The sequence below is a fragment of the Trichosurus vulpecula genome, chromosome 5 (genome assembly GCF_011100635.1).
Source record: "Trichosurus vulpecula isolate mTriVul1 chromosome 5, mTriVul1.pri, whole genome shotgun sequence".
NCBI lineage: Eukaryota > Metazoa > Chordata > Mammalia > Diprotodontia > Phalangeridae > Trichosurus > Trichosurus vulpecula.
Genome location: NC_050577.1, coordinates 96,592,531 through 96,714,813, shown reverse-complemented (window position 1 = coordinate 96,714,813; position 122,283 = coordinate 96,592,531). Strand labels below are relative to the sequence as shown.

The following is a 122,283-nucleotide window of genomic DNA, read 5'->3' as shown; positions in this document are numbered from 1 at the left end:
GAGGAAACAAAGCAGCATCCAAAGGTGGTGACTACCCACAAGGCCCATAAACCCACTGAGTCTTCCTGCTGGCTACAAACCTTGTTTTGGAGTGAATCTATCCCTCATAAGGAAAAAATAAGCCTGTGAGGAAGAAGTTTGGATTAAAAAAGCTACAAAGGTAAAATAATTTGGAAATTAACTCTACCTAATGTTGGAGGGCAGGGAGAGAGATTGAGCAGGATGGGAAGGAAACAGGAGACAATGGTGAAGCTGCCAGGCCCACTGCTCTCTCTGTAACAGTGTCACCAAGTTGTCTGAGAACTAAAGAGGATCTCGTTTGCCTGAACCTGAAAAACACAAAGGCAGATAGCCTGCCTGTTGATACTTTTTTGAATTTTTTTCTTGCTTTTGCTTCCTAAAACACATTGAATACTTTTCAAAGAAAAGTTGGATTTGAAGTCCTGTGCAGCAGGGGGCACGTCTCAACTTCCTCTGGGCCTCAATTTATGTGCCTTGGCGGGAAGGTGAACTAGATGAACTCCCAAGTTCCCTCCTGTTCCAAATCTGTGAGCTGATGGATGTTCTGGTAACAATTCCATTTTGAAAAGCAGCTAAAGCAATCCCCAGGCCTTAGTCCATCTGTGTCTTATCTACTTGAATTCTAGATATTCATTTTTTTTGTTCATTCATTTCATTCATTTTTTGTTGTTCTCTACATGAAGGTTGCACATATGCGGATCACTGAAACCTATTTCGGGTTTGTATAGCAAAGTATGCAGATTAGATTTATCTTTATAAAAACTGTGCTGATTATTAGCAGGTTTCCATATAAAATTACTGGCAAGGAAGCCTAAAATCCCCAGGTTGTTTTACTGCAGTCGAAATTGTATAAATACTTTTGTGTGGAGGCATCATTGAACTATGTGGAGGCATTAGGAACTATGAAGAACTTTTATATTGTGTCATTGAGAGTAGGTCACAACAGGACGTGTGTTAAAAGGCAGGCAGATGCGGCTAGTCTCCATAGAAATTATCTGTTTAAATTGTTGGAAGAAGTTTGTTTGTGGAAGTTATTTCTATGGCAAATGAAATCCACACTGAAGTGACTGGGGCCTTGAAATGGGTCTTGAAACCATTTGGTTTGGTTAGGATTTGGCATTCTTATTTATCAGAGTGACAGTGTAATCTTATTATCAAGTTTACTCATCATTTTCCCATATTTCATTTCAGTTATTTAGTAGCCCTGACACTGCTGAGGTTTTAAAAACTTCGGATGTATCCATGAAAACTGAAAATTATTGCCATAGGGACAAAATTCATAAGGCTATCTGCAGTATGCAGAATTATCAGCCTTCTGACCTTTCTAGCATTTGAATAAAGTTGGTTCCAAAAGCCTTATTTTACTACAAGATTTACTACAAGATACTACAAGATAAGACATTCTAATTTAGATATAATGGCTCTTAACCATTTCCCTTTTGCACAAGTTAACTTAGGATTAGATTTTAAAAGGAGAACTGGAGCTGATTCTCTCTGGTGTTACTGCAGGCTAGGTACCTACAGGGCTATCTGTCAGATGGTAACAGCTGCAGGGTATTTTTGACCACAAAGGCTATATGCATGCATGTGCAGCCATTGGATGGGGGGAAAAATTATACCTGACTTGCTATGCATTCAGAATACACCAGATGGTGCTCAAAATTGTTTCCCAAAATACGAGGTTTGCCTAGTTGGATTCCCTTAAGTTAGGCTATTTCTCAGACAGAACAAATGAATGTACTGAGATGAGTTAAACAGTATTCAAAAGAAAAGAAGAAAAACTTAAGAAGAAAACTTTAATGTGGCTTGCTGCACGTGTAAGTGTTCGTTTATTAAGCACTTCCTATGTGCTAGGCACTGTGCCATATACTGAGGTCCTTGAGAAGCTCAGGATCTAATTGGGGAAAAATCTGTACAGACAAGTTATATACAAGATAAGAGCAGTTGGGAAAGACTTCCCATACAAAATGGGATCTTAATTGGGACTTGGAGGAAGCCAAGGAGGTGAAGAGATGGGAGATTTCCCAGAATGGAGAAAGACATCCAGAGAAAATGCCCAAAGGTGAGGTGGAACAGCCCAGTGTCATTATAATGGAAGTGTGTGTAATGGAGTAAGGTGTTAAAAGGTGGGGAAGGAACAGATTTGAAAAGCCTTTTGAACACCAGATTTTTTTGTATTTGATCCTGGAGGTTATTGAGGGATGATGATGTGGTCAGACCTTCATTTTAGGAACATAACTTTAGTCCTTTTGTGGAAGATGGACTGGAGTAGGGAAGAGCCTTGAGACCAGCCCCATCAGCAGGGTGTTGGGGTATATTTGAGGGGTGAAATCACTAGTCCTTGGCAGCAGTGATATGGGATGTGATAGTGAGGTGTAACTTCAAGGTTGTGAGCCTGGAGTTGGGGCAGAGGATTTTGGACATTCTAAGAGGTCTGCTGGACATCCAGTTTGCAATTAGGAGTCAGTGCAGAGGATCTGAGGATCGTCACCATAGAGATGGTCATTAAATCTAGATGAGATAAAAGGAGAAGAGAACAGAGCCTAGGACACAATCCTAAGGGACCCCTACGGAGAACTTTGGAGAGAGGAATTTCGGTAGAGTGAGTCCACCCAGTTCTTTCCCAGTCAGTTGGTGCTTTCCAAGTATTTGTGGGGAATGTGTGGTACCTAAAATGATTAAAGAGATGACTCATGCACTTAAAGGAAAGCCAGATTTCTCCTGCCAAAAACAGGTAGAACATAATCTGTTTAACATCTACCCAGAAAGTCATGCAAGCTCAGTTGCCATTAAAGATAGAGGCAAAAGAAATTGCACTAGAGATGTGTTCTTTCACTGCAGTTGACTGGATAAAATTGTACCATAACTCAGCAACAAAGAGAAGTTCAAGTATCCTTTATTCAAGGTTGAAAAATGTACCACACTGCATTATTGCAAATGTTCACTGGTACAAAACACTTTGCAGCTGGTGAGAAGGCAATAAAAAGTTGATTTTTAAACTCATTACTATAAATTACTCTTACAGTACTTTGCAAATTCAGAATTTCAAATTGCATTTTATTTTTCTAAAATTGCCCACAGTACTAGAAATTCCTGAAAATAAGGCAGCTGTTTTAAAGAGGAGGTAGCTGATGATATCAAGGGATTTCCATTTCTCGTTCAATGCCCACATACTTCAGGGCATCAGCCTGGCTATATCTGAAACAAAATTAGAAAAGAATTATCTCTTGGCCTATATGCCTTATAAAGTTGGATAAGATAAACAGTGTAAAAACACAACAGAGCCACATTTGCGTATTAGTAGGAAGCAAGAACTACACTAGCTGCGCCCACAATATTTCTAGGAATTAAGAGGTTGGGGCAGGGGCTGGGGGGGACCTCTTAGCCAAGCTATTTCCAATAGCTGTTTTCTAACAAATAGGTAATATTGCCTAACTTGTCCTTTCCTCAGTGTACTCATCTATGGTGAAATCACAGAATAGGTGCCCAAACACCTAATCTGAGTGCATGCGACTCAGATCTTAGTTATCTCCTCAGCCTCCCACTATATGTCCTTACTTCCCTTGGCAATTGGGCTTATCCAATTTCTAGGACGAGTAAATCTTTCAATCTATATATATGATTACCCTAAGAGTTTGGTTGAATCTTAAATTATTTTGTTACTTCCCACCCAGATCCACTTTAGTCACCTGTTTGTCTTCCTTTCCTGCATATTTTACTGCACAAAGACACAGTTCTGTGTCTCTGCTGGGGCTTTGAAAATGCAATTATTGGCTGAGCAGTCATGGATAATTTCTTCCAAGCACCCCCCCCCCCAAGTCAGAACAAGAAGAAATGAAAGAAAGCTTTGTGTACTATTAGCTCAAGGTCTCATTAGGAAAAACCCAACGCTCACACTAGAAATATGCATTTTACCAACCTGTAGTCAAAAAACAGCTCTTCACCAGTCTGGATGGCTCTCTTAGCAAAAATACCTATCCTGTGATCACCGTTAACCATCATAACTGGAAAAAGACACACAGACCCATGTCAGCGAGCAGTTAGTACGGGAATAGCACAGCCACAGGATGGTTAATATGACTCTTATACACATTAAACATTTGATTGACAACTACTCCTGGGCATATAAATAAGTGACTTTGCATCTGACTTGGTTGATACCTACCTTTTGCATAGCAGTTGGGATTTACTGAATGATTTGCAAAACGAATTTTGTTACCCTTGCGGGTTGCATCCACCACAAAATCTAGAAAAATTAAATCAGTTTAAAATAAGTTTCTTCTTCAACAAATAACTTTAAACACACACGGTATGTGTAAAGAACAAATTCTTCCTCCTTTCATGATAACACCAAACCAATACCAACTTCAAGTGCCTGAATTCAGAGAGGCAGTACAGTACTTCATAAATGTTTAATTTCAAATCCAGCCTCAGATACTTACTAGCTGAGCTACCTTGGGCAAGTCATTTAACCCTGATTCCCTCCCTCTGTCCCCCCTCAATACATAAAGCATTAACTAGAAAAGATTTGAGTCAAATCTGTGCCTACAGAGTGTAGGTATCTGTTAGCCACCCTGCCTCCTTTTAGGCTTTTCTTCCCATTGCTAACATCTAAGATCCCTCTAACAAACTTAACAGTGCCCTTTTTTTTTCCCTAAAAGAATTAACACACAAAAAAAGCAACTTCTACCCTGGAGGTGCCTCCTGATCTCCCATTTCAGACCCACATCTGTCAGGCAGCATGAAAAGAAAGGCGTTCTTCTAATCCTAACAGTGCCACTGACCTTCTTTCTTTTCTCTGCTCCTCACACAGGAAGACTCTTGTCTTCAATCCTCTTGTACATCTTGTCCCCTCACTTCCCACCCTCCCAAATAATCTTGAATATATTTGTACCACATAGAGGTGGTACTTGCATCCCCAGAATTTGTGGCATTTAGCTGGTACCTAATCAAGCTTAAAGAATACTGAAAATCCAACAGAAGGGCAACTATGAACATACCATTATTCAAGTTGAAGAGAAAGCTGCACATGTACTTATCATAAACCTTTCCTCTTCTGTCTGCCTCATCCTGAGAAATAATCTAAAAGGAAAGAGACAGAGAAAATCACCTGAGTCCTTATCATGGAGGTGTGAGCTGCCCTGGTGACATTGGTGGGTGGGTGTGCTTCATCATGTAACCCCACAATACTTCCCTAGTATCTTTGCTACCAGGGAGCTAAAATGGTGACATCTTAATTCTTAACACTAGACCTGTATTTAATTGGCAGTGATGCCTTTTGGTTTGAGATGACACTGAAACCTTGATTGCTAGTGTTTTCAGTAGCGAAGCACTCCACAAGCCTAAAAGTGACCTAATGATAGAGGTCAAGGGGCTTTCCCAGTGCCTACAGGAAAGGTATAGGCGGTGCCATTTCATCCCTGCCATAAAACTAACCTATGCACATTAACTTGCCTTACCTCACCACAGTATTCAGAGATGAATTCATTCTTTTGCACAGGATCTTTGATGAAAATTCCCCAACCTGCCACATCAGATGGTGCCAGCAGTAAATGCTAAAGAAGAAACCAGAGCTTTATAATCAAAATTACAAGGGAAGCTCAAATGCATGGACATGATAATTATTACCCTCCAAATCAGAGTGTGTGGGGAAGGGGAAGGAATGCCCAAGCTTGGCTGCCTACAATTTGAAGGATAGCATTAACATGCCTGGTCACACACATAACTAAGAAATGACAAAGTTTAGTGTGAATCCACCTAATGGTTGTTCAACTGATCCACTCTGAAGCAAGACAGACAGGCTCAAGGAGACATCCTCCCACTTCCCACAAGGGGAGATTTTGAAACCATCCTTTTTAATGCGTAAATGAATAGGGATACCACATCACTTGACGTTGATCTTCTCTGGCCTATACTTGCTACCTCCACTTGCTCAATACCAATAGATATTTTTCTTTAATTTTCCTCTATCAGAGCCTGCTAAGTCTAATAGAAATATGAACAAGAAAAAAATTGCAAAAAGTGAGAATACACTTCCACATGGCATGTGTACAAAAACCAATGTTTGTTTGGTACAAAATTCAAATGTTATGGGCAGAAAGCTTTAATACATATTTTTATGTAACATAGCAATAAAAATGGAAACCAATAAAGGCACTATGATGGATAAAGATGGATACATCTAATGGATAGTTTTTTCAAAATGATATCCTAAAATAATTTACAAAACAAAGACCACATTATGGAAATGGACAAAATAATTTAATGGGATGCATTTTAAATTGTTGTAGTTTGGAATGCTACTGAAATCACCCAATCACCAATCATTTTCCCCATCTGCCTCAAATGCTCCTGGCTGATCCAAGCTGCTGTTATATATTCTAAATCAAGAATCTTGAACTTTTTGTCAGACCGGTGAAGCCACTTCAGAACAGTTTTTAAAGGTATAAGATTACAAAAGAAATTAATCATTAAAATATAGGTTTTTTTAAGTTCATGATAGGCTTAAGAGCACCTATCCTGAATTCAAAACTGCCTTCCCTTTCTATTGCTACATTTTCAATTCCCCTAGTTCTCTAGACTTGTAAACTCCTCCCAATAGACACGGACAGTGAGCCAATTATTCTTGTCCTCTGCAGTCATCTCTTTAATTTGACCTTCCATCTCTGTCAACAGCAGATCTACAGAACTGCAAAGGACCTCCTACATCTACTTCTATCTAGCTTTTGTCCTAGAATTTTTTCTCTACTCTTTAATACCTTTATTTGAATACTGAGGGGTCTCTCTACCGAGTCCTTTTTTACTCCAATTAAATGCCAACGAATTTGAGTATCTTAACACTTACCTAACTTGAGAGACACCAACTCCCTAAAAGTGCAGATGCAGATTCTGGCAGGCTGGGCTCCTTATACTTACTTTCTAATAACTCCTGTGCCTTTGCTCATGTCTCCCAACCCTACCCCAAAGAAAGAACAAAACAAAAACCTGGAACGCCCTGCTGCCAACTAGCACATCCCACCAAGCATCCTTATTTACGCAGTCCTACCTTTCTGACCATTGTCACATAAAGCTACCTAGGTACATAGTATTGAAAACAAAAACCTTCAGTTGATGCTCATTCCTTCTGGCTATGTGGCTCAATTCCTAGAGAAGGCCATCTATATAATCAATTGAGGCCTCCATTTCCAGCGATTAGCACACTTACCTAGCAGGTGCTTAATAACTGCTAGTTGATCAAAAGTAAACTGACAGTTCAGTAAAATGAAGTAAAATTTTATCCATGTTATTTTGCCTTCCCCTATTCTCAGAGCTAAGCTATCTTAGGAAAAGCAAGGCACAAGTACACAAATGCCACTAAATCTACAAACAGGGATAAAATTAGAGACTTTAGAAATGGAATGTATAATAGCTATAAGAAATTTGGCATGTTCTGAAGGCCAGCCACCTTAGAAATCTAAAGCAGCCAAGATGAGTATGTGGTATAGTAAACAAAATGACCAAATCTGTCAAAACCTTAAAACCAGCTCAAAGCCTTCGGAGTCCCCAAAATCACCTGACCAGCAAGGAGTGGGGTGTTTTCCCCAACTTCAACACAAATGGACAATGATGGCTCAAGAATTCCCAAATGCAAAAACAATAGGGCAGAATGACAGTGATTACCATCCTTAAGTCAGGACCCTATAAATACAACTAGACAGTTAAAAACAGCCAAATTCCCTTCCTAAAAAATAAGGTACAACGTGGAGATTTATTTCCTTGAAATTCTTCTGCTCCACAATTCCCTGTACTTCTGGGGAATCCTGTAGTTCCCAAACGTAAGGTACCCCATAACTATTTGTGTATTACTTTTCATGTAGAGAAGACACGTTCTACTGAACATGTCATAATCAAATAGCAGCTTTTGGCTTTCCCGCCTACCTTTTTGGATCCTCTCTGAATGCTGCAGTTCTTACAGGACACATTTTTACTATCCCAGTGATCAGCAGCCCCACAAGTCAGACAGAGGTCTGGATCACACTCACGAACAGCCAGATAGCAGGGGCACTGTTTAGTGTTGCATTGTGCTTTACAACGGCACCCAGGGAATCGGTTTTGGCCTTCAGAGAGGGCAGGAAAAGGAAAGAGATATGTTAGTAAAGAACAGGAATTAGTTCTCTATTAAATGCCAATTTATGTCATTAAATGCTAATTTCTTTATTAGGAATTATGTATGTGGCTCCACAAAATGTTTGTATTAATTCCTTGCCCTAAAAGAATACACTTTAAAATTCTAAAGACAAATAAAAATCATTCCTTAACAATCACATTTGAATGGTCGATTATCTTGTGGTTTGTTTTTTTGTTTTTGTTTTCTGGATGCCCCTAACACTATACCAGCTTTATTATGATCTCTGCTTTAAATGGTTAAGGGAGAGGAGGGAAAAAAAAGAAAGGCCCCTTCTTTCAAGACAGGTTTGCCCAGCATGCAAAATGGCTTTATAAGCTCAATGTTCCTTAAGTGAGATTTTCCTGAAGATGACCTCATGAGTAAATAAAAAAAGTGTAAAAATACATACTTTTATTAAAAATTAGCACTCAATAAATATTTGCTGAATGAATGCTTCAAATTTTCTTCCTGAAAAATGTATTTGATGCTCATCCTATTACAATGGGCATGACAGTGCACAAGGGTAACAAATACTTACATTCTGAGCTACACTGACAAAACTTCTCACAAAAGTTTTGAGCAATCACGCATGGGCAAGAACTGTCACAAGGCTGACGTGGATGATCACAGGGTTGATAGTTGTAAACATGGTTAGAGGAGCCATCTGAATAAAGATATTAGTATGAAAAGCAATTGAGCCAGGGAACTGCAAAACTATTATGTAGAATTATCAAGTGGAAATCTTCCCTCTATCCTCTGCAGCTTAGCTGGATTTTCTTTACTGTATTTTACAATGTTACACGTATTCCTGTTTACAAAGTGATGGCAAAAATTAGGAAATGTTAATATTTCCCAACCCCCATGAATTCAGAAGCATTAATTGTCCACCACATCTCAGCCATTTTTCCAAAGCAATTTCCCTTTAACACAAACACTACCTCTCTCCATCCCATTAGTTTAGATTATGGGAAATACAATAGGGTAGTATCTAAAGGCTTATAGCTCTAGCTCCCTCAATTTTTGTTTTCCTTAATAAACAGTAATATCCTAAACCCTGATGGTGTGACTATCCAGTTACTATATGTCAGTTCGTTGTGGCACAACAGACTCCCCATGGTGAGGCCCTAAAAACAATTAAAAACCAAAGTAGAAATGCTTCAAGTAAGGATAAAGTTAAATGGAAAGATGCTAACCCTTTTTCAGTTGTATCTTTCTGCAATGTGCAGCCCACAACCTGCAAAAACACAAAAAAAAAAAACAACACAAACACAAGAAAGTTGACAGGAGACTCCTCCTTTGCTGGAGCCTGGGGAGTTACAGTTATAACTACAAATCCAACATAAAATTACTTCAATGGAAATGTCTGTATGACCAGACTAGCAATACTTCAGTGAAATCAAAGTGTTCATAGGAGAGTCATCTACGTCCTAAGGTCATAAGGGCTATCTGATCAAAACAACTCTTAAGTCAAGCTGACCACTGAAAACATTTGGCAAAAAATTAAGCCCACATTCTCATGTGCAACTTTGAGGGGGAAAAATCCAACAGATCACTTCTTGCACTTCTCTATAACATCCTGTAACAGTCTGAGATTTCCCAGGTTTTTACACATTTTCCACTGAGCTGGCTAGTCATCTTGAGCAGGGCTTCTTAAACTGGGAGGTCTTGACCCCATGTGGGCTTAAGGAGCGCTGCACCTGATCAGCACTTTCCTTCTTAGAGCTCTGGACCCTGCTCTGCCATGTTGTATGTTCTCCCATATCTCCATCACTATTAATCGTCAGAGTGGGCTACATGGTGAGGACCCTCTCCAAAATGTGCCGACATCTGCTTTGGGCTATAAATTCCTGCTGGCAAAAGCTTATGACTTCAAATTCTTGAGTACTGAATTATGTTGGCCCTATGTTTTGGGGGGGAATCAAAACAAACCAGTATACACATAGCAAGGTTGGCTGCTCATTCTGATTAGACCTTTTTTTTTTCCTGCATCTGTAGATACCCTTGGCTAGCCATATCAAATCATGCTGAAAAATTTCAATTGTTTTCCACCACTATCATGTCAGAAGTTAGCATGAACCACTCAGCTTAAGGTTAATTAGGCAATTAAAGCAAAAAATTAGTGCCATACTTCCTGGTGGTAACTACCATGGAGTGAATTCAGAGTCCTCAAATAATTGAGCTTAACCTCACTGAGGGACTGATACATGATACATTATGAATCTTCAACCCCCTTAAACATAAATAACAGTACTAAGGAGGGAAGCTAAACTTAAAAGTGTTCCTTTTACCCAGTCTACTGCCACTAGTCTACTTAGTGGTTACAAAAAGTTCAGTGAGAAAAGTCATTTATCACACTTCTCGATCCCAAGTCTGAGTCTATCTGTTGATTTTATAAAAATAATTCATATATGTGGTAGCAAAAAGCAACTGCTATAAGCAGCTGGTGCTAGAGGCTGAGAAAAGCCACCACTTCCTTATGCTCCTGCCCAGAGTGAGGGCTGAACCTGTTTCCTACAGTTTTAAAACTACTTTGCAACACACTTACCGGTGTTTCCTTTTTTTCTTCCTTGGAGGCGTATCAACATCCTCAGCAGGAACTGGAGCTATAATACTAGATTCCTTTACTCTAAACTCATAGACCTGGCAAGAGACAGCAGTGAAATGGCCATGAGGCAAGTCTTATTTAAGCAGTTTGTTCCTGGGGTGGTTGTGGTCCTATCACAACCAGGTCAGGGTTCTAAAATTATATACATTTAAATCCTCTACAGAGTTTTCATTTTTCAGCCTCCTAGCCTTAAAGTATATGCTTGGATAACACTTATTTTAAAGTTACCATTTTTCAGTACTCTAAAATAAGATTTGAGAATAATCAAGGTAAACAGTAAATATTCTTTAAGGTGAAGGCAATGACTTCTTGGGAAGATGTACATTTAGTCTTTCTTATTGATGATTTCCATCTGATATTCTTACCTGTCTACATGTTTTGGTCCCAATCAACCTAGCAATGGCACAAAAATTATCATAGTAAGTGCCAATAAGAACTCTGAACATTGAGGCTTCAGCACCACTCCATTCCACGTTCTCAGGAGGTTCAATATTTGGCTTCATTTTTATTGGTGTTTGACACCTGGAGTTTGCCTCTGCAAAACCAAGATCACATGTAAAACACTATTTTAAGTCATTTGACTATATGTACCATGTCAGTAATGCAGTAGAATAAAATTATGTTTTAAAAAAAATAAGTAAAAGAATGTGTTCCTCCTCAACCTTCGAAAACTAAGTGGAGCCAGTTATTATTGGTTCTCAGTTGTACTGGAGTGACCTATTAGAAGAGCTGAAACTTAAAAGCCTTACTTGGCCACCACTACTAATCTCTCTGATTTGTTGTTGTCAAGTCATTTTCAGTTGTCTTTGACTCTTCGTGACCCCATTTGAGATTTTCTTGGCAAAAATGCTAGAATGGTTTGCCATTTCCTTCTCCAGCTTATTTTATAGATGAGGAAACTGAGGCAAACAGGGTTAAGAGACTTAACTTGGAGTCACACAGCAAGTAAGTGTCTGGGGCAAACTCAGGAAGATGCGTCTTCCTGACTCCAGGCCCAGCACTCTACCCACTTCACTACCTAGTTGCCCCCCATATGTCTGCTATCTCCCATCAAAATTCTTACCAGATGTGTTTAAAAGTACCTTAGTGGATTAATGTGAATTTCTTTTTCTTCCTTTCCCAGTGAAATAAGCAAAAGAATCAGAGGGGTAGAGAAAGGAAAGGGAAAAAAGAGCTAGAATAATCCTAGATCAGCAATCTCTGAAAACACAGGAACTCTTGACTTCAATCAGCACAAAACAGCTTATTAAACAATTCAAGTCATGAACCTCTAAAATCCCTACAAGTTCAAAATCTAGAATCCATTACACATTTTTATAAAGTTACCTCGTCTTTGTGGTATCAAAGATATGACAAGGTATATTGACAACATACTGATGTCAAAGTCACTTTGATTATATGATCTTTTTTAAAATCCTCAAAGTAAAAACTTCAATAATAGTGATAGAAAAATAGAAAACAGAAAATTTTTAAAGCAAGTAAGCTAAAACATTGTTCTAGCTTACCAGAAGAGCTAGAAGTTTCATCTTTCTTTTCTTCTTCCTCTTTATCATTATTCTCTCCACCTGTTTCAGTTCCAGCTTCCCTATCACTATCTGTATCCTTTGATTCCAGCACATTAATGGTTGGTGTGCTTGGTCTGCTGCTGTTATTTGGAAGCCTTCCCCTTCGGCGACCTCCTGGGCGCTTTGGTGGTGTCTTGATCCGTTCAGCAGTGAGAGCAGCTGCAAACTCCTTTGCCCCTTCCTAAAAGAAAGAAGTCATTTTCAAGATATGTTTCTCAATTTTCTAAATGTTTCTCAGTCTTTAAATTTGATAAAGGGAAAAAGTAGGAAAAGATAACCGCTTGTCAAAAAATTAAGGAATTAGCTCCATGGAACCAATTTCTATTTATAATACAAACTTATATATAATTTAATTATAAGTCTCTATACACCTGTATACAGTATGTTTGGGGGAGTTTCTTTCCAAAATTTTCAGACTATAATAGAAGCATGATAACTGTCATTACTGCCAAGAAGAGATAGAAGATTAAAATATTTTAATTATCGTTCCTGACATTTCTTTCAACTAAGTGAATAAATTAAAATACAGGTATAGCTTTATGTAATGTGAGGTCATTCTTCTATATATATTGATCTTCCAGGAAGGTAACAAGAAAGGAATTTCTATAAGCCATATTTTAAATGAAATGACAGAGCCTTCTATTTAAAGGTAAAATTCTTTGATGAAGTGACAAGTGTCCTCTGATAATAAAAGTAAAAGCCATAATTTGAGTTTTGTAATTTAGATTCTCCTATATTCAGTTAATATGTGCCTTTAGTAGAATTTAAGAATACATACAGATGGATTATAAAAACACATAAGCATATGTTTGCCTTGGTCTACTTTTACCTATTTATTCTGTAGGCCCCAAAGCCTAACCAGAGGGTAAGGATAAGGTTGGTGGGCTTAATAAAACTTGAACGAGAGACTGAGTACAGAATTTTAGAATTCTCAAGTTTTCAGATGAGTTGTTTGTAAGCACTGTGTTAGGTTCCTGTAGAGCATACAAAATGGTCCCTGCCCCTAAGGAGCTTACAGTCTTTGGGGGAGACCAGATTTCCACAAACAAAACAGAAAATAATACAGTATCAAATGTTGTAGTTGTTTAAAAAAAAAGTGCTATGGGTGGTCAAGAAGAGGAGAGATCAATGAGGACTTGAGCATCCTGCCTGTTGCTAACTGTCCATGTTAGAATGCTGTTCAAGAGGGCACAGGCATAGCATATCATGAGAGATTCTGACCTTGTAGACCTCCACCAGAAGTCCAATATAAAGACTTCATTAATTCCTGGACAATAAAACAACAAATCTTACCAAATGCTGGTAACAGTGTGGTCCACAAGGTTTGTTATCTAGTGCTGTTTCTGTGTTCTTCCGCTTATAAGTGTTGGGTGTTGCATGGAATGCTGTGAAAGAGACAAAACCATAAACTACCCAAATATATCTTTGGGAACAAAGTCAGTTATTTAACCAGTTTATCAGTGTAGCCAGTGAGTGGAAAATAGACGTTGTTAATTATCTATATTATTGAATAATTTTTTTCTTCTAGCCCTTGTTGAGGATCATCACATTTAAATTTGGTAAGTATTCTCTTATCAGTCTTGTTCAGAAGAGCTGATTGATAAAAGTTCTGGGATAATTGGTGATCTCTTTTTCCTGGCAGTTGAAGTTGATACATTTCTTAAATAGAGTTCTTAATATCTTTATAGGAATAGTGGGTATTCCTTATACAGCTAAATGAAATTATCTGTTTTTAAGAGAAGTTCCAGCTAACACTTAAAATCTCCTAGCTTCTTTAGGAAGGTCAGCAAATAAGTCTTAATATTGGGAGGTAAGGGGGGAGAAAAAGGCGCAGAGTTGGAGCAGAAAAGCAAGTACTTCTAAATGGAGTGTGCCAAATAATGCATGACAAACTGGGTCACAAGGCAGAAAAAATAAATGTGTCCTGAAAATTCCAACATCTATAAGAGGAAATTCATGTAGCCGAGTCTACCAGTGAAGAAAGAGATATTGCCTGCAAACATTAAATGCAAGTTTTTTTTTCCAATTCAGATTATCCAAATAACATGGTTTGTGTAAAAAGCTGGCAATATGTGGTATATAAATATAAAACTTGAATTTATATTAATGAGGCAGCTTGTGAAGACATTTTCTAGTGTCCAAAGGCACTTGCTTGCTCTGTTTTAAAGCTTACAATTAATCAGTATAAATGTCATCGCTAAACAAACAAAATTTTAAAATTGTAACATTTAGATTGAAAGAAAATCTGCATGTTTATGAAAACTATGCCTTTTAGGATAAATAGAAATCTTCATTCACCCATGTATAAAAAGCTCAGAGAAAAAGAGAACAGGTAAGAAAAGGAGACAATGTTTCTTAACTAAAACTTTTAAGTTTACTTCTCTTTCAAGTTGTTGAACTTTCCAGAATGCAAAACCAATAGCACATGGCTAATTTGGGATTTAATTACAGTGTGACAAGGAAGGGATCTTTTATATATGCTTAGCATCCAGAAAGTTAAGATCACATCACTTAGGAATTATACCTGTAATTGGAACCAATCAGACACCTGGAGCCTTCAATTACCACAGTAATTCTAGAAAAAAACAAAATGCTTGGAAAATGGGTATGACTTTTCTATTAGCTATACTACTGTGTTGAGAACTACATATATGCTTCCACAGATCCAAATAATTTAAAATTTTATTTTCAGGAAACCTGTTACTGTCCTAATTAAGTTGCAACAAGCAAAATCACTGAGTTAGCTCCAACATTTCCAGTATTTGGGATTGGAGACCAGAATCCTTATCTATATATAACCCACTATCATACCATACATTGAGAAGCAGTGTAGCACATGAGATATATCGCAGTCAAGAACACCTGGAGTTTAGTCTAACCTCTGACACACTAGCTGTGTGACCTTGGGCAAGACACTTAATCTCTAGAAGACCCCAGCAACTCTCTAAGATGATAACTTAGAGAGTAGATGTCAATCTACAACTGGTGCAGTTACAGATGAACAGGCAGAGCGGGAAGAGTGAAATAGCTAGGGAGGGGATGGACAGCTAGTTAGTGTCGACAGATCCAAGAACCAAACCATAATGTCCTGACATCTCTTTGACTACTCTTCCTGTTGTAAAAATAGATGAAGCATATTTTATAAATGTAATTAGTTTCTTCAGTCGCTAATATCAACATACACTACTTAAGACTTAGATGAAAATTATATCAACATGAATAATAAGGAAGCAGTAGATGAAGCACCAGGCCTGGATTCAGGACTCGAGTTCAAATCCAGCCTTACTTGTTAGCTATGTAACCCTGGGTAAGTCATTTAACTTCATTTGCCTCAATTTCTTCATCTGTAAAAATAAGCTGGAGAAAGAAATGGCAAACCACTCCAGTATCTTTGCCAAGAAAACCCCAAAAGGGGTCATGAAAAGTTAGACACAACTGAAACAACTGAACGATAACAGTAAGATAAAATTATTACGGTAAGATGCCAAGTCTGCATTAATTTCACCTGCTCAGGGTACTAAATGGTTGGTCAAATTTCAGATTATCACCACACAATTATTTTAGGTTAAACATGATAATTTACTTTATCAGAGAACCATAAAAGCATCTTAGAAATATTTTAGCATTCATGGCTGCAGATCTCAGAAAGTTGATGCCTAGCTACAAGTTGCAGAGAACACCAAAATCAAACATACGCCTTATGTTCAGCTTCAGCATATTTAAAGCTCATTCCAACAAGGAGGCTCAAATGATTCATCACAAAATACCAACAGGGCCAAATGAATCTAACCAGTTCTAAGTCCACATGGTAAGAAATTGAGGCAAAAAAAAAAAAATCACATATATGCTTTCTTCCACCAAGATAGGTCCTACTTAAAACACATATATAATCAACTATTTAGATTTCCCAGGCTGCGCTTCTCTATATTCTTACTTAAGGTCAGGAATGTTTGGTTCCTTCCATTCAGCTTTTCACAGCCCACTACCTTCTATCTCTCCCCAAGAGTTTCTAAACAAAAGTACACCAAACTTTCTGATGTTATTGACATTTTTAGGGCAAAAAATTTATGAATAAATCACTAATTCCTATAAATGTAGTATATAAATTATAATTTCAACATTACTATTTCTTTGAAAATTACAATGCATACTGAAAACTGCACACAAGGCAGATGTCCTATAGGTCAGACTCTGAAAAGGGTTTCAGTTACTATTATTTCAAAGATCCAATGGCTTTAACTGAGAGGTGCTCACTAAACAGATAGTGTTTAGCCTAGCTGGCTCCCTGAAACTTATAATAAACTAGAACATCTTTCTAGCTGGTTTTTTCCCCTCCATTTTATCCTTAAAAGCAGCAAGGCATACTGAATTCCAAAAGACACTGGAGTTCTAACCACCACCTTTCAAAAAGATGAGGCACCAATTACTTCGTTCACTTTGAAATGTTTTATCACATCATTTGTGTACGTTGGACCTGGCTATCAGTAATTTACAGAGTCCCTAATTTCACCATAATTACTAACTGAACAGTTAACCACATATTAAACTCTTTCCCCATATCTCTTGAACATGTTTTGCATTTTTCTCAAAGTTTGTGATTTAGAAGATTAAAAAGAATAAAAGAATTTGACAATAAGATGAGGGATAGTCAAAGTGCAGAGACAAAAAGAAATGGATCCATTTGACTACATACAACAATAGAAACAAACAATACCCCCAGCCCTATCCCAAGCTGTGCATACATGCAACATCTAAAAAAGCCACTAAACAAAGATGATGACTTTTTGTCAAATAAAATCAGGTTGAGGCTATGAAGTTCCCAATGGCTCAGAACTGTTCCTGGCCTTTGTTGTAAACACTGTGGCGGATGTCCATAGCAACTATGAGGTCTGTCACTTTCAAGTGCCTTTTATGAGTAGCTGACCACTACCACAAATGCTATTACAACAGAATTTTCTACTTATCCTCTTTTCACCAACTTAGTGTTACAGTTAAGGAATGTGAAAGGCTATCAAAATTCCTTCAGCTATGAACACCCTTAAAGTTAAACTACATTGCTATAGTATACGAGAGGTTAATATCCTTTATTATTTAATGGATTTGTTTACAGAAATTAAATGTTTGTGATACATGGTAATAAAAGTAAATTGGAGGGGCAGAGGAATGGCACAGTAGAGCACCAGAGCACCAGCCCTGGGGTCAGAAGGACCTGAGTTCAAATCCAGCCTCGGACATTTAATATCTAGGTGACCCTGGGAAAGTCACTTAGTCCTGATTGCTTCAAAAAAAAATGTTTGGATATGATATTTTGTGGTTCCCTGAGAAACTTACTGGCTCTGTCACCCTCTGGGCAAGTCACAACCACCCAGCCTTAGTTTCCTTACCTATAAAATGGGATAATAACAGCACCAACACCTTCTTTTTGTTAGCATTAAATGAAACACTATATGCAGAAGTATCCTATAACCCTTAAAGCAATGCATCTTAGTTATTCTTGCTGCTGTCACTAACAATTAGTACTTCTACTTGCAAAGTTTTATTTAGCCTCTCAGGCTTCAGTTTTCTCACCAGTAAAATAAGGGGTTGGACTAGTCTCTCCCAATTCTAGAACTATGTACCTATTCTCTTACTTTCTCTGCTAGGATTATATTTGAATACAAGAGAAAATGTTATAATAAAAATTAACCTCTTAAATATTTTCATTACTTGGTATTTGAAATGTTTTCTAAATGAAGGATATTTAATGGCTAAGTATTTGAGGGCTGCTATGAAGGCTATGAAAAAAAATGATAAAATGCTGAAAATGCTCAGATTGGATACCTCAAATAGAGCTGGTTGGTAAATTATCTGAAGCAGCATCAATTATTTTATTATGGAATCATTCGTTTAGCTTAGATGCAAATCTACTCACAAAGTGTTCATATTTTTCCCACCCTGAAAGTTGTATTAATGGAATGCTATTGTTTTACAGTATTAACCATACCAGGTATGAACAGTCTAGAAAGTCCTCCAGCTAAAAGCAAACTGAATGGAAAAGATAAATTTAAATTTAAAGGGAAAGGGTAAATGGCAAAGGAAAAGTGAAAACCAGGAACAGGTACACCTGATACAGACGACTGTGAAAAGGGAAAAAAAGCACAGCCATCTAGAGTCGTTTAGCGTAAGGCCAGACTAACTTTCTATGTGACTCAGTAACCTCTACAAAAAGTAAAATAGGACTCAAAAGTTTGTGAAACTGAATGTTGCAACCTAAAAATAAATAAATAAATTTTTTAGGGTATGGATGATGTCTGCCACAACGACATCAAAAAAAAAAAAAAGATCTATAACATTCAGGAATATCTATTTAGTAATTCAAGTAACTATATTTTGGCAAGATATACACAAAAATAGTTAACAGTCTGGTTGAAGTAAATGTCACATATCTTGAAACTTCACTTATATGAATTACAAATGTATGTTATTTAATCTCAAGTAGGCCCTCACTGCTATACAGCAATTTTTTTTAATCACCCTTAAAGTCTGTAATATATTTTCCCCAGTTGCTATTCCAAACCTCTTCCCTCCTCCCTTCCCCTCTCTTTCATAGCAGAGTGTGTCTACTTAATAGAGGCCGTTCATTTCAAACTACCTTTTCTTCCCCACTTCACACATCACAAAACCCCTTCTCTTCACCGTCTTCCCATTCTCTCCTCAAATCTCTGATAAAGAGGTGGGCAGCTAGCGTCCAAAGACTTTCCTCTCTTCTCATCCTTGTCCATTAGTTCTTTTCCTGCCACCTAAAAGAGTACCTGGGTCTTCTCCATCCATAAGAAACCTTGACCCTGAAACACATCTAGTCTAAGAACACCCAGGAGACAAGATATTTGTGCCAGAAAACAGTCTCTCTCAGAATATTCTCATTACTACAGCCTTGCTCTGTGGAAACACATCTAGTCTCAGAACACCAAGAAGACAAGATATGTGTACCATGATCCACAGTATCTGATACTATTTCAGTTACCTCAAGCTTGGTCTCTGTAAAAGCTAATCTGGTTTAAGAAAACTCAGACCTCTCATCTTGATCATGTTCCATGAGAAATAAAGATAATCTGAAGAGAGAGGGGGAATCTCACTTTCATAGCCAAATGCTTGGAAGTCCATGTATACTCACTACCTACATTTTTCTCACAACTCTTTTCTCACTCCTTGCAGTATGGCTTCTCAGCACGCTATCTAATGCAAACTGTTCTCTCCAAGGTTACCAACATCTCTTACCTACTAAATCCAATGGCCTTTTCTTAGTTCTTATTCTGCACTCTCTCTTTTGCTTTTGATACTGACAGCTACCAACTTCTCCTGGACACTTTCCTCCCTTGGACTCTGTAAACACTGTTCTCCCTCGGTTGCTCTCACATTGGTCTGACTATTTCTTTTTAGTCTCCAATGCGGCTTCATCCTGTTCCTACAGCCTGAACATGGGCATCCCCCAAGGGTCACTCAGTCATAAGCCCTTTTCTCCTCTTCTCAATGCAGGGGATTCTCATATCTATTTAGCCAGCCCTAATCTAGCTACTGAATTTCAATCCTTCATTACCAACTGACTGCTGGACATCTTCACCTGGATTTACATATGCATCTCAAATTCAAAATGTCCACAAGAGAACTCATTTTTCAGAAAACCCATCCCAACTCCAGATTTATTTGGGTTGAAGACACCACCATTTCTCCAGTGCTCCAGATTCCAGACCTTGGAACAGTTTTGCCTCCTCCTCACTCTCCTGCATCACCTTCTGCCATATGATATCAAGTTGCAAGTATGATCAACTCTACCTCTCCAATGGATTCTTCCCTCTCTACACTCACAAAATCTGTTATCCTAATCCAGGCCTTCATCTCCTCTTAGACAACTAAGACAACTGCAAAAGCCATTTAAATAGTCTTTCTGCTTCCAGTTTCTCTCTTCTGCAGTGCATCCTCCATACAACTACCAAATTGATATTTCTAAAATAAAGCTTCTGAACATATCTCTTTCTTATTCAAAAATCTTCAGTGGTTCCATATTCCTCTAGAATAAAACACAATACCTTCAACTTTGCATTTAAAGCCCTTCACAGTTTGGTCCTATCTCCTAGTTTTAATTTACATTACTACTTTGCTCTTCCAGTACTCTGGTTTCCTAGAGGTTGCTCATAAATGCCATCTCCCACCTCTATGCTTTTGCACATGTGGCTGATACGCCACATCTGATATGCATGCCACCCTCCCTGCTTAGCTCCACCTCTTAAAATCCTTAGCTTCTTTCAAAGCACAGCTCAGAGGCCAGTTACTACATGTGGCCTTTCCTGATCTTCATTTTAGTGCTTTCTTCTTGAAACGGATATGCACGAAGTCATGTGTGCTTGGCTGATATTTGTGTGTATCTCAGTGGAAAGTAGTATCTTTTTAGGGCAAGGACTATTTCATTTCTGTCTTTGTAGCCCCCATGTCTCACCCAGTGCATCACACAAAGGAAGCACTTGATAAAAGTTTGTTGAATTTAATTATCCAGTATTGCCAAATAAATAAGGCATTACTATGTGTGCGCATGTACATTTTACTAAGGAGATCTAACATTTTTTAAGATAACAATATTAAAAATTGGTTGAAAAAAAGGACAGAATGTATCCAAACACCTGTTTTATAGGGTTTCTCACTCAACATAACTGCATTTCACAGAAATCAGAAGTGATATGAACAAAGACTACCAGACTGGAACATAGAAATAATAAAATGCCACTTTACATTTATATACTGTCTTAACAATTCATAAAGACATGCATACAAGTAATTTTAAAATAGTATTTTTTAAAATGAGCTTCTAGCTGTATTCCAAGTTAGTGGAAAATGTAAATATAAAAACATTAATATAGTATAAAATAAAAGCACTACTACAGTTTCCAGTAGGCCAGTGAAAAACTAGATCATGTCAAATTAAGAATACATTTAAAATGATAAATATAAGATTAAATGATAAATGATTGTGAAAATTGACAGCATTTTTCCTAAATGGGGTTATATTTCATTTTTTCCAATCTATATTAAATGTAAAGTTCCATAACCAAAAAAAAGTAAACCAAAACGTACAATAATTGAACTTACGATGTAAGAAACAGTCATATTTAAAGCAGCGCCTGCAGAAGAGCGTATGAAATGAGTGCAGGCTTTGCTCCCTCTGAACAGACTTAGCATTTGGTCCATCTATGTTTGGTGTACATTCAGGAGGAAGGGCTCCTGGAAGCTGCTGCTCTGTTAGTTCTTTATACCTAAAAGCAGTAATAAAAAAAATTGGTAATGAGAACAATATTTTTGAAAGCTAAATTCTTAAAAGCATTTGAGTAGACAAAATGATTGTTGCAACTATCCTTTCAGTACTTATCTTCACACACACACACACACACACACACACACATACATACACACACACACACGCAGCAGCAGCAAGACATAGATGAACTGATACAGAGTGAAGTAACAGAACCAGGAAAACAACACACATTAATAATGAGTACAATAATGTAAATAGGGAAAGAAAATTAATCTGAATGCTGTAATTAATTATAATGACCAAGATTGGCCCCAGGCACACACAGTAACTGTAGCTAAACTGATTTGTTTTCTTTTTAAACTGTGTCTTACATGAGATGGATCACTGAGTAGGGGAAAAGCAAGAGGATATATCTGTAAATGAATGCAATATAAAAATAACAAGTATCAATTTTTAAAAGTGAAATAAAAACATCACATATCCAAATCTTTCTCTCCATTCGACAGAGCTACCACCTTAAGTCAGGCTGTCATCACCTAAGTTCCCTAGGTTATCGCAACAGCCTCCTAATTGGTCTTCCTGCTTCAAGTCTACTCACTTCAGTCTATTTACCACAATGCTACAAAATGATTTTCCCTAAGTGTAGATCTGACCAAGTCACTCCCCTATTCAATAAACACCAGTGATTTTCAGAGGCCTAGAGTAGCCTCTAGAACAGGGCTGTCCAAAATGTGGCCTGCCTGTGGGTCTTAATTTTCATGAGTGAAAAAAGAAAAAATCATTTTTTAGTTCCATCACTAATAAATAATCTTGTTGATGTTAATTTTCTTTGGTGTTTTTAAGTAGTATTAAGGATAGAACATATCACACAGAATTTTCAATTGATCTGTGGGATGCGTTTCATCTGTATGATGCAGACTAGTCAGTATTTACACACCTACCTTTATACTGTTGTGCTGTCACTGCTTTGATTTGTGTTTGCTTTCGGACTTCATGCCTTCACCTGTCATACTGATGACGTGCGTTCCGCCCCCCGCCCCTTTCTATTAGTGTACTGTATTTTTTATTCTGGGTGTGGCCCTCGAAAAATTATTTTAACACAGCCCTAAGAACCTAACGTTGGACAGCCCTGCTCTAGAACCAAATATAAATTGCTCTTTACTTTGTTAAGCCCTTCATAACCTTGCTCCACAGTCTCACTGAACATAACTCACCTATCATGGAAGCTTGCAAAAATGGCCCTGTCTCTGTTTCTTGAACACCACACTCCATCTCCCAATTCAGTGTCTTTGTGCTCACCTCCCTACCCACCTCCCAACCTAGAGTGTTACCTGCTCACCTCAGAGTTCTTTTTGCACTATTTTCTACACAAAGCCTTTGTTGAGCCCTTCAACTGTTAAGTTCACATTCTCTCAAAATATCTTGTATTTAACTCCTTCATAGCTCTTTATTCTGTACACACACACACACGGTATTTAAATGTTCCTAAATTTTTTTCAACAACAAAAAATTTTAAAAGACTTATTTTTTACATGGTGTATAGCTGCATACTTTGATATTCGAAACATTTATTCAGTAAGACAGTTCCTTTGAAGATTTACAATGCATCTGGTAACTGCTATGTTAGGCAATTTATCCAAGCTCATCCTGCAGGTAGTCATGGAACCTGCAGGGCCGACTATGGTGTCCTGCCATTCCAACTATCATCAGGCACCTTTACGTAAAGCCAACCAAGTTTTTCCAATCCTCCTAGGGAAAGATGGGAGGCAATGTAGTACAGCAAAAAGAACACAATTTGGGAGTCAGAGGAACTAACTTAAAATACCACCTCTGACACTTCCTATGCAACCTTGGGCAAAATGATGTAACCTTCCTGAGCCACCTCAGCTGTAAAATGAATAGATTGGACTAGATACCTTCTAAAACCCTCACTTGTCCTAAGTCTATGAACCTCTGATCTTCTGGTCAGAAGGGACAGGGCCTTGATTATGATAATAAGGAAGAACCTTTTAAAATTTGCCAAGAATGATACAAGGGGCAATTATTTCACCCCTTAGGTATTCAAAATGTGTTTCTCCAAAGATAGAGCCATTACATCAGGTGATTATGTTACTACACCACTATAAAGGTTCTATGAAAAATAACTTGTAATGTTACTCCCAGGTCGAGCTGAAATTCTTTTCGTGAGACCAAGCTTCAGAAACAGCATGTTATAAGAATGTGTGAAGTAGCCCAGGTGGCTTACATTCTTCTGCACCTACGCTGTATTCTGCCCCCAAAGAGTAAGACATAATTTGGGGAGAAGACAGAGGTCAGAACTTTAGCACAGAAAAAAATACAGTCTTCTCTCTTGGAAAGAGGCTGGCCAATATGATTCATACTCAGATTAACATACTGCCTGATGTCCTCCAGTTTCACTGGATGGCTTATAAAAACTTCCTAACATCTAGGATTCATACACTCAACAAAAACTTTCTGAGGACTAATACATTCATGGATATGTACTAAGCATTACTAGAGATAAAAGAAGTCATAGTATCTCCTCCCACATGGATCACATGTCTAATCAGCAAATATGTCATACATGAAATTCTAAGAAAAGGTAAAAAAGAGGTACTATTCACTATGGTTATTTAGCTTAGAGAAGGGAGAGTTCATGCTAACTTCATGAAGATAAAGGAAGGCTTTATGAAAGAACTGAGATTTTAGATGGGTTTGGGATTTTGATATGTAAATATGGTAGATATGCTATTCCAGGTGAAAGAAAAGTATAAACAAGCCAAAAGTAGCAGGCGCTGGGGACAACAAATGATGCCAGCTATAGAGTACAGAAAGGACTGCGCAGTAAGGTTGGAAAGGCAGATTAAGTTAGAGAAAGCTTTACATGTCAAGCTAAGGAATTTGGACTTAATTCAGTAAAAAAAAAAAATAGGAAATCACTAAAGGATTTTGAAAAAAGAAGCAATATATTAGTATTAAGATTATAATAGATACGTAATCTGTACTTATAAGATTAGTGCCAGTACATAAGAGGAATTTGGGTGGGGGGGGAGAGAACAATAGAAAGAACATGAGAAGAAAGACCAGTTCAGAGGCTGTTGCAGTCTTTCAGGAGAATAGTGAGGACCTGATCTAGGGTAGGTGCAGAGGGGATGGAGAGAAAGGGGCTAATGTGGGATTTATTGTGAGAGTGAAAAAACAGAACAGAGCAACTGATTAGATGGGAACACAAAGTGAATTTGGGCAAAAAAGAGGACTAAAAGATCTTACAAAGCTCTGAGCCTGAATAACTGGTAGAACAGACATGCCACTTACATGCAATGGAAAGCAAAGAGGAAGAACAGGTCTTGGGAAGAAAATATAGCCTTGTATGAGGTATTCCTAGAATTCCAAAGACACCCAACTAAATAATCCTGAGGTTTGAGAGAATAGCAGAGACCCTTAGAAGTGAGAGGAAATGGGTTGGGTTTTTTTGTTTGTCTTATGGGTTCATTTGAGATATCTAATTCAGACCCAAATAATGGGAATGAGCCCCTACTAAAAATAGCCCGTAAGATTACTGATATAATGATGGACAACACAGTCCTCTGGTACTAGATTTTGTATATGAGAAAAAAGTTCAAGGTGCAAGGAAGCTTAGTATATCCAAATGCAGAAACCTACATGCCGAGAGGCTAACAATATTAATAGCCTTACTGTCTTATGTGGCTCACTGTTCTGTAGACAGGCTCCCTGCAAAGTCCTTGATCCCCATTACATGGCATTAGAATCAGTTAAATCTTTCTCTGCTCTAATCTCCTTTTCATAGACAAATTTGCTCTATTAGTCAAAGGGAAGGTGCCCCTCCCCTTTTTTACCAGTCTTAGGGAGGAGAAAAGGATGGTTTATATCATGAATTATTACCTAAATCCCCACAAAGGCCAACAGCTCACCATTTTAACTACACACACCTCATGGGTCTATTCCAGGGATGGAGAAGACAAGAAACTAAGTAGGGGACTAAAAGGCTGAAATAAGTCAAAAGTCTAAGAGGTAAGTGGGAAAAGTCTCACTTTAACAGGGATAAGAAATGTCCATAAGAGAAAAGGAGGAGGATGACTTTGGTCTAAAGAACAGCAACTCTGAAAGAGCCACGGGAGAACAGATTTTAAGAAGTAGAAACTAGCCACCAGAAATAAATGCCACAATATGTCAAGGATCGGTAATTTTGAAGGTTTGAGAATGCCTCACATGGAAACTCCTTTCAGATCCTAAAAATCTGTAACTTGTCTTCTATTCTTGTCTGAAGCTAGGAGAGATCAAGTGCCTTACCAAGGGTTGGAGAGCTATCAAGTATCAAAGGCAGCATTTGAATCCAAGTCTTCCAGACTAGAGAGCAGCACATTCTAACCACTATACTCCACTAATCCATAAACCAAAGCTGTTGGAAAGGAAGAGCTGCAAAGTCCTATAGCCCACAAGATGGTGGACTTTCAGGTCCCCTTCCCCACCTGCTAGTCCTATAGACATAAAGCTAGGCTGAGAGGTAGAGGAGAAAGAACCTTCTCCCACTCTATTACCCCACTGGACCTACCTAATTTTAACTTAGTCAAGGCTGACAATATTAAGACAAAGTAAGGAACATTGGATAGGCTCAATCTGGACCTCCCTAATAAACCATACCCTAATAAAAAGTATAGGGCTTTTTAGGCCCTAGGATATATAGCCCACTCAGGAAAGAGGTGATACCTGGGACAGTAATAAAATTCTTTTTCAAATTCCCAAGTAAGCTTATTACTTATCCTAAAAAATCCTTTCATCTTTAACATACACACGTGCTCATATACGTGTATTTGTTGTGTGAAACAAAAGGGAATGCAGCAGAACTGCTGGTCAGCTATATCAGTTTCATTTACAGGAGCCAAGAAGGGGAAAGAAACATTTATTAAGCACCTGCTATGTACTGTGCTAAGTGCTTTACAAATAATATCTTATTTGATAAGAGTGACAAGTTACATTTTAAGCAGGGAGGTAATGCCTCTAAAGAAAAATCTTACTTCTCCTTTAGTTCTTCTGCTGTTCCCTTATCAGGAAACATTGAGGAAATGGCTTCGAAAATCTTGTCAGAAGGAAATTTCCGAGGTGGGTGGCTCTCTTTATCTAAACAAAAATGAAAGTGGAATAAAAAAGTTTTGAGTGTACTACTGAATTTTCTTCCCACAGATGTTAAATTCTCCAATCAAAACTCAGACAAAAATCAGTCATCAGGAGAGAAATTACTTTCAATTCTAAAGTAATTTTTCTATAATAAACTTGAAATTAATGTAATGCAATAATGAATACAAAAGTAACAGGAAATTGCCCTTAATGATTATTTGTCTGCCAGGTGTACTAGGAGAAGCATGGATTTTAAATCCCAGAATCTGAGTTCTAGTACCAGCTCTGCCACTAACTAACTTTGTAATCACGGGCAAGGCACTTCATGTATCTAAAGCTCAGATTCTTAAAACTATAAAACAAAGGAGTGGAAACTAGATGACAGCTAAGATACCTAAGCTCCAAAATTATGTAGTTCTATGATTCTCTGATAGCATATTCTTCAAGCTTTTCTACACTAAAATAATCCTAGGTAATCCTTAGCCAACCAGCAAAGAACAATTATGAGTTAGAGAGCCTGAAGAGAGATTGTTGAGTGTTTTTTTTTGGCTAGTACAAGGGGAGGTCCCCAAAATGTTAGTGTAGTTTTAAGCAAATTAAGATATAAATGAATATAACCACACCTTATTGTATTACTCTGAAAGTATGTAGTAATAAATACTGCTTTAAGAATGTAATAAAAACATACCATCTCTGTTATCCTCTAAATCTTTTTGTTTTTCATCTCTCTCATCAGGATAATCCCCATCATCATCATCTTCATCATCACTGTACTGACCAAGAGCATTCACCAACTCCACAAAAATCTCATCATTTATAAACCCGCATTCTGAAATTAATCACATTGAAATGTCAGAAAATACTGGTAACCTGCCTTATTCATTCTGAAATCAAACAGTGTATCACTTAGAACTGAAATAAGAATTAGAGAAAAATCATTTATAATTATTTTCAAAGCTAGCCCTAGATAAACTCCTCAAGTTCTGTGGCTTGTTCCTGTTACCCCTAAGTCAGACATGGCACTCATGCACTACCTGGGACCAATCCCCTATCACAAGATGTCCTAGAGGTAGATCTTCTTTTTGCCTCCTGCCATCATAAAGGGTTCTCAAGAGAGCCTACACTCAACTAGTATCTTAATGGTGGCATTAACATAAATATTACCTTCCTCCCAAGTTGGAGATACACTTTTAACAAGGATCTTCTGGAGCCACAATAACATAACACCAATTTCTTACTTCTTTCTAAAACAACCCACTCTCCCTCTTCCTCCTCTTTTTTTTTAATTGAGGTACAAGATAGCCTTATTTTACTCCACAGAAAATGCAAGAAACATGAAGGACTCTTAAGAGCCCATAAAATTTTCAAAAACCTATAGAAGACTCACAATAGTCTATTATATGTATTTTTCCAATTAATAAAAATGTTTCTAAAGAAAGAAAGATAGCACCCCATAACAAATAGCTGGCCCACTTCTCTCATTGGTGAATTCCTGCTGAACCGTCTATTTTGTGGAAGGGCTCAGGCCAGCCACCCTTCATTCCATGCCAGGCTCTGCTTCAGACTTCTGAGACTTATAAACTATGGTCCCAGGTACCTTCTTCGTTGTCCCCACCTATCTCTCCCACATTTTTAGCTCCCCTTTGCTTATGGTCTAAGAAACATAAGCTCCTTGAGGGCAAAGATTGTTTTTATTTTTATTTGCATTCCCATCCTTAGCATAGTGCCAGGTATGTAGCAAGCACTTAATAAATGCTGGTTTCCTTTCTTCCAAATATTCGCAAATCCATGTGGATTTTAAGCACTGTAGCCTGCAGCATAAGAATATGGGGCAATGGATACCTCCCAGAGTCTTCAACTAGTGACATGTGGGCAAACAATGACTCAACCAACACGTAGACTATTGGCCCCACAGATAAGTAGCATTTCTTATGTAAACTTTTTACCCTACCTAGAACCTAGGTGAATGTTCTATACTAGTAAGAAGTAACGTGATGACTTTGAATTTGAAGGACCACTCTAGGGTCAATTTACTAAATGATCTTATTAAAGTTCTACAAATATTTGAGAATTCTGTATCTAATTCATATGTTACTTGACATGGTATGTTTAATTGCCCCACTAAATAATTTAATACATAATCTCTGTGTGTGTGTGTGTACATGTACTTCTGTCCTTCATGATGAAAACACACAACTCCAAGTTTACAGATGAGGAAAATTAGACATAGCCTCAGAGTATTTTTCCAGTCAGGAGCAAAGAATGAATTATAACTTCTTCAAAACCTGTTATCCACAATTGCTCTATGCTGCATGTAGGAACTGCTCTCTCTACTCCTTCTCAAAAGATTAAATATATCAGTGTTCATAGCTCACCTCTATCTCCATGTACTTTTCCATCATAATTTTTTATTAATTCTTCAATGAAAGTTCCATCCTGATCAAGAACCTCATCTCCCATATAAGGAATGTTATGTAAAACTGTCTCATCTTCCACCTAAAAGTAATTAAGACATTTAAAAAGCCAGTTTATCCCAAAGTAGAAAAATAGAAAATCATTAGGTGCTCTTTCTCATAGAACATTATATGGACAAAGTTCTCGGGTTATCCAAGTGTTATAACACAAATCTAAAGTGGTAAAGCAAAAGATCTTCATGCCATAAAGACAAAATTCGAAAAGAATTTTTTCACTAGTCAACCAAGAATTACTGAGTGGCCATTTTGGAAAAAGCACAGTCATAGGCTCCATGGAAAGCTGTAAAAGGAAAGCAAATAATACATAGATGGAAAAGACATAAACCTGTACAAAGTCAGAAAAGGTCAAAACCAGCTAAAGTATCATCTCTTAAATATCTCCATACTTTTAAATAATGACCTACTTTTTCCAAGTTCATATGATACAAAAGTACTAGTGCAACAAAAAAAAAAAAATGGACAGTCCTTTAAAGTTTATGGCACCAGGATATCACCTATATATAAAACTATAGACTACTTACTTCAAAATGAAGGAATAAACACTTTAGTATTAGGATAAGATGTGTATCAACTGAGTGAAGTTATTCAAGGAAGGCTGAATGAGGAATGTGACTTTGTAGCCAAGTTTGGAAGAAGGAGAGGGCCAAGGCTTAGCACAGGGATCAGGAGGAGGAGGGCACTTTGGGAAGAAAAAAAACACAATAAGAAGCAACTCATATGCAAAGGACAGAAGGCAATTTTTTGTGGATAGAGGAAAGCTTTCATCTGGGAAAAGCAAGAAATAAAAGTAATTTGATGAAGAGACAATTGATGGAGGTCCTAGTCACACATATCTAAGAAATATGGCTTGATAGAGAGAGAAAATGGTAAATCACATCAGGTTTCTGAGTGACAGTTAAAAGCACACTTTCAGAAGACAGCTGTGACTACTGTCATCTACTGTATAGTATGGATATATATCGTACAGACCAGTTGGAGACCAAACAACAGGCAGACTGACTAGGTAGCTATAGTAGTCATATAAGCATGAGATAACTATGATCTGGGATCTATAGCTAGAATACAAAAAATTAAAAGAGGCAGATTTTAGGAGTTGCAAAATATGACCTCATAAATAACTGAATATAGAAGGCCAAACAAAAGGGAACTGAGCAAACACTAAGGTTATACATTTGAAAGTTTACAAGGATGATATAATGGTGCCTTTCACAGAGCTTAAATTAGTAGAGTCCAAGCAGTTAAAGTGTGAGGTTAGTTTTTGATGTTGACACATAAAGATTCAAGCTTTTGCTATATTCCCCCTCCAAGGGCTTTCAAATTTGTATCAAAAGTCCTATTTTCTCTCTCTCATTCGTTCCTTTCCACTAGTCTCCTTTCTCCTAGAAATTTAATTTCTCTGGTTGGAAACTAGGACTGTAACATCTGACAATAACTACCTTTGCAAATAAATCTACCCCCTCGTACCCAAAAACTTCTATTCTGCAGTAAAGGAAAAGCAGCCTCACTATGTTAAGGGGCAGAAAATATATGTGCTTTAAATATATTTGATTGCAATCTTAGAAACTGCTATGTCCTTTCATAATTAATTTCACAAAACGTGAAAATATTATCTCTTTTTTCCCTCCTTCACCAGATTCTGCTACAATCAGATTAAGATTGTAAAAATTAGTTTCTGAAACAATACTAAAGCCTCATGCATTTGAATACCACAAATTCAAATTTAGAAAGAAATGGAATAATGTCTATACCTATGATCTATCACCTTGCTTAGCAAACCAAGAGTGTAAACACAATTAAAAAGAAAATTTTTAAACCTCTTGAAATTTTAATCAATTAATTGGTAAGCTTGTTATTACTAATGTCAGCTATTTTCTCAGACTTAACCTAGTTCCAGTTATTGCACATGAGAGCAATGGAGCTTATTCTTCAAATATCTCATAAATCATTAGTTCAGACTGATACCTAGCACGCTCTTTCAGCTAACACCATACCTCAGGTGAATAAGATTTTATATAAGGTAGCATATATTTACATGAAGTCTGGCTCAAACATAGTTTTCACATCTATTTTTAATCTAAATACACAATGATATTCATGTTCTTTCTATTCTGATACAAAAATATCTAACGAGAAGCTGCCATAAAAATACCATAAAGTCAAAATGAGATTTGGCTACTCAGCTAAAATATAAATGTTTTTTTACAGAAAAATACAAGGTTATAATCAAATTCTCAGAAAAAAATTTCTACATAAGTTAAAAGGTGAGAAAGAAAAGGAAAGTAATATGCACAGGCACATACTATATAAACAAAACCAGTTGATAGTGATAATAAAGCATTAATACCTACTTAGTATATGCTGAGCCTCAACTTATTTGATACTTCTATTTGAGAGATGTACCTAAATTAAAAGTATTCCTTCTATAGTTTGCTATTTATCCTACTTAACTAAATATAGCCTCTAACTACAATTTTGATTTAGTACGACTAAGAAAAACTGCAAACTATATCCACTTGAAAGTCAGGCACAGCAAATAAATACCAACTGATTTGTAGAAATAAAAAATCTCAGAATCCTTTCAAGAAGAGACTGCTAAGTCAAAATCTATAAAAACTACTACAGGAACTTGAAATCATAATTCAATATTTTATAAAGTCTTATTTGCTTTATCTTTTAAGTAACAAAGTTTAAAAAAAAAGCAGTCCAATTATTAAATATGTATTAGTGTAATACTGATTTAATAGTTTTAAGTTGAAAAGCTAGCTTTGGCTGATATCATGTTATTTAGGAAAAAATTATATGCAAAAAAAAAAAGAAGACTAAATTTATTATCTCTATTAAAATGCTTTCTTTCATCTGCAGGGTTCCTTTGCTGGAGTTTTCTAAAGTGTTCGTTTTACAGAATAAATATTTGACAGAAAGACCTGAGGACAAAGAAAATTAAAATATTAGGAACTATTTTCCAACTGGAGTTCGATTAGAATAAAAACACAGCCCTGATATTACAATTTATATACACAAGAAAATTTGCTAAGACATGAACATTTTTTTCCTGAGATTCACTTTACACATAACCTTTGAAGTATGTCACTTACATAAAGTGAAGCAACTCCATATGGAAAGTTACACTTATATCACAAGTATATCACGTTATATTACAAGCTCTAGTACAGCAAAAAAAAAATATTTTTCCATAAGTATCTATACATAAACACTTAATTCAATTTTTTTCATTTCTGACTTTGTATTTATTTTCAATAACAGCAAAAGTATCAGTGCATCAAATTTACTTGTACTTTATCATTAAAAAGAAATTAGTGGGTGTTAAATATGAAATAATAAAGGAAATAATAGGCATTATGGTATATGGAACAAAGGGACAGTCTCAGGATCAAAACAACCTGGGTTCAAGTCCTTTGTGATAGATTCAAGGTGGGGACTCAGAGCTAGTCACTTAACTTCTCAGTGCCCCCAGGCAATTCCCTAGAATAAATTGCAGGAATAGTTAAATTGCCTATCTTCATGCACAGAAGCAATTTCCTCATCTTGGGAGTACTCTGTACTGACGGAACTAAGAAAAGGTTAAAAGAGAAAGGGGCTTTTTAATCTTAGGCTAACTTTAAAAAAAAAAAAACAGTAAAAAAGTACAAAACAATAAGAAAGTACTGTAAAATATCTGATGCTTAATAATAATAACTTCTGCGGTTGTTCGGTCATTTCAATCCTGTCCAACTCTCGGTAACCGCATTTAGGGTTTTCTTGACAAAGATATTGGAGTGGTTTGCCATTTCCTTCTCCAGCTCATTTTACAGATGAGGAAACTGAGGTAGACAGGTGACCAGACACCAACAAGTGTCTAATACAGGATTTGAACTCAGGTCTTCTTCACTCCAGATCCGGCACCTGTTATACTATTGTTCACATACTGTCTAAATATTAACTAAAATTAGAAGTTCCTAATAAGAACAGGTGTAATAAACAACTTGGTATTAAGATTCACATTTAATGATCGTGTTCTAGCAGTGTAGATTTAAATAACCAGCTTTATCTATTTTTTTAAGCCCATGTTTTTATGCTAGGTGTATTTTTCCAAGCTTTCATTTAGAAAATTATAAACATCAACAAGCTAAGAAAAGTCCTTAAAGATATACAACTAGAGAGGAGTAACAAAAGGAAAAAGTAGGCAATGGAGATTCTAGTATGGGCTTTCCCGGGAAACTTAAACAGATCAATTAAAATTCACATTACAGCTATTATGACTTTTTTTTTTTAGTATTTACTTGCCTCGTTTACCTTATAAAGAAAATAAATATTACCTATGTTTTCTGTTTATATAAAGTTAGCTTACATTTCAAATAGATGAGATATAACATTTTACTTACCATAAAATTCTGCTGTAGAGGAGACCAAGAATACATTATAGGTACTGAAGCAACAGCATTCAGAGTTTTTAATGGGATGACTTGTTTTGGAAAATCCAAATCACTGGTCACAGAACACTAAAACAGAAAAAATTAAATTTATTCATCTAAAGATAAGTGAGCTAATTTAGAGCAAAACAGCTATCATTATAGTCATCAATTTTAAAAGAAATGTTGCTACATTAAGTAATTTCGAAAAATAAATTTATGTCACTGCTAAGTTTTTTGAAATAAAAAGGATTTTTTAAAATCCAATTTAGCTACGCAAACTGAAGAAAATCTTCTAGGCCCTCAAAAAAAAAAAAAACCATTTTCTTTCAAAATATCTACCAACCCTTCCCATACCTACCAATATCACAGCATTCTTATATTTTATATTAGCAAGTCTTGCTCCAATCTAAAGATCATATCATGACTACATCTTTGGATCATCAACATAATTTGTCAATATATTAGACAAGTCAAAAAATATGTACAATATGCAGCACTTAGACTTCCCATCTCTGCAAAGAGGTGGGTTGAAAATGTACTCTCATCTCTTCTTCCAAGCCTTGCTTGTTCTTTATAATTTTGCAACAGGCACTTCTGATTTTATCGTGCAGTTGTTGTATTGTAGTTTTCTCAGCTCTGCTTACTTCACTTAGCATCAGTTCATGGAAATCTGTTCTACATTTGTATCCATCACATTCATCATTGCTATAGTATAGTAATATTCTACTGGGTTCATGTACCACGGAGCCATTCCCCAATTCCACAAAATGTTAAAAGGAAAATAAAGGCTTCACTATATCTCTTCCATAGAAGACTTTTGGAAAGGCATCAACAGGATTTACCCACAAGGAAAGGGTGTGGGTGGGTTGTGACCTGTACTAGTGAGGTTTCAGACTCATTGAAATACAGAAAAATGGAATGGTATTTTAAAGTATTATAAAGTTTTTGTTGTAGTCATGAAAGAGATTATGCTCCCTATTTTTAAGCATTAGGTGAGTTTGATTTTAAAATTTTTTTTGTTCTCAAAAATTTTTTTCAACTAAGTTGCTTTTCAAATCTGGTAACTCAACTTTTTCCTTTTATAGCTCAGATCTTCAATGGGATTTAAAAAATTCTCTCACTCCTAGATGCTATATTATCAACCCAATTCTAAACCTGCTTAAATATGTAATTTTAGGAGCATGAATAAGGTTAATTGTGACCAGTAACTTTTTATTTCATTCATAAAACATGAATGATTAGATCATTCCTCTTCTCATTCCCTCTTGCCTCTAGGATAAAATACAAACTCTGCTGATTGGCATATAAATCCCTGCTCAGTCTAGCTCCTGTCTGTACCCTTCAGGCATGGGGCACAATTCTCTGTGTTCCAAACAAACTGGCCTACTTGCAGGTCCTTTGCCTTTCCACAGGCTGTCCTCCCTCTTCCCCTATACCTGTTGGAATCCCCAGCATGCTGCAAGGCTGATTTCAAGTACCTTGTCCGACATGAGGCCTTTCTCTCCTTGTTAGTTAGTTAGAAACTATTTTGTATTTATTTTGTACATATCTTATATTTACTTATCTGTGTACATGCTGATTCTCCCCAGTCCCTGATGGGACTTTTTTGTTTCTATCTTTGTATACCCAGCCTTCACTAAAGTGCCTTGAATAAATAGACACTTAATAAGTGTTTGTTGAATTGACCCGAACTTACTAAAGTAGAATGCTGCTTTAATTTAACTAACATTCTTAATAAGGAAATGTCTAAAATTTTCCAGTAAGTTTTTTTTTCCTCTGAAAATGTATCATCCCTGACTTACACAATAGTTACCGCTTACGTCAAAGATCTAGGAAGATTTTTGACTCCATAAATTATCACTTCATCGGATCCTACCATTTCTATGAGATCATCACTTCCAGGTCCCTCTTGAAGATTAAACAAGGAAGGAAAGTTGTTTTATGAACTTAATTGGTACTAGGGTGATGAGGATATCTGTAAGAGCTAGAGGTAATAATAGTGAAATGGAAACAAAGCTTACTGATAATCCATCCAAAGATGGAGAGAATTATCACATGCCAGTTACACATGTGGCTGAAATACTGGGAGCTGGGAAGGCCAAACTGAAAATAGGAGCTGTAGGAGCAAAAGAGCAAAGAGATTTCTCTCTAAGCAACTGAGTCCAAGTAAAAATTGTTTTATGGCAATTCAAGGGAAGATCAGGACACAGCCCAACAGATCTCAGAGGAACATACCTAAGGGACACAGCTGGACTGTCCTCATATGCTAAAAGAACAAAAGAAAGACAAAAGAAAAAGGCAGCATGAAGTGATGAGGAGCCTACTGTTTCTAGACCTAGTTTACATATTCCCAGTCTCCATCAACTCAAATCTAATTCCATTTCTCTGAAAGCCACATTATCAACAAGACACTAAATAGCAATCTTTTGTGTTAGGAAGATTGAAAGAATGTTCCTCAAGATAGTTGTCTGAGGAAGCAGTAGTATATAGACTGGAGGGTGGTGAGAGGGGTGGGGAGAAAAATCATCATAAACTGAGACCTCAGAGAACTTTCTAGGGATGGTAAATAATCAAAAGTGTTATAGGTAGGAAATAGAGGGTAATATCTGGTGACTTCTATCAGACTGAAAATAGTTGTAATTTCTTTGGTACATCTCTCTAATTTTCAAAGTTTTCCCTGAAAATTGGAAGCAGAGCTGAGGAAAAGAGGAATCACCAATTAGAAATAATGGATAGACCTAGGATTCTAGGTCTTGAATTCAAGGGAAGTATGTTCTTGATCATGAATTAGAAGTGAAAGTCTAGCCCTCACTGAAGAGGATTTACAGGCTCAAAGCTAGCAAACAAACACAAGTACTGCTGGAATAAATTATACTCCCTTTCTCTTTTGTTCTGCCAGTTTAGTTTGTATACATAAAGAAGGTGGTAAAGTAAGGAAAGCATACAAGAGTAATTGAAAAGAAGGCTAGGCACATCCTAGGGAATTGTCCTCAGGTAGTTTAAAGTTCAATTCTAGGACAAAGCAGTTCCTACCTTTGAAAAATATCATCTACAGTCTCTTGGTCCAGGGACAGTATCATTATCAATATCATTAAGCATTTACTGAGTGCCAGGCACTGTACTAAGCAATAGAGACACAAAGAAAGGCAAAAACATGATCTGGGGGTAATTACGTTGTCCTCACTAACCCTGGATTTTCAGTAGCCTTTTAATTAGGACTGTCTGCCCACTTGTTAGTTCACTAAATGAAAGAATCACAGAAACTCTTTGTTGGTCCTCAAAGGCCCTTTAGGGCAAACTGTACACCTGAATACAGAACCCCTCTACCACATCCTCAATAACTCAGCCATTGCTAGAAGATGTCTAGAGAGGGGATACCCCCAGACGGTCTATTCAAATTTTAGAGAGCTCAAATTTACTTATGTCACTCTGAAACTTCCTGTTCTGCTCTTATCCTTACCCAGGGAGGGAAACAGAACAAATAAGGTGGTGCTGACCTGGAACAAAAGGACGAGAGGTTGGAATCCTGCTGCTATCACCACCTGTGTGACCTTGAGCTTCATCATCTACAAAACTAAAGGGTTGGACTAAATAACTAACTAACTCTGAACTTACGGTTGGGGAGAAAGTACTTTTATTTTCCTTAGCCTGAAGACTGCCCTAATAGAGTTTGGAAAACACTAGTTGGGCCTTTTTGAGGATAAACTAATGCCCAGGCAGGTTAGACGAGGTTAGTGATGCCTCCAAATATTTAAAGGGATGCATGATAACTATTTTCAAATAGCTGAAGGACTATTACATGGAAGAGAAACTAAACTTGTTTTCTCTTACTCCAGCAGGTAAAAATTAGGTAAAATTTACAGGGAGCAGGTATTATTTCAATATAAGGAAGAAAACGTAGAGCTGCTCATTATTAGATTGCATAATATACAGCACATTGAGAAATCATGAGCTTCCCACTACCAAATATATTCAAGCAAAGGTCCATCCTTTCATCCCTGGAAACTCCTGCCCTGGGGCCCTGAGGTCTGTCTGTCCACTACCCCCACCATGCTTCATTTCATTCTCCAAACATCTCCTCACCAGCTACCTTGCATGTTTAGAAGTTGGTTTTAGTCAGTATGTTGTTCAGTCAACTAAGCTTAATTGTACCAAAATTAACATCTTTCCAGGCAGCTTATCATCTTCATTCATTTTTAGTCCTGAAGTCTCCTCAGGACTAGTGGCACAAGCCCTACTAAATGGCTGGCTCTGCTCAGCCTTTGCTGCATGTTGCACTGGAAACACAGATGGGCAATACCACTACTAGGTCTGTATCCCAAAAGAGAAGAAAAGGCCCTATAATGTACCAAAATATTTATAGCAACTCACGTATGGGGGCAAAGAATTAGAAGTTGAAGGGATGCCCATCAATTAGGGAATGGCTGAACAAGCTGTGGTATGTGATTATGATGGAATACTATTGTACTATAAGAAATGATGAGCAGGATGTTCACAGAAAACCTAGAAAGACTCACATCAGCTGATGCAAAGTGAAATGCACTGTATACAAAGCAACAGCAATATTGTGAGATGATCAGCTGTGAATGACTTAGCTACTCTCAGCAATACAACAATCCAAGACAATTTTGAATGACTTATGATGAAAAATGCTATCCATGCCCAGAGAAAGAACTGATGGTATGTGAATACAGAATGAAGCATACTTTTTTTTAACCTTATTTTTCTTGAGTGTTTTTTGGTCTATGTTTTCTTTTACAACATGACTATTATGAATGTTTTGCATGGCTACACATGTATAACCTATACTGAATTGCTTGCCTTCTCAATGATGGGGGGAGGAAGGGAGAAAATTTGGAACTCAAAGTTTTAAAAATGAATGTTAAAAATTGTTTTTACATGTAACTGGGGAAAAATAAAAATAAAATAAGTTAAAAAAAAGGACAGTTGGATTTGGAGTCAGAGGGTTAGGATGTCACACATACTGTGTGACAATAGATAAGGTACTTAGAAAAACTGATGCCTAGAGAGGTTATCTATAAAACAAGGAGAGCAAACTAGATCACTTCTAAGGTTTCTTACCAGTTATATTATAATCTTACTTGTGACAAAGCACATCAGACTGCTCTCTTGGAATCAACATACCATCATCCCTGACTTTCCCTTCTCACCAGTTCTACTTTTAAGAATGTTTTTAGTGCCACTCTACTCTTTCTTCAACATTTACTCTCAAATTCTTGGGCTACAATTTCCTGCCACATTTCCCTTATCTAAATATGGGCCTGTAAATTTATTCCTACTGAATTTCATCTTATTAGATTGTACTTCTAATCCCTATAGTACTCTCACTTCCTGCATTTAAGCATCTTAGATACTGCTATATTGTTTAATGATACCTTCTTCATGGTAATATAATGTATATTTATACTTCAAAGTTTTCCTAAAGACATATACTTTCTAAAATCAGTATGCTTTGCTCGCATAATGAATATTTTCTTTGAATGATGTTGGTCTCTTCTTTTAGATTGTCCTTCACGTCTGTATATTTGTATTCCTGTTCTTTGTTTTCTCTTTTGTTTCTTGGTGAAGTCTGCCATTCTAGATTTCAAGTTTTCTACTCTGCCCATTATTTTTGCTGTGAAGGCCAAAAATTCTGCTCTCATAATTCTCATTTCTCTTTTGAACCAATCAGGAACAAGTTGTGGTATGATGTTCTCTTGTCTCATCAGTTATTGGATCATTTTCCTTTGTTTTGCAGCATTTATTCATAAATGCCTTAACTTGTTTACTAGATCTACAAGCCATATTTCTTTCTGCTGTTAATGATTTCCTTGTTGATTTATCTGCTTGTTATATTTAGGCTCGTTGAATTCTCTTCTTCCTGAGATCTTTAGTAATTTCAGCTTTTTTCCCCCTACTACTCACTTTCTGAATCTCTAACTTGCTCCCCCTCCCTCCCTGCTTTGATGATGGTTTCTTTGGGGGCTGAATGTCAAAGCCTCTATGCTTAATCTCACACTGGATAAATTCACAATACACCAGCCTAGGTCTCTATGTTCAGTAACTTTTGGGAAGACAGAATAGGCCCCACATGGGGGCTGAGCACTTTCCTCTAGGACTAGTAGCTTAATGGAGTATCTCATAGCCATAGTGTTTTGTCCCATTCCCTCTGTTCCTTGGTTCTCTGACCTGAAACCAACAGTTCAGACAGCTACCACACTGGTGTTATCAGGTTGATTTTTCTAAGTCTGGGTCTCTGAGGCTAGGGGGAAATGTGGTATTGAACACTATTTTAAGCCCAGACACACATCCTGCCCCATTCCCTCTCTTTTCCTGGCTTTCCTACAGAAATACTTTACAGTATAGAATGCTGCCTGTGGCAGCACTATGTGGTACCAGAGAGCCTCAGTAGTCTGGAATGCTGAAAAGGGGAAAGGGAGCCCGGGATGTAGGGCTGGATTGTGTTGCCAGTGTCAGGAAGAGGCGCTGTGAGTGCAGCATAGAAGACAGTTCATGGGCTTATTTGTTTTTTAGCTTTCTTTTGGATTCTGGGTGTACAAAATCATGGAGACAGCTGAAGTTTCTTAATCTCTCGCTCATAATTTCTCTTTTGAAGAGGTCTGAGAAGGCAAGGGGATCAGAGAGAATGTCTAGTCCCCCATTTATCCCATGACCAAGTCTTCTCAAAGGCCTAGAAGCAGCTGCAGACTAAAAGAACCTATACCTGGTCCTTTCCCAAGACATAAACTTTTTAAACACTTAAGATTCCAAAAGAATCAAAGAAACTCAGAGGGCCCTCCCACCCAATAAATGAACCCTTTCCATATCCCCAAATATTGATCCTTTGCTTACCTATTTCCAGTAACAGAGAATTTACTACTTCATGAAGTAACCCATTCCATTTTTGGACATCTAATAATCAGAAAAGCTTTCCTTACGTTAGGTCAAAAACCCTCTTACATGGTCTTTAGTTCTGTCCCCTGGGCCACCTTTCAAATATTTGACAATAGTTTTCAAGTTCTCACTAAGACATTTCTTTCTCCAGTTAAACATCTTCAGGTCTTTAAACTATTTTTCATGACAGTTCTGTAACACCTCACCATGCTAATTACCCTTCTTAAGGACCTTGCCAATTGTGGCCCCCTCCTTTTACAATGATGCCCATAAGTAAACAAAATACACCCCAGCTGTGGTATGACCAGGATAGAGGACAATCATCATTCTCCTACACTTCTATTAATGGAGACTAAGATCAGATTAGAGTTTTGGTTTTGTTTTTTTTTTGCAAACTCATAACACTCTTTACTCACATTAGGGTAAGTAAATGTAGGTACTACATTACCTCAATGCAATAAACTAAAATTAAATTACATTTATGCTTCCCTGGTACTTGTACTTTTTATAACCTAAATGTAGGACTACATTTATCCCTGTCAATTTCATCGTTTCCACTCATTCTATCATGCTAAAGCTTTTTGGTACCTGATTCTACCACCTAATACAACACTAGCATCACTGTAAATACTAAATAGTAACCATTTCTCTTTTGGCCAGAAACCCTGAGGGTCTTTCCCTCCCAGTATGACTTTTTTTTTTTTTGAGTTTTTGATTAAAGGAGCCATCCCTTGATTAACTTCTTAAAAAGGCCTATTCACTGAATGGGCATAGTTACCTCACTCACAGTGAGCACCTGAAAAGACCTTAGCCTAAAAGGGACAGGGTCTCTCAACGCATCCTGGCCCACCTCCAATCATCCTGATGAATATCAGGTCACTGGACCCAGATAGCTCTGGAGGAGAAAGTGAGGCTGGTGACCTTGCACAGCTCTCCCTCACTCATATCAAAGTCAATTGCAAGTCATGTCATCATTTCCCTGATGTCATCATCCTCTTCGAGAACCAAGGACAAACACAACAACACAAGCATCACTGTCATCTATAAATTTAATAAATTCTGTATCTCTCAGCTTTAGAGCACTCCAACCTGAAGCTAAACTGTTCTGGTGAATAAAAGTCACCTAACCCACTACATTTTTGCCAGCCCTAGTGCTTTAAATCCATCCAGCAACAATCATCTTGGAAACTAGGGCCTACTAGGGGCATTTAAACATATACCCTGCTGCCATTTAAATACTCCATGTTCCTGTAAATACTGTAAACACTATCCCTGTTTTTCACTTCTTGCTCCTGGAATTATACTCCACTCAATACTCCATTACTTTCAAGTAAGGGCCTCACAACAGACTGCCCAGACAACTCTACTCACTCTCCCTGTGATTTCCCAAAGCAGAATACCTGCTGTGACTACCATTCCCCTATCTGTCCTGTCTCTCTCTCATAAGAATGTAAGGATGCTTATATTATAACAGCAACTACATCAGTATTGAATTTTATCCCCCAAAACTAGCACAGTGCCTAGAATATAAAGTGCTTTGGTGTTTTTTCATTCAAATATTCATTCACCTATGTCTTTACCTAAGTCATTAATAAAAATCCTGAACTTGAACTTAGCCTTTTATAGGCCAATAATAAAAATAAGGACTGAACCAGTAGCATATTCTTTTAAGCAAGGCCTTTCAAACAGTAACCTGCATCAACACAAGCAACTCAGCTCCCTTTGTCTAAGGCGCTTCATTAAAGATCTATAATCAATCCCCTAGAGCAGACAGGTATTTTCTGACAAAGGGGAGAGTTCTACCAAAACAGCAGATAAGGTAATGGAAGAAGGATGGAAAGCTAAAACTAGTAAAATGGAGAGAGATCAAATAAACCAAGACAAATTACCTCTCAAACCTTAGACATGAGGACACCAGAAGACATTCCAGCCAGAAGGTAACAAACACATTATGTTTCCAAGGAATCAAAGAAGCTGTTCTGAGAAAAAATTTGTTCTTAGAACTAACGGGGAAGCCCTGAAACTTCAAGGTACCTCTGGGAATTATAACAATGGTATGAGACTGTGAATCTATGATAATTATACTACTCCCAGAATAAATAAACGACCTTATTCTTCCCAAAATGAAGAGGGGAAAGTGAACCACCAGCAGCCAGGATTGGCTTGATAGGGGAAACTTGCTTCAGAAGGGTTCCCAATAACTTCCAAGAAAAAAAGTCATTCCCAAATGAAAATTTAAGTGCACTCTGTTTGACTAAGACAAAGGCAATTATCATTCTTCTTGACCTCTCTGCAGACTTTGAGCCTACTGACTACTCCCTCCTCTTTGATACTCTCCTCTCTAGGTTTTCCGGACACCATTCTATCCTGGCTTTCCTCCTATCTGACCATTCCCTTCTCGGTTTCCTTTGCTGGATCCTCCTCCAGACTATGTTCTCTGACTATAGATTCCTCAGGGTTCTGTCCTGGGCTCTCTTTTTTTCCTCCCTATATACTGTTTTATTTGGTGATCTCATTAGTTCCCATGGATTTAATTACCATTTCTATACTAATGATTCTCAAATCTACCCATCCTGCTCCAATGTCTCTGCTGACCTCCAATCTCACATCTCCAACTGCCTTTTAGACATCTCATTACCTTTCCCCCTAAACCTTCCTCCTACCTTCCCTATTCCAGTAGAGGGTAACACCATCCCTCAGTCCCTCAGTCTTACAATTTAGGAACCATCCTGGATTCTTCACTATCTCTTTCCCACATCCAAGCTGTTGCCAAGACCTAGAGATTTCACCTTTGCAACATCTCTCAAAATGCTCCTTTTCTCTACAGTGACACTGCTACCGCTCTAGTGCAGGCCCTCATCACCTCATCCCTTGATTCAGCCTGCCTCAAGTCTCTCCCCACCACTATCCACCCTTCATTAAGCCACAAAGTGTAAGTCTGATCATATTACTCCTCCTTTTCAACAAACTCCAAGTGGCTTCCTTTTGCCTGGTCAAGGAGCAAATACAAAATGTTTTGTTGGCACTCAATGCCCTTTATAACGTAGCCCCCTCCTACCTTTCCAGTCTTCTTAAATCTTAGTCCCCTCCATGTACTCTTTGACCCAGTGACACTGCCTGACTGTTCCATGAACAAGACACTCCTCAGTAGGCTCCAAGCATTTTCTCTGGCCATTCTCTATACCTTGAATGCTTTTCTTCCCTCATTCCAACTGCCAACCTCCCTGGCTTTCTTTAAGTCCCAACTAAACTCTGACCTTCTACATGAAGCCTTCCCTAACCCCTCTTAGTTCTAAGTGCCTTCCCTCTGTTAATTATTTCCTATTTATCCTGTTTATAGCTTGCTTTGTATGTATTCGTTTCCAAGTCTCCCCTCCCCCTTCAACTGTAAGCTCCTTAAGGAAAGGGACTGTCTTTTGCCTATTTGTATCCTCAGCTTAGCACAGTGCCTGGCACATAGTTAAGAAGTACTTAATAAATGTTTGGTTGTCATGTCAAAGTAGGCTTTATAAGTGCTATCAGAAGTCATGGGGAAGAAAATCATAGAACCAGGAAATCTGAGTACAATTGCAAGGAGGGGGCCCATATTTTTTTTTAAGTGAGGGGCAGGGAGGAAAACAAAAGGGAAGTGCTTAAGAAACTGAACATCCTGAAAGCAAGCTTATCTGATGCAGACCAGTAGAGTTGCAGGGGGAGTGAGAAAGAAATATGCTAACCAAAAAGAGGACAGTCAAAGCCAAGTGTGAAAGTAAGGCAGAAAGATTTCTATGAGCAGCAGGACCTCAGGAAGATAAAGGGAGAAGGACTTGCTTCATCAACAAGAGCTTTTATCTATGCTGAGGAACAGAAGCAAGAAGAAATGTAGGAAGTGAACCTTGAAATGACTAAAAATGTAATCACTATGTTAAATTCAATTTGACAGATCAGCAAGAATGTATACGTGTTATACTGCACTTTTCTACAAACTCATTTTTCCCCCTAACCACCTGCCTGAACATGTTAGGATGAAGGGAACCATGGAAAATGGGTGCCAGATTGAAGGGGAAAGGTGGATCTCAAGGTTGTGGTCTTTGTAAGAGAAACACTTGAACTTCTCAGATGAAAAGGAAAACTCTATCCATCCTGGAAAACTAGAATTTATGAATCGCAAAATAATTACCATAATTCTTAAAAATCTTCACTGACTCAAAAGAGTAACTAGATAATAAATCTGTATAGTTTTATTATAGTTTATTAATGAGGCACTGTGGATAGAATGCCCAGCCTGGAGTCAGGAAGACCTGAGTTCAAATCCAACTTCAGACACTTATTAGCTGTGTGGAAACTGGGCAAGTCACTTAACTCTGTTTTGCCTCAGTTTTCTCATCTGTAAGGATGAAGAAAGGAGAAGGTAATGGCAAATCATTCCAGTATCTTTGCCAAGAAAATCCCAAATGAGGTCACAAAGAGTAGGATAAAATTGAAACGAATGAACAACATAGCTTTAGGAAACTATTATTCCTAGTTAACTGCAAATTAACTGATTTCAACCTCACCCCAGAAATTTTATTTCAACATAAATTCTCCATTTAAAAACAGTAATTTAAGGGCCATTAAAAATATTATTCTAATTAAGAAAAGATAAAGGGAACCTTTTAGTCTTAACTTGATCAATTCAACAAAGAAACCACTAATTACTATCCTAGATTAAAAAAAAATTAAGCTATTGAGTTAGAATCCATTAAAAGCCATGAGTTTACTAACAAATTTCATACATCCCTTTTGAAGGAACATTTTTATTCTGACCCTGTCCAACACCAACAAAAACATTCAAATTTTTAAATAATTTTCAATTAAAAATCATAAATTCCAAATTATTTAAAATTGATTTTGAAAGTGTACTTTAATTTTAATAAACTAATACAAATAATACAAAAACATCCCTGTTGGCCTGCATGTCCCTATTTTATATCTTTTCTGTGTATATTTTTCAGATTTCACTGTTGTTCTTGCATAATGTGTGCAGTTTTATTCTGATTCTGCTTTTTTCACTCTACCTATTCCATGCATATTTGTCATTTCTTATACCATATCATTACATTTCTGTAAAACACTTTATTTGGCAATTTTCCAATAAATGTACATATAGGTGGTTGTTCTGATTCTAATTTATTGATATTATATATAAAGCTTCATATTTTTGGGTAGGGAGTTTTTTTCCTTCCTTTTAATAACAACTTTAGGATTTAATGGTGGGAAGATAACTGTGTCAAAGGACATGATCACATTGAGTTTTACTGCATATTACTCTACTGTTTTCTAAAAAGCCTGAACCAATTCAAAGCCCCATAAAAGTACAATAGTTTGCCAATTTCTCTTCAGCCAAATTAAATATTATTGTCTTTACTATGTTTGACAAATTAATGAGTATGAATTCGGTTATTTTAATTTTAATTGAAGACTATGAAAATGTTTTAAGGTAGTCATTGACAATTTCTTTTTCTTCACTGAACTATTTGATAATATCCATTGACTGACTAATCTTAAACAAATTTGTGTCAATTCCCTAAAGGTTTATATCATATTTTTATCAAATATTTACCTAATCTGTTTTCTTCATTATGTATTTTGTGTATACTGTTTTTTGTTGGCCAAATTTCCTTTTTAAAATACATATAATAACATCTATTTTGTCACCTATAATTCTGTCCATTTGTCCAAAAGACATTTTCCTTCTCCCCACAACTGCAGAGAACACATCATTACTCCTATCTTTAAAATATATTAGGTCCTCTGTTAGATCACTGTTGAACTAGAAATTGCAGCATATGGTTCAAGATGTCAATCTAACTCCTTATTTTACCATAAGACTGTTAAAGAAAATATAGTGCCACTAATATCATAGTGTGATTTTTGGCTCAAGTCTCACATGACACTCCATCTCTCAACTCTGGACATTTTCACTGGGAGTCCCCCAAATATGAAATGCTCTCCAGCTTCATTTCCACCTCTTGGTCAGGGATCTCTGGGTTTCTTCAAATCTCAGCTAAAGTTCTACCTTATACAAGAAGCCTTTCCCTATCATCCTTAAACTTAGTGCCTTCCCTCTAAGATTACCTCCAATTTATCTTGTATATATCTTATGTTTCATATAGTTGTTAGCATGTTCTCTCTCTCCCTCAATAAACTGTGAGCTCTTTGAGAGCACAGGTTGGTTTTTTCCCTTTCTTGGTGCCCTCAGCACTTAATACAGTGCGGGTACATAGTAGGAATTTAATAAATGCTTGCTGACTTGACTAGTTTTAAGTCTCCCGGAAACAATTTTATTTAACATTATCTAAGAGAGAAACGTCCAAACTGGCATATTTCCTACTTACTACCCCTAATACACTCCAAACTGATTCTCTGCCCCAAGAAGATTTCAGTTAACATTTTAAGAATCGTGAACAAGGAAAAGATGACAATATATAAAAATACAGTTTAAGTTTGGGTTAATATTCCAGAATAGTTGAGTAACTAAGCTACCCATCCCATTTCCTACAGGACCACTCCGCTTACACTAGAAGTTAAATAAAAGGACCTCCTTTTTTTGGCAGCAGTGGTAGCAGTAGCAATAGAAGCTGCTTAATAAATAAATGCTTGTTCAATAGACTAGTATCTCCTCTCTTCCACTGACATTTTATTTGAATCCCTTCTCCTAGAAATGTTGGTACTAGATAAGAGTTAATTTAGGTTATCACTCAATCCATTTCTCTCAGAATTCCCCCTACACCCTACCTTATGATACCTGCCAGGCATTAAGCTAAATGCTGGGGATACAAATAAGAGGGGGTGGGAGGGTAGGGAAAAGTATTCAATCTAATGAGGGAAGGCAAAAGGAAGCTAAAAGGTTGGGAGGGTTGGGGGTAAAATGGGAAGAGGAGGACATTATCATTATGGTGGAGTCAAACCAAACAGTGCAGGTGGTAGCAAATGAAGAGAGGGTGGAGATTTTTCATCCTCTATAAAGGGAAGCCAGGAGAGGCCTTTTTTGCTCCACCCTCCAATCAAAGGGCAGCTAGGTGGCACAGTGGATAGAGTGCTGGGCCTGGAGTCAGGAAAATTCATTTTCCAGAGTTCAAATCTGGCCTCAGACCCTTACTAGCTGTGTGACCGTGGGCAAGTCCCTTAACCATGTTTGCCTCAGTGCCTCATCTGTAAAGTGAGCTGGAGAAGGAAATGGCACACCACTCCAGCATCTTTGCCAAGAAAACCCTAAATGGGGTCATGAAGAGTCAGACTGAAAGGACAGAACAACAATAAACAATCAAAAGGGCAAAAGTAATAGGTATGGATGAGAAGGTTACTGATGGGGGCTTTGTTCAGAAGTCTGGAAAGGACTTAAGAGAGGAATTTTATTCATTAATGTTCCTAAAGAAACTAAAAGGGAGGTTTTTAATATGCTTCCATAATACTATACGATTTTTCCAACAGTATTTATTGAATAATATCCTTTTCCCAATGTTTTAAAGCCTTGCATTTATTAACACTCTTCTAATGTGGGTCTTTGATTCTAACTCTAGACTACTGTGCTGTTCCATTAGTCTGTTTTTTTCTTTTATCGAATACTAGATAGGTTTGATAATTATCACTTTGTAGAATTTTCAACCTGGCAGTACAATTCCTTTTCTCACTTTACGTTTTCATAATTCCTCTTGATATTTTGTCTATTCTTCCACATAAATGTAATCCCTTTCTCTAAATCAGTAAAGTATCCATTGGTACTTTCTCTAGTAATGCATCAGCTGTATTAATCAAGGTAGTATTATTATCATTTTGACTGCATTGTTTCAACCTAAACAGGTATATTAGAGATCTCTCCAGTTAATTCTTCTTTTCTGTTGAGACTGTTTTATAGTTGTCTCTATGTAGGCTTTGTCATTAATCATGCTAGATTCACGCTCAAATAATTGATATTTTTGCCATTGATACTGTTTTATAAATAGTATTTTTCTATCAGTTTCTCCAGGCATTTGTTCCCGATAGAAACGCTGGTGCTTCATCTGTGTTCACTGGGTTTTGAAGCCATTTATTACCTCAATTTTTCTTGATTTTCTCAAATTTTTAGAATATTCCATCTACTATCTACCAAACATCTATTTATTTTTGCCAATGTCAATTCCCTTAATTTACGTTTCCTGCTTTCTTGCTAAACCATATTAAAAGATAACTGTGACAGGAGGCAGCCCTCCTTTACTGGGAATATCTCCTGTCTTTTCATAACAGATAATGCTAGCTCTTGGTTTCAAATCAATACTTTTTATCATGTTAAAGAAAAATCTTTCTAGTCCTATTTTCTTAGTGTTTTAAAACATGAAAGTTATAATTTATGAAAAGTGTTTCCAGAACGTAATATGACCATGTTTTTATGGACTACCAAACTAATATGATTTTTCATCAATTAATCAACAAACATTTATTAAGAACCTACAATGTGCTGGATATTTAAAACAGAAGTAAGGGACCCTGCTCGCAAAAAACTTACATCCTATTGTGGAAGACAACACAGTAATACATAATAATATACATGGAAATGGGTAGTGAGTGGCACTAGCAACCAGGAGAATTTTAAAAGTCCTTGTGTAGAAATTGGTAATTGAGCTAATTTTTTAAAGAAAACTAGAGATTCTGAAGGACAGCTTAGGTGGCACAGAGGAAAGAGTGCTAGTCCTGGAGTCAGGGAGACTTGAGTTCAAATCCAGCCTCAGATACTTACTAGCTGTGTGACCTTGGGCAAGTCACTTACTCTCTCTGCCTCAGTTCCACATCTGTAAAATTAGCTAGAGAAGAAAATGGCAAACCACACCAGTACTTCTGCCAATAACTGCAGCCCCTCCCCAACAAAAAAAGGAGTCACAAAGAGATGGACACGAATGACAACAACCAAACAACAAAAGGGATTTCAAAAAGGTAAATATAAGGAGAGAGGGCATTTCGAGCATCAACAGGTAGCCAACTGAACAAAAGCACAGACAGCATAGAAAGATGAAATGTCTGAGGACAAGTAAGGGAGCCAAATGGTACTAAACCAGAGTATACATGAGGCAGCTGTAGGTAGCACCATGCATAAAGTGCTAGGCATGGATTCAAGAAAACCTGAATTCAAATGTAGCCTCCAACATTTCCTGGCTGTGTGGCCCTTGGCAAGTCATTTATTTTGTCTGCCTCAGTTTCGGCATCCATAAAATAATAACATACCCCCTACTTCCCGGGGTTGTTTTGAGGATCAAATGAGAAAACAATTTAAAGTGTTTCACATAGTGTCCGGCACACAGTACATGCCATAGAAATGTTAGCTATTATTATAATGAAAAGTAAGCCTTGAAAGATAGACTGGAACCAGGTTGTAAAGAGCTTTAAAGGCAGTTTAGTGCAGTTAGCATCTAAACCTAGAAGTATGAGAACTACCGAAGTTTACTGAGCAGGGGAGTGACATGGTCAGACCTGTACTTTGTTAGCTGTATGGAAGATGGAATAAAGAGGGGAGAGACGGCAGGCAGGGAAGCTATCACAATAGTCCAGGGTAAGGAGGTTAAGAGCCTATAGTAGTGGCTCTGTGGGTAAAGAAGGGAATTTGATGCAAGGGATGATGAGGAAAGAGAATCAGTAAGACTCAAAAACTGACCTCACATGTGGGGTGGGAGTGAAGAGTCAAGGATGATGCCAAAGTTGCTGTTCTATAATAAAGCATTCTTGCATGGATGGAAATTTCTTCAGTTGTTCAGAAAAAATGCAACTGAATTTTAAAATTGATTTGGACAAGCATTTTTAAAAAACTATTATAAAAATTAAACACATTTGTTTTATTTGGGGGAGAAAGAGAAGATTTGCTCCTGAAATCTGTAGGCAATGCCTCAATTGGATTTAATAATAATTTATTAAGTATATACTGTATAAACCTTATATTAGGAGGGAAACATTGGGTTTAGGCACTAACTAAAGCTTTACAATTAATCCTTTTGTACCTCCCTCCTTTCTTTAGAGAGGCAGGGGAAATGAGTGTGAACTATCACTTACTGTGTCAGGCACAACTGAAGCATTGGTTGTTTGCCCAACTCTTTGTTTTAAGCTTTTTTATTTCTCACTAGAAAGCTCATATGGAACAATATAGGAGAAAATGAAGATGATGTAAAATAAGACCCATCCATTAAAAATAAGATGGAAAGAAATGCCAAGTTCAAGTAGAAAACATTCTTTTTCATTGTTTAATGAAGTGACAATCTGTAAGAAAGTATAAAAGGTCTACTTTATCCAGCACGTTTAACTCCTATAAAAAAATTAAATTAAAAATGACAGATTAGGGGCGGAGCCAAGATGGTGGCTAGTAAGCAGGAACTAGTGTGAGCTCCGTACCGAGTCCCTCCAAAAACCTATAAAAAATGGCTCTGAACCAATTCTAGAATGGCAGAACCCACAAAACAGCAGAGGGAAGCAGGGCTCCAGCCCAGGACAGCCTGGATGGTCTCTGGGTGAGGTCTATCCCACACGGACCTGGGAGCTGGGAGTTGGGAACGGAGTGGAGCAGAACCCAGCATTAACGGCGTGGACCATCCAGACCAGAAGCCGGGCGGAGGGGGCCCTAGTGCCCTGAATCAGTGAGCTGCAGCAGTTACCAGACTCCTTAACCCACAAACACCAAAGACTGCAGAGGAGGTTAGTAGGAAAAGCTGCGGGAGTAGAAGGAGTTCGCGGTTCAGCTTCCAGCCCCAGGGGCAGCAGAGGTGGGGCAGCTACAGCTGTTGTTACTTCCGGTTCCAGGCCCACCTGGTGGGAGGAATTAAGTGGCGGATCAGAGCAGGAGTGCACAGCCTGCGGAAGATCTAAGCTCAGTCCGGGTTGGGGGTTGGGGAAGGAGCAGTACTGGTGTGGCAGAGCTGGCACCTCCCCCCCAAACGTGGAACATAGAACTCTCTAGTCTACAAGCAATCATACCCCACTGAAAAACTCAAAGGTCAAGTTAGTTGGCTGGGAATATGGCCAGGCAGCGAAAACGCACCGAGATTCAGTCTCAGACTTTGCATTCTTTCTTTGCTGACAAAGAAGACCAAAACATACAGCCTAAAGAAGTCAATAAAGTGCAAGAGCCTACACCAACAGCCTCCAAGAAAGATATGAACTGGTCTCAGGCCATGGAAGAGCTCAAAAAGGATTTGGAAAAGCAAGTTAGAGAAGTAGAGGAAAAATTGGGAAGAGAAATGAGAAGGATGCGAGAAAACCATGAAAAACAAGTCAATGACTTGCTAAAGGAGACCCAAAAAAATACTGAAAAATACACTGAAGAAAACAACACCTTAAAAAACAGACTAACTCAAATGGCAAAAGAGCTCCAGAAAGCCAATGAGGAGAAGAATGCCTTGAAAGGCAGAATTAGCCAAATGGAAAAGGAGGTCCAAAAGACCACTGAAGAAAATACTACTTTAAAAATTAGATTGGAGCATGTGGAAGCTAGTGACTTTATGAGAAATCAAGATATTATAAAACAGAAACAAAGGAATGAAAAAATGGAAGATAATGTGAAATATCTCATTGGAAAAGCCACTGACCTGGAAAATAGATCCAGGAGAGATAATTTAAAAATTATTGGACTACCTGAAAGCCATGATCAAAAAAAGAGCCTAGATAGCATCTTTCAAGAAATTATCAAGGAGAACTGCCCTGATATTCTAGAGCCACAGGGCAAAATAGAAATTGAAAGAATCCATCGACCACCTCCTCAAATAGATCCCAAAAAGAAATCTCCCAGGAATATTGTCGCCAAATTCCAGAGTTCCCATATCAAGGAGAAAATATTGCCAGCAGCCAGAAAGAAACAATTTGAGTATTGTGGAAACACAATCAGAATAACCCAAGATCTGGCAGCCTCTACATTAAGAGATCAAAGGGCTTGGAATACGATATTCCGGAGGTCAATGGAGCTAGGATTAAAACCTAGAATCACCTACCCAGCAAAACTGAGTATCACGCTCCAAGGCAAAATATGGACTTTCAATAAAATAGAGGACTTTCAAGCTTTCTCAGTGAAAAGACCAGAACTGAATAGAAAATTTGACTTTCAAACACAAGAATCAAGAGAAGCATGAAAAGGTAATCAAGAAAAAAGAACAAGAAAAAGAAATTGCAAGGGACTTACTAAAGGTGAACTGTTTTGTTGACATTCCTACATGGAAAGATGATGTGTATGATTCATGAGACCTCAGTATTAGGGTAGCTGAAAGGAATATGCATACATATATGTTTATGTATATATATGGGTGAATGTGTATGTATGCATATATCTATGTGTGTATGTGTGTGTATATATATATATATACATACATATATATATATATATATATATATAGAGAGAGAGAGAGAGAGAGAAAGAGAGAGACAGAGAGGGAGAGACAGAGAGAAAGAGAGAGAGAGAGAGAGAGAGGGAGGGAGAGAGGGAGAGAGCGGACACAGGGTGAGTTGAAGATGAAGGGAAGATATCTAAAAGAAATAAAAGCAAATTAAGGGATGAGAGAGGAACATACTGAGAGAGGGAGATAAGGAGAGATAGAATGGGATGGATTATCTCCCATAAAGGTGGCAAGAGGAAGCAGTTCTGTGGGAGGAGGGGAGAGGGCGGATGAGGGGGGAATGAGTGAACATTGCTCTCATCAGATTTGGCCTAAGGAGGGAATACCATACATACTCAATTGGGAATCTTACCCCACAGGAAAGAAGAGGGAAGAAGATAAAAAAAAAATGGGGGGGATGATGGAGGGGAGGGCAGATGGGGGTGGAGGTAGTCAAAAACAAACACTTTGGAAAGGGGACAGGGTCAAGGGAGAAAATTCAATAAAGGGGGATGGGTTGGGAAGGAGCAAAATATAGTTAGTCTTTCACAACATGAGTATTGTGGAAGGGTTATACATAAAGATACACATGTGGCCTATGTTGAATTGCTTGACTTCTTAGGGAGGGTGGGTGGGAAGGGAAGAGGGGAGAGAATTTGGAACTCAAAGTTTTAAAAACAGATGTTCAAAAACAAACAAAAATGTTTTTGCATGCAACAAGAAAATAAGATACACAGGCAATGGGGCGTAAAAGTTTATCTTGCCCTACAAGAAAGGAAGGAAAAGGGGATGGGAGGGGAGTGGGGTGACAGAGGGGAGCACTGACTGGGGAACAGGGCAACCAGAATATACGCCATCTTGGAGTGGGGGGGGAGGGTAGAAATGGGGAGAAAATTTGTAATCCAAACTCTTGTGAAAACCAATGCTGAAAACTAAATATGTTCAATAAATTTTAAAAAAATGACAGATTAAGAACCTTTAAATCATAGTAAGCCCTGAAGCGGGCAAAAGTGATATCTGAAAGTCACGTCCCTTGGCTTGGGAGGACAAGGATGGTGAATGAGGCCAGTCACAGCCTCAGACCTGAACAGGAGGGAAAGATCAATAAAACAATGAAGAATCTTAATAAGAAATGTCTATGAGCCCAACAGAGAGCTATCTCTTTTGCTATTCAGATTTCAATGTCTTTCTATTCAATCCTTGTCTGTTTTTATCCCATAAACCCTTTCTTACTCATCTAGTCTTTCAATGGCACCATTGTACTACTTGGGCCATCCATGTGCTTTCTGCCTCTCATTCTCAATACATGAGCAATCTACCTTCCTTGCATTAATCTTTCCCTCTCCTCCAACACTAAATCTATGATCTTACAATCTTGTCTTCTGGTGGTGTTTCTAAGCAAGCTAGTTATTAAACTACATTTTCGTTTTTCTCTTTTCAACAAAACCCTCTTATCAGCACCATCACAAGGGAGCTGACCAATCAAGATATGTGTTTGTGTGTGTGTATGCATATATTTAAGTCTTCATTTGGCTTCACTTGTAAACATGAGGATACCTAAAGAAAATAACTGAAATCTTGTAGGAAGAATACAGTCATATGGAATCCCACTATAAATAGCTAAAACTCCATATTGGCAGGAAGTTTTTTCAATGACTAAATTCTTCATATCAGTCACAGGCCCAGCAGACTTTTTTTTCAAGTAAATCTGTTTTAAAATGTGACCCTGAATTAGTAATAGTGTCTTCCCAAGAAACAAGCAACCACAGAATCATACATACGAGCTGAAAGTGTTCTTAGAACTCATTTTACATATAGAGAAAACTGAGGTCTCAAGAACTTGAATTCCTCCCAAATACTTTGCATATTCACTATTGTCTTACAAATGGAAGGCAAAATGAATGGGAGAAAAAAATAAATTTTGGAAAAGTACAACCTCAATCATTTTTCACAAAAAGATATTTAAACAAAATAGAACAGGCACACTACAAAATATGTCAAGAGTAAGATATATGAAATTCTCAAGAAGATTCAGAGCAGTTTGTTTTAATGACTAAGAAATAAAATTACATAAAAGCAGTGCTAAAAATCAAAATGAATATATATCCATATATTGCTATAATAAAGTGTGCATCGCACAGTCTAAAGATGCTACCCAAAAAAATATCAAGTTGGACACCCTCCAAAAGATCTAAGGGCAAAATAACATGTAAATGCTTTTGATATTACAGATGCTGTGTTCAACAAAACAAACAGGATATAAAGAACAAAGCTGTGTGTAAAAATACATAGTAAAACTTGATGGGGATAAAAATGGTAATATTGTTTAAAGCAAAAGATCTACAAAACAAAGTAATAACACCTATCTAAGCTTATATTCCAAAGAGATCAAAGAAAGAAAAGATTTAAATATATAGGGTGTTCAATTTCTATCATTTGTGATGCAAAGGTTGATATGCTTTGCAAGATTCACATGAACTCGATGCAATAACTCGATAACTCCACATTGCTGTCAATTTCAGCACATTCACTCTTGGAATATGAATACGAAATCATATGATGTTATTTGAAGTTGAAGATGTTATTTGTCAATATTCCAATTAAATAAAATGTTGAAAATTTCAATTGTTTCATTTCTTGAAAATACGCATTTTTGACTATGTGTCCAGACTTTAGGAACACCCTGTACAAAATAAATATAGCAATACACACTCCAATGCAAAACACAGTTGCCACTGCCTCCTCTATCTAGTTCTGCTCAGAGTCTACAAAAAGGTACCTATGATGTTAGATGTAAGGGTCAACACAAAACTACTGGTCAGGGAGTAGCTATGAAGGAAGGAGAGAGAGAGGAAAGGGCTCCAAGTACTGAAATTCCAGGAATTTCTCTGATCAAAAGGATTCATCATCCTTTTAACATAGTCATCATTCATGACACACTCGTGCAAGATACAAAGCTCCGGCTCACTTTTTGATGCCTTCCTAAGGATCTCAAGAAATCCTTGGATTCTACCCCTTCTGGTCAATAACTGAGTTCTTTATTTGTTAAAAGTTATTTGTGCCAAATCTTACAAGGCAATGACTTTTGTCACTCAAAAAGAGTCCTCCATAGAAATATGAAATCTCAAAATTAGTTAATAGATGATAATAAAGAAGTATTTAGGCTGACTGCAGACTTGAATGGGGTTTTAGAATACCTATGAAGGTATATAAACATAATATAACACTGCAGCACAGATCCCCAGAGCTATACTAGGGTCTGATATTCTATTCCTGTAGATATTTGGAGGAGAGCACAATATTTGCAGAATTAGCAACCAAGAAGCTATTTTTCCATGGAGATTCAGCAACTGATCAGCTTCGCAGAATCTTCAAAGCTCTGAGAATCTCTAATGATGAAATGTAGGCAGAAGTTAAATCACTGTAGGATTGTAAGAATGTATTCCCCAAGTGGAAACCTGGAAGCTTGATTTCACATATCAAACACTTGGATGAAAACAATAGATTTCCACTGAACAATGCTGGTCAACGATCTTGCCAAACAAATTTCTGGCAAAATAGTAACAAACCACCCTACTTTAAGAAGCCACAGTTTTCCAGGCAAAGGTTTCCAGAGGTTTTATATCAAGAATGAATAGTCCTCCTTTACTGTTAAGAAAAAAAAAGGCAACGCTGTCAACCTATGCTTATATGTGTGTGTATGTGTGTACATACGCACACACACACATATATATACACATACATATAAATGTTCCCTTTCTTCATTGTGAACTAAAGCTGTCCTGTTATCAAAGGTGTTACTTTAAAATGTAAATGTCATTATATAATGAATAATGCTATCAGATGTATCTATTTACATAAATATAGATACATCCATACAGAAATATGTGTGTATATAGAGAAATAGAGAAAGAGACGGACAGAAAGAGAAACATCTTTTATTATCAGTAAGAACAAGAAACAAAGTGTGCACCCATTAACTGAACAAATTAGCTGATATATGAATGGGATCTCGAGGGCCATCATAAGCACAGTCTCAGGTGGGAAGATAAGAATCCTTCCACCTACTGCCCCCCACAGGGCTTCTAGCTTACTCCAGTAGAGGCAATCTCCATCCACACCCACACCCAGTCTCCTGACCAGGTTTCCTTCCATATGTCCAACTACTCTCACTTGCTTTGCAAGGAGCCCCCTGAGGTCTCACAAGATATAATATAACTGAAGAATCTGGTTTCAAATTCCACCTCTGATTTGTACTGCCTATGTGACCTTAGGTAAATCAGTTTCCTCAGCTACAAAAGGAAGAGGTTGGAACTGGATGGCCTCTGAGGTCCTTCCCAGCTCCAAATCCCTGATCCTATCCCTTGTCTAAGGTTGGACCTCAAAGGACATCCTCAATAGCCAATTCACATGCCTCTCTCAACGAATCTCTCTGCAATCACTGATACTCTGCCTGGGCTCACTCCTCAATTGTTAGCATACGCCCATCCCTTATACTGGACCCCACCCCAGTGATTCTGAAATCTCAGCTGGCAATATACAAATCCAGTTCCTATGCCCAACTGACTGTTCCTTTACTCCTTGCCCTCTGTTTTTACTATGCCATTTGGAATCCATAATTAACAAACTTCTTTTCATCTTAATTAGAATAACTAACGAACTTCCTTTCTCGCTCCCTTCCATCCTCTAGTTCTCGATGAGACCTAGGCTTTGTCCTGATGACAATGTCTCTCCTTGTCACCTGTTCCAGGACCTGCTACACTTCCGCTCATACAGTTGGATTCAATGGCAGCAGTGGGGGAGTTGAAATGCCGCTTCTTCCCTATTACCATTTCCAGACTCTACTTCTCCCACCTTTACTGAGCAACTTCTCCTTTAAGGATCATAGTATCCAAATTTAATCACCCAATCGAGGCCCTGGTGGCTGTTACGCATCAACCCACAAGACAACCTTCTTCCTCAACGAGTTCAGAACGTAGTTCACAGTCTCTCCTCCTACTCATATCTTGTCCTCATACTAGAGAATTTTGAAATATGTACTGATATTTCCTCAAATACTCTAACTTCCCTGTTACTTGATCTATTAAAGGAATGTGAGCTACTCCTCCCCTCCACCAAAACTATAGAGATGGTCATATCCTTTATCAAACATGTTCCACTTCAAGGTTCATAAACTCTAAAATTCCTTTATACGAGTGCAATCTTTTATCTTTCTGTTTTTCTCTATGACTCTGTTTTCTCTTATGACCCATAACACTGCCCTTTAACATCGCTATGACATCCATTCTCTCTGCTCCTCTGTTTATTCCTAAGCCCTGCTCTGACTACACTCTCTTCTCTTCCCTAACTAAACACCTTGGTAAACCAACTCAATATTACCCACTACTCAACAAACAGGGTTAAATGACTTGCCCAGGGTCACAAAGCTTGTATCTGAGGCCATATTTGAACTCAGGTCTTCCTGGCTCTAGACACAGCATTCTATCCACTGTACCATCTAGCTGCCCTACGCCTAAGGATTATCCCCTTCCCCACTGTCCTATCACAGATCTCGCCTTGCCAAACTCTAACCCTGATTAATTCCACTGTCTCCTTCATTTCAATTTATGTGCTGTTGAACAGAACTTGAGGAAATCAAGAAGCTGTGCTGATAGTTTTATGCTATCTAATCTCAATTAGGCACTTCACTGTGGCAAGAAAAACATTCTATTCACTGCCCCTCCCTGCATCAATCAATCATTTTTTTAAGATATGCAGAAGAAAGCAGAAGGAAATTCAGAAAGGGCCACAGAAAAGCAGTATAGTATTAGAAAAAAAAAAGTTAAATTTTAAATAAACTTTTAAAAAGATGAGAAGAAATTTTTCACTATATGAAAAATATAGTGAAGATTCACTACTGCTCCATAAGCAGTCTTCTTTTTCTGTTCTTTTTAAGGAAATATTCATGTTTCTAGATGTGTCAAGTTCATAAAAATAAAAAGGATTTTTTTTTAAAGTAGCAGTCAAAAAGATCTTCAAGTACCCAAAAGTTTAAGGGTATCTTGGCAAGCATATCTTCTGGATTCAAATGCAAAACACCCAAAATATTCAGTCATTTTCTTTGTCAAATCACTTTACCTGAATCAGACAGTAAATCTTTTTCAGACATTACTTAGCAAATGGTCAAATAAGGTTAACTAGATTTTTGATAATATAAATGTATCTTCATTTACAAAGTAGAGAAGAAAGCAAAGTGAAAATTATTACAAAACAGGAATGATTTTGCCATCCACCTCTGTTGCTCTCAATCCCTTGAATCAAAGATGAAAGGCTTACATAGAAGTGAGCAAAACAGTGCGATGACTACCATTGACCAGATTACTAAACAAGAAGCACACCTAGAACTTGGTGTTAGAAAGGTCTTTTCAAATTCTGGTGATTAAAGAACATCTCTAGGTGTGGGTTCAGGAATACAATTTGAGATTCTGCCAAGTATGTGCCTCCCGGAATATATAGGCAAGGGTCAGCACGAGACAGCCTTTAACTGTTCCATCTTTTCTCTGCTCAGTTTCTTCGATCTTCAGGATGTGAAAGAAATCAGTAAACATTTAGAAATAAGATACAGTATCACAAAATAAGAATGTCAAAGGGCAGAGATACTGCCTTTAACTAGGCAACCGGTTTATAGAAGTCACTGAAGGGAAGAAAAGATAAAGTTAATGCACAGAAACTATTAGTGGAGACAGTTCAATGTGACTGATTCAACAGTTTTATATGACAAAAGTTTTAGTCAGTGAGTCTGAGGATTTATTTCTTTACTATACTATATTATATTATATTATACTATACTACTTTCAAGTACTTTCTATATCTGCTTGAAAATGGAGGCCATGAAATTAAAAAAATCAAAACAAATGTTTACTGGTTTTTTCCTATTCCCAATTTTTAAAAATTATTCTGCTTGAACTGACGAAAACCAAGAGTTTGTTTACTGCCCAATAGCTTAGGGTTTCATTTTTATCTAAAATATAAAAAATAAACATTGGCTAATGAAATTTGTTTTATAAAAACTTTTAAATGTAATATAACAAAGATGAAAATATTGTAAATAATCCAAATTAAACACCCATATTTTTATATTTCAAAGCTAACAAATGAGTACTTCATATTTCAATTTCTCCCTAAAATTTTGGCACGGTACAGGTGTGGGGGTAAGTGAAAAGGAAGAGAGACAGAAAAGATGTTCTCAATTTCTAAATTTCCAGGAATTTACAATCATGTAGTCAGAACTAGAGTTATGCAGAAGAAATGGCTTCATCTCTTCATGGGAGTTAGTGATGACTAAGCTAGAAAAGAAATCCTATTTCCCTCAGAAGAGATAGTCTGAATTGCTCAAACTTCCACATTTAAAAAAAAGTTTAACAATAGTATATATTATCCAAATTAATAAATCTGACTAATCCTTTATTTAATTATAAAAATACCCTTACCATCCAAAATAATTCCCTAGCTCAGAAGAAGTGCTGTTGTTTATATTTAAATCTAGCTGGTTCCACTCACTTTTTTCTGAGTATTTACTAGAAACCTAAGTACAGTATTCTCTGGATGAATATGTTTTTTAAAATACTTAAATAGCAGCTGATAAATAATTTCATATAAGAAAGCCAATAACAAAAAGATAAATGCACTGAAAAAGTCAATGATATCCTCACAACTGCCAACCAATTTTCCACTAGTAAAACCAAAATGTGCTGACATTACTACAACATGTCATGTTAACCAACCTCCCTGGTCCCGCGCAATGAGCTCACAGAAGTCATGATGTGTACAGGCTGTATCCTTCGTTGTTTCCATTCTTGGTTTAAGATTTCTGTCCTTTCTAGAATCTTCTGCCGATTAGAATTAAACATACTCTGTAAATAAAAAAAAAGGGAAGAGGGGAATTGTTAATTTCATGTCATCAAGCAATTTTCCTAGAATGCCATCGTAAAGGCAATTTTCTCATATGTGTGTGTATGTATATACGTATGTACAATACATACACACATATATAAATAAAACAATATACCTAGTATTTCACAGTGGAAAAAATAGATAAAATGAACATTTTCTGAAAAAAATATTCACTATATTTTCCTTGTTATATATAAAGGCAAACTGATTTTTAGAAATACAGCAAACAAGGAAATGTTCTAGAGTTAAATAGAGAAGTACAAATTCTTGGTATATACTTGCAGAATAAAAATATATTACAAAGATATTATTTTTCAAATTTGGTTGTATGACTGCCAAAATATCAACATCACTATTAAAACATATGATTAAAATTTGCACATTTATCATGACATGACCTTAGCTGAAATTGTAGCATTTGAAATTAAAGCTTTTCATATTTCTGACAAGTCAAAATTATTAATATTTAAGTGAATGAAACAAGTTAGACATGTAAAATTTGAGCTTTAAGAATCAAAGGTTTTGGAGAGTCTTATATGATCTGACGATGAGTGAAGGGAGCAGAACCAGGAGAACATTGTACACAACCACAGACACATTGCTTCCATAATAACTAACTTTGATAGACTTGGCTTTTATTAACAATGTTCTAAGACAGCTACTCATGATGGAAAAGGCTATCCACATCTAGAGAAAGAATTACAGAATCTGAATGCAGATTGAAGCAAACTATTTGCTCTCTCTTTTTTATTTTATTTTTAGTTTTGTTACATCTTTCTCATGGTTCATTTCATCGGTTATTAATTCTTTTTTACAACCTGATTATTGGGAAAATAAGCTTAATGTGAAGGTATATGTAGAACTTACATCAGATTACATGTTGTCTTTGGGAGAAAGGAGGGAAAGCGGGAGGAGAGGGAGGGGAGAAAATGTGGAACTTGTGGAACTGTAAACTAAAAAAAAATTAATTAATTTAAAAAAAAGAATCAAAGGTTTCCTTTTAAACAATAACTACCAGAAAATTAGCCAATCAATAAACATTTATTAAGTGCCTATGACAAAAATAGGAAATATTTAAATATCTAAATAGGAAGTAATTAAAAGAATGATGATACCAGAACACCTTCCTTCTCATCTCCTATTTATACAGATATATAGCTTGTTTGTACATATTTGTTTGCTGACTGTCTCTCCCATTAGATTGTGAACTCCTTGAGAGCAGGCGCTGTCTTTTGTCTTTTTTGTATCCCTAGTGCTTAGCACAGCATCTGGCACATAGTAGGCATTTCAATGTTTACTGACTATTAACTGACTAGAATAGAAAGGAGGTGGAAAAGGCTTTCCTTTAGAGGGTGGGATTTTAGCTGGGCCTTAAAAGAAGCCAGGGAAGGCAGGAGTTAGAGATGAGGATGGAGAGCATTCCAGGCATGGGGGACACAGCCAGAGAAAATATCCAGAGTCAAGAACTGAAGTATCCTGTTTATAGAAGAGCACAGAAGTCAGTGTCACTAGACTGAAGATAACCTGAAAGGCAGTTAGAGATGTGAGATTGGAGGTCAGCAGAAGTTGGAGCAGGATGGGTAGATCTGAGAATCATCAGCACAGAGATGGTAAATAAATCCATGGGAGCTGATGAGATCCCACATGAAGTAGTTTAGATGCAAAAGAGAAAAGGGCCCAGGACAGAACCCTGAGGGACACCTATGGTTAGAAAACAACAAGCGGATGAGGATCTAGCAAAGGAGACTGACACGTAGGAGGTGAACCAGGAGAGACTGGTGTCCCAAAAACAGAGAGAAGTGAGTACCAAGGAGAAGGGAGTGATCAACAGTGTTAAAAGCTGCAAAGTGCTCAGGAAGAATGAGGATTGAAAAAGAGATCACTGGTGACTTTGGAGAGAACATTTCAGTGGTATGATGAGGTCAGAAGTTGCATTGTAAGGGGTAATGAAAAGAGTAAAAGGAGTGAAAATGGAGGTATCTATTGGAGACCACCTTTATAAGGATTTGAGCTAAGTAAATATTAAAAAGCCGAAGAGATCTAGATCAATAGTTAATGGGGATGGAAGGATCTTTAAAGTGAGCTTTTAGAGGATGGGGGAGACATGGGAATGTTTGCAGGCAATAGAAAAGGAGTCAGCAGAGAAGAAGAAATCAAAGATAACTGGAGGAGAGGAAATGGAATAGGACTCTGTGCAGGTAGAGGAGTTAGTCTTGGTAAGGAATAAGGCCACTTCTTCATGTGAGATAGAGCTAAAGGAAGAGTGTGGCAGAAGGTACATAGTGATACACAATGATGAAGGGGGGGAGTAATGAGAGTTCACAGTTAATAGCTTCAATTTGTTCTATAAAACATGAGGCAAGATTCTCAACTCAGAGAGTGGGGGTAGGGGAAGTTAGGAGATTAGAGGAGAGAGAGATAGTTTTGGAAGTACCACTGTGGAGAGCTGAAAACGGAGGTATAGTGGGACTGCCTAGAGGCAGTGAAGGCCCAGTTGAGATAGAATAACATAAATTTATAGTGGACCCAATCAGAGAAGTTGAATGATTTTCCCCATGTCCATTCAGCAGCACATATGTAGGAAAGAAGGCAGTTGTGGGAGTGATCCAAGGCTGAGGCATGACAGGGCACAATCAGCAAAATGATAAGGGGGCTAAGGACTTGAGAGTTGAATTGGTTCAGCAAGGAGTCAAGTTGGGGAAAAGAAGAGAAAATGGCTAGGGCAGAGAAGATGGCCTGGGAGAGAACTGTGGGGACAGGATTAGAGGTCATCATGTGGATATAGAGTTTTATAAGGAAAGGCAGAAGGAAAGAGGGAAAGTAAATAGATCAGATGACAGGATTTCACAATTCTTGAACATGGTGGTAGCACATATGTGGATAACGGCAAGACCAATGGTATGACAATCTTTGGGTATAGCTGAGAGTAGGTGAGGGAATAGCTCATGGGAAGTAAGGATGAAGAAATGAATGGTTTGGGTGTTTGAAGGATAATCAGTATGTACGGTGAAGTCCCCTAATATGAGGGCAGGAGTTGGAGAGGAGAGAGAAAAACAGATACCAAATTCAACAGCAAAGGAAGAATAGCCTAGATGACTGCTTAAATGAAGGCAGATTGCTCATGTGCCCCAACAAATACCTGAAATTCCTACCAAACTAAATAATGATCAAGAAATGCAGTGAGAAGCTATACTATGCAACTTCTACCTCAGACTTGCAGGAAAATACCAACCAAAAGTCTATGGGCGATAGGAAAGCAAGGCCATCAGCAGTACCAACACCAGCAGGCAGACAAGTCAGCAACCTCTCAGCTAGTACAAAGACGTACTCAGAGGTCCCTGGCACTCTGTCCTGAAATGCCACAGAGGGCTCTCAGGGTCCAAGGGGACCCAGGTGGGACCAAGCAATGTTGATCATACCCACGAGTGCAACTGGGGGCTGAACCTGGCTTTGACATGAATCTCTAATTCAAGAACTAAGACTATAAAGTCGAGAAAGTCAAAGAAGGCACCTGTTGGCATAGAAATTTTTTTACAAATCCTAAAAGGAGACAGTAACTCCATAACAACTGTAAGCAGAGTCACAAGGGAAAAATGGATTTTCCACTTAAGACTTCAGGAACATCTAAAATTAAACAAGAGATTTAAAAATGAAATAAAAACTTAAGGAAGGAGACAGAAAAATAGTTTAAAACAGTTTGTAAACCTTACCAAAGAAATGGACTTCTTGAAAATTAAATAGACCAAACAAATCAATAATTCCATGCAACAACAAGAAATACTAGAACAAAATCAAAAGATTTGTAGAAAAGAAAAGAAAAAAAAGCTATCATATCAAAAACTAATAACTTGGAAAACAGGTCAAGGAGAAATAATCTGAGAATCACTGAAGTCCCTGAAAAGCATGATTTTTAAAAAAGGCCTGGATGCTGTATTTCAAGAAATCATAAATGAAAACTTTCCAACTTTATCAAAAAAAAAAAAAAGAGCAAGCTGAAGTTAGAAATAATCTGATTATTTCTGAAAGGAATTTCAAAAGTTCCAGGAAAGTCACAGACATAATAATACCATGCTCTCACATCAAGAAAAAAAATATTGTAAGCTTAAAAAGAGTTCAAGTACCAAGAAACTACAATCTAGACTTGGTAGCTTCTACTACAAATGAAAGATCTTGAAACACAATGTTGTAAAAGGTAAACGGGATAGCTAACAACCAAGAATACATTAACCAGCAACAAAACTGATTATAATCCTATAGGTAATGAAGGAGACCCTTAATGGAAGAGAAGACTTTCTATCCTTTCTAATGAAAAGATCAGAGCCAATTAGCTATTTTGAAAGACAAAAACAAAAGTCTGCAGAAAATCAGAAAGGCAAATTTATCTGAGCTCTATGATGGTGGATAGTGCTAACATTCTAATAACAGGAGATAAAAAAACCAAGTAACCCTTGAGAAATTAATGTCTTTAAAGGGTTTGAGAGGACCTGGTGGTAGATAAAAATATATCAATCTTAACAGAGAAACAAGTGAGAATTGGGGGTGTGAGTTTTTGGAGGAAGAATAATACTGGTGAGGGAACAGGCACAATAAAAACAAACTTCTTCATCCTCAAGGGTGATTAAAAGAGAGAAAAGGGGAAAAAAAACTAGAAACTAAGGAATACCTTAAACTGCCTCTTAGACAACTAAGGAATGGTTCAACAAACTGTGATATATAAACAAAATGGAATATTATTGTGCTGAAAGAGATGACGAAAGAGATTTCACAGAATACTGGGTAACATAAACTGACCCAGAGTGAAATGAGCAGAATCAAGAGAGCAACTTATATAAAGACAACAACTTTGTAAAGAAAAACAACTTGAAAGACTTGAGAATTCTGATCAATGCAATGACCAACCATCTCTGCATAGGACCTATGTATGTTACCCATGTGGCCACCAGGTAGTTTCATTTTGCTTGACTATTTGTTTGTTACAAGAGGCCTTTTTCCTTCCTCTTGATTTTTAATTGCAGTGGGTTAAAATGGGAAGAGTAGATTTGCAATGATATTCCCCCTTGCCATACACCACCAAAAAGTACACTGAAATATTTAAAAAAACATACATACACACACACACACACACACACACACACACACACACGGACACAGAGACAAGAAAGAAGGAATTTCAGAAAGAAACACAAACAGGAAAAACAATTTTGATAGTAAGTGTGGAATTTTTAGTTTACTTTTTTTTTAAGTGATATGAAATGGAAATTCAATGTTTCATATACAAACCTCTGTGTTCAGTTCTGTTTGTGTAAATGTTCTTTTTTGGTGTTTAAGTTCAAAATTATTTTTTAAATAAAATTATTTTTTAAATAAAAGATAAATCCATACCTTTACTTCATCAGCTCGTCTGAACCTCTTGAGCTGCCTTAGTCTCATGTATTCAGATTTTACACGCTTCCGCCAACAAACTGGTCCCTTCTCGGATTTCTTTCCAGTCTGGCCCATGATTATCCTAAAAGCAATGGTTTCACACTAAAATAACTAATCTATATAACCTAAACATGATCAGTTACATTCAATTCAACACTATTTCAATTCTCAGTAAATAAAAACAATAAAGAAAAAGGTATTATGCTAGTTTGTCATTTGCAGAAATATACTCATCCTGTACAACATTTACATTTTCAGTAAAAAAGCATTTCATGACAAGGATAAACCATAAAATGCATCTTTAAATAAACTTTGGATTTACAAAGGCTCTAAAGTCTCTAAGCAGTCATTTTACTAAAAATGTGAACAATAATAAAGGAGTCAAATGTATAATGTCATAAGCTAGTTTTGACCATTTTTTAAAACCCCCTTTTACACATATAAAAGATCTGGTTGCTGAATGGGAAATAAAATGAACATCACAAGCTTCAAAAAGATCAATCAAAAATTAAATGAAGTAGGAAGACTACATGCAACAAAAACAGGAAAATAAGTTTAATACACATAAAGGCTAGACATTATAGTAAAAGTCATTATAGAGGCAGTTCTTACCTTTTTTCCACTTGACATTACCCACTAAACTCCCCTTTTCTTTACCTTTACCAAATGCCCAAGACTGTCTGCTCAGATGAAGCAACTGTGCATGTTACATCACCTAACAGCAATCTCCATCAAGATCCATTTTACTCACTTTCTTAGCACAATTCCAAATTGCTTTCCAACATATTTAGATCAATCCATTAACAGTGTATTAGCAACCCTGTCTTTCCAAAATGGCTTCCATGTACAATATTCTCCTTATTTCAGGGGCTCTTGATCTTTTTGTGTGTGTCACAGACTCCTGTGGCAATTTTTACCATCTTGCTGAGTGCGAGGTAAAACCTCACAGTTATTTTGTTTTGCATTCTCTTAATAATGATTTGGTGCAAGCTTTCATGTGACTACTAACTGAAATTGTTTTGAAAATTGTTTGTTCTTGTCCTTTAACCTTCTACAGGGGAATGGCTTTTAGTCGTGTATATTTTTGTTAATTTCCCACATCAGTCAATCAACAAGCATTAATTAAGAGCTGCACTACGTACAAGACACTGGACTAAGAGTGAGTCACTGCCCTCAAAGAGCTTACATTCTAATGAGGAAGACAACATATACAAATCTGAACATACAAGATAAATACAAGGTAGGAGGGTATCCTTAGATGGGGGACCAGGAAAGGCCTTCTGGATGAAAAAATACTTGAACAGAATCTAAAAGGAAGCCAAGGATTTTAAGAGCTGGAGGCTCAAGGGAAGAGCCCTTACAAAGACACAGAGAAAGAGACGGAATGTGTGAAGAACAAGTAGGTTACTATAACTGAATCACAGAGAGGGAGTAGAAAGTTAAAAGACTGGAAAACTAGGAAGGGGTCAGATCATGAAGAGCTTTAAATGCCAAACAAAGGGCTTTACATTTGATCTTGGAGGTAGACAATTAGGGAGCCCACTGGAGCTTTGTGAGCTCTACATTTTAGGAAAATCACTTTGGCAACTAAGTGGAGGATGGCTTAGAGCAGGAAGTGACTTGAGTCAAGATGACTGATAACAAAAGTCTGGGAAAGAGGTGATGAGGGCCTGAATTAGGATGGTAGTTGTGTGGAGATGTTATAGAGAAAGCAATGATGAGATATGGCAAGAGATTAGATTTGGAGGGTAAATGACACAAGTTGAAAATGATACTGAGGTTTACAGAAATGGGTGACTGGTAAAATTATGGTACCCTTGAAAGAAATTGGGAACTTCAGGGAGGATTTAGGGAGAACAAGCAGATTGTTTTCTGGTTAGAAAATTAGGGAAATTAGAGAAAATTAAAGAAAAATAATAACATTTATGTTTTGTTGAGTTTGACCTTAATTTTATTTAACATCTATTCAGTCATCATTTGAAACTGGTCATAGTATTGTGGTTTCAAATGATGGAGAGTATATGCAAGTGAACAGAATGTTAAATTTGGAATTTAAATCCTGTCTCTGAATATTTACTACCTGTGTGACTTGGGGCAAGTCACTAAACCTCTAGGAGCCTCAACTTCCTCATCAGTAAAATGAGGACAATAATATACTGACCCTGAGGTTGTTGTAAGGCTCAAATAAGATAATTTATGTCAAGAGTTTTGCAAGTTTTAAAGTGCATTGTAACTGTAATGCAGTTTATCTTTTAATTTTCTTTTGTTGGAATGAAGTAATACTCTAAACATGACACCTTGATTAATAAATCCCTTCAGGACAAAACACTTGGTTTTTAAAGTGGGCCTTGTCATAGAAGAGGCTCAAAGGGGTTCTTCAGCTTTGGGTTGTTTGTTTGTTGTTGAGAAAGAGAAGGCATAATGATGACTTAGTCATGTCCCTGGAAATTAGCATTTTTAATTGTGGGATCAAGCAAGAAGCAGCTTGGGTGATACTGCTGAACAGCACAGTCGTGAGAGATTTGGGAGAACCTGTAGAGAAAGAAGGAAACGGTACTTATGAGGTACTTCAAACTCTGAAATATGCTTCCATGACTACTTGATTGCATCTCTGATAAGTAAGGATGCAAAGTCATTAGGTTTCATATAATTTCCTCTAGTCTGGTAATGATTTAAGATCAACCACAAATAATGGGTAATAGGGGAGAGAGACAGTAGGCAGCATGTACCACACAAGTCAAAACACCACCACGTTGACTATCATCTCCCTGATGCTGATGGGGACAGTCCAGTACCCTGATCCCAAGAGCTTTGGAAATAGCAGTCTTCCAAACCACTAGACCTGTTTCTAGCCCAGGGCCCACAGCCTTCACGGACGGGAGAAATTATTGTGGAGAGAGGGCCCACCTTCTTCATCACCACCAGCAGTAACTGCTTACCAACTGCCATCACCAGGCAGAGAGGCACAGGAGTCCTGGAAGTGTCAGTAGCCCTAACTCCCCACTCCACCTCCCTCACTACCAGCCCACCATTCCTACTTCCTTCCAAGCCTTCACAGACATTGCTCAGAGAAGAAAACAAGCTGAAAGGTACAGAGAACTTTATCCACATCTCTGCAAGTTTGCTTCCTCACATTCTCGTACAATGAACCAAGTGTAGTTGGACGATCAGAGCATTATCTAAAATCAGTAGTGCTGTGATATTTTTGTCCCTACAATATTTTGCAACAGCTAAGTTTAAATAACTTGAAAACTGGTCTTCAAAAAACAGTCAACCAAGCTTTCTAGTTTGACCATCAAAAAACTGGAAGTATCAAAATAGATATCAAAGATATCTATCTATCAAAATAGATAATTTTGATTATGTTAAATTAAAAGGTTTTTGTACAAAAAAAGCCAATGCAACAAGAATTAAGAGGGAAGCAGAAAATTGGGAGATAATCTTTACAGCTAGTTTCTCTGATAAAGGCCTCATTTCTAAAATATACAGGGAACTGAGCCAAATATATAGGAATACAAGCCATTCCCCAATTGAGAAATGGTCAAAGGATATGAACAGGCAGTTTTCAGAGGAAGAAATTAAAGCTATCTATAGGCATATGAAAAAATGCTCTGGATCACTACTGATTAGAGAAATGCAAATCAAAACAACTCTCAGATACCACATCTCTCCTGTCAGATTGGCTAAAATAACAAAACAGGAAAATGACAAATGCTGGAGAGGATGTGGGAAAATTGGAACATTGTTACATTGCTGGTGGAGTTGTGAGCTGATTCAGCCATTTTGGAGAGCAATTTGGAACTACGCCCAAAGGGCTATAAAAATGTTCATACCCTTTGACCCAGCAATACCACTTCTAGGGTTGTATCCCAAAGAAATCACACAAGCGGGAAAAGGACCCATATGTACAAGGATATTTATAGCGGCTCTTTTTGTGATATCCAAGAAATGGAAATCAAAGGGATACCCATCAATTGGGGAATGGCTGAACAAGCTGTAGTATATGAAGGTAATGGAATACTATTGTGCCATAAGAAATGGGGATGATACGGACTTCGTAACAATCTGGAAAAACCTACACGATATAATGTTGAGTGAGCGGAGCAGAGCCAGGAGAACATTGTACACAACCACAGATATATGGATTCTGTGAGGACCAACCCTGACATACTTGGCTCTTCTCAGCAACGTAAGGTGCAAGGACAACTCCAGGGGACTCACGATGGAGAATGCTATCTTCATCCAGAGAAAGAACTGTGAAGTTTGAATGCAGATTGAGCCACACTTCATGCTCGCCTTTTTTCTTCTCTTTTTTTTTTGTTTTTTTTTTTTTGTTCTGTCTCTTCTTTCTCATGATTCACTCCATTGGTCATAATTCTTCTCCACAACTTGAATAGTGTATAAATTAATTCAATGCGAAGTTAAAAAAAAAAAACTGGAAGTATTCAACAGTTGTGGCCTCTAAGAGAGCTAGAATTTTGAGACACATAGAACAGCATTGGTTTTTATTTAAAATCCCCTTCTGCATTACTTCCCAATAAAAATATTAGGTGATCCTTAGATACTTTAAATCCAAGTTGAGTTTTTTTCTCTCTTAGAAATAAGCCCTAAAAGGCATTCTTTTACAGAGAACAAGCTTGTTTCATACACATCAAAAAAAAAAATTTGACCAGTGCATCCACCTTCTTCAATTATTTTCTCCAAAACATTAGCTGCTGCATCCTCATCAGCACTGGACATCTCTCCAGAGATCTTTAAATTATGCAATAGAATTCAGTTTTTAAAGTGATCCAACTAACCAACCAATGCTTATAGTAAAAGTTTCTTCACTATTCACTTCCATTTTCTATCACTGCCTAAGTACGAAGCTTTTGTCTCAATGGCTACTCTGCAAAAAAGAATGCCTTTTTTTTTATTAAAATCTTCTATCTATAGTTAAAGGATGCTCCATTTCTATCACTTACCACTTCAATTCCTTGTAGCTTTTTGCAAACCACCAAAAGCTGATGCAATTTTGTTTTTTTTCTCTTTTATAATACTCTGTACCATAGATCCAGGCATTCCAACATCTCATTCTATCTTAGGGATGCTATGATCATGTCATACTGTTCATTTACATCATTTACCATACCATTCTATCTTAGGGATGCTATGATCATGTCATACTGTTCATTTACCAATCATGACATAGCCACTATGTATCAGAGGCAAAATCTGAACCCTGATCTAATTGACTAGAAGGCTGGCCCACTATCCATTATATATGCCAACTTGCCTCTCTGGGTTGCATTAATTGAATTTTGACTTATTAAATGCAACCTGGAATTATTTATAATTTGACTAAATTAAATTTCACATTATTCTCTCATTAATTTTAACCTAGCTATGCACTAGAAATGTAGGTGATCAAAGAAAGAAGAAAAGGATCCATATATACAAAATATTTACAACAATCCCTTTTTTTAAATACCACAGAACAGAAAACTACAATGGCCCCTTTTCCCCTAATAGCAAAGTACTGAAAACTAAGGGGTGCCATCAGTTGAATAATGACTGAACACTATGGGATATAAATGTAATGGAATACTAATCTGTTAGTAAAACATGAGAAGACTTGTGCAAACTGATCCAAAGCAAAATAAGCAGAATTAGGAGAAGAGTAAATATATATAACAACAACACTATGAAAACAAATAAATTGGATTTGGATAGTGTGGAAAATTCTTTTGTTTGATCATCTAAATTTTTATGCATATGATTTTGTTTTTATTTTTTCCAGTAGGAGGGGGAGAATTTTCAAATTATCTGTTAATATTAATTGTGCATTAAAAAAAACTTTTCCTCAAAATGCAGGTAAAAGATATCAATAATTTTTTTAAAAAAATATGCTCAGGGCTGTGCTTCAGAGTTAATGTTTAAGCTCACTAAACAATTTCATTTGTACAATAAAAACATATAAACATCAGTAATGAAATTCAAAGTAAAACACAAATTAGGAGACTTTTGCACACAAAAACAAGGATAAAAATTGTTGGCGAAAAGTTAAAATTATTCAATTCAGAGAAAAGAGTAAAAGGACACACAAAGAAAGAGAGCTGCCAGGCACCAAGACATATGTAAGGGATAGTGAGCCCAGCCTTTCATTCAGATCAAGATTCAAATTTTGCTTCTGACACACAGTAGCTAAGTCATGACGGGTAAATCATTTATAAACTCATCCCTCCTCCCAAAAAATGTCTCTAAAACTACAAATTACAGATGAATTTCCAAAATGCATTACTGGAATGGGTTTTCCATACCAGGAGCCACCTATACTAATGAAGATACACTAAAATGAAGTGAGGATAGGAATATAACAAGGATGTCCCATAAAGATTAGAAGAAAGTTGCCCTAATGGATATATGAGGAATTAGTCAACTAAATGTATGAACACATTCACCCACGCCTGCAGTTAGAACTGGAAATTAAAAGAATAGAAGAGACAAAGAAATGAGAGAAAGACAAAGAAAAAGTCCCAGTCTTTCACCTTAACTACTTCCTATTGACTACTGGACATATCCAAAATGGATGTCCCCGAAGTCAACATGTCCAAAATAGATCTAACTAATCTTTTTCTTTAAACCTTCCTGTCTTCCTACTTCCTCATTCCTGTTGATCACAATCCTTCCAGTCACATCCTGACAAATCTTGTAGTCATTCCCAATGCTTCTCTCTGCCCTGATATCCAATGAATTGCCAAGTCTCGTCAATTCCATTTCCCCAACATCACTTGTATCTGTCCCCTTTTCTCCACTCAACAGAGCCACCACTCTAGTTCCGGCCCTCATCACCTTTTGTCTAAACTATTGTAATAGTCTCCTGCTGCCCTAAGTAGCACCTTTTACAAAAAACAGGAAACCAAGTAAATATCTTTTGATTAGGAAATGGCTAAGAAAATTGTGGCACTTAAATAAAGTCGAACATCATTGTGCTGTAAGAAGCAATGAGCATGATTAATATAAAGAACAGAAAAACTTACATGAGCTGATGCAAAATTAAGTTTTAAAAAGCCAGGAAAACAATATACACAACAAATACAACAATGTAAATGGCCAGAACAATCACTACGAACAAAACTGTATGTCGCAAAATTCATAAAGAAAAAAGCTTGGCCTCTAAGCAACAGAAGGCAACTCCCTCTGTTACTTTAGAGAAGTCAGGAGCCACGCCATGTAGAACACAGTACACAATAGCAAATTTTCTTCAATACATTGTTTAGTTTTAAAATTTTCTCTTCTTGGAAGATATGTAAAAGAAATAAAATGAAATTAAGGGATGAGAGAGTAACATACTGAGAGAGGGAGATAGGGAGAGATAGAATGGGGTGGATTATCTCACATAAAGGTGGCAAGAGGAAGCAGTTCTATGGGAGGAGGGGAGAGGGCAGGTGAGGGGGGAATGAGTGAACCTTGCTCTCATCAGATTTGGCCTGAGGGGGAATACCATACATACTCAGTTGGGTATCTTACCCCACAGGAAAGAAGAGGGAGGAAGATAAAAAAAAACAATAAAAGGGGGGGATGATGGAGGGGAGGGCAGATGGGGGTGGAGGTAATCAAAACAAACACTTTGGAAAGGGGACAGTCCGGGTCAAGGGAGAAAATTCAATAAAGCGGGATGGGTTGGGAAGGAGCAAAATGTAGTTAGCCTTTCACAACATGAGTATTGTGGAAGGGTTATACATAATAATACATGTGTGGCCTAGGTTGAATTGCTCAACTTCTTAGGGAGGGTGGGTGGGAAGGGAAGAGGGAAGAGAATTTGGAACTCAAAGTTTTAAAATCGGATGTTCAAAAACAAAAAAAGTTTTTGTATGCAACTAAAAAATAAGATACACAGGCAATGGGGCGTAGAAATTTATCTTGCCCTACAAGAATGGAAGGGAAAAGGGGATGAGAGGGGAGGGGGGTGATAGAGGGGAGGGCTGACTGGGGAACAGGGCAACCAGAATATAAGCCATCTTGGAGTGGGGGGGAGGGTAGAAATGGGGAGAAAATTTGTAATTCAAAATGTTGTGAAAATCAGTGCTGAAAACCAAATATGTTAAATAAATAAATTGCATTTAAAAAAAAAATTTTCTCTTCTTTTTCTTTCTTTCTTTCTTTAAAAAATTCTTTGTTATAAGGGATGGTCCTCATGGAGGTAGAAGGGAGAGAGATTCAGGGGAAAACATGGCAATGTAAAAACAAAAGTTATCAATATTTTTTAAATAATCCCTCAGCCTTTAGTCTCTCACCCCAACAAACCATCCTCCACACAGCTGTCAAGTTGATATTACTACAATGTAGACCTCATTATGTCACTCATTCACTATTCAGGAAGTTTCCATGGCTCTTTATTGACTCTAGGATCAAATATGACGTCCTATGTTTGGTTTTTGAAGTCCAATCTGACTTGTTATATATTACTCTTCTACATGGACTCTACGTTTCAGCCAAACTGGCATCCTTGGAGTACATACCTAACATTCCACCTCGTTTCATGCCTTTGGAGATTGTCCCCCTATACCTAGAGTGCATTATCTTCTCACCTCTGCCTCCCAGAATCCATGGCTTCCTTCCAATCTCAGACCAGTACACTTCCTACAGGAAACCTATCCTGATCCTCCAGTTAGTTACTAGTGTAATTACTTGTAATTACTTTGTAAATATTTTCTAAGACCAGGGAATATCTCTCTTTTTTTTCAGCTTTTAGGTTCCCAATGACTAGCATATAGGCAGTTAGTAAATGTTTGTTGAATGAAGTAATAAATCACTACCTAACCAAGTAAACTTTCCCACTAGAATTATTACACTTCAATATGAAGATCTCCATGCCATTATCTAAGCCTATGAAAATGGTACCAATGGATGACTGAATTTATAACACCACAGTCTCTCTAGAGTTAATATCACAGTCATAAGGGGAGAACTAGTGAAGGTCACTGCAAATTACCCAGCTGACAACAATTGCTGTCTCAGTATGGACAGTCTCCTAGACTTGTAGTGGAGAAAAACTGGGTTCAAATCCTTAGTCACTTACTAGTGATTCTGGGCAAGTCACTGGGGTTCTAGCCTCAATTTCTTTATCTGTAAAAAGGAGATGATACTACCAGCATCTATTCCATAGGGTTGCTATAAGGAAGACTGTTATAAGAAAAAGAGATAATATGTGTAAAGCACTTTCCAAACTTTAAGCACCACATAAATATTAGCTACTATACTCTGTGGTCAAGTGCTTACAACTTCTGACAGTGACAGCCCAGAATATATTGGCCTCTTCTCTGCATAGTAGATGACCCTATACTTTGAGATGAATTAATTCCGAATTTGGCTTTGCTTTTCTTTAGAATAAAACTAGGGTATCCTCCACTATTAAGGGCTGAATACTATAGTCCCACAGCCTACCACATAGTATTGTCTAAGATCAAGGTACATAGCTCTCTCTTTAGGCACAGGCCTCAGAACTTAGCATAACTGGTCTTTCTATGTTCCTTCTGTCATTCCCAGACAATAAAACTAATAGAAATACAGAATGAATTACTAAAGGAATAATTTAAGAAGCTAACTGAAAACATTTCTTTATAAGATAGCTAAGTCCACCTCCAAGATACTCCATATTGTATTAAACTTGAGGCCTCTTTATCTCTTAATGACAGTTCAGATATACAACTACAGGATGGACAGAATGGATAAGAGTAATCCTCAGAGAAATTTATGTCCTACAGGCAAAACAATTTGCCAATTTTTTTCTAATCCTTCCACTGATATTTTTCTCCCCTTCTATTCCCTGTCTCTGAATGCTGTCCCTAGTAGACCCAGACCTCACACTACTAGGAACAAGCTACTCTTCACTGTCCTGGCACCAAGTGCAAAAAAGGGCTGGACCTAACTAAGTGAAACTCTGGCTTATATGAATTACTAGCTCACTTAATATTAAATTCAAAAAAATCTGAGCTAGGGATGTAAGAAGAAGAACCATCTGTTTGATGAGTGTTTCGTATCTTATTCCAACTTTAGACTTTAAGAAAGAAAAGTTGATGCAGTAGGAGAAAAGTACATCCCCCAGAGGAGGTAAACCAACCCCCTGAGGTCAACACCCTAGGGAAAAAAGAAAAGAATGGGTGTATGTGGAAGTAAAACTTCCATATTTGTGCCTGTGATCTGCTAAAGAAAAGAAGGATATGTTCTTGAAACCACCACTCCAGGATTCATGGTTTAAATGGATTTATGTTGTGTTCTATGTTACTGTCATACTATGAAGCTGAACAGTTGGCAAAGAAAATTTGCATGCCCAGCTGTCTTAAGGGAAAGCCAGTCTGTTGAGGGATGGAGTACAATAGTTTGAAAAAAACTTATTTTCTGGACAGAGGCTCCCTTGTGACAGGCTGTCTCTGTTGTGGATGCCCCTTCTCCTGCCTGGTACTTCCTCCCTCCCTCCCGCTCTGACCCTTTTCTGGAAACCCACATGGCTAGGATCTTCTGTGCTTGGAACTTTATAAGCTATGAAATTCTAGCTTCCCAAAGCATTGGTGCCTCCTTGCTCATGGTCTCACAAGTAGGAAACCAATCACAAGAGCTTAATAAAGACGATATGCTTCCTGGGGGAAAAAAATAAAAAAACTCCTTCTTCCTCATTCCTTAACGACCCTGTTTTCTGAGAGCATTCAGGTATCCCACAACAAACAAGAAAGATCCACAAGAGCCTAAAATGGATATTAGCTAGGTAAAGGCTCCTCCAAATTCCTCCTGAGTTATAAATATATCCTACCTTTCTGGAGAATAAACTGCAATCTTGTTTCTCAGCAGACTATGATCTCAGTATGTCTTACCACTGCCTCTTGTCCTAAGTGTTTCAAGTTAAGCCACAAGGCGTTCCCTTTTGTGAGTTAAGATACACCAAAACAGAAAATAACAAATAATAGTAGTATCACTGTTCAGTGTGTTTTTCGTATAAAAATCTTCAAGTCCAAAAAAGGAAGTGCAATAGATTAACACATCAACCAACTTAAGATTCTTTTTATTTAATTTATTTAATATATTTAGTTTTCACCATTGATTTTCACAAGAGTTTGAATTACAAATGTTCACCCCATTTCTACCCTCCCGCCCACTCCAAGATGGCATATATTCTGCCCCGTTTCCCAGTCAGCCCTCCCTTCTGTCACCCCACTCCCCTCCCCTTACTTTCTTGTAGGGCAAGATAAATTTCTATGCCCCATTGGCGGTGTATCTTATTTTCTAGTTGCATGCAAAAACTTTTTTTTTGTTTTTGAACAGCTGTTTTTAAAACTTTGAGTTCCAAATTCTCTCCCCTCTTCCCTCCACACTCACCTTTCCTAAGAAGGCAAGCAATTCAACATAGGCCACATGCATGTCATTATGTAAAACCCTTCCACAATAGTCATGTTGTGAAAGACTAACTATATTTTGCTCCTTCCTAACCTATCCCCGTTTATTCAATTTTCTCCCTTGACCCTGTCCCTTTTTGAAAGTGTTTGTTTTTGATTACCTCCTCCCCCTATCTGCCCTCCCTTCTATCATCATCCCTTTTTTATCTTCTTCCTCCTTCTTTCCTGTGGGGTAAGATACCCAATTGAGTGAGTATGGTATTCCCTCCTCAGGGCAAATCTGATGAGAGCAAGATTCACTCATTCCCCCTCACCTGCCTTCCCTTCTCTTCCTATAGAACTACATTTTCTTGCCACTTTTATACGAGACAATTTACCCCATTCTGTCTCTCCCTATCTCCCTCTCTCAATATATTCCTCTCTCATCCCTTAATTTGATTTTATTTTTTTAGATATCATCCCTTCATATTCAACTCCCTATACATATACATATATATATATACACACACACATACACATACATACACAAACACACACATATATATACACATACACACACACACACACACACACACACACACATGCATATGTATATTCCCTTCAGCTACCCTAATGCTGAGGTCTCATGAATCATATACATCATCTTTCCATGTAGGAATATAAACAAAAGAGTTCAACTTTAGTAAGTCCCTTATGATTTCTCTTTCGTGTTTACCTTTTCATGCTTCTCTTGATTCTTGTGTTTGAAAGTCAAATTTTCTATTCAGCTCTGGTCTTTTCACTGACAAAGCTTGAAAGTCCTCTATTTTCTTGAAAATCCATATTTTGCCTTGGAGCATGATACTCAGTTTTGCTGGGTAGGTGATTTTTGGTTTTAATCCTAGCTCCATTGACCTCTGGAATGTCATATTCCAAGCCCTTCGATCCCTTAATGCAGAAGCTGCTAGATCTTTGGTTATTCTGATTGTGTTTCCACAATACTGAAATTGTTTCTTTCTGGCTGTTTGCAATATTTTCTCCTTGATCTGGGAGCTCTGCAATTTGGCAATAATATTCCTAGGAGTTTTCTTTTGGGGATGTTTTTCAAGAGGCTATTGCTGGATTCTTTCAATTTCTATTTTATCCTCTGGCTCTAGAATATCAGGGCAATTCTCCTTGATAATTTCTTGAAAGATGATACTGGGGGCGGAGCCAAGATGGCAGCTGGAAGGCAGGGACTAGCATGAGCACTCCGCCGAGTCCCTCCAGGAACCTATAAAAAAATGGCTCTGAACCAATTCTAGAACTGCAGAACCCACAAAATAGCAGAGGGAAGCAGGCCTCCAGCCGAGGACAGCCTGGATGGTCTCTGGGTGGGGGTCTATCCCAAAGGGAGCTGGGAGCGGAGCGGAGCAGAGCCCGCCGTGGGTGGCGCAGACTAACCAGACCAGGAGCCGGGCAGAGCGTGCCCTAGTACCCTGAATCAGTGAGCTACAGCAGTTACCAGACTTCTCAACCCACAAACACCAAATACAACAGAGAAGGTTAGTGGGAAAAGCTATGGGAGTGGAAGGAGTTCGTGGTTCGGCTACCACCCCGGGGCCAGCGGAGGTGGGGCAGCTAACCAACTACAGCTTCAGTTGCTTCTGGCACCAGGCCCACCTGGTGGGAGAAATTAAGTGGCAGATCAGAGCAGGACTGCAGAGCCTGCTGAAGATCTAAGTCCAGTCTGGGTTGGGGGTTCTTGGGGAAGGAGGAGTGCTGGTGTGGCACAGCTGGCACATCCCCCCAAGCTTGGAACATAGTTCTGTTAACTTTACAAGCAGTCATACCCCGCTGAAAAACTCAAGGGTCAAGTTAGTTGGCTGGGAACATGGCCAGGCAGCAAAAACGTACCCAGATTCAGTCTCAGACTTTGGAATCTTACTTTGGTGACAAAGAAGACCAAAACATACAGTCAGAAGAAGTCAACAAAGTCAAAGAGCCTACAACAAAAGTCTCCAAGAAAAACATGAACTGGTCTCAGGCCATGGAAGAGCTCAAAAAGGATTTGGAAAAGCAAGTTAGAGAAGTAGAGGAAAAATTGGGAAGAGAAATGAGAAGGATGCGAGAAAACTATGAAAAACAAGTCAATGACTTGCTAAAGGAGACCCAAAAAAATACTGAAAAATACACTGAAGAAAACAACACCTTAAAAAATAGACTAATGCAAATGGCAAAAGAGCTCCAAAAAGCCAATGAGGAGAAGAATGCCTTGAAAGGCAGAATTAGCCAAATGGAAAGAGAGGTCCAAAAGACCACTGAAGAAAATACTACCTTAAAAATTAGACTGGAGCAAGTGGAAGCTAGTGACTTGATGAGAAATCAAGATATTATAAAACAGAACCAAAGGAATGAAAAAAATGGAAGACAATGTAAACTATCTCATTGGAAAAACAACTGACCTGGAAAATAGATTCAGGAGAAATAATTTAAAAATTATTAGACTACCTGAAAGCCATGATCAAAAATAGAGCCTAGATATCATCTTTCAAGAAATTATCAAGGAGAACTGCCCTGATATTATAGAACCACAAGGCAAAATAGAAATTGAAAGAATCCACCGATCGCCTCCTCAAACAGATCCCAAAAAGAAATGTCGTAGGAATATTTTCGCCAAATTCCAGAGCTCCTAGATCAAGGAGAAAATACTGCAAGCAGCCAGAAAGAAACAATTTCAGTATTGTGGAAACACAATCAGAATAACACAAGATCCAGCAGCTTCTACATTAAGAGATCAAAGGGCTTGGAATACGATATTCCGGAGGTCAATGGAGCTAGGGTTAAAACCAAAAATCACCTACCCAGCAAAACTGAGTATCATGCTCCAAGGCAAAATACAGACTTTCAATAAAATAGAGGACTTTCAAGCTTTCTCAGTGAAAAGACCAGAGCTAAATAGAAAATCTGACTTTCAAACACAAGAATCAAGAGAAGCATGAAAAGGTAATCAAGAAAAGGAAGAAGAAAAAGAAATTGCACGGGACTTACTAAAGTTGAACTGTTTTGTTTACATTCCTACATGGAAAGATGATGTGTATGATTCATGAGACTTCAGTATTAGGGTAGCTGAAGGGAATATGAATATATATATATATGTTTATGTATATATATATGTATATGTGAGTGTGTATGTATGTATATATGTATGTGTGTGTATATATATATATATTTAGAGAGAGAGAGAGAGAGAGAGAGAGAGAGAGAGAGGGCACAGGGTGAGTTGAAGATGAAGCGAAGATATCTAAAAGAAATAAAATCAAATTAAAGGATGAGAGAGGAATATATTGAGAGAGGGAGAAAGGGAGAAACAGAATGGGGTAAATTGTCTCGCATAAAAGTGGCAAGAAAAAGTAGTTCTATAGGAAGAGAAGGGAAGGCAGGTGAGGGGGAATGAGTGAATCTTGCTCTCATCAGATTTGACCTGAGGAGGGAATACCATACATACTCAATTGGGTATCTTACCCCACAGGAAAAAAGGAGGAAGAAGATAAAAAAAAAGAGGGGGGATGATAGAAGGGAGGGCAGATGGGGGTGGAGGTAATCAAAAACAAACACTTTTGAAAGGGGACAGGGTCAAGGGAGAAAATTGAATAAACGGGGATAGGTTAGGAAGGAGCAAAATATACTGAGTCTTTCACAACATGAGTATTGTGGAAGGGTTATACATAATGATACGCATGTGGCCTATGTTGAATTGCTTGACTTCTTGGGGAGGGTGGGAAGGGAAGGGAAGAGGGGAGAATTTGGAACTCAAAGTTTTAAAAACAGATGTTCAAAAACAAAACAAAAAAAAAAGTTTTTGCATGCAACTAGAAAAAACGATACACAGGCAATGGTGTGTAGAAATTTATCTTGCCCTACAAGAAAGGAAGTGAAAAGGGGATGGGAGGGGAGTGGAGTGACAGAAGGGAGGGCTGACTGGGGAACAGGGCAACCAGAATATATGCCATCTTGGAGAGGGCTGGAGGGTAGAACTGGGGAGAAAATTTGTAATTCAAACTCTTGTGAAAATCAATGCTGAAAACTAAATATATTCAATTTTTAAAAAAAACTTTATATTGAGAAAAAAAAAGAAAGATGATACCTAGGCTCTTTTTTTGATCATGGCTTACAGGTAGTCCAATAATTTTTAAATTATCTCTCCTGGATCTATTTTCCAGGTCAGTGGTTTTTCCAATGAGATAGTTCACACTTTCTTCCATTTTTTCATTCCTTTGTTTCTGCTTTATAATATCCTGATTTCTCATCAAGTCACTGGCTTCCACTTGCTCCAATCTAATTTTTAAGGTAGCATTTTCTTCAGTGGTCTTTTGGACCTCCCTTTCCATTTGGCTAATTCTGCCTTTCAAGGCATTCTTCTCCTCATTAGCTTTTTGGAGCTCTTTTGCCATTTGAGTTAGTCTATTTTTTAAGGTGTTGTTTTCTTCAGTATTTTTGGGGGTCTCCTTTAGCAAGTCATTGACTTGTTTTTTTATGGTTTTCTTGCATCATTCTCATTTCTCTTCCCAATTTTTCCTCTACCTCTCTAACTTGCTTTTCCAAATCCTTTTTGAGCTCTTCCATGGCCTGAGACCAGTTCATGTTTTTCTTGGAGGCTTTTGATGTAGGCTCTTTGACTTTATTGACTTCTTCTGGCTGTATGTTTTGGTCTTCTTTGTCACCAAAGAAAGATTCCAAAGTCTGAGACTGAATCTGAGTCCGTTTTCGCTACCTGACCATGTTCCCAGACAACTTACTTGAACCTTGAATTTTTCATCGGGGTATGATTGCTTGTGGAGTAAAGAGTACTTTGTTCCAAGCTTGAGGGGATGCGCTGTTGTTTTCAGAGCTATTTCTATACAGTCAGCTCTGCCACACCAGCACTCCTCCTCCCCCAGGAACCACCAATCTGGACCTGACTCAGATCTTAAGTAGGCTCTGCAGTCCTGCTCTGATCCGCCACTTAATTTCTCCCACCAGGTGGGCCTGGTGCCAGAAGCACCTGCAGCTGTAGTTCTGTAGCTGCACCACCCCCTCTGCCTCTGAGGCGGTAGCTGAACTGGGAACTCCTTTCACTCTGTCCCCTGCAGCTTTTCCCACTAACCTTCTCTGCAGTCTTTGGTGTTCATGGGTTGAGAAGTCTGGTAACTGCCACAGCTCACTGATTCAGGGTGCCAGGGCCTGTTCCACCTGGCTCCTGGTCTGGTTGGTCCTGCCACCGCCCACGCTGGGCTCTGCTCCCCTCCACTCCCAGTTCTGTGCGTGAAAGACGTCACTCAGCGACCATCCAGGCTGTCCTGGGCTGGATCCCTGCTTCCCTCTGCTATTTTGTGGGTCCTGCAGTTCTAGAATTTGTTCAGAGCCATTTTTATAAGTTTTTGGAGGGACCTGGCAGGGAGCTCATGCAAGTTCCTACTTTCCAGCCTCCATCTTGGTTCCCCCCCACAACTTAAGATTTTTTAAGTATAGATAATAAACAAAAGGGCAAATGAAGGAGGATGAATAAAAAATCATGGCATGGTCTCATACCATCAGGAGAGCTAAAGTTCAGAATGTACTGAGCTTGGCAAGGGATATTAAGGACAACAAAATGGAGAGGGGAATATTAGTTATATTGCAGGGAAAAAGATCAAAGGGATAAAACTACTAATTGAGGTGGACAAGATACTGACAACAGAAGACAGTGAGAAGGCAAAATGGTCTAATTCTTATATGTGTCTGTTTTCTCTAACAAGAAGAAAATGACCTTAAGACTGGAAAGGACAAAATAAGAATAACTAACAGGAAGCTGAAGGCCAAGATAAAAAAGGGTATTAGCAAAAAGGACAAATAACCCTTGAGGAGTCCTGATAAATAATATCTTCCTATGGTCCTGAAAAGAATCTGCCAAATCTGACTGCTGAAAAAAGATAGATGATATCTCTAAGGAGAACGGGAAAGATGCCACAGGACTGGAGATGGCAAAGGTCACAATTTTCAAAAAAGGGGATTAAATGGATTCTATACTGTCTACAGGCCAATGAACCTGACTTTTATTCCTGGCAAAATTCTGGACTACATTATTATTATGAAGATGCTCCATGAATATCTAAAAAAGGAGCATTTCTTGAATGAAATAAAGTAATTAGGCTGATTTAACTTTACCATTGCAGTTTAGATTCTGAGTATTTCTTGAACTCTTCTGTTAAACTTTGTAAATTTCAGTAATAAAAGCCTTCTCATCGCCAACTAGGGCTTACTATTTATTAAGGGGAAAAGGTTTCACTGAAGTAGAATTACTATCAACAGTAGCAGGATGCCCTTTGTTTATCTCTCTAAAGTTAAAAACTGTTATTCATACCAACAGTCAATAAACATTTATTAAGTGCCTATTATGTGCCAGCTACTTTCCTAAGCGCTAAGGATAAAAATATGAAAAATGAAAGACAGTACCTGCCTTCAAGGAACTTATAATATAAGGCAGAAAGACAATGCACAAAAAGGAAGCTGAAAGGAGTGAGGAAGAGACGATACGAGAGGTATAGTCGAGAAGTCCAAAAGTAGTGAGAAATGAGGAGATGTCTGAGTTGAGCTCTCTCCTTAAATGGAGGCTTGCAGTTCATAGCCCCATTCCCCACTCCTCCAATTAGAGAGGGAGTGAGGAGGTGGAGACCCAAAGCTGATGAGATCCTACAGGATAATGAGGTTTCCTGATTGGTGGAGAAGCCAGTCAGGGAAGTCCCAAAGTAGTACAGCCATGTGACAAATAAGGATACTGATACAACCCACACAGACACAAAGCTTTTGCATTGCACAACTCTTCTCACATTTATATAGTCCTAATTAAGGCAGGCTGTACCATATTATTACCATTTCACAATTCAGGAAGCTAAGTAATGTGGCTGCAGTCCCCCACTTCTATAGGTTTTTGGAGGGACTCCGTACGGAGCTCACACTAGTTCCTGCTTACCAGCCGCCATCTTGGCTCCGCCCCCAGTCCCCCACTTTTAAAGACTGAAGCCAAGAATACCTGAGTTCAAATCCAGACTCAGAAACTTCCTAGCCATGTGACCCTGGGCAAGCTACTTAAAGCAGAACTATTCAACTATTTTGGTTCTGTCCTCTCTAATAGAGAGAGTGATCTTAAAATCGGAAAGGGTAAAGCACTCATAAATAAGAGGGAACTGCAGAAATGGAGGTGTGGGGCTAGAGTCGGTAGGTGGTAATAGAAAATAAAAAGAAAAGAAAGCCAGACTTGAACATAAGCCTTCCTGCTCCTAAGACCAGATCTCTTATCCACCATGTCATCCTGCTTCTCAAATTCCTAACTTTAAAAACTACAAGGAAATAAAAGATCAGTTTCATATACAATCCTCTTTTTCTGTTTTTTGTTTACTGAAATGTTCACATGTTGATGTTTGTCAAATTAACAAAAATACAATTTAAAAAATTTTACACTGCAGTTGGAGGACAAGATAGGACAGATGAAGATACAATAAAAAAGTATCTAGTTATTTTAAATGAGTTCACATGAAGTGAATTCATTTACAGAGCACTGAAAGTACTTGCAAAGTACTTGCAGCTTTGAACACAGAAATACTTCCTGCAATTTTTGAGACCTCATACAGAATAGGAGAGATACCTTAAGACTAAAGACAGTCAAACTGTCCCAACTTTTTAAAAAGACAGAGGGGAGAAGAATGTGACACACTTTGTTAAACAGAGTCCTGTGAGCTTGATATTAGGCTCCATCTTTGGTCTTGCCCTTTTCAACATCTTTAATACTAAGTTAGATTGAAAACATTAAAAGAATGCTCAACAAACCTGTGTGTAACATGAAGAGATGGTTAATACACTGACTAACAAAATTAAAGATGATAAAGATCTTGATAGCAATCATAGCCAAAATTTAAAAGACAAAATTAAAAAAGGCAGAAGTAAAATCCTGCACTTAGATTCAAAGCTACCTAATCTTGACAAATTGGAACCTCTTTGAGCCTATTTCCTATGCTGGAAAATGAAGAGACTGGCCATGTAAAAGAGGAATTAGATTTATTCTAAATAATTCCACAGGACAAAACTAGGGGCCAATGAGTTAAAGTCATTTTTTAAAAAGCGTATTACAACTAAATATGATGATAAATTTGCTAACAATTAAACAAGTTAAAAAATGGAATGAGTTCCTTTATTAAATAGTGAGTTTCCCACTACAGAAAGTATTCAAGAAAAGGCTGTTGGTGATACCGTACAGTAGTTCTTAACCTGAATTCTCTGAACTTGGATTTCTTTAAACAGGTATTTCAATATAACTGGCTTTCTTTGTAATCCTATGTATTTTATTTTATGCATTTAAAACATGAGAAGGAGTCTGTTTCACCTGACTGCCAAAGTAGTCTGTGACACACACACACAAAAAATGGTGCATTGCAGGACTTGGAGTCTGCCAAACTCAAGTCTGAATCCTGACTAAGACTACTTACTAGCTGGGGACCCTTCTGTTTTCTCATGTAAATTGCAAAGCAGTGATCTCCCAGGGTTGTGGTGAGAATCAAGTGAGATACACATCAAGTATTTTACAAACCTTAGAGAGCTAAATAAAATATCACAACTTCTATGGTTTTTCCTAGTCCAAATTCTAGAATCTTAACAGTATCCAGGAGACAAATCTCCAATCTCTCAAGCTAATTTGTAGTCCTTTTGCAAGCCACCAGAAGACTGCTAAGGGTAGTAGACAGAATACTGGACTTGAAGACAAGAAAATCTTTGTTCAAATCTTATCTCAGAAACCTACTAGCTGGGTGACTGAGCAAGTCATACCCTTCTGGGTATAGGTCTTGGCTTCTTTACTGGATTCTAGAACCCCAAAGTTCACCTTTCAGCTCTCAATCCATGATCCTATAATTGATATTAAAAAATACTTTATACCTTTCATCAAACAAATACATAAATAAATCTTGAAGGAGAAACAAAAACTAATATAAATTTAAATATGCAATTTGAATTTGTTCAAGGAATTCATAAGCCATTCTCTCTCATATTCTTACTAGGTTAAATCTGTGAAATGAAATACTTTGTGCACCAAACTTAACTGAAGTAAATCATATTTAATATTTTGCCTAGCTTTATAGTTCATGATTTTAACTATATTTAAATAATAGAGAAGTATGGTACGGTAGGCAAAGAGATGGCTTGGGGCCTGGAAGACCAGTTTCACCTCTGACATGTACTGGCTACAGGACCCTGATGGTATCTTACATAACTCCTTAAGATTATTAAGTTGTAGAAAAAATGCCAAAATTACATTAGTAGGATACTATTCATTATCAGGAAGGAACTCCTTAAAGAGAAGAAGTCACAGGTCTAGGTCTTATCCCTAAAATAATTATATTTTATAATGAAAACTTAGATCAATTTATCATAAATATTTTTTACTTTTAAAATGTGTTTCCTTTAACAATGATTTCATTATATTTTTCAATCTCTTTATTCCTTGGAATTTGCCTAGAAACTTATATACTAATTATACAAGATTTTTTTTGATAAGTCAGGAACATGTGCTCAATTACAATTTAATACCAAAGAACTATAAATTTGCTCATTTTGCCATGACATATCTAAAATTAAAAGTAATTTAACTACTGGAAAAATAAGAACAAAATAAACAGGTTATATTCTAGCGTTCTAAATCATTATAAGGAAAATTAGGGAGAGTGTACAGAGGGTGTACTTGGAGAATCCCAATAGGATATAAACTGCTTGAGGAAAACAACTACTTCGTTTATGCTACTGTGTTCTCAGCATCATGGCAGAGTAGGACTATAATGAATATTTGTTAAATTTGAATCACTGACACTTACCCCTGAACAGGAATCAGAAGACTCTGATTCCAGTTCCAGCTCGGCTACTGACTTGCTGTGGGACCTTGGTAGTCACTTCACCTCTCTGGGTCTCAATTTCCTCATCTGTAAAACAAGGAGTTTGAATTAGATGGTCTTTCAGGTCCCTCTAAGCTCTTGTGTTCTACAATTCTGCCATAAGTTGCCTCGTCTGTAATCACTTTTGTCCTGTTACTACAGGGTTCCATGTCCATATATAGTAAAATACAAAAACAGCGTGAGCTCAAGTCCTGACGCCACCAGAAATTCTTACCTGTGGGATCTGGGCAAGTTATTTAATTTCTCAGAATATCAGTTTCCCCAGGTGCAAAATAAATAGTAAGACACAACCAATAGTTAGATATAAGGACCAGAATCAACAAATGTAAAGCATATTTTAAACCATAAAGCATCATATCTTTGCATGACATACTTTTGTCTTTTACCTGTAGCAATCCTAGGTCCTCTACTACATTTCATCAGGTTCACTTCCTTGAAAAATTCACATATTCTTATGGCTTCAACTCTCACCTGCACACAAATGATTCCTAAACTTCTGAGAGTCTCTTATTTTTAGAAGTCTACAAAGTATCTTCATCTAAAGGAAACCTAATGTGATGAAATTTCTTAACTATACTCCATAAATCAACATCTGTCTGGATCTAACCCCAATCTCATTTTCCACTGGACCCATTTATTCTTCTAAATTCTCTCATTTTGACCCACTCACTTCCTTTGCATTTCCAAAGATACCACCATAGTTCAGGTTTTCATCAGTTCATCTCCCACTAGAGTTAGTCTCTCACCACACTGGTCTATCCCAATTCTTGTCGATCCTCCCCCTACTTACAAATATTCAAGCAGTATTTTCCTATGCCCTGCTGTAGAATTTCCAGTGGCATCTACCCAGTTCCTTTCTCTCTACTTCTCCCCCATATTCTGGCACTGCCACAAGGCAGATGAGGGGTGGGATCCCTTGTACTTAGGAGAAATATAAAATCATAGGTGCTCAGTGCAGTCATGGGGCAAGGTGGTGGCAAAATCATACTATAAGTCAAGAAAAACTGATTGGTGGCACAGGAACCCAGGTCTTGGCACTAGAAGGACTCAGCGGTAGTAATGTCTGAAGAAGAAAACAAAGTGAGTAGTTAGGTTTGTTAGTCATGAAGCTGAATGAATTAGCAACATCCAAAAGGGACCCTAGATCAGAACTAGAAGCACACTCAAGTCCCAAGGAATAAGCAGCAAGCCAAGTCTGTGAGTCAGGAATCAAAATTCAGTTATGAATGAGCAATAGACTGTTGAGATAGTCCAAGTAAATTAAAATTTGCTGCACTAGATAATAGAATTTTTAATCCTGGCCTTAGCTGAACCCCACCTTTTAACTTCTCCTGAATTCCCATACAAACCACAAGGCAGTGGATAACTCCCTACTACTGGCTATCATATTAAATCTAAACATTTCCTAGCCCTCCACCAACTCCCTTCCCAGAGTTTTGTCCTTCCAAATCCAACTCATTACTAACCAATAAAGCCCTTATGGTATTATCTCTTACACATTTCACCGCTCCCCCTTTTTAGCCTTTTCTCCTATCATTCCTACTACCAGAAATATTGCTGCTGCTGCTGTTGTTCAGTCATTTCAGTCACATTAAACTCTTCATGACCCCATTTGGGGCTTTCTGAAGTGGTTTGCCATTTCTTTCTCCTGTTCATTTTATAGATGAGGAAACCGAGGCAAACAGGGTGAAGTGACTTGCTCAAGGTCACACAGCTAGTAAGTGTCTAAGGCCACACTTGACCTCAGGAAGATGAGTATTCCTGACTTCAGGTCTAGCACTCTTATCTTTTGTGCCACCTCTCCCTCCAATCTGGTCTGGTATCGTCTATCTGTGTTCAATACTTCAACGGCTCAGCTCAAAATTCACTTCTTCAAAGACCCTACCAACAATAATTCCAAGTAATAACAACTGCTCCCCTTACTTCACATCTCTTCCACCTAGATCTCTTGGAACTTATTAAATATTGTTTTCTAATTGTTCTCCAGTGTCTGTTTTAAAAATAATTATGAACTTAATTTTAAACAATGACACCACCAATTAAACTTGTATTTACAAACCAGTTAAACTTTAAAAGCCTTTAAATATATAGAGCTCTCACATCTTACCACCTACTGATTCCCTCTCTCTGTCTTCTATTGATTATCTATTCAACACTTTATTTTTATCCATTTTTTCTTTTTATATAGTAATGATCAATATGTCAGTTCTTTCTTCACATTTTTTCACATCTTCCCACATTTCATTTATTCACTGATTCACAAACATTAGTAAGTATCAGTTAGGAAAGGTGCAATGCTAGGATCTGGAGATACAAATATAGAAGCTTATACTTGCTCTACCAGGAGAACATAATATATACACATGTAATACAACAATTCACATTATGTCCCCCCAGACAAGTATCCTAAGTTCAAGGTACTCTGTGAGTCTTTTTCTGCTGAAAGCCATAGCTCATGAATCTCTACCAACATATTTACATTTGTTAGTCAACTAGAGGACACAATGCAAAATTCAGGGCAAATGACATGGTATAGTAAAAAAAGCAGCAATAAGAAGACAGAGGAATAAAGTAGGAAATTACCTGGCCCTCCCAAATTCCCCCACAAACAATTTAAGTGAACTTTAGAGTGGTAGAAATAATCAGAACTCAGAGTACAGCAACCATCTAGCCTAAGACAACTTGGAAGGTCATTAAAAAAGATCTGACATCCCATGGTGGTGGTCTAGTTTAACTGAAGAATAGATACCTCCTGGCAGATACCACTGAATCAACAACAAGCTCTGGGAGTGCAGCTGTGTAGGTGGCAGCCTCAGCTTCAGGAACTTTCTCAGGGATAGTCTGGGGGTCAGGCTACTTAACAGGAGAAGATTGCAGGGCCCCCCACTGGTTTTGGACATGGGGCCCAGGTGTACTGACCAGATGTGGTCCCAGGAGCTTGCTATGGGAGCAAGTACAGGCTGGAGAGTGTGGTAGTAGAAGGGGCAGGGCTATGGTTATTCCCACACAGGCTAGATGAGTCCCAGGTTTTGGTTCCAGGGCAGGAAGGTAAGCTGCTGAACTGCAGTGAGTAAGAGTAAGTGCATTTGTTCATGACAGCATGGATAGGGGCCCTGGTGACTGCTCAGGGATGAAGAGGAGTCAGGCCCCAGGAAAGAGCTCAGAAAGCAACAGCATGAAAAACCTCAAGATCGAGACCTTATTCCCTACACCTTGGGAATAGAGCCCAAATTTAACACAAAATTAACAGCCAAGAAATAAGCTGCTTAAAAAAAAAGTGAGCAAAAGAGAAAGAACCTAACTGTAGATAGCTACTATGGTGATAGAGAAAATCTGGGTTCAAACACAGAAGACAGTGAAATCAAAACAGCTACATCTACTTCAAAGAAAAATGTAAAATTGTCACAAGCCCAGAAAGTATTCCTAGAAGAGCTTAAAAAGAACTTTAAAAATCAAAAAAGAGACAGTGAGGAAAAATTAGGGAAAAAATAAGAATACAAGAAAATCAAGAAAATTATGAAAAGAAAATCAACCAATTGGAAAGAGAACCAACGCACAACTACTAATTATAATTTTGAATGGTAATGGGATGAACTCATCCATAAAACAGAAAACCAAAATCCAACAATATATTGTTTTATAGACATTTGAAAATGAGAGATACATATAGCATAAATATAAAGGGCAAGAATTTATTATGCCTCAGCTGATGCAAAAAAAAAATTAGAAAAGGAGTAGTAAGAAAAGAAGTAGCAGTAATGATCGCAAGCAAAGTAAAGCTAAAATAGATTTAATTAAAAGACACAAACAGGGAGACTACATTGTAGTAAAAGGTACCATAGATAATGAAGCAATATCAATATTAAACCTATATGCACCAAATGCAATAGCATCCAAATTTTTAAAGAAAAAGTTAAATGAATTACAGATGGAAATAGATAGTAAAACTATAATAGTGGGGGACTTTAACCTTCCCTTCTCAGATCTGGATAAATCTAACCAATAAATAAATAAAAAGGAAAGAAGTCAAGGAGATGAATAGAGTCTTAGATCAGCTTGATAAGAGATATCTGGAGAGAATTTAATAGTAATAGAAAGAAATATACCTTTTTCTCAACAGTACATGGGACCTTTACAAAAAGTGACTATATATTATTATGGCATAAAAACTTTGTAGTTAAATACAGAAAAGCAAGAATATTAAACACATCCTTTTGAGATAAGAGACCATGGAAACACAGACTAAAAATTAAACAAGTCATAGAAATAGTAATTTTATTAAATGACAATGAGACAACATACCAAAACTTATGGAATGCCACAAAAGCAGAATTCAGAAAAAAAAATCTCTAAATATTTACATCAACAAAATAGAGAAAGTACAAAACAATGAACTGGGTATGCAATTTTAAAAAATAAAAAAGAACAAACTAAAATCCCCAGTTAAATATGAAATTTGAAATCCTAAAAATTAAAAGTGAGATTGGACTACCTGAAAGCCATGATCAAAAAAAGAGCCTAGGTATCATCTTTCAAGAAATTATCACGGAAAACTGCCCTGATATTCTAGAACCAGAGGGGAAAATAGAAATTAAAAGAATCCACCAATCACCTCTTGAAAAAGATCCCAAAAGGAAAACTCCTAGGAATATTGTAGCCAAATTCCACAGTTCCTTGGTCAAGGAGAAAATATTGCAAGCAACTAGAAAGAAATAATTTGAGTACTGTGGAAACACAATCAGGATAACACAAGATCTAGCAGTTTCTACATTAAGGAATCAAAGGGCTTGGAATATGATATTCTGGAGGTCAAAGGAGCTAGAATTAAAACCAAGAATCACCTACCCAGCAAAAACTGAGTATAATACTTCAGGGAAAAAAATGATTTTAAATGAAATAGAGGACTTTCATGCATTCTTGATGAAAAAACTTAGTTCTCTATTTCAGCATGAAAGTCCTCTATTTCAGCTCAAGCAGAAAATCTGACTTTCAAATACAAGAATCAAGAGAAGCATTAAAAGGTAAACAAGAAAGAGAAACAATAAGGGACTTACTTAAAGTTGAACTGTTTATATTCCTACATGGAAAGATGATATTTCTAACTCATGAGACCTTTCTCAGTATTAGTGTAGTTGAAGGGAATATATATAGTTGAATATGAGGTGATGATATCTAAAAAATAAAATTAAGGGGTGAGAGGAATATATTGGGAGAAGGAGAAAGGGAGAGAGATAGAATGGGGTAAATTATCTCACATAAAAGAGGCAAGAAAAAGCTGTTATAATGGAAGGGAAGATGGGTAGGTGAAAGGGAATGAGTGAATCTTGCTCTCATCGGATTTGGCTTAAGAAGGGAATAACATACACACTCAATTGGGTATCTTACCCTACAGGAAAGTAGGGGGTAAGGGGATAAGAGAGGGGGAATGATAGAAGGGAGGGCAGATTAGGGGAGGAGGTAATCAAAAACAAACAATTTTGAAAAGGGACAGGGTCAAAGGAAAAAACTGAATAAATGGGGGACAGGATAGGATGGAGGGAAATATAGTTAGTCTTTCACAACATGAATGATAATTATGGAAGTGTTTTGCATAACGACACATGTATAACCTATATTGAATTACATGCCTTCTCAAGGAGGGTGGGTGGGGAGGGAAGAAGGGAGAGAATTTGGAACTCAAAGTTCTAAAAATAAATGTTAAAAATTGTTTTTACATGCAACTGGGAAATAAGATATACAGGCAATGGGGTATAGAAATCTATCTTGCCCTATAAGAAAGTAAGGGGGAAGGGGATAAGGGTGGGGAGTGGGATGATAGAAGGGAGGTCAGACTGGGGAAAGAGGCAATCAGAATACATGCCATCTTGGGGTGGGGGAGACGGGAGAGATGGAGAGAAAATTTCTAACTCAAAATCTTGTAGAAATAAATGTACAAAACTAAAAATAAATAAATTGATCTTCAAAAAAGTGAGGTTAATAAAACTGAATGTAAGAAAATCATTGAATAAATAAAATTAGAAGCTGGTTTTATGAAAAAAAAAAACAATAACCTATTGGTTAGGTGACTACAAAATAGGTGACTATATCACTAACGAAAATGAAATCAAAGTAATTATTAGGAGCTATTTTGCACAATTACATGCCAATAAATTTAACAATTTAAGTGAAATAGAAGAATAGTTACAAAAATATAAACTGCCTAGATTAACAGAAGAGGAAATAGAATATAATAAATATAATATAATATAATAAATATAATATAATAAACTATCTTAGAAAAAGAAATTGAACTGGTCATAAATGAACTTCCTAAGAAAAAAGCATATGGACCTGAAGGATTTGCAAGTGATTCTACCAAACATTTAAAGATCAACTAATTCCAATATTAAATAAATTATTTGGAATAGGCAAAGGAATCCAACCAAACTTTTATAAAACAAATATTGTGCTGATACTAAACCAGGAAGGGCAAAAACAGAGAAAAAAATTATAGACCAATGAATATGGATGCAAAAATCCTAAATAAAATATTAGCTAGGAGACTACAACAATGTATCACAAACATTATACACTGTGACCAAAGTGGGATTTATATCTGGAATGTAGGAATGGTTTAACACAAGGAAGACTATTAAAGCTTTTGACAAAATACAACATTCATTCCTACTAAAAACACTCAAAAGCATAGGCATAAGTTGATTTTTCCTTAAAATAAGAAGCATTAGCAAGCATTATTTGTAATGAGGATAATCTAGAAGTCTTCCCAATAAGATCAGGAGTAAAACAAGGTTGCTCATTGTCATCAATATCATTTAATATTGTATTAGAAATTCTAGAAAGAGAAGAAAAAGAAATTGAAAGACTGAGAATGGACACAAGGTAATAAAACTATCTCTTTTTGTAGACAACATGGTGATATGCCTGGAAAATCCTAGAGATTCAATTAAAAAGCTAGATGAAACAATAATTTTAGCAAAGTAGCAGGATATAAAATAAACCTATCAGATTGGCTAAAATGGTAGAAGAGAAAAATGACAAATGTTGGAGGGAATGTGGAAAATTTAGGACACTAATACATTGTTCATAGAACTGTGAAGTGATCCAACCATTTTGGAGAGCAATCTGGAATTATGCCCAAAGAGTATTAAAAAACTGTGTATACTCTTGGACCCAGAAATACCACTATTAGGTCTGTTTCCCAAGGTAATCAGGGAAAAAGAAAAAGAACTTATTTGTTCTAAAATATTTATAACAGCTTTAAAGTAGTGGCAAAGAACTAGAATTAGAAATTGGGGATTGGCTAAACAAGTTGCAGTATACGATTGTGATGGAATACTACTGTGCTATAAGAAATAATGAGCAGGATGATTTTAGAAAAACATGGAAAGACACATTAAATAATAGAGAGTGAAATGAGCCAGAACCAAGAGAACACTGTATACAGTAACAGCAATATTGTTGGAAGAAAAACTGTGAACAACTAAGTTATTCTGACTATTATAAATACCAAAATCAACTACAAAGGACTTATGAAGGACAATGCTATCCACCTTCAGAGAAAGAACTGATAAACAGAAGTGCGTATAGTATAGTTTTACATTCACATACATACACACACACACACACACACACACACACACACACACACACCTGTGTTGAATGGTGGCCTTCTCTAGTGTGTGGTGGGGAGGGAGAAAAGGAGACAGTTTGAAACTTTAAATATTATTTTTTTAAATTTTAATTTAAAATAAAAGTAGCAATAAAACACTTCCCCTATAAACTTGGAACAAACTCTCCCACAAATATACATAAAATCTTTTTGGAAGAGTGGTCATACATAAGCAACATTCATGGAAGGGCACAAATGTATACAACTTCTATGGCTATGTCATAGTTCAGGAGGTTGAGCCTCTCCCTCAAACTTAGGGTAGGCATTCCCTAGACCTCCCTATTTGTTCTGCTGGTTAAACTACACGTATAATAAATCTTCATTCAAAAGGCTACCTTCCCAACAAATTGCCAGGGCTCTATGGGTCAGCAGTGACTCAATTTCTTTATTCTAAAACCTTTTCAGCTCTCCCACACAGATAAGTATGAGAAGGAATAGGGGATGAACAAAGAAAAAATTAAGCCTCAGAGGCAAGATCTGGATAGGAGGTGGCTAAGCTAAGCCTTGAATGGAGCTAAAAATTCCAAGAAACAAGTCAGAAAGGAAAGCATTACAAACATGAGGTATGCCTATGCAACAGCATGGAGGTGGAAGATGGAACGGCATGTACCTAGGAAAGGCAAGTATTCCAGTTTAGCTAGAATACAGAACGTGTAACTAGAGAAATGTGAGATAAGCCTGAAAAAGTAAGGTGGAGCCCATCTGTGAAGGACTTTAAATGCCAAACTAAAGCATTTGTATTTTATCCAAGAGGTAACTGAGATTGACCAAACCTTTTTAAGCAGGGAGAAAGACATCAATCAGCCTTGTGTTTTAGGCTATCAATTTGGCAGCTGCAAGAAGGAAGAATTGGGAGGAGAAAAGACTTTAGGCAGGGAGATCAACTAACAGACTACTACAAGAAGCGGTGAATGAGTGCATGAACTAGACAGGTAGCTGTATGACGAGAGAAAGCGGGACGATTTTGAGAACTGACAAGAACAAAATGATTATAATGAAAGACTAAAGAAAAGTCAAGAATGTCTGGAAGCTTGTGAACATTGGTGACTGAAAGGATGTGGGTATCCTTTACAGTAATGGAAGACTTAGGAAGAGAGATGAGTTTTAGGAGAATGATGTTCTATTTTGGAATTATTCATATTTGTGTTAATTTCATTACAGTATTCCACATGGTGACATGTCACAGTTTATACGACCATTCTCCAAATGTTGGCCATTTAGAGTTTCCAGTTCTCATAATTAGAAATAAGGTTGCTATAAATATATCTGAATTAGCATTTGAGGGTTATCTACTATTGAGCCCCCTTGCCTTAGGGCCCAAAGACTATGCTTTGAAAGATTTGACCCTTTCCATTCCAAATTCCTGCCCTGCTCCTGCCATCCCCAGGTCCCCACTGTCCTGTCTCTACTTTTGCATTAGTATTCCCAAATTCTGAAATAGCACATAATAAACACTTAACAAAAGCCGTTTGATTCATTCATTCAATAGGCAGCTCCTTTGGTCTTGATGATATTATTATGGTACATTCCTCAAAATGGAATTAACAGGTCAACAGAATGTAATAAGAACGACTCACATACATAGAACTGAATAGTATGCGAAGTGCTTCCCTCACACAACCTTCTGAAACAAGTAGCATATGTATTATTGTCCTCATCTTACAGATGAGGAAAGAAGTTAAGTGCCTTGTTCATGGAAGTAAAGCAAATACGTCTGAATTGGGATTCTAACCCAGGTCTCCCTCTGTGCACAAAGTACGTCACTCTTTTCATTATGCCACCTTAACACTCAAAATAAGCACCTGAAATACAGAGACTGTTTCCTGTCTTTGTATCCCCCAACTACATGTTAAACACTGTACTTCACCCTTGCTCTCAAGTAGTTTACAACCACTGAGATATAGTGGGCATTTTAAAAAGTTATGTCGAATATATTTTTTATAACACTATCAGTATGTACTATCAAACTGCTCTCTAAAAAGACTATATCAATTCCACCAGCAAAGTAGGACACATACGGAAATCAAAATAACTTTCCTGTCAGATTGGCTAACATGACAAAACAGGAAAATGATCAATTCTGGGGAGGATGTGGGAAAATTTAACACTGTTAAATTGTTGGTGGAGTTGTGAACTGATTCAGCCATTCTGGAGAGCAATTTGGAACTATACCCAATATAAAAATGAGAATACCTTTTGACCCAGCAATACCACTTCTAGGGCTGTATCCCAAAGAGATCACAAGTGAGAAAGGGACCCGTATGTACAAAAATATTTATAGCAGCTCTTTTTGTGGTAGCAAAGAATTGGAAATTACGGGGATGCCCATCAATTGGGGAATGGCTGAACAAGTTGTGGTATATGAATGTACCGGAATACTATTGTGCTGTAAGACATGGGGAACATACAAACTTCATAATAACCTGGAAAGACCTACACGATCTGATGCTGGGTGAGGGGAGCAGAACCAGGACAACATTGTACGCAACCACAGACGTATTGCTTCTGTGATGAATAACTTTGATAGGCTTAGCTCTTCCCAGCAATACAAGGTTCAAAGACAGCTCCAAAGGACTCATGATGGAAAGAGCTATATACATCCAAAGAATTATGGAGTCTGAATGCAGATTGAGGCAACCTATTTGCTCTCTTTTTTTTCTCTTCTTTTTTGGTTTTGTTTCTTCTTTCTCATGGTTCATTCCATTGGTCATGATTCTTCTTCACAACTTGACTATTGTGTAAATAAATTTAATGCGAAGGTACATGCAGAACACATATCAGATTCCATGCCGTCTTGGGGGGTAGGGGTGAGGGAAGGGAGGGGAGGAAAATTTGGAACTCAAAAACTTGTGGAACTGAGTGTTGTAAACTAAAAATAAAAAATCTAAAAAATTAAAAAATAAAAACAAAGAAAAAGAAAGTAGGGCACATAATCCCATTTATCTGACCCCCACACCGCAACAGTGATTTATCTTTTTTGCCAGTTCTGTGGACGTGAGGTAGTACCTCTGGATACTTGCATATCCTGGATTATTAAGGAGGCTTAAAATTTTTTTTCAAAAATAAGCTCTCCTTCATATCCCTTAATGACTTTTCCAAGGTGGAATAAAAGTTTTCCTTGAATACTTGCAACAGTTTTGTTTTTTTTCCTATATATTTTTGGAGTCAAATTCCTCTCTCTTACAGTTCCAGAGAAAAGAGAACTATGGGAAGATGGCGATGTGTTAAGACCCAAAAGAGCCTAGGTAAGCTAAATATACACAGAAAAACTCTAAAAAGGCACCAGATATATGAATGTAATAGAATACTATTGAGCTATAAGAAATAGTGAGCAAGCAGACTTCAGAAAAACCTGGACTTGTAATGAACTGATGCTGAATGAAATGAGCAGAACCAGGAGAAAACTGTACACAGTAACATCCATATTGTGCAACGACTGACTTTGATAGACTTAGCTCTTCTCAGCAACGCAAGGCCCTAAGACAACTCCAAAAGCATTTTCATGATGGAAAATGCTATTCACATCCAGAGAAAGAACTCTGAAGTCTGAATGCAGATGGAAGTACACTATTTGCTCTCCTTTTCTTTTGTTGTTTTGTTTCTTCTTTCTTGTGGTTCCTCCCATTAGTTCTAATTCTTCTTTACATCATGACTAATGTGAAAATATGTCTAATATGAATGTATAAGGAAAGCCTATATCAGATTGCACGCCACCTAGGGGAGAGGGAAGGGGGAAATTTAAAACTCAAAATCTTATAGAAGTGAATGATGAAAACTAAAAATAAATTTTATTTATGTTTTAAAGGCACCAGAATACATAATGATAAAGAAAACCAAAGGAAATACCTATAAGCAAGCATCTCCCTCTAATCCTAGACTGCACAAAAAGAAAGTACTAGAATTTTGCAAAAAGTTCAGGCCCCTTCAGACAGAAGCCAAAGCCTTAAAGCATAGGAGGAGACTTTGGGCCAAACCACTCAAGAATGTCAAGAAAATTTGAAAAAAAAAAAAACCACAAAAGGCAAGAAAAAGGTGAATAGTGGTTGTGAGCAACATACTGTGACATTGATAGGTACTGCCAGTCATACAATCTATGACAGAGAAAAATTGCAATTTATTATGCTCAGAATGCAGGCATCACTGTACAAAAAATCAGTGAGCCCCAAGAATCAATTTCAGTAACCTTATATCAGTTTTATAAGCAGGATGGGTATTTTAAAGAAAGCAGAAGGGGAAGTGAATGATTTACACATCAAAGAACAGATGGCAGAAGGGGGAGATCTATTATCAAGTAAAACAGGAAACTAGCCTTTTAACACCAACTATAGTTGATTCAGGTAGAGCAGAAACTAACCAGTTAAGTCAGAGCTATAGTTGATGTCTCTTCTTGATTTTTGCAGACCCTAATTACATGATGTGCTCATCTTAAGTAAATGGCAGTAAGAAAGTTAAGCCAGAAATCCTCATATGACAATACAACCAATCAGGAAACTCAAAGAAAAGAAATAAAAGATCAGAAAAGCAGATGAGTTGCTCAAACAATACAATATGCACAAACTTACTCAACTAGCAGTTAGAGGAAAGGGAATTTTCACAGAAGGATGGAACTGCTCTCCAGTTCTTAGAGACATTTAGGACACCAAAAGATTTAAAGACAAGGTTCCACTTTAGGTTAACAGGAAAGCTTATCACCAGAAACCAGTTTGTATTAGGATATTTTAACGCAAACTCCCCATTCCTAGGAGGGTCACTATAACTCACAGAGATCAACTTAAAAGGTTTCAAAGTATATTTTTTACAGGAAGGAAAGGTTTAGGAAAAGCTGTATGTTTAGTTTTATAAATAAATTTATGTGCATTGAAACTATTTGTAATGGTTTTGCTTATTTATGATGCAAATCAACACCTAATTTATCCATTTTGAAAATCTATCTTTGTTCAACAAGTTTCTTAAAGAAGGCACTCCTATATTTAGACCATGGGCTGGAACTAGACAGCCCAGGATTATAATCCTACTTAACGTCAACCTAAAATATCACAGAATCACTCAACGTTAGCAAGAGAAGGGACTTTAAAGATCCCTGAATTTTAAAATGAAGAAACTAAGATCCCAAGTCATAAAGACAAAATGCATTGCCTAAGGTTAAAGCTAAATTCAGTCGGGAACTCAAGTCTCAGGACTCCTAGTCTAATGTTAATTCCATTATATGGTATACAGACTCCAGAATAGATGCAGAAAAATATTAAATTGGTCAGCCAGTAAATAAACGTTTATTAAGGGCCTATTATAGTACCAGGCATTGTGCTAAGTAAGCATCAAGGATACAAAAATAGGTAAAAGACAATGTCTATCCTCATGAAGCTTATAATCTAATTGGGGAGGAGGTGGGGAGAAGCAATAAGAAGCAAACAAATATGTACAAACAGGCCACAAACAGGACAAAATAGGAAATAATTATGACAAAATAAATTGATTATTAAAAAGGCTTTTTGCACAACAAAAAGCAATAGACCCAGAATAAAAAGAAATAGGGAAGAGAGAAGAGTACACTTTGGAAAATAAGGTACGAAAAGGGAATGATCTATATGATGTTTTCTGTCCAACAACCTCAAGAAAAATTCCAGGAGCAGAACAGAGGTCTTTACACAATGTTCATTGACCAAAGCCTCTGATACTATCATTTGTGAGGGCTTATGGAAGATCATGGCAAAATCTGGTTGCACAGAGAAGTTTATCAGTATTATACACCAGTTTCTCACAGGAGTTCTGGAAAACAGATGACACTCCTGCATTTTCCCAGTCACCAGTGGAGTAAAGCAGTGCTGTGTGCCTGTTCCCAAGCTTTTTAGCATAATGTCTTCAGCAATGCTGTCAAACAATTTCAACCAAGCCAGTATAGAAAATGATGTATTTATTTTTTACATGTATTTATAATCTCTCTCCCACTGCTCCCTCCCGAGTAAACAAAATAGAGAGGAAAAAGGAGGAAAAAACCTTCATCATACTCCAGGAAAACAAATTCCCATTGTTCACGCCAAAAATCAATCTCTCTCTCTCTCCCTCAATGTTAAGTTCATCAGTGCTCTGGCCAGAAGTGAATGACAAGTTTCATCTTCCTCTTCAATATTCTGGATTCATAAAAAAAAAAAAAAATATTCTGGATTCATAGTTCATCACTCAATTTCCCATTGTCATAGACATATATAGATATATGCATACATACACACATATACATATTTATTGCCAGTGTTCCAAATTTTAAAGTATTTTACTTAGAAAAATGAAGCTCAACTAAAACCCTATTCTAATGACTCATCACGGCAGGGAAATGACCCTGAATCACTGCTGAATACAAGCTCCAACAGGTCCTACAAAAAAAAAAAATGAAAAGGCTTCAACTTTAGAACTGGCTCTGTTGTCTGAGGATTAGGCTAGCTAAGTTGTGATGCTTATTCTCAATGGTGTAGTAACCAGGTGATTTTTTTTTTAATTCACAACTCAGTAGAAGTGTCCAAACAAATAAAAGCCTAGATCTTTGAAATACTTAAGTAAAACTGTCTTACCTTCTCCTGTTAAATCTTCATATTGAAGATATTCTGTGATTAGACTTTTCCTGAGTATAAAGTCATTCTTTGAGCCAGATCATAAAAGATTCTTATATTGAACAGGAGTTTATATTATACTCTAGAAGCAGTAGGGTACCACAGGTGCTTCCTGAGTTGGGGGGTGGGGTGGGCATGATGTGGTCAGACCTGTGCTTTAGGAAATTCACCTTATACAGCTGTGTAGGGTATGAATTGGAATAAGAAGACTTGAGGCAGGGAGTCTAATTGGGCGGCAACTGCAATAGCAAAGTTGAGAAGAGAAAAAAAAAAAAGGGACTGAACTAGGGTGATGGCTATGTGAATGGAAATAAGAGAATACACACAAGAGATATTGTGGAGGCAGCATTGACAAGACTTGGAAAACTGCTTAGACATATGGGGTAAGGGAAAGTGAAGAAGAAAGGATGACTCCAAAATTGCAAAAACCTGAGTGACTAGAAGGATGGTGGTGAACCTGGCAGAAATCAGGAAGTTTGGAAGAGTAGATACAGAAAGATACCAAGTTGTTTCAAACAGATTAAATATGAGGCACCTATGGGGCAACCCAGTTCAAAATGCCCATTAGCAATTTGTGATATCAGTGCAAGAAAAACACTTGGACTGAATCTGGGAATCATCTACATAGAGATGGTAAATGAACTCAAGAGAGAATGAATCAAGAGAGAAAAGAAAGCACAGGAGAGCCTTGTGCTTTACCCAGACCACAGGCCTGGAAGAAAATTCAGCAAAGGACACTGAGAAGACAGTATACAGACAGGTAGAAAGGGAGCCACAGGGTATAACATCACAAAAAAAAAAAACAGAGAGAACATTCAAAAGGAAAGGGTAGTCAACAGTGCCAAACGTTGCAGAGAGCTCAAGAAGGATGAGAACTAAGAAAAGGCCACTAGCAATTAAGGGATCACTGGTAATGTGGAGAGCAATTTCAATCATGTGATGAGTCAGAAGTCAAACAGAAGGTTTTAGGAGGTAGTGAGATGATAGAAAAAAAAAGCAACAAGTGTAGTACTTCCTATGATTTGGATTGTAAAAGGGTAAAGAATACCCTTATTATTTCTAGATTCCTGATACCTTAAAGGGATAGGGCCAAGAGAACTGCTATGCTTTGAAGGATGGAGGGCCTGGGAATACTTGTAGAAGGAAAGGAAGGAGATAATAGATAGAAAGAGACTGAAGTTAAAGAAAGAAGGGATAGTTGTGGGAACAATCTACTCAAAGGGATGGGCCATCACTTCATCAAGGACTAGGGTAAAAGAGGAAAGAATGAGGGAATGATATCAGAGGTTTGGAAGTAGAGAAAAGGGAAGCCAAAGCTCACTGAAAATGGCCTATAACATATGAGTCAAGATGGAGGGGATCGGTGCTGCGAAGAAAAGGTTTGGAATGGTTACTGTGAGGAATTCATCATCAACTAGGAAAGAATAAAAGTACTATAACAGCAAGAAGAGTTCAAGAATGCTGAAGTTGTATGCCATTTAGCAGGCTGCACTGTTCCTGGGCTGGATACAAATAGCATGATATCAAGTGCAACAAGGAACATCTAGATCAATGATGTCAAACTCAAATAGAAACGGGCCACTAAACTTTACATAAGGACCCCCGCAGGCAGCATATTGACTTAGAAAACCCCATATTAACAGTTTCTGTGGTCTACTGTATCTTTATTTTTTTAATTAATGTTGGGCATGGTGTTTGACACTTCTAATCTATATGGCCCTCAACATCCATGAGGAATTCCTCTTCAATTAGGGGTCTGAGATGGACATTCTCAAAGACAATGGTCAACACATCTGAAGAATATACCACCTCCCTATTTTATCCCTGGCTTAATCAGAGAGTCAAAGAAAGTTCTCTCTTTTTTGTATGGGAGATCCTTTAAGATACCAAATGATTTGTTTATGTTAACAACATTAAGTACAGGTACAGAAACATTTAACTCAGCCAGGAAAAGGAGGTAACTGGAAAAGAAATGGGAACATAATAGGAAAGGCAGGGATTAGTCATAAGCAAAACTAATTCCAACCTCTGAAGGTAGATCATGAAGGTAAATTTAAAAGAAAACAAAGAAAAAGTAAGAACCTGTAATGTGGATTTGAGAAAGAAGACCACAATGGAGCAGAAGCAAAGTGCTTCAAGTATAGGTCACTAGCATATACTTTCTCACCACCTCTTTCTTCTCAGTAAAATAGGGAAGAGGAAGGGAGACAGTCAGCAGCTAGGCAAAGAGAAGAAAAAGTATAAGAGGACAGGATAGAGGAAAATATACAATTATGAATCATACTAATACACACCAATGCAATGAACTCATGCCCAAAATGGAAGGGGATAGCAAAATAGATTAGAAAGCAGAACCCCAAAAATGTTTTTTACAAGAAACACACTTGAAACTAAGATTCACACACAAAGAGTTAAAAAGTGGAACTGCAGTAACATCTTTTACAGTAATTTCTATTACATTACAGATGAACTCAAAAAACCTTTGGTAGCAACTATAATCTCAGACAAAGTAACAGTAAAAATATTCTTGGACTGCATTATGCTTGAAAGCACCAAAGATGATACATTAATATCATTCTTCAACATATATGCACCAAATAGAATAGTATCTAAATACTTAAAAGTTAAGTGATTTACAGGGAGAAATAGACAAAAAATTGTAATAGTTGGGGATTTCAATATGGCCCCTTTCAGACTGAGACAAATGTGATTCAATTATATAAGAACAAGAGCTAATTACCTAACAGGTAAAGATCAAAGGTTATAAACAGAAGTTTTCAAAGAAAGAAATCCAAACTATCAATAGTCATATAAAAAAGTGCTCCAAATCACTAATAATTAGAGAAATGTAAATTAAAGTAGCTCTGCAATTTCACTCAGATTAGCAAAAATGACAAAAGGAAAATGACAATTTCTAGAGGGATTACAGGAAAACAAGCATACTAATATACTGTTATTGAAGGTAGCATTTGGTCCAGCCATTCTAGAAAGATATTTGTCCTACAAAAAAGACAAAAAATAAAAAACTAAACTATGCATAACCTTACTACTAGACCAATGCCACTCCCCCAGAAAAGAGGGAAGAAACAAATATTTATTGCAATTCCTTTTATAGTGGCAAAGAAACGGAATCTAAAGCAGTATTCCATCAACTTGAGAAAGGATGAAAAAATTGTAATACATCAATTTAATGTGACATCATTGCACCATAAGAAATAATGCAATAAACCTGGAAGACTTCTATGACCTAACTGATGCAGAGTAAAGTGAACAGAACTCATAGAACAGTTTATAAAACATTTAAATAAAAACCTTAAAAAAAAAAAAAAGCTTGAGAACTCTTATCAATGCAACATCTGACCACAAAGGACTGGTAATGAAACATCCAACTCCTGACAGAGAAGTGATGCACTCAAGATGCAGAATGAACCACATTTTTAGACATGGCAAATGTGGAAATTTGTTTTGTTTAGCTCTATATATTTGATAAAATAATTTTTTTATTTTTTCTTTCAATTTGAGCAAAGGGGGATTTTTGAGTGAGGAGTGGCTAGTAAGAGTTACCAAATTTCAAAAACAAAAAAAAATTTAAGTCACTGAAGCACTTTTTTAGACGCACAGAAGAAAATGAGGTAGGTCAGTAGGAAACATAAACAGCACAACTCTGAAAATAACATGATGAATTTATTACACACATATATATAAATAAAAAAAAACAAGCTGTCCATAACACAATTCACACAAATCCTGTTGTACTTTTTATATGAAAATGCGCATACTCTTTGGTGTTTAAGCTCAGAATGAAATTTTTTAAAAATAAGCACAATGGATCTTTTATTCTCTACACTTCTCAGTCAATTTCAACTATAAATATCTGGTCTGCTACAGAAAACCATTTGATGCCTATTCTCTTTTCATACCTTCATCAAGCATGTCCTGAATTTATGTATAGATTACTCTCATAAAGATTCATATAGATGGGAAAATAGACATATAATTCAATAATTATTGATAGTCTCACTCATTTTTGGTAACAAGATTACTGAGTTCCAAGAACTGGGCATTGTTCCATTTCAGATACCTTCAGAATCAATCCCTCAACACCCTCAATTGTGTCACTTCTGGCAAATATCTGTGAACACGTGATACTTGTTCCAATTCAGCTGCTCTTCCTAACATTGCTTTCTTTAGTGTCATTTATACACTTCTTCATTTAGTGCATGAGGGTTGTGATATTAAAAATACAAATGACAATGACATCTGGTGACAGCTCCACTGTCACTGATGAAGGGCTTGTTAAAAAGAAATCTTTAGAGAACTTTTCCACTTTTTATGTTTGTTTTCCTTTCATTTTCATCACACACACACACACACATACACACACACACACACACACACACACACACACACACACACAGAGAGAGGTTTTTTTTTTAATCCCATCTAAATTTATCCCAGGAATTTAATGAACTTCAGAAAAGCATAGTTTACCTATCTAGTCTGGAGGAAAGTAAAGAATGCAAACATTCCTTCTTTTAATGACCCAAGAGGTACTGGTGGAGACACCAGATCTGAAGGAATTATAGGTCAGGCAAGAAGAAAGGTACTGTGTGTCAATCAACCAAAAAATAATTTATTTAGCATGTAGTATATATGAGCCCAGAACTGTGCTAGACCCTGTGGGAGATGCAAAAGAGGTATAAAAAATGGATGCCTGTATTTCTTTGGTCAGCATGTATATATGTGACTGCAAAAGAGAAATTATATATTTAATGGCATGTGTCCTCAAAAATTGTATAGAAAGTATGTATCAGTAATCTATAACAAATGGTATATTAAAGAAAGCATGTGTGAATTAAGGTGAGTAATGAAGAAGGTAGAGATGAAATGAAAGAGATAGTATGGAAGAATTATAAGAACAGAAATAATAAAGGTTGCATTTGCTACACTAGGAAGCTGTGTGGCAAATAATTATCAATAATAAAGTCATGAAAATTTACAAATTAAACATGGCCCTCATGATGAGAGAGAAAATAACTCCTTGATGTTAGATAAGTATCATCAGCCCATACACCAAAAATGAGCAAACTCTACAATAATGTATTTCCCCATCAAAGCAAGATCACTTTCCTCCAGCACAGCAGCAAAGTAATCCCATATAATACTTTCAACATAGGCCCCAATTCTTCCCTTTATTAGAAAATCATTACAGTGTGCAGAGGCATGCCTTGGAAATGAAATATTTACATAAATTTGAACCAATAAGATAGCTGAATTCTCTGGGATTTTGTTTTAAAGGACTCTGTACCTTGAGACAGCAAAGAATCACAAATCAAAAATTAATTTCTAAATGAAAAAATATTGTCTTCCTACGGTGTATTACAAACTATCTCAGAGCTATATCTTCATACCTTGTTATATATATCCTATTCTGATAGATGCTGAAATGAAAATAAATAAAAAATATGAAGCTCAAATTAAGTAAGATGCAAAATTTTGAACTGTGCTATGTCATTCCTACTCATAGGATTTAAATTAATGAGATACTTCTTTTTCTCTTCTTTAGTACTGCATCTACTCCTGTGCAAAAACTACTGCAGATTTTCAGTTCCTACATATAAATCATCCCCTTCTCCCAAGGAAAGTACAGAAAAACAGGGGTGGGACAGGTGGGATGAATCCCTACTGTCAAAGTGTAATAGCATTCTTTACAACCAAATTATTTCTACTCTTGTCCTGACCTAACTAGTAGTTTCCTTTATGGGGGCCAGAGTGTTTGAAAGAAAAAAAAAATGGAGATGCTGCAATTCTTTGTGGAACCTGGTGGTTTGTTAAGCCTAGAAGTTTGGACTGCTGGAGTGACCTACCATACTAAAATTAACTGGAGACACAAGATAACTACCAACTCCTTTAACTGGCAATTGCTTTATTACTTTCCCGACATCAATTATTATCAAAGCAAATTAAGGATAAAATAAAAGCAGCCTGTCATAATTGAAGGAATAAGATTTCTGACTCAGGAAGAACTGGGTTCAAGTCCTGTCTCTAGTATATATAAATTATACAACCCTAGGCAAGTCACTTAATTTATCAGTGTCCCAATCAATTCGCTAATACATAAACTGCAAAGTAGGTGCAAATCTACCTTGATAGAGGAAGTTTTGTCGTAGAGCCCCATCTACCAATGAAATCACAGAAATGGCCATAAAAGAGAAACATACACAATATATGTTTATATACACATGTATATATTTCAAAAGGTATTATCCTCATTTTCATAACATCAAAATGCCAACATAAATAAGGCAGCACCAGGCACAGTCCCTCTTCCCTAGAATTCTCAGATTGCTATTGATTGCTCTCCAAAAAAATCTCTTCCTCTTCCAGGTATCATATTAGTGGCAATTTGATGGGAGAGAAAGAAGAAATTAGGGAACAAGGATGATTTATTAATTTGTAAGATTTAAAGAATTAGAACTTTAGAACTAAAGGTGTGGAGCTTTGATATATTTACTGTTGTGTTTATTCTAGATTTAAAAGCTGACATTTCTAGTGATTTTAAAATAACTGTCTCATTTTATATACTAGGGTATTAAGTGACAGATGAATTTAATAATGTTTTACAAAAGAACTAACATTCTTTCCTAAAAAAATGTGTAATGACACAAATAACTGTTTATTCACATGATTTAGGTGGGTTACACTTTATACTGGACAAGTAGTCCAAGAGGGATAGTCAGGTAAAAAGTTACTGTAAGGGGCAACTAGGTGGCACAGTGAGTAGAGCACTGGCCCTGGCGTCAGGAGGACCTGAGTTCAAATCCGGCCTCAGACACTTGACACACTAGCTGTGTGACCTTGGGCAAGTCACTTAACCCCAATTGCCCAGGCTTCCCCGCTCCAAAAAAAAAAAGTTACTGTAAGTTAATATTTTAGAATGCCTTGAAAGGCTAGTTTAATCACACACATCAAATCTTGTTAAAGAAAAAGTATTACCATCTGGCATTTTGGGTAGGTGGAATGTTAGATACAGGCAACGTTTATGAGAAAATTTTTGTGCCACTGTCAAACAGGAAGACCAAAGATAATAGGTATGTCTTCATCATAAAATGGAGCAAGGAAAAAAAGATGATAGAACTGGAAAGTCACACATATAAGGATTAAAACAAATGCAATAAGAATCACACCAATGCATTTAACTACAATGTGAAATCTTCATCTGAAGAACACAAGGTCAAGAATATCAAGGGAATCGAAGAAAAAAATTGAAGCAAGGTGGGTTAGCTGTACCAAATCTCAAACTGTCCTACAAAGCTGAAACCATGAGAGTGGTAGGTCAATGGAATAGATTAGGTACACAATACACAGTAGAAAATGACCATAGTAATCTAATGTTTGATAAACCCAAAGATATAAGCTTTTGGGATAAGAACTCACCATTTGACAAAAACTGCTGGGAAAAATGTAAATCAGTTTAGCAGAAACTAGGTAGGGACCAACATTTCACACTGTATACCAAGATAAGGTCAAAATGGATACATAGTTTAGATATAAAGGTTGATATAAACCAATTAGGAAGACCATGGAATATTTTACCTATCAGATTTATGGATCAGGGAAGAATTTATAACCAAGAGATAGAAAGCATTATGGGACGTAAAGCAGATAATTTTGATTACATCAAATTAAAAAAGTTTTGTACAAATAATGCTGATGCAACCAAGATTAGAAGGAAAGCAGAAAACTGGGGAAAATTTTTCCAACTGATTGCTCTGATAAAAGCCTCATTTCTCAAGTATATAGAGAAATGAGTTAAATTTATAAGTATACGTCATTCCCCAATAGATAAATGGTCAAAGGATATGAACAGGAAGTTTTCAGAAGAAACTAAAGCTATCTAGTCATATAAAAATGCTCTAAATCACTACTGATTAGAGAAATGCAAATTAAAATAACTGAGATACCACCTCACACCTATCAAATTGGCTAACATGAAAGAAAAGGAAATGACAAATGTTAGAGGGGAGGTGGGAAAACTGGGACACTAATACACTGTTGGTGGAGTTGTAAACTGATCTAACCATTCTGGAGAGCAATTTGGAACTATGCCAAGAAAGGACATAAAATTGTGCACACCTTTTGACTCAGCAATACCACTATTGGGTCTGTATCTCAAAGAGGTCAAAGAAACAGTCAAAAGATCCATTTGTACAAAAATATTTATAGCAGTTCTTTTTATGGTGGCAAAGATTTGGAAATTGAGGGGATACCCATCAATTGGGAAATGGCTGAACAAGTTGTGGCATATGACTGTGACAGAAGACTGTTGTGCTATAAGAAATAATGAGCAGGATTCTCTCCGAAAAATCTGCAAAGATTTACATGAACCGATGCAAAGTGAAATGAGCAAAACCAGGAGAACACTGTACACAACTAACAGCAATACTGTAATGATGATCAACTGCAAATGACTTAGCTATTCTCAGTAATAAAATGATCTAAGACAATTCTTAAAGACTCATGATAATGCTATCCACCTCCAGAAAAAGACCTGATAGAGGGTGAAAGCAAATCAAAGCACACTTTTTTTTACTTTCTTTATTTTTCTTGTGGGTTTTTTGTTTTTTGGTCTGTTTTCTTCCACAACATGACTAACATGGAAATATGTTTTGCATAACTACACATGTATAACCTATACCAAATTGCCTGCTTTCTCAATGAGGGTGGAGGGAAGAGAACTGGGAGCTCAAAATTTTTAAAAACAAATGTTAACATTTTTTACATGTAATTGGAAAAAAAATTAAATTGATGTATATTATATATATGTACATATATATAAAACGAAACCGCTAATCCAGCAATCCTCAAGTTCAACTTAACAATTCAATTTATCATTTAATTGTGGATAAAACACAGTACTGGATACAAAGTTTTGACAAAATATGCTTTCAAAGAATTTACAGTCTAGTTAAGGATTAAGTCAAACTACACTGACAACCGTAACAAACAAAAATACTGTATGAGCATTAAAGAGGCATAAAATAATGTGGGAAAAGGGGAAGACCTTGATTAAAAATAATAGGTGGTATTTAAATTGTGCTCTAAAGAATGGGAAGGAGTTTAGTAGGTAAAAACCAGGAGAAGACAAACACCCAAGCATAGGGAAGAACTTAAAAAATGAAGGCCTACAAGGAGCAAAGGCAGAGAGAGATTTGTGCACTGTACAGGAATAAACAAGTAGTCTACTTCTCCTTGAGGTAGAATGCGATCAGGGGAGTAATACAAGTTAAGGCAGGAAAGGTTAAAGTAGAGCCAAATTGTGGAGAGCCTCTGCAGTGTTCTTTCCTCAAATAATCATTTATATACTTACAACTATTATCTACCGTAAGGGCTTGCTGGATTGGATGGAATGACATTTTGGCCCTAATGAGCCTCAGAGGCTAGCCAAGTCTCTTCAAATGTAGGGCATGCTCACCAAATCTACAAATGAGACAAGAGTGAGAGATAGATAACATACTGGGTAACAAAGGAACCTTGACAAGCTAGAACGCTGGACTCAATCTAATAAGATAAAACTAAAGTCTTACACTTGGGTACAAAAACTCAACTTCATAAGTACAAACACTATGTGCTAGGCAATTATTCTGAAAAAGGTCTAGCTGTCTTAACAGACAGTACACTCAGTAAGTCATCAGTATGATATAGCAACCAAAAAAGGTAATTTGATCTTGGGCTTTATTGAGAAGCATAATATGAAGAAGAGAAGTGATGGTCCCACTGTACCCTCAGACTTCATGTGGAGTCTTGTGTTCAGTTCTGGTTTAGGGACACTGATGATTTAAAGAGGTCCAAGAGAAACCAGGATCATAAGGGGCCTTGAGATCATGTAACATGAGAATCATTTGAAAATAAGTGGGAATGTTTAATCTGCAGAAGAGAAGATTCAAGGAATATAATAGCTGTCTTCAAGTATCTGAAAGGCTGTCATGTTAGGAGGGATCAGATTTGTTCTACTTGGCCCCAGAAGACAGAACCAGAAGCTAAAGGTCAAAGTTGCAAAGAGACCAGCTTAAGCTTGTTATCATGAAAAATTCCATATGGATTAGAGCTGTCCAAAACCAGGATACACTGCTTAAGGAGGTGGTAGGCAGCCTTCCTTGGGTGGAATAACCACTTGTCACATGTTATGATAAACTCTCAAAATTTTTGATTCTATGAAATATACTGACTAAACCTCCTAATGTATGAAAGAACAAATCAGAACATTTCTAAATTTAAAATAATAGCACTTAAAAGCTAAAACATGTAGAAACTCAGCACCACAGCTTCCCCCAAATGTCATTCCTAAGACTGTTCTCTAAAGGCCTAGGCAGAAGTAGATAAGGAGGTCTAGGGAGGAAATCAAACTTCAGTATTTAAATAGGTAAATTTGAGCACCGTACAATTGTTTATTGAAGGAAATTAGGCATGTAGTGCTCATCTTTTAATAGCCACACACTTATTTTATTTCTGTAAATGGCATTTGTTCTTAGTACCTGCAACTCTATTTAGAATAGGCTATGTGGAAGATGGTGGCTGGTAAGCAGGGACTAGAGTGAACTCCGTACCGAGTCCCTCCAAAAACCTATAAAAAATGGCTCTGAACCAATTCTAGAACGGCAGAACCCACAGAACAGCAGAGGGAAGCAGGGCTCCAGCCCAGGACAGCCTGGATGGTCTCTGGGTGAGGTCTATTCCACACGGAGCTGGGAGCTGGGAACGGAGTAGAGCAGAGCCCAGCCTGAGCAGCGTGGAACAACCAAACTTGGAGTCGGGCAGATGGGGCCCCTAGCGCCCTGAATATGTGAGCTGCGGCAGTTACCAGACCCCTCGACCCACAAACACCAAAGACTGTGGAGAAGGTTAGTGGGAAAAGCTGCTGGAGTGGAAGGAGTTCCCCGTTCAGCTTCCAGCCCCTGGGGCAGCGGAGGTGGGGCAGCTACAGTTGCTGCTGCTTCTGGCCCCAGGCCCACCTGGTGGGAGGAATTAAGTGGCAGATCAGAGCAGGAGTGCAACAGCCTGCTGAAGATCTAAGCCCAGCCCGGGCTGGGGGTTCTTGGGGAAGGAGTAGTGCGGATCTAACAGAGCTGGCACCTCCCCCCCAAACGTGCAACAGAACTCGTTAGTCTACAAGCAGTCATACCCCACTGAAAAACTCAAGGGTCAATTTAGTTGGTTGGGAATATGGCCAGGCAGCGAAAACGCGCCCAGATTCAGTCTCAGACTTTGGATTCTTTCTTTGGTGACAAAGAAGACCAAAACATACAGCCTAAAGAAGACAACAAAGTCATAGAGCCTACAGCAAAAGCCTCCAAGAAAAACATGAACTGGCCCCAGACCATAGAACTCAAAAAGGATTTGGAAAAGCAAGTTAGAGAAGTAGAGGAAAAATTGGGAAGAGAAATGAGAAGGATGCGAGAAAACCATGAAAAACAAGTCAATGACTTGCTAAAGGAGACCCAAAAAAATACTGAAAAATACACTGAAGAAAACAACACCTTAAAAAACAGACTAACTCAAATGGCAAAAGAGCTCCAAAAAGCCAATGAGGAGAAGAATGCCTTGAAAGGCAGAATTAGCCAAATGGAAAAGGAGGTCCAAAAGACCACTGAAGAAAATACTACCTTAAAAATTAGATTGGAGCAAGTGGAAGCTAGTGACTTTATGAGAAATCAGGATATTATAAAACAGAACCAGAGGAATGAAAAAATGGAAGACAATGTGAAATATCTCCTTGGAAAAACCACTGACCTGAAAATAGATCCAGAGAGAGAATTTAAAAATTATTGGACTACCTGAAAGCCATGATCAAAAAAGAGCCTAGATAGCATCTTTCAAGAAATTATCAAGGAGAACTGCCCTGATATTCTAGAGCCACAGGGCAAAATAGAAATTGAAAGAATCCATCGATCGCCTCCTCAAATAGATCCCAAAAAGAAATCTCCTAGGAACATTGTCGTCAAATTCCAGAGCTCCCAGATCAAGGAGAAAATACTGCAAGCAGCCAGAAAGAAACAATTTGAGTACTGTGGAAACCCAATCAGAATAACCCAAGATCTGGCAGCTTCTACATTAAGAGATCGAAGGGCTCCAGAATACGATATTCCGGAGGTCAATGGAGCTAGGATTAAAACCTAGAATTACCTACCCAGCAAAACTGAGTATCATGTTCCAAGGCAAAATATGGACTTTCAATAAAATAGAGGACTTTCAAGCTTTCTCAGTGAAAAGACCAGAACTGAATAGAAAATTTGACTTTCAAACACAAGAATCAAGAGAAGCATGAAAAGGTAATCAAGAAATGGAAATTGCAAGGGACTTACTAAAGTTGAACTGTTTTGTTTACATTCCTACATGGAAAGATGATGTGTATGATTCATGAGACCTCAGTATTAGGGTAATTGAAGGGAATATGCACATATATACATATACATATATATATATATATATATATATATATACATACACATATGTGTGTGTGTTTATGTATATATATATAAGTGAATGTGTATGTATGTATATATCTATGTGTATATGTACGTATGTGTATATATATATATGTGTGTGTGTTTATGTGTATGTATATATATATATATGTAAAAGAGAGAGAGCAGACACAGGGTGAGTTGAAGATGAAGGGAAGATATCTAAAGAAATAAAATGAAATTAAGGGATGAGAGAGCAACATACTGAGAGAGGGAGATAGGGAGAGATAGAATGGGGTGGATTATCTCGCATAAAGGTGGCAAGAGGAAGCAGTTCTGTGAGAGGAGGGGAGAGGACAGGTGAGGGGGGAATGAGTGAACCTTGCTCTCATCAGATTTGGCCTGAGGGGGAATACCATACATACTCAGTTGGGTATCTTACCCCACAGGAAAGAAGAGGGAGGAAGATAAAAAAAAAAATAAAAGGGGGGGGATGATGGAGGGGAGGGCAGACGGGGGTGGAGGTAATCAAAAACAAACACTTTGGAAAGGGGACAGGGTCAAGGGAGAAAATTCAATAAAGCGGGATGGGTTGGGAAGGAGCAAAATGTAGTTAGCCTTTCACAACATGAGTATTATGGAAGGGTTATACATAATGATACATGTGTGGCCTAGGTTGAATTGCTCGACTTCTTAGGGAGGGTGGGTGGGAAGGGAAGAGGGGAGAGAATTTGGAACTCAAAGTTTTAAAATCAGATGTTCAAAAAAAAAAGTTTTGGGCATGAAACTAAAAAATAAGATACACAGGCAATGGGGCGTAGAAATTTATCTTGCCCTACAAGAAAGGAAGGGAAAAGGGGATGAGAGGGGAAGGGGGTGATAGAGGGGAGGGCTGACTGGGGAACAGGGCAACCAGAATATATGCCATCTTGGAGTGGGGGGGAGGGTAGAAATGGGGAGAAAATTTGTAATCCAAACTCTTGTGAAAATCAATGCTGAAAACCAAATTGTTAAATAAATAAATTTAAATTAAAAAAAAAAAGAATAGGCTATGTGGCTCATGACAGTTCTTCAGAAACTTGAAAGCTTCTTTTTCTTTACTAGCAGGAATCTTTACTTTTACATATCCTCTCATCCAAATTATTCCTTTCCTAATATACTTCTAGTCAGTTCATAACAAATACTGAGTATCTGTTATACCTTAGATGTTTTGCATGATAAAAGACAAAGCTAGATTCAAAATCAGGTCACTAAACCTCTCTTTGCCCTAGGCAACTCTAAGACTCTAAGTTGCAGAGAAGGGGCAACCTGTATTAAAAGGAGTTTCTTCATCTGGGAATTTCCTATATCAGTGAAATTGGTGGTCCAAAAAAAGAAAGAAAAGAAATTAAAATCCAGGCTCTCAAGGGACTTAAGAGTTGGGAGAAAAGAGTGAAGTATGGGAAACAACTGACAATGTAAAGTGTATTTAATTAAATGCTGAATTATCTGCTACAAAAGTCAAGGTGTGTTTAGCAGTCAGGCAGGGAACCTGTGGCCCCTTAGGTCCTTAAGTGCAGCCCTTTGACTGAATCCAAACTTCACAGAACAAACTCCTTTAATAAAAGGATTCTTTTCTGTAAAAGATACTGTTCTGTAAAACTTGGACACAGTCAAAAGACCACACCGAAGGACCTAGAGGGCCACAGGTAGCACAGGTTCCCCACCCCTGATTTAGTTCTTAAATAGTGAAATAAGTTACCCAATCTTGACAAATCTTTCTGTTTTAGAGTTTTCTTTTGTGCTGTAATAGTCTGTTTGGCTACCAAGTATCTTTTGAAAGAATCAAAGTATTGCCCATCATCAGTAACTTCTAGTTTAATGGACCATAAGAACAAAGTATCTAAGAATCTCTAAATACTTTCAATTACCTTACCATCAAAACATACCCCACTCCCAACACTCAAAAACAAGCTATTGTGAAGCAAAGACTTCCAATGAACTCCTGGGCTGCCATTAAGTTTTAAGCTACTAAGAATTTTCCCAAGCATGAAATTTTAAAAAATTACTAAATATTGTTAAATTCCACTTTTAAAATAAGCATATGTGGATAAGCAACATTTACACCTTCATTCCTACCACAGATATTTATATAAAATACTAATAAAGGTATATATTCAGTCATATTTTCAGTCAGGTCCAACTCTTCGTGACCTCATATGGGGTTTTCTTGGCAAACAGACTGGAGTAGTTTGCCATTTCCTTCTCCAACTCATTGTATAGATGAGGAAACTGATACAAACAGGGTTAAATGAGTTGCCCAGGATCACACAGCTAGTTAGTGTCTAAGGCTACATTTGAACTCAGGTCTTCCTAACTCCAGACCTGGTACTCTATCCACTGTGCTACCCAGCTGCCCATTATTCAGGTAGATTCTCACAACCACCCTTCAAGAAGGTTATATTACTATGCTCTTTTTTACAAATGAGGAAAGTAAGGCTTAGAGAGGTAAAGGGCTTGCCCAGGATCACACAGCTAGTAAGCGTCTGAGGCAGGATATGAATATAGGTCTTCCTGAGTCCTAGTCCAGTGCTCCATCCTCTGGCCATCTAGCTGACTAAACAAGGTAATGAAATACTAAGTAGTCTGCACTAGCAGTTGGAGGATCAAGAAAAACCTGCCTGGGAGAGTGAGAAATCAGTCCAGATAGGCAAGATGGTACTCAATTCTACATCATGAAGGTAGGTCATGAAAAGCCAGGTACAAATTTAATTCAGTAGATCGTAGGTACCCAGATAGGTTTTCGAGTGGTATGTTGCAAGTTGTGAGTGTTTAAGGAGTATCAGTGGGACAATTCTATGGATGAGAAGAGGAAGAGAGGCTAGTTAGAAGTCTAATCCAGGATGATGTCATAAGGATCTAGAAGGAATCTTCTAGGGGGAATAAATAGGAATTCTTTAGATATGAGGGAGATTTGGAGTGGGGGAAATCAATGGGACTTAATGACTAACTTTGTTATGAGTGACTGGGAGACAGGAAAGGAAGAATGTCAAAGATAACACCACTATTATAAGAGAAAGGGAAACTGGAAATAAAACCAGCTGAGAATTGGGGGAAAAGATAAAATAGTTTCATAGTGGAAGTTTCAACTAATTCAATTAATCCTAATTTTTAAAAGTAACTCCTTAATTTTTTCTTTTAATTTTTATTTTATTTTTAATTAATGGAATAAAACAAGATGATTGCGCACAAAACTGCAAATCTATTGTGTACAATTTGCTATTCCTTTTAAATATATATAAAGTTATGTATTTTTTTTCCTTCTCTCCTCCTGTCCCTGCCCAAGAGATGGCTACCATTAGACACAAGTGTGTGTGTGTGTGTGTGTGTGTGTGAAATCATTCTATATATACTTCTATTCATCAGTTCTTGCTCTAGTGCAGATAGCATCTTCTTTCACATGTTCTTCGTAATTAATCTGGGTTATTTATGATAGTCAAAATGACTTAGTCACTCTAAGTTGTTCTTAAAACAATATGCTGCTACCGTATACAATGTTTTCCTGGTTTTGCTCATTTCACTCTTTATTATTTCATGCAAGTCTATTCATGTTTTTCTAAGATCATCCTGCTCCATCATTTCTTACAACACAACTTCAGCCATTTCCCAACTGACAAAAATCCCCAAAATTTCCAGTTCTTTACCACCACAAAGAGAGATGCTATAAGTATTTTTAGAACATATACGTTCTTTTCCTTTTTCCCTAATCATCTTTGGAAATCGATCTAGTAGTGATGTTGATGGGTCAAAGGGTATAGACAGTTAAATAAAATTTTTTGAGCAGAATTCCAGACTGCTCTTCAAAATGGCTGGATCAGTTCACAATTCCACCAACATGAATTAGTGTCCCAATTTTTCCACATCCCCTCAAACATCTGTCACTTCCCCCTTCAATCATTTTAGTCAATCTAATAGGTGAAAAATGGTATCTCAAGGTTGTTTTAATTTGTATTTCTCTAATCAATAATTATTTAGAGCATTTTTTCATATGACTATCGGTTGTTTTGATTTCTTCATCAGAAAACTGCCTATTCATATCCTTTGACCATTTACCAATTGGGGATGACTGCTATCCTTATAGATTTTACAAAGGCCTTCATATATTTAAGATATGAGACCTTCATTTGAGAAACTGTCTATAAAAATTTTTCCAAATTTTCTGCTTTCTTTCTGCTCTTGGCTACATTTGTTTTATTTATACAAAAACTTTCTAAATCAAATAAATCAAAATTTTAAAAAATTAAATAAAAATTATCCACTTTACACCTAACTCTGCTCTCTATCTCATTTATTCATAAATTCTTCCCCATCCATATCTGATAATATTCTTCAAATTTTCTTGTAATCTCTCTTTATATCTAGATCACTATCCATTTTGACCTTACAATGGCAAATGGTATAATCTATGCCCAATTTCTACCATTACTGCTTTCCACTTAATTTTTAAATGTAATTTTTATACACTTATAGATATCTTTTTAAAATATAATTGAATTTGTTAATGTAATTTCCCAATTAGCTCATCAATCTCTGTGAGAGCAGATATTTCTAAAACATCTAAGTCTTCTCCATTAACCCACATAACTCAGTTGTTACTAGAGATCACTTCTGTTTTTATCTTCTGTCAGGTGTTCAACTTTGTGTAAGGAAAAGCTAGTTAGGTAGGCTACTGGAATAGAGTACTGAATTTGGAATCAGAAAGACTTAAGTCACTTGAATAAAATGGGGATAATAGAAGTATCTACCTCACAAGGTAGTTGCAATTCTTAAAGCAGAGGTGGGGGACCTGTGGCCAGAGGCCACATATGGCCCTTTGACTGAATCCAAACTTCTCAGAAACTCCCATTTGTTTGGTAAAACTTGGACTCAGTCAAAAGACCACACTAAAGACTTAGAAGACCACAAATGGCCTTGCTTTAAATCACAATGTTACTAATATATTATTACCTTAACTTACCAAGGGAGGAAAGGATCACCTCTCAAAAAAGGAGGAAATTCTAATAATGAAATTCTTGAATAGAATTGTACCAGCTACAAATTATGAAGACAGGGGAAGGAAAAGAGATGGCAGTGACAAGAGTAGGCAGAGATCTACTGAAAAACTAGAAGGATCTAAGACATAGGTTCTGAGATCTAAAGATGCAGGTCCCTAGACTAAGAACCAACATGCTACCTTCACTGTTTCATTTTTAGACTATGCTTCTTAAAATTCAGTGTGGGATATCATTCTGATAAGTTACCAGTAAAAATATATCCTACAATACTTCTGCTCTTTAATTTCCAAACTCATTTTAATTACCAAAAAAGTCAGTCATTAATTATAACAAGAAACCTTTCATTATTAAAACAAATCTAATCCTCTCCAACTGTTTTCACTTCTCAACTGTTTCACTTCTCATCTTCATATTTATGTTCAAGGATCACAGAATCTTTAAGTATTCAGATTTCATCTAGTTTAATGCATAGCTAAGAATTCGTTCAAAGACATGTTCAACAAGTAGTCATCTAGGCTCTGCCTGAAGACCTCCAAAGAGAGGGAAACCCACTACCTCATTTCACTTTGGGGAAGTTTTCACTTTTAGGCATCTTTTCTATATATCAACCTACTTTTGTATACTTTCCACATCATTCCTCATTCCTCTGCAACCAAAAATCTAAACCCTCTTTCAAAGGACATTCTTCTAAACAACTGATAACTATCAGCCCCTTTTCCAAGTGTTCTATTCTCCAAGCTAAGCATCATTACATCCTTCTAATGATCTGTATATGACATGTTCTCTATCACTCTTACTGTTGTGATCTCCTAATGTGGATATACTCCAGCTTTCTGATCTCTTTCCTAAAATGTAGTAACTAGAACTGAATATAGTCCCTCCAGATATGATCTGACCAGGAAAGAATATTGTAGAAGTATTACCTCATTCATATCCATCTCTTAAAGCAGCCTATAATACCATTACCTTTTCTAGCTGCTATGCTCACTTACTCACAATTCATATTGAGCATGTAGTCCACATGTGAAAAATTTCACCATTCCATTAGCATTATTACAAACATTGTCAGCAATACTCCCCAATCCAAAGAATTGTGAAACAAGGGCTAGAAAACATCATCTTCTCAAACAGAATTGATATGATGGTGGTCAGTTGCCAAATAATCCAACTTCAGTGGCAGCATGTGGCAATGAGCCCTGGACCCAGCTCAAAATTTAATAAGTGCTGGGTTCACATCCCAGCTCCAATAGCTATGTGAACCTGAGCAGGTTACTTCATTTCTTCTGGGCCTCACTTTCCTTCATCTGCAAAATGTTAATAATACTTGCTCTATCGACCTTTTCCAAGTTGTGAAGAAATCAAAGCCAAAAAGTTATCATGTAAATGTGAGCTATTACACTAATACTCTGTTGGTGGCACCATAAATTATTCCAACCATTTTGGAAAAAAAAAAAGTTTGAAATTATGTGAGAAAAATCACTAACCCAGTCAGTCTTTGAACCAGTGATCCCACTACCCTAAGAAAGCCAAAAGTCTGTCATAAAGGTCCTATATCTATCCAAATATTCATAGAACTTTTTGTGGTAGCAAAAGAAAAAACCAGGAAACAAATAAGTGCCCAGAAACTGGAAAATGGCTGAACAAATTTTGACATATGCCATAGAATATCATTATACAAAAAGAAATGGCAAACTTGGGGCAGCTAGGTGGCACGGTGAGTAGAGCACAGGCCCTGGAGTCAGCAGGACCTGACTTCAAATCCGGCCTCAGACACTTGACACACTTACTAGCTGAGTGACCTTGGGCAAGTCACTTAACCCCAATTGCCCTGCCTTCCCCCAGCCAAAAAAAAAAATGTCAAACTTAAGGAATTCAGAGAAACACCAAAAAATTTTTATGGACTGACAGAATAAAAACAAAACCAAGAGGATACATGACAACAGAAACATTTAAAAGCAGTTTAATAAAGATTAAATGCAATGATTAATGACCCAGCAATATCACTTCTAGAGCTGTATCCCAAAGAGATCATAAAAATGGGAAAAGGATCCACATGTACAAAAATATTTATAGCAGCTCTTTTTGTGGTGACCAAGAATTGGAAATTGAGGGAATACCAATCAATTGGGGAATGGCTGAACAAGTTATGGTACATGAATGTAATGGAATGCTATTGTGCTATAAGAAATAATGAGCAGGTAGACTTCAGAAAAATCTAGAAAGACTTACATGAAGTGATGCTGAGTGACAGGAGCAGAACCAGGAGAACACTGTACACAATTACAGACACATTGTGCTATGACTAACTTTGATAGACTTAGCTCTTCTCAGCAATGCAAGGTTCTAAGATAACTCCAAAAGGCTCATGATGGAAAATGCTGTCCACATCCAGATTAAGAACTCTGAAGTCTGAATGTGGATGCAAGCATACTATTGACTCTCCTTTTCTTTTGTTGTTTTGTTTCTTCTTTCTCGTGGTTCCTCCCATTAATTCTAATTCTTTACAACATGACTAATGTGAAAATATGTTTAATATGAATATATATGTCATGTTGTGAAAATATGTTTAATATGAATATATATGTAGAGTCTACATCAGATTGCATGCCATCTTGGGGGAGGGGGAGAAAATTTAAAACTCAAAATCCTGTAGAACTGAGTGTTGAAAACTAAAAATAAATTAATTAATTAAATGAATAAAAAGGGGAGGAGGCAATAATCAAGCTTAGTGCAGGAAAACAAAAAGGAGAGGAGAGCCTTGACTGCAGAATATTGAATTGCCAGACTCAGGCAGTTTTGCTTCAGTTTTTCTGTTGGAAAAAAAAAAAAAAAGAATTCTACGGGGCAAAGGATAAATCAAGAAATTACTGGGGTAAAAAAGACAAAAAAGTATTCATGCAACATTTTTTTAAATGAGAACTATTATCATCATCATCAAAGGAACACAAATTGCTGAGGAATATAACCTATTACTCAAACCCTAAACCAGGGTTACACCA

The 122,283-nt window shown here is 37.1% G+C and overlaps 1 protein-coding gene across 4 annotated transcripts; it reads right to left on the bottom strand.

Annotated features, from left to right (window-relative positions):
• Positions 1 to 2,901: 2,901 nt before the first annotated feature.
• On the bottom strand, positions 2,902 to 87,539 carry EZH2 (enhancer of zeste 2 polycomb repressive complex 2 subunit). Of its 4 annotated transcripts, none has more exons than XM_036760451.1 (20): positions 87,439 to 87,539; positions 66,192 to 66,315; positions 60,641 to 60,769; positions 33,616 to 33,732; positions 29,135 to 29,255; positions 27,448 to 27,588; positions 26,660 to 26,762; positions 21,458 to 21,621; positions 13,631 to 13,722; positions 12,278 to 12,518; positions 11,138 to 11,307; positions 10,713 to 10,807; positions 9,361 to 9,401; positions 8,706 to 8,831; positions 7,939 to 8,117; positions 5,481 to 5,576; positions 5,022 to 5,103; positions 4,187 to 4,267; positions 3,941 to 4,025; positions 2,902 to 3,219 (listed from the first exon to the last, which is right to left on the bottom strand). In XM_036760451.1, exons 2-20 carry the CDS (start codon positions 66,306 to 66,308, stop codon positions 3,159 to 3,161), a joined length of 2,241 nt encoding a protein of 746 aa, XP_036616346.1. In that variant the 5' UTR covers positions 66,309 to 66,315; positions 87,439 to 87,539; the 3' UTR covers positions 2,902 to 3,158. The 4 variants fall into 4 exon arrangements, with proteins under 4 accessions (XP_036616346.1, XP_036616347.1, XP_036616348.1 ...); XM_036760452.1 differs by having other exon boundaries at positions 60,668 to 60,769; XM_036760453.1 differs by lacking the exon at positions 8,706 to 8,831.
• Positions 87,540 to 122,283: the final 34,744 nt, after the last annotated feature.

Excerpts from the sequence above, each read along its gene's own strand:
- EZH2 (XM_036760451.1), bottom strand. The coding sequence starts at position 66,308 with ATGGGCCAGACTGGAAAGAAATCCGAGAAGGGACCAGTTTGTTGGCGG. Across the intron at positions 60,770-66,191 it reads GACGAGCTGATGAAGTAAAG|AGTATGTTTAATTCTAATCG; the intron begins GTATGGATTTAT and ends TTTTATTTACAG. Across the intron at positions 27,589-29,134 it reads AAAAGTACATGGAGATAGAG|AATGCGGGTTTATAAATGAT; the intron begins GTGAGCTATGAA and ends GATTAATTTCAG.